The sequence below is a fragment of the Scyliorhinus canicula genome, chromosome 11 (assembly GCF_902713615.1).
Source record: "Scyliorhinus canicula chromosome 11, sScyCan1.1, whole genome shotgun sequence".
Classification (NCBI taxonomy): Eukaryota; Metazoa; Chordata; class Chondrichthyes; order Carcharhiniformes; family Scyliorhinidae; genus Scyliorhinus; species Scyliorhinus canicula.
In genome coordinates, this window is record NC_052156.1 from 118,085,731 (window position 1) to 118,203,680 (window position 117,950).

The 117,950-nt window shown below is 48.1% G+C and overlaps 1 protein-coding gene across 3 annotated transcripts; it reads right to left on the bottom strand.

Moving 5' to 3' along the window:
• Positions 1-7,757: 7,757 nt before the first annotated feature.
• LOC119973325 (golgin subfamily A member 6-like protein 7) lies at positions 7,758-68,244 on the bottom strand. 3 transcript variants are annotated; one of them, XM_038811198.1, is made up of 7 exons: positions 68,120-68,244; positions 55,333-55,472; positions 50,390-50,446; positions 44,944-45,066; positions 44,766-44,834; positions 37,132-37,227; positions 7,758-8,144 (listed from the first exon to the last, which is right to left on the bottom strand). In XM_038811198.1, exons 2-7 carry the CDS (start codon positions 55,426-55,428, stop codon positions 8,082-8,084), a joined length of 504 nt encoding a protein of 167 aa, XP_038667126.1. In that variant the 5' UTR covers positions 55,429-55,472; positions 68,120-68,244; the 3' UTR covers positions 7,758-8,081. The 3 variants fall into 3 exon arrangements, 2 of the variants coding, with proteins under 2 accessions (XP_038667126.1, XP_038667127.1); XM_038811199.1 differs by lacking the exon at positions 68,120-68,244 and having other exon boundaries at positions 50,390-50,451; positions 55,333-55,470; XR_005462275.1 differs by lacking the exons at positions 44,766-44,834; positions 44,944-45,066; positions 68,120-68,244 and having other exon boundaries at positions 8,107-8,144; positions 50,390-50,451; positions 55,333-55,470.
• Positions 68,245-117,950: the final 49,706 nt, after the last annotated feature.

The following is a 117,950-nucleotide window of genomic DNA, read 5'->3' on the forward strand; positions in this document are numbered from 1 at the left end:
TAACGGGATGTAGCCTTCGCCCGCTAGACCAGCATGTATTGCCCATCCCTAGTTGCCATTCAGAAGGTGTTGGTAAGTTGTCTTCTTGAACCGCTGCAGTCCCTGAGGTGTAGGTACACACATGATGCTGTTAGGGAGGACATCCCAGGATTTTGACACAGCGACAATGAAGGAACGGCCAATATATTTCCAAGTCAGATGGTGAGTGGTTTAGAGAGGAGCTTCCAGATGGTGATGTTCCTGGGTATCTGTTGCTTTTGTCCTTCTGGATGGTAGTGGTCGTGGGTTTGGAAGATGCTGCCTAAGGAACATGATGAATTCTTGCTGTGGTCCTGGTACACATGGCTACCACTGTTCATCAGTGCTGGAAGGATTGAATGCTTCTGGAGGGAGTAGCAATCAAGCGGGCTGCTTTGTCCTGCTTGGTGTCAAATTTCTTGAGTATTGCTGGAGATGCACTCATCCAGGCAAGTGGAGAATATTCCATTCCAGTCCTGACTTGGTAGACTGGTTTGTCAGGACGTGAGTTACTCGCCACAGAATTCCCTGCATTTGACCTGCATTTGTAGCCACAGTATTTATATAACTAATTAGGATAAATGGTCGGCACAACGACATGGGCTGAAGGACCTGTACTGTGCTGTACTGTTCTATGTTCTATGTTCTATGTTAATCCAGTTCAGTTTCTGGTCAATGGTAACCCCCAGGATGTTGTTAGTGCGGGCTTCAGCAATGGTAATGGCATTGAATGTCAAGGGGCTAAGGTTAGATCCTCTCTTGTTGGAGATGGTCATTGCCTGCCACTTGTCTGGCATGAATGTTACTTGCTACTTGTCAGCCCAACCCTGGATATTGTTCAAGTCTTGTTGCATTTGGACATGGGCTGCTTCAGTGTCTGAGGAGTCACGAATTGTGCTCATCAGTGAACATCTCCACTTCTGTCCTTAGGGTGGAATGAAGGTCATTGATGAAGCATCTGAAGATGATTGGGCCAAGGATTCTATCCTGAGAAACTCCTGCAATGATGTCCTGGAGCTGAGATCATTGAATTCCTACCACCACAACTATCTTCCTTCATGCCAGGTATAATTCCAAACAGTGGGGAGTTTCTCCCCTGATTCCCATTGACTCCAGTTTAGCTAGGGCTCCATGATGCCATACTCAGCCAAATGCTGCCTTGATGTCAAGGGCAGTCAGCCTCATCTCATTTCTGGCATCCAACTCTTTTGGAGCTGAGTGACACTGGAAGGACCAATGCTGAGCGTCCATGAGCATGCCAACTTGAAGAGAATCCGTTGGTAATCCAATAACCGGAACTGGAATGTAATAAAACTTTAATATTTAATAATTAAATATTTATTAACAGCTGGCACTGTAAGTTATGAACATCAGATTGAAAAAAAGGTAAGAAAAACAAGAAACGTCTGAGAAATAGCTGAAGATCACTCACTATTAAATTATTGACTTTTTAAATAATTCCTCATGGAAGGTCCGCCTCTGGTATTTTGGACACCACAGTGGACAGTGTTTAATGATGTGAGGCTGTTAACTGATCTGTGCTCACCGAGCTTGATTGGTCAAACCTGCATGTGGACTCTGTGATAAGTATACCGACACCACAAAAGCTTCTAGAAGTTAGAACTGAGCTGTAAGCATGAGTGCAGAAGTTTTGTGACTGCAGAGATATTTTAAAACTCTTGTAAATTAACCTGTCGTACAATTAGAAACTGGTGTCAATTCTGCATTGCTATGATATATATGAACTGTATAGCAAACACTCAATTTGATGGGTGTTCTGTACATTAATATTCTAAAATGCACAACATTCCAGGCTGTAGGAGGCGGCATGTGGCACAGTGGTTAGCATTTCTGCCTACGGTGCTGAGGACCCGGGTTCAATCCCGGCTGTGGGTCACTGTCCGTGTGGAGTTTGTACATTCTCCCCGTGTCTGCGTGGGTTTCACCCTCACAACCCAAAGATGTGCAGGTTAGGTCGATTGGCCACACTAAATTGCCCCTTAATTGGAAAATAAATAATTGGGTACTCTAAATTTATTTTAAAAAAACATTCCAGGCTGTCAAAAGGACAAGGGGTTCTGCAGAAAGTTATCTGAAAAGGATTAATGTTCAGGGTTGAGCCCAAATCTTCAGGGGCTGGTGATCCCTTGTAGGGAGAAGATGGGGGACAGGCATTAGGTAATTTGCTCGTTTAGAGGGCCGGTGCAGATGGAGTAGTGTTCATGATTTTTAAATCACTGAGCATGGATCCAATGAGGCCCAAGCTTGAACTGAAAAGTCCAGAATTCTGAGGTTTTGAAGGAAAACTGGAGGACTTTTATACATTGGAGGACAACTGGAACACTGAGGAGAAAACAAAATGAATTTCAAAGAGCTGTGGCATAACTTGGTTTAAATCTCAAAGGCGAAGTGAGTGACCCTCCAAATCTCTTGATGCCTAAGGGTAGAGTTAGGAAGTAAAAGGGAAACTGGATTTACACTCTCAGACCTGACAAACTATAGTTAAGTCAGTAGTGCTTGTTTTGTTTAATTTTTAAAAATAAATACAGTGAAGTATGTTTTTGTTTAAAAATGTGAAATCTTGAGTTGTTCTTTCAGTTAATCGATGGGAAATGCGAAAGTGCAGACTCCACACAGACAGTGACCCAAGCCGGGAATCGAACCTCGGACCCTGGCACTGTGAAGCAACAGTGCTAACCACTGGAATATACCTACAAATATGTGAATTGAGCACAGGAGTAGGCCATTTTACCCCTCAAGCCTGCTCCACCATTCAATAGGATCATGGCTGATCTTATTGTGGCCTCAACCCTACATTCCACCAACCCATTAACCTTTGACTCTCGAGTACCTTAGCCAAAAATATTCAATGACCTTACCTCCACCGCTCTCTGGGAGAGAGAATACCAACTATCAAGATCTTCTGAGAGGAAAATTATTCTTCTCATCTCTGTCTCAAATGGGAGACCACTAATTTTTAAACTGGTTCTCGTCTCTCCCACAAGGAGAATCATTCTCCCAGCATCCACCCTGTCAATTCACCTCAGCATCTCATATGTTTCAATGAGATCACCTCTCACTCTTCTAAATTCCAGTGGATACAGATATAATCTGCCCAACCTTTCCTCATAAGATAACTCTCTCATTCCAGGATTAATTTATGTGAACCATCTCTGGGCTGCTTATCAAACTATTATATACTTTCTCAAGTAAGGAGACCAAAACCGTACACAGCGCTCCAGATGTGGCCTCACCAACACCTTGTAAAATTGTCATAAAACTTCCCTATTTTTATATTCAGTTCCAATAGACAACAACATTCCATTTCCCTTCCTTAATCACTTGCTATACCTGCAGACTAACCTTTTGTGATTCATGTACAAGGATACCCAGATCCTCTTGTACCCCATAGTATTGCAATCCTTTTCCATTTAAATAATATATGGCTATTTTTATTCTCCCTATCCAAATGGATGAGTTCGCATTTTCCCATATAATGCTCCATCTGCAATATTTTGCCCATTCACTTAACCAATCGAAATCCCTTTATAGACACTTTATACCTCCTCACAAGTTACTTTCCTACCTATATTTTTATCGTCAGCAAATTTATCAGCCATATTTGAATGAAATTCATTCGTTCATCAGTCCTTTCATTCATGCCTTCTCTGCAGATTGTAAATACTTGAATTTCTCCTTTTGCATTAACAACAATGACAGAGGTCATAACAATTTGCCTTTTAATAATAATCTTTACTGTCACAAATAGGCTTACATTAACACTGCAATGAAGTGAAAAATCCCTCATCGCACATTCTGGCGCCTGTTCGGGTACACAGAGGGAGAATTAAGAATGTCCAAATTACCTAACAGCATGTCTTTCAGGACTTGTGGGAGGATACCGGAGCACCCGGAGGAAACCCATGCAGACACAGGGAGAACGTGCGGACCCTGGCGCTGTGAAGCAACAGTGCTAACTACTATGTTACCATGCCACCCTTCACAAAGTAATTTAATGTATGGTTGGTAAATGTGCTGGTGACACAAAGATACGAAGGAAAGTAAGTCGTGATGAAGACATAAGGGGCGGGATTCTCCACGAACAGACGGGGCGGGCAACTCCGGAGCGAAGGAGTGGCGTGAACCACTTAGGCATCGGGCCGCCTCGAGGTTGTGGAATCCTCAGTACCTTCAGGGCTAGGCTGGCGCCGGACTGGTTTGTGCCGGGCCGGCTGGTGCGGAATGGGCTTGGCGCCACGCCAACCGGTGCGAGTTGGCGCATGAGCGGGAGCGCCTGCGTGTGCTGGTGTCAACGCAACGTATGTGCAGGGGGGTTCATCTCAGCGTTGGCCATCCCGGACTGTTACAGCAGCCGACGCGGAGGAATAGAGTGCCCCCGTGGCACAGGCCCACCCGCAGATCGGTGGGCTCCGATCACAGGCCAAGCCACTATGGGGGCACCTCCCGGGGCAAGATCCCCCCGCACCCCCCCGAGGACGCCGGAGGGTGCCTGTGAAGCCAGGTCCCGCCGGTAAGTACCTGTTGTAATTTACGCCAGAGGGACTGGCTGTAAATGGGCGGCGACTCGGCCCGTTGCGGGCCGGAGAATCGCCGGGGGAGGGCGCTGCCAGTGGCCACCGGCCGGCGCGGGTGCGATTCCAACCCCTGCCAATCCCCGGTGCCGGAGAATTCGGCAGCCAGCCGGGCCGGGATTCACGCCCCCCCCCCCCCCCCCCCTCCCAGCGATTCTCCGACCTGGTGGGGGGGTCGGAGAATCCCGCCCAAGGAGTCTGCGAAGCGTAATAAATAGGTTAAGTGAGTGGGCAGAAATTGGCAGATGGAATATAATGCGGGAAAATGTGAATTTAACCACTTTGGCAGGAAGGAGAGAAAATAAGCTTATTATGTGAACGGAGAGAAATTGCAGAACTCCGATGTACAGAAGGATTTGGGTGTCATGGTAGATTTTTAAAAAATGATTGTATGGAATGAGTACTTTGCCGGTAAGGTCAGCATTTGTTGCCAATCCTTTATTGTCCTTAAACTGAGTGACTAAGCCGTTTAAGAATCAATGACTTTGCTGTTGGTTTGGAGTCACTTTGAGGCCAGTCCGTTAACGATGACAGATTTCATTTCCTAAAGCGCATTAGTGACCCAGATAGATTTTTGCAACAATCAATGATGGCTGTCATGGTTAGGATTAATGAGACGAGCTTTATATTCCAGCTTCATCCACCAGCTGTCATGGTGGGATTTGAGCACCCCCCCCCCCCTTAGAATATTAGTCTGTGCCTCCCGAGTATTAGCTGGGTCTCTGCATTACTAGACCAGTGAGTGACAGTACCACCGTTGCAATCATTTCCCCCTGAATCACAATAGCATAAAGGTACAGTACCTGATTCGGAAGGTAAATAGAATGGAATATAAAAGTAGGGTTGTTTTGCGACAGTTGGTGAGACCACATCTGGACTACTGTGTAAATGTTGGTCCACTTATTTAGGACATAACTGAAGTAGAATTAATGAATTCGAAGCAGCTCAGAGATAATTTACTTGACTAATACCTAGGAAGGGGCTGTGGTTATCTTATAGGGAAAGGTTGGATAGGCTGGGCCTGTAACCATTGGGTTTAGGAGAATGAGAGGTAATTTTATTAGGATCCTGAGAGGATCGACAGAGTGGATGCTGACAGGATGTCCCCTCCTGTGGGAGAGGCGAGAACTAGGGACACAGTTTAAAAATAAGGGGTCTCTCATTTAATATAGAGATGAGAAGAATTTGTGTCTCACAGATGGCTGTGATTCTTTGGAACCAGCTCATTGAATATTTTTAACTGGTTTGTTTGGAATCACTAGCTTTCGGAGAACTGCTCCTTCCTCAGGTGAAATCACATTTGACCCCGAGATCAGCTTCTGACCTCACATTCGTGCCATCACTTAGGCTCCCTATTTCCACCTTCTTAACATCGTCCATCGACCCTTGTCTCATCTGTAGCCGAAACCCTAATTCATGTCATTGTTACCTCTCGGCTCAAAAATTCCAAGGCACTCCTGATTGGTCTCCATATTCTACCCTCGGTAAACTTTACGTCATCCAAAACAGATGCCTGTGCCTTCACTTGCAGCATGTCTCCTTGCCCTACCATCCCTCTGCTCACTGACCTAAGTTGCTCCTGATCAAGCAGCATCTTGATTTTGAATTCCTTTCCTCGTTTTCAATTCCTATCCTTGTTTTCCATGGCCTCACCCCTCCTTGTCTCTGTAAACTCCTCCAGCCCCATAACCCTCTGAGATATCTGCGCACCTCCATCTCTGGCCCTGTGAATCCCTGATTTTAAGCAATCCATCATTAATGGCCCTGCCTTCAGTTATTTAGGCCTCAAGCCCAATAGTACCCACCCTACGTGTCTCTGCTTCCCAACTGCATTTCTTCCTTTAAGACACTCCTCAAGACCTACCTCTTTTGCCAAGCTTTTTGGTCATCTGACCAAATCCCTACTCATGTGGCGCAATGTTATACTTTTATAATGCACCTGTGGAGCACTATAATTGAGACATTTTATTTCATTAAAGGTCCTATTTAAAACTAAGCTACTGTTGTTGATCTCCCACATTCAGCAGGATTCTACGCCCCACCCCCGCCGGATAGGAGAATCCCCGGGGGGGGGGGCGTGAATCCCGCCCACCGTATTCTCCAGTACCACTTTTCGGGCGGGTGCTGGGTTCACGCTACGGCGGTCGGGGTCCATTGACAGCGGCCCCCCCCCGGTAATTCTCCGGGCCCCAATGGGCCGAGCGGCCGTCCGTTTTTAGCCAGTCCCGCCGGTGTGGGCGAGACATGTTCCCACACGTCGGGACCTGGCAGGTAAGTTGGCGGGCCAGTCCTCGGGGGGGTGCGGGGAGATCCGAACCGGGGGGGGGGGGGGGGGGGGTGGGCTTCCACAGTGGCCTGGCCCGCGATCGGGGCCCACCGATCTGTGGGCGGGCCTGTGTCTTGGGGGCACTTCTTCATTCCGCGCCAGCCCCTGTCGGGCTCCGCTATGGCCAGCATGGAGAACAGAACCCCAGCACATGCACCAAAACACGCTGGCGGTTCCGCGCATGGGCGAGATCATGCCGGCCCTTCGGCGTATGTGCAAACTAATACAGTCCCTTCGGCACCAGCTGGCGCAGCACCAACCCCTCCGGCATCCACCTAGCCCCCAGAGGTGCGGAGAATTCTGCACTTTCGGGGGCTGTTGACACCGGAGTGGTTCGCGCCGGTTTTCCCACTGGCGTGAGGACTTAGTCCCCGGAAAGGAGAATCCCACCCAATAAGTTTGGTAGAAGTTTTCTGGTGGCAAGCGGTTAGCAGTGCTAATCGCTGCTGCCTCACAGCGCCAGGGAGCGGGATTCAATTCTGACCTTGGGTGACTGTTTATGTGGAGTTTGCACATTCTCTCCGTGTCAGCGTGGATTTCCTTCAGGTGCCCCTGTTTCCCCCCACACTCCAAAGATGTGCAGGTTAGGTGGATTGGCCATGCAAAATTACCCCTTTGTGTCCAAAGATGTGAGGGTTAGGTTACAGGATTCCCGCAAAAGGGTGGTGCAGACTCAATGGGTGGGATGGCCTCCTTCTGCATTGTAGGGATTCTATGGACTAATGGCATATGGCTGTTCAAACTCTCCGAATCGCTACGATCCCTAAACTGAGATAACCTGAAGTAAACATTCACACGACACCTGATTGTAAAGTGTTTTTATTTATTGGATACAGCAAACCCTTACAATGTATTGCAATGGGGTAAACATGAAAAAAAGCTTCACTGTTTTAAGAGAATAAATGTGAGCAGTCGGCCAAGAAGCAATTGGGTTAAGAATTAAGATTTTAATGCATTAAAATTCTGCAGTCAGATTCATCTTGGAGCTGGAGAATATTTCAATGTTTATAATAAGCACATTTTCAGAATAAATCAGAATATACTGTTAAAAAGATGTTTGTGGTACATAGATGAATAATATGCCAGCTATTCAGTTAATGCTCCGACATCCTTTGAAAAATATTTTGTAAATGATTTCCATTTTTTCAAGACTTGCAGCCAGTCTCAGGAACAACTGATTCCTCTTTGAGTACTTTTCTTTGAAATTCCTGTGAAGTAAAGTTGGAGGGAACGAACAGTTAAACTGAAGTATCCCAGGATGGTAGACAATTCAGCACAGAAGGAAGCTATTCAGCAGATTACCAATGCAATTCACTCTTCAAAATACAAGGAAGAATCTTTATTCGGGACTAAACCGAAGGCCGTGACATCGTATTGTGCATCGACAGCAGTATTATATTAAAGATACTGACATCCAATTTGTTCACTATTTTTCCTCTTTGGTAAATCCTACCACCAGACGGGAGAAAAGCTACTCTGGTAGAAGTGAAGGATTAACCGCAGCTCAAAGAATGTCTTAATCCTCTTCCGGCTAAGACTAATTGTCAAGTAATGTCTTTTTCCTTTGGGGACCTGGGCCACAATTGGGAGTGCAATCCCACAGTCCAGTCAAGCAACTGACATAACATACTCACCACATCATACCTATCAGCCAATGTCCCAGACTCCTCCACGACAATGAATTTAAAAAAAGGGATAGATTAAGAACCATTCTAGCAATTAAAACTTGGGCATCCATGATGCCCTGTTGGCCATGAACAGCAGTTTAAATGTATTCTCCCACAGTCTGTAGCCCCAAGGTATTTTTTAAATTTAGAGTACCCAATTATTATTTTTCCAATGAAGGGGTAATTTAGCGTGGCCAATTCACCTAATCTGCACATCTTTGGGTTGTGGGGGTGAAACCCACGCAGACACGGGGAGAATGTGTAAACCCCACACGGACAGTGACCCAGAGCCGGGATTCAAACCCGGGTCCTCAGCGCCGTAGGCAGCAATGCTAACCACTGTGCCACGTGCTGCCCAGAAACAGCCTGCTATAGACGGAGCTGAGCAATCTCTGAACCGATGGACCAGATCAGAGTTTAGTAGTCCTGTCAATTCAGTCATGGATGGTGGTGGACTGTTGAATAAGGATTCAAAGGCAGAGGTTTGGACAAACATCCTAATGCTCAATGATTACCCATCAGCTTAAAACAAAATCTTCTACTTATCTGTTTGGTTGTGGCTATTGACTACAGTATGTCCGAAAACCTGAGTATAGCAATTGGCTCAGGGCTACCCAAATTCTTATAAAGGTCCTTACGCAGCCATGTGGCTATTTGTTAGTATAAACAAGGGGCCAAATTCCTCATTTGGGGCCCTGCCTCAGATGCCTGGGAAATGGCCTGACATTTGAACACAGGATATTGCACCTCAGAATTGACTCTTACGTTGAATACCTTCAAGTGATAGTTACTGGCTGGTGTAGAGAGCACATTGTACAAAGGATAGACACTGTCTGACATTAAACAGGGCCAGAATAATTTCCTGGATTGGTTAGGATCATCTCAGGGAGCCGAGAAAATAAATTCCAGGACTACTCGCCCAAATTGACTTTTTATTCTTATCTTTTTGCGTCTCCTGGGAGATGACATGGTTTGTGAGTGGAATAGTGATTGTCTGTATTGTGGCTGGGTTTCTCCGTTGCGAGTCTGCCTCATACCACTGCGAGCGAGGATGGTGAATTTGGGGCGGGATTCTCTGATCCTGCGACGGCGTCAATATGCCCCCAGGATCAGCGATCCTGTGGCTCACAAGGGCCAGCATGGCACTGGAACGACTCACGCAGCTCCAGCTGCCGATACCGCTGTTAAACGGGCGGCACAGGTCTGCACATGTGCGCTGCGGCCAGCACGAATTCGCACATGCACGTTACGACCGGCGCGAATTTGCGCATGCGCGTTAGTTGGCTTCTCTATGCCAGTCCCGACGCAATATGGCAGAGAACTACATGGGTCCGGCGCGGAGTAAAATAGGCCCCCACCAGGAGAAGCCAGCCCGCTGATCGGTAGGCCCCGATCGCAGGCCAGGCCATGGTGAAGGCCCCCCCCCCCCCCCCCCCCCGGGGGTCGGATCACCCCTCCCATCCACCTACCAGGCCGCCCCCAGCAGAATGAATGCCGAGGTCCAGTCGGGTAAGACCACACATGAACGGTGCCGGCGGGGCCCAGCCCAACGCACGCAAAGAATTGCCAGGGAGTCACGTAGAGCAGCCCCTGACCGGCGCTGCGCCAGCGACAATTTTCCGATCACCAGAGAATCGGCGGACCGGCATTGGAGCGGCATCGCATGAATGATGCTCCCCCTGGCAATTCTCCGACCCACCCACGGCGTTCAGCTAAATCTCCCATTCACTGCAGAGGAAATGGAGAATTCTGGAAGGATCAGCAATGGCATTGATATGGGTGTCTACAGTTCAATGCAAAAAAACTACTTTTCATTATTCCCTTCATGTTAATGACACAGTAAAAATAAGTGAAACATTTCAATTGAAAAAAACACGAAAATCACGAAAGGTTGTGCTGCAAGTTAGCAAGGATAGAAGAAATGAAACAATCCAAGAACAGGCTGTATTTGTAGAGGAATACAATTGAAAAATAGTGGGGTTATGATAAACCTTATCAAGCCTTGGTTAGACCACACATAAAGAATACTGTTTGCAATTCTGGCTGCCATATTAGAAAAGGGAGAGAGAGGCACTGAAGAGGGTGCAAAGAAGATTTACATTGATTACACCAGAAATGTGTACCAAAAGAGTGTACATGTCAGGAAAGGATTGACACACTGGGTTTTTGGAATTCATTGCTTATTCACTGACCAAAGGGGGGGGGGGGGGGGGGGGAGCATCTGTCAATCTTTCTTTAGCAAAGGTTTATTCCCAAAAACCCAAAGCAACTAGACTCATTCCTCCCCCAGCACAGGTGGAAACTGCTTCTTAAATATGCTTCTGAATAATGCCCAAACCTTTCAACAATGGGTAACAGCTGCTCCCACTTACATCTCGAAAATGCATTGCATTGTGACAGGATTGCAATAGTAACTTTGGTCTCTTTTCTCATGAGAAAAGAAGGCCGAGGAGTGACCTAATAGAGATCTTTAAAGTTCTGAAAGGTTTTGTTTTATTCTAACATGGGATGTGGTCGTTGCTGTCTGGGCAAGCGTTTATTGCACATCCCTAATTGCCTCAGCTCTTGGACTGAATGCCTTGCTAGGCCATTTAAAGAGTCAACCACATTGCTGTGGATCTGGAGTCACATGTGGGCCAGACCAGGTAAGGGCAGCAAATTTCCTTCCCTAAAGTACATTAGTGAACCAGATGGGTTTTGAACGACAATTGGCAATGGTGTCATGGTTATCATTAGACATTCAATTCCAGATTTTTATTGAATGTTTCCTTTTGTAGGGACGTGCATAACCAGTGGCCAGCAATATATGACAGTCACCAAGAAATTCAATAGGGAATTCAGAAGAAACTTTTTACCCGCAGAATAATGAAAATGTAGCTGTTACATGGAGTGCTTGGAGTAAATAATATAAATGCATTTAAGTAGATGTCAGAGAAGCATATAAGGGAGAAGGGAACAGAGAAATGTGGTGATAGATTTAGATTAGAAAAGATAAGAGGAGGTTGAGTGGAGCATATGCACAAGTATGGACTGACTGGATTGCAAAGCCTCTTTCTGTGCTGTGTATCTTAAACGATGCCATAAAGAATTTGTATTTCCTTCACAATATGAATGACCTTCGTGTGCAGTACACCCGCTGGCTCAGGCAGAGGACACAGCACTTGTAAATCCCTAGAATGGGAAAACCATATCAGCTGTGTTTAAATTCCCTCAGGTCTTTGATTTGCAAGGCTTTCATTCATGACAATGTGAAATTAATTTTATCAGAATGTGATTGACAGCTTGCACACGCCCAGCTGTCTGAACTTAAAACATTATGTGGTTGATGAAACACTCCAGTCCCCGTCGTGCCCACTGTGCATGGAAGGCGTTGATAGTGCAGACAGACATCACGTGCTCCCTCTTCAGGGACACTCGGCTGGGAATATAGCCACGGTAAAGGGACAGACAGTTTGAAGATGGCCCCCTTGATCGCCTACTGCCTGGACCTATTGGTGCTGAACAGGCCCAGGAGCAGGTTTATTGTGAGGATTAAGAAATATGGATGAAATAAATTGTAGAGTAATGGGTTAATAGTTATGTTATTGAGACAGTGAACTTGTTGTTGATATATTCATGACAGCAAGAGTCAGATGACTAGGAGGATCCAAGAGAACAAGGCATGGAACAGCCTGTCTCCTGAAAACCATATCTACCGACTATCTCAAGCCAATCATAGAATTGCAAAGCCTCATCAATGGTCAGATTCTACAAGCGGCGACAACAGATTGAAAGGTGAGGCAGCATTGGAGGCCACAGATTGTTGTTTGTATAAATCCACCGATTGTCTTTTTGCCCAATGTGCTGGTCGTATCTTAAAGTAAGGGAACACTTAGGAAGCAGCGATCATAATATGGTTGAGTTCAGTCTGCAGTTTGAAAGAGAGAAGGCAACTCTAATGGTGTTACAGTTAAATAAAGGTAATTACGAGGGCATGAGAGAGGAACTGGCGAAAATCGACTGGAAGCAGACCCTAGTGGGGAAGACAGCAGAGCAAAAATGGCAGGAGTTTGTATGCATAATTGAGGACACTGTACAGAGGTTCATCCCCAAGAAAAGAAAGATTATCCGGGGAGGGATTAGACAGCCATGGCTGACAAAGGAGGTCAGGAAATGTATCAAAGAAAAAGAGAGATCCTATAAAGTGGCCAAAAGCACTGGGAAATCAGAAGATTGGGAAGGCTACAAAAACAAACAGAGGTTAACAAAGAGACAAATAAGGAAGGAGAGGATCAAATATGAAGGCAGGCTAGCCAGTAATATAAGAAATGATAGTAAAAGTTTCTTTCAATACATAAGAAACAAACGACAGGCCAAAGTAGACATTGGGCCAATTCAAACTGATTCTGGAAGGCTAGTGATGGGAGACGAGGAAATGGCTGGAGAACTTAATAAGTACTTTGCGTCTGTCTTCACAGTGGAAGACATGAGTAATATCCCAAAAATTATAGCGGGACAGGGCTGAGTTGAGTATGGTTGCCATTACAAAAGAGACGGTGCTAAAAAAGCTAAAAGGTCTTAAAATTGACAAATCTCCTGGCCCCGATGGGCTACATCCTAGAGTTCTGAGGGAGGTGGCTGAAGAAATAGCGGAAGCGTTGGTTGAGATCTTTCAAAAATCACTGGAGTCAGGGAAAGTCCCGGACGATTGGAAGATCGCTGTTGTAACCCCCTTGTTCAAGAAAGGATCAAGACAAAAGATGGAAAATTATAGGCCAATTAGCCTAACCTCGGTTGTTGGTAAAATTCTAGAATCGATCGTTAAGGATGAGATTTCTAAATTCTTGGAAGAGCAGGGTCGGATTAGAACAAGTCAACATGGATTTAGTAAGGGGAGGTCGTGCCTGACGAACCTGTTAGAATTCTTTGAGGAGGTGACAAGTAGGTTAGACCAGGGAAACCCAGTGGATGTGGTCTATCTGGATTTCCAAAAGGCCTTTGATAAGGTGCCACACAGGAGACTGCTGAGTAAGGTGAGGGCCCATGGTGTTCGAGGTGAGCTACTGGCATGGGTTGAGGATTGGCTGTCTGACAGAAGGCAGAGAGTTGGGATAAAAGGTTCTTTTTCGGAATGGCAGCCGGTAACCAGCGGTGTCCCACAGGGTTCAGTGTTGGGGCCACAGCTGTTCACCATATATATTAATGATCTGGATGAAGGGACGGGGGCATTCTAGCGAAGTTTGCCAATGATACGAAGTTAGGTGGTCAGGCAGGTAGTGCTGAGGAAGCGGGGAGGCTGCAGAAGGATCTAGACAGTTTGGGAGAGTGGTGCAGGAAATGGCTGATGCAATTCAACGTGAGAAAATGTGAGGTCTTGCACTTTGGAAAAAAGAATCCAAGCATAGACTACTTTCTAAACGGTGAGAAAATTCATAATGCCAAAGTACAAAGGGATCTGGGAGTGCTAGTCGAGGATTCCCTAAAGGTAAACATGCAGGTTGAATCTGTGATTAAGAAAGCGAATGCAATGTTGTCATTTATCTCAAGAGGGTTGGAATATAAAAGCAGCGATGTGCTACTGAGCCTTTATAAGGCTCTGGTTAGGCCCCATTTGGAGTACTGTGTCCAGTTTTGTCCCCACATCTCAGGAAGGACATACTGGCACTGGAGCGTGTCCAGCGGAGATTCACACGGATGATCCCTGGAATGGCGGGTCTAACATATGATGAACGGCTGAGGATCCTGGGATTGTATTCATTGGAGTTTAGAAGGTTAAGGGGAGATCTAATAGAAACTTACAAGATAATACATGGCTTAGAAAGGGTGGACGCAAAGAAACTGTTTCCGTTAGGCGAGGAGACGAGGACCCGTGGGCACAGCCTTAGAATTAGAGGGGGTAAATTCAGAACAGAAATGCGGAGACATTTCTTCAGCCAGAGAGTGGTGGGCCTGTGGAATTCATTGCCGCGGAGTGCAGTGGAGGCCGGGACGCTAAATGGCTTCAAGGCAGAGATAGATAAATTCTTGATGTCGCGAGGAATTAAGGGCTACGGGGAGAATGCTGGTAGGTGGAGTTGAAATGCCCATCAGCCATGATTGAATGGCGGAGTGGACTCGATGGGCCGAATGGCCTTACTTCCACTCCTATGTCTTATGGTCTTATGGTCTTATGGTCTTATCTGAGCCAACCATATGGCAGCGTTTAGTCAGTGAATTTACAAGTAGAGTTGATTTTAATTTGAGCAATTAATTCTGACTTCTTGATTCATCCAGCTCATTCTGCAAATTTCTGAGGATGGGTCATCGACCTGGAACTTCTCTGTTTCTCTCTTCACAGGTGCAGTTTGATGGACTGAGTATTTTCAGTATTCTCTGTTTTATTTCAGATTTCCAGCATTCGCTGTATTTTGTACTCTTATAATTAATAGTTCACAGTTTTGATGAAGGATAAAGAGGGAGCGAAAGATGTGGGAAATTACAGCATAATCTAAGTGCCATATGAAAATTAAAATCGCTTATTGTCACGAGTAGGCTTCAATTAAGTTACTGTGAAAAGCCCCTAGTCGCCACATTCCGGCGCCTGTCCGGGGAGGCTGGTACGGGAATCGAACCGTGCTGCTGGCCTGCTTGGTCTGCTTTAAAAGCCAGCGATTTAGCCCAGTGAGCTAAACCAGCCCCTGTGCTGTGCTAGCACAAAAAATGCGCTATTATTTGTGTGTCATAAAATTTGCAGAGCAATGTAAATGTCTCCTTCACAATGACGCAGGTCTCATGGAAATCCTGAGCCAATGCTAGTTTTAACGTGGGGCCGACTGAACTGTAATTCAAGGTGCAGACCACTAAATCTTCCAATAGACCAGATTATGAAGAACCATTTCCAGATAAATATATTTCCAGAATTATCAGAAGCATGGAGGTGATCAAGAGCGACAGCTTGTTAAATTGAAAGAAAATTTCTGATTTGCCATCTTACCACAGTCATCACCACCCATGCCTGCGGCCATATTGCAGAGAACAGGGCACAGAAGGCAGCTGTTATTTTTGAGGTTTGAATTTAAATACATGGCTCAGGGTCATAAACAGATGTTTTTCTCAGTGCAAGTGAACCCAAAAGAGTTTCACCACTGCTCGCCAAGAGGTGGGGCCTTGATCAAGCATTTGCTGAGTTTTGTGCAAGCTGAGAGTTCCACCTCGTGTCAGACTATGAACTTGACACTGCTCTATCCTGCTACTACCCCTCATCAAGTAACTAAGGCTTCAAGCTACATGCTTAAGTTACCAGAAGAGTGAAATGTTGTATTTTGGCATACGACCTTAGACAAGAAATAACTAGTAGGGGTGGGTTCAGCACAGTGGGCTAAGACAGATGGTTTGTAATGTAGAACAGGGTCAGCAGCGCGGGTTCAATTCCCGGACCAGCCTCCCCAAACAGGCGCCGGAATGTGGCGACTAGGAGCTTTTCACAGTAACTTCATTGAAGCCTACTTGTGACGATAAGCTATTATTATTATTAGTGTGTACTGATTATTCTGATTTTCAGCGAATAAGTTAAGAAATAAATACTCCCAGTTTACATATTGATTGGCATTCTTAGTTTACAAGCCAGCTTTCAGGACCCTGTACATGTGTAATAATATCTCTGGCTTTTCACCTTCAATATGAATTAACCTAATTGCTCACCTTTAATATTTGTCAGCCTGGTTCTTGACTGATTATTCATGAGGTTCAGTATTATTACAGGCACAGGAAAAACCACTCACAGTAATCAAGGTCAGCTCACTGATTTTTCACTCAACCTTCCAATGTTGTGGTCCAGGATCATGGAGCCAATTGCTTCAGGTGTCTCATTAAAACAATAATTCCCACAGGAGCTGTCCGCCAGTCTCTACCAATTTTGTGTAAACTGACAAATTTAATTAAATAACCTGGATTCCCCCCAATGATTACACATAATATGATGCAATGGAGGAAGCTCAGCTGGCAGCCATGAAAATAAAAAAACACAGGCCTTTTGGCTCACATGGGGCCTGTGGGTGGTCATTCTTTCTGTGGAGTCAGGCTGAGGTTTAACTAATGGAGACAGATGCCAATGATGACACAGGTGTGGGGGCAATGTGGTTATAAGTGACAATTAGTTTCAGGAGAATCTGCTTAATGATACCCTGCACCTTAACCCCCCCGGACATGCACCTCCCAGCATGATGCACATGAAAATGTAATCAGTGAAAAAAAATAAGCAGACTGACAAAGAATTCCCCTATACCATGCACATGACCTCTGTGACTCTGAACTTCCATCAGTAATCCTCCCTTGCTACAGTGTTTATAGAAATGAGGATGCACAGAAGCCCAACCAAAGGGGAAAATACGTTGGTCTCTGGGAGCAGGGTCCTGGGCAGGATGGACCCTGGAGCCAGAGGATGAAGACCTGGCTAGTGACTCTGTGCTTGTGTAAAGTTTATCTTTACTTAGTACCAGTAAACCCTTGTTCTGTTTTGCAAGAAGTCTCCCTGGCTAGCTTAGAGCAGCCACATTGATGACGAGTGTAAACTGGCTCGCTCGCAAGTCTTCAGCAGTTCAGAATTTGAGGGAAAAGGGAGAAGCCTCCAAAACAAACAGGGAAATCGAAAACCATCGACTACATCATAGAATAGAGAGGGAAGTTTGACCCATTTGACCAGTATATTAAGAGGCTTTATTACAGCAAACAAAATAACAGGGGAGGATAAACAAAAGGTTATACTATTAGCTTTTTGTGGGCCCAGACCTCTAACGTCATATGAAAGTTGACATCCCCAGAGGTTCCCGACAAAAAGTAAATTGACCAGTTGGTGACGCTGGTCAGGGAACATTTCAACCCTCAATCATACTACAGTGCTGCAAGTTCAATTCAGCTATCAGGGACCCAGAACAGATAACCTCCCTTTTGTTGCCAGACTCAGGCGAATGGCCAAGGATTTTGAGTTTGGCATAGTGCTCACTGACATGCTGCTTGACCATTTAGTATGCGGTATTAACAATATAAGTGTGCAAAAGAAGCTTCTAGCTGAAATAAAGGTCATCCTAAAGAAGGCCATCAAAATAGCTCAGGCAGCAGAGTGCTCTGGGAAGGACACATCAGAGCTTCAAAGCATGCAAGAGGGTGAGGTGAACCAGCTGTGGAATTGTATAACTGCGAAGCACACCCTCAGGCCGACAGACACAAAGGAAGTTCAGCCACAAGCTCAGGAACAGGAGCGTAGTCAATGGCCAGGGAGGAAATGGGTCATCAGCCCATTGTCAAGATGATGGCTATCGATGTGGGGGTGACCACCTCCAAGTAGCTTGCTGCTGCGAAGAGTGTATTTGTTTTCGGTGCAATAGAAAGGGCCATAGCCCGGCAGATTGCTGTGCCAGACAGGGTACGCCAAATCAAAACAAAAACAAGTTATGATTCCAGTGAATAAAGTGGAAAGGGATTCAGTTGAAGAACCAGAAATGTACAGATTAAACATGGTTAAAGTGATCAAAACAGCCCCAATTGAGATAGTCCCCACAGGGGGGAGAAGGATTTGTGTTCTGGGGCGGTGGAAAGAGGTCCTTCCGATGGACTTTGGGGTCACCTCCATCATACACCGACCCGCCTTGACCCAATGCAGGGTCCCCCGCATCAGGGCTATGCTTGAAAATACTTCAACCAATTCATGCCCACGTGTTCCCGGCTGAGACGATCATGGGGGCTGGAGAATCAGGCTTCCAGTCTGTTAATCGGATGCAAATGATCTATTTGCATGGTGTTGGCATTTGCATGGGGTGTGTAGCTCGCTGCTGCTGTCGGCAGGGGGCCAGAGCCACCACTGGTTCCGAATCCATTTTTCGGCCATTCTCCGCTGTATATGGAAACCCGCTACCGGTGGGGAGAGATAACCCCAATTTCGGAACAGTTGGGTCCAGCAGGCAGCATCAATGTACTGTGGTTAACCAGAGCAGAGGGAACTTAAGAGTTCTGAGGAGGCTATGTCGACAACCCAGGTGGGAGCTGGAGATGTGGATGTCCCTGCTGTAGTGCTCGAATCTCAGAGACAATCTTCAACGGATGACAACGTTGCTACCTCAGAGTTGCAGGAGCCGGTTGTGGGACTAAGGTGGTCTACGAGACCCAGAAAATCCTCCGACAGAGTAATTTTGTGATGAACTGTTGTGGATTCTCTCCCCTTGTGTTTCCTCAAACATTTTGTGGTATATAGTAAATTCAGACAGTTTGTTCTGTAAATATGTTATTGAGTGACTAAAGGGTGGAGGGTTGTGGTAATGAGGCCCCTCACTGGAGAAAAAGCACGGGGCTTGGGCGCCTGTGGCTAGTTTACCTTTACTTGTTACCAAGTAATAGTTATAGAACCAAGTTCAGTTATAGTGGAAGTCTCCCTAATGTTGCCTCGAGCCACCACAAAAACTAAGCCAGTTCACCAACTTGTTGGCAACTTTGATGTGCTTATCTCTCTGGGCGGGAGTCTCCACCCGGCAACCAGACAACCCCGCCCGGGGTCAATGGACTTCTCCATTGTCTGCGTCTTGCCCGTGGCGATCTTGCAGCGGGCGGGGCAGAAGAATCCAGCCTTCTGTCTCAGGTTATAGTCTTTGCATTTTTTTGTTGTTGCAGTGTCTGCTTTTTCCGACGTCAGTTCCTCATTCATGTCAAACGTGCATTTGCTTGATAGAGGTTTTTGGAATTCATCTCCTCTGGTTACGACTTGCAACATTTTTTTTTGAGGGAAAAGGTCACAAACAAGATTCACTGATGTAGAATAAAACATGACAAGCAAAAAGGCTGAAATAACAATTTTTTTTCTTTGATCATCACTAAAGTGCCACTCCCTGTACACCCACAGCTGTTCTAGCTGTGAGTAATGATCAGCTGTTTCACCTCAGCTGTCATTAGCCCATTTTTAGTCCCTTTTAAATCAAGATCATTTCAGCTCTTGTGCTCAAGATCTTTCCCATGCTGAATCCAGGTTAGCTTTCATTCACACGCCCAGGATCACTAAACAGAAGACCCTATTGGTGAATTGCTCTTATTCAGCGCATTTACCCTAAATGCCTTCAGTACCTCATTTCTCATGAGTGAACTCAACAACAAATCAGGTTTTAAGTTTAAAACCACAAAGCAAACAGAAGGAGAGCAATCAAATAAGCAACAGCTGCACAACACAATTAGATATTCTGTTCAACATGCTTTCATCTTGAAGTCCTCAAGAAGAAACATAACAGGAGGATCAAAGCTCTTTGCAAATACAGCATGAACTTGTTAACAATGACGGACAGGTGAAACACATTTGATTCATCCAATCTGCCCTGCACAATTGCAATACTTTGTGAATCACAATAAATACTCTCCACCCACTTCCCCCAAAATCAAGGATCTCCTGGGAGATGTGAAAAACTGATTAAAGGCCAGGATGTTTGAAGGGAAGCACATTTTGGAAATTCCTTTCCCACCAAATTAGGTGATTAAAACTGTCTCACGATGAGATCAACTTCAAGTGTCTCGTTTTTCTAAGAGGTGACGTTGCTCCAACCAGACACAGGGCCCAGTCTCACCTCAAGTAATTCAGCGAACTGGCACACTCTGCATGAGGTCTCAGTCTATCCAGAGGCCCGCTATTTCTTGTGTAAAGAATTACATCCTGACATCGAACTATCTGGCCTGATAAAAAAAAAACACTGGGCGGAATCTTACCACATTTTTTCAAAGTAATAGACTCAGCTGCACAGACCAGTTTTCACTCGTGACCTTCAGCCTCTATAAGAAAACAAAGAGTGGCCGTGGTTTATGTCACTGCTGGGGTGGGGCCTGATAGAGCTGGCTTCAGTTCCACAGACGTCAAGGCACCATCTTTGAACATTGCTGCGATCAGAACTGAAGTGGAACACCAGCCTCCATCACAAAGGTATCGGAGGCGCTTCCCCTCCTCACTGCCCTATGCTTGCATGCTCCTTCCCTCAGTCATGATGTGGAGATGCCGGCGTTGGACTGGGGTGAGCACAGTAAGAAGTCTTACAACACCAGGTTAAAGTCCAACAGGTTTGTTTCAAACACGAGCTTTCGGAGCACGGCTCCTTCTTCAGGGCCCGCTCAGTGCCCTTCCCTCACTTCCCTCAGTGCCCGCTCCCCCCCCCCCCCCAGTGCCCACTCTCCCCCGGTGCCCACTCCCCCCCAGTGCCCACTCCCCCCCAGTGCCCACTCCCCCCAGTGCCCACTCCCCCCCAGTGCCAAACTCCCCCCAGTGCCCACTCCCCCCAGTGCCCACTCCCCCCAGTGCCCACTCCCCCCAGTGCCCACTCCCCCCAGTGCCCACTCCCCCCAGTGCCCACTCCCCCCAGTGCCCACTCCTCCCCAGTGCCCACTCCCCCCCAGTGCCCACTCCCCCCAGTGCCCACTCCCCCCAGTGCCCCTCCAGTGCCCACTCTCCCCCCCAGTGCCCACTCTCCCCCCCAGTGCCCACTCTCCCCCCAGTGCCCACTCTCCCCCAGTGCCCACTCTCCCCCAGTGCCCACTCTCCCCCCCCAGTGCCCACTCTCCCCCCCAGTGCCCACTCCCCCCAGTGCCCACTCCCCCCCAGTGCCCACTCCCCCAGTGCCCACTCCCCCCAGTGCCCACTCCCCCCAGTGCCCACTCCCCCCAGTGCCCACTCCCCCCAGTGCCCACTCCCCCCAGTGCCCACTCCCCCCAGTGCCCACTCCCCCCAGTGCCCCTCCAGTGCACACTCTCCCCCCCAGTGCCCACTCTCCCCCCCAGTGCCCACTCCCCCCCAGTGCCCACTCTCCCCCCAGTGCCCACTCTCCCCCCAGTGCCCACTCTCCCCCCCCAGTGCCCACTCTCCCCCCCAGTGCCCACTCTCCCCCCCAGTGCCCACTCTCCCCCCCCAGTGCCCACTCTCCCCCCAGTGCCCACTCTCCCCCCAGTGCCCACTCTCCCCCCAGTGCCCACTCTCCCCCCCCCCAGTGCCCACTCTCCCCCCCAGTGCCCACTCTCCCCCCCCCAGTGCCCACTCTCCCCCCCAGTGCCCACTCTCCCCCCCAGTGCCCACTCCCCCCCCAGTGCCCACTCCCCCCCCAGTGCCCACTCTCCCCCCCAGTGCCCACTCTCCCCCCCAGTGCCCACTCTCCCCCCCAGTGCCCACTCTCCCCCCCAGTGCCCACTCTCCCCCCCAGTGCCCACTCTCCCCCCCAGTGCCCACTCTCCCCCCCAGTGCCCACTCTCCCCCCCAGTGCCCACTCTCCCCCCCCAGTGCCCACTCTCCCCCCCAGTGCCCACTCTCCCCCCAGTGCCCACTCTCCCCCCCAGTGCCCACTCTCCCCCCCAGTGCCCACTCCCCCAGTGCCCACTCTCCCCCCCCAGTGCCCACTCTCCCCCCCCCAGTGCCCACTCTCCCCCCCAGTGCCCACTCTCCCCCCCCAGTGCCCACTCTCCCCCCAGTGCCCACTCTCCCCCCAGTGCCCACTCTCCCCCCCCGGTGCCCACTCTCCCCCAGTGCCCACATCATCCCCCCCCCAGTGCCCACTCTCCCCCCCCCAGTGCCCACTCTCCCCCCCGTGCCCATCTCCCCCCCAGTGCCCACATCTCCCCCCGTGCTCCATCTCTCCCCCCGTGCCCACTCGTTCCCCCCGTGCCCACTCATCCCCCCGTGCCCACTCTCACCCCGTGCACCACTCTCCCCCCGATGCCCACTCTCCCCCCGTGCCACATCTCCCCCCGTGTCCCACCCCCTCCCCCCCCGTGCCCACTCTCCCCCCGTGCCCACTCTCCCCCCGTGCCCACTCTCCCCCCGTGCCCACTCTCCCCCCGTGCCCACTCTCCCCCCGTGCCCACTCTCCCCCGTGCCCCCTCTCCCCCCATCCACTCCCCCCAGTGCCCCACCTCTCCCCCCGTGCCCACTCTCCCCCGTGCCCACTCTCCCCCCGTGCCCCACTCTCCCCCCGTGCCCACTCTCCCCCCGTGCCCACTCTCCCCCCGTGCCACTCTCCCCCCCGTGCCCACTCTCCCCCCGGTGCCCACTCTCCCCCCGGTGCCCACTCTCCCCCCGGTGCCCACTCTCCCCCCGGTGCCCACTCTCCCCCCGGTGCCCACGTCTCCCCCCGTGGCCCACTCCCCCCCGGTGCCCACTTCCCCCGGTGCCCACTCCCCCCGTGCCCACTCCCCCCAGTGCCCACTCCCCCCAGTGCCCACTCCCCCAGTGCCCACTCCCCCCAGTGCCCACTCCCCCCAGTGCCCACTCCCCCCAGTGCCCACTCCCCCCAGTGCCCACTCCCCCCAGTGCCCACTCCCCCCAGTGCCCACTCCCCCCCAGTGCCCACCCCCCCCCAGTGCCCACTCCCCCCCCCAGTGCCCACTCTCCCCCCAGTGCCCACTCTCCCCCCAGTGCCCACTCTCCCCCCCAGTGCCCACTCTCCCCCCCCAGTGCCCACTCTCTCCTCCCCCCCCAGTGCCCACTCTCTCCTCCCCCCCCCCCAGTGCCCACTCTCTCCTCCTCCCCCCCCCCCAGTGCCCACTCTCTCCTCCCCCCCCTGTGCCCACTCTCTCCTCCCCCCCAGTGCCCACTCTCTCCCCCCCCAGTGCCCACTCTCTCCCCCCCCCAGTGCCCACTCTCTCCCCCCCAGTGCCCACTCTCTCCCCCCCAGTGCCCACTCTCCCCCCCCAGTGCCCACTCTCCCCCCCAGTGCCCACTCTCTCCCCCCCAGTGCCCACTCTCTCCCCCCAGTGCCCACTCTCTCCCCCCCAGTGCCCACTCTCTCCCCCCCAGTGCCCACTCTCTCCCCCCAGTGCCCACTCTCTCCCCCCAGTGCCCACTCTCTCCCCCCAGTGCCCACTCTCTCCCCCCAGTGCCCACTCTCTCCCCCCAGTGCCCACTCTCTCCTCCCCCCCCAGTGCCCACTCTCTCCTCCCCCCCAGTGCCCACTCTCTCCTCCCCCCCACTGCCCACTCTCTCCTCCCCCCCAGTGCCCACTCTCTCCTCCCCCCCAGTGCCCACTCTCTCCTCCCCCCCAGTGCCCACTCTCTCCTCCCCCCCAGTGCCCACTCTCTCCTCCCTCCCAGTGCCCACTCTCTCCTCCCCCCAGTGCCCACTCTCTCCTCCCCCCAGTGCCCACTCTCTCCTCCCCCCAGTGCCCACTCTCTCCTCCCCCCAGTGCCCACTCCCTCCCCCCCAGTGCCCACTCTCTCCCCCCCAGTGCCCACTCTCTCCCCCCAGTGCCCACTCTCTCCCCCCCAGTGCCCACTCTCTCCCCCCCAGTGCCCACTCTCTCCCCCCCAGTGCCCACTCTCTCCCCCCCAGTGCCCACTCTCTCCCCCCAGTGCCCACTCTCTCCCCCCCAGTGCCCACTCCCTCCCCCCCAGTGCCCACTCTCCCCTCCCCCCCAGTGCCCACTCTCTCTTCCCCCCCCCCCAGTGCCCACTCTCTTCCCCCCCAGTGCCCACTCTCTTTCCCCCCCCATAACTGGGAACCCCATCCATGGGGCTCCCACGAGGGCCTGTCTGCCTGTGCCAACAGACAATGCCAGCCTATGCCAGGACACTTCCCAGAGATGCCCATCTCCTCTCGGAGTTATACTTACAATTGCCCCCCCCCCCCCCCCCCCCCCCCCCCCCCCCCCCAGAGGCATCCCCTCAACTGAATCTCATTTTTAAAAATGCTGTTGTAAACCTTGTCCACGTGACGTTACATTGGCAAGCTTTGAATATTCAGTGACGGGAGGTCATGTGGCGGAGGGGGGGGGGGTGCAGAATTGTGTAGCGATATTTAAATATATTCAAATCCATTAAATTGAGGTTCTCGCCCTTTGTGGGCATCAACCCCGTGACGTCACTGGCGAGGGTTGGGGCAAATCGGGAAGCACAATTTCTCCGGAGAGAATCGCATTTCCTGATTCTCTGCCTGCGTCGCCATTCTCACTGACAGCGAATGCACGTAGAAAATCGTCCCGACATCCCAAGGCACTTCACAGGAGAGCCAAAAAATAAAGTACGACGCCAGCCACATAATACATTAGGGCAGATGATCAAAAGCTTGGTCAATAAGTAGGTTTTAATGAGGGTCTTGTGAGGGAGAAATGAGATAAAGAGCCAGAAAAGGTTAGGGAAGGAATTCCAGAACATAGCATCAAGGCAACAGAAGGCACGATCACCAATGTTTGACCAAAATCAGGGATCCATAGTGTGTTAAATTAAAAGGGTGTAGATTCGTAGAATCCCCGTAGTGCAGAAGGAGGTCATTCGGCCCATCGAGTCTGAACTGACCCTCCAAAAGAACACTCTACCTCGGCCCACTCCCTTTCCTGTCCCCGCAACCTTGTAACCCCACTTAATCTGCATATCTTTGAACACAAGAGGACATTTCAGCATGGCCAATCCAGCCAGCCTGCATATCTTTTGATTTTGGGAGAAAACTGGAGTATGCTGTTGAGCATCCAATGTGTCAGTTAAGCAGGCCAATATCAATAATGTAGGAGGTGTGTGGGTGGTGATGAAGTGGAACTGGCTGTCGTCAGTGTACATTAGAGAATGTTGTGCTTTAGGGTGATGTTACTGAGGGGCAGCATGTAGATGAGAAAAAAGACGGGGCCAAGACCCCAGAAGTAAAGGTTTAGGAGCAGGAAGAGAAATCATCATCAGCAACACTGATTAAATGGATAAAAATGGTAACAGTTAAGTGCCACCCCATCTAGCTGGATGACAGCAAGAGGGGAGAATGTAGTCAACTGTTTAATAACTATAGAATCCCAACTCTCTTCGACCCATCATGAGATTCTTTAAATTAGGATTGGCCTGGCAATCTTTTTGAGTACCCATTCCAAAACCTCAATAACACTCACCATATGAAAAGACTAAAATTGGGTAAGGTCTTCCAAATGAAGCCCAATCATGAGCAAAATATGATGCATCGTCTTAGAGCCAATTTTCTCATGAATGCACCCCAACACCCAACACTCTATTTGGTTTAGCTATTCCTTCATGGGGTTGTTCACATACATTTAGAGATTTATACAACTTCACTAAGGATGTATGAATGTTGAGCATTCTCCTCACTCACATAAAATGTTGCATTTATCCAAATGAAACATAATTTTCCAATCATGAGTCCAATCTCCCAACACATTAGAATCCACCTGAAATAGTCGAACATCATCTACAGACCTAACACTCAAAAACAGATCTTCGCATCTTCTGCAAATTTGCAGTTCATTATCCCAATGCTGACATCCAGATCTTTAATAACACTGGTAAAGAGCAACAGTCACAACACTGATCCCCATAGAGAACCACTGGAGGCCAATGTTCAAACTGTCCCCAATCCATCTTGAACTACCAGTCAGTTCTCAATCCAGCTCAATGTATTTCCTCTGAAATCAAATGCTGCACAGAAGCCCCAAGAGTGTTACCTTAGCCAAAGCTTTATGTGATTCTAAGTAGGTAACGTTTACCGGGCATTACTCATTCACCATATATTATACATTGTTTCTGTTCAGATTTATTAACACTGCAGGAAACCATATTCCACTTAAACTATCTGGCTCAGAAGTTTGAAATTCCTCTGACTTTTTCTTCTTGTAGAGATTTACAAGTTCAAACAGGACATCTCTTTCCATAATTCAAATAAGTATTACCGAATGAGTATCAGACAGGAGGAGACAGGAAATTCTGCTTGAGTGAGAGGCGGAAATTTGGCTCATGTGGGACCCTGGTACATAGAACGAAAGAAGTGTTCCATCTGATAGATTTTGTATCAGTTTTCAGCAGTCTGAACAAGAGAACAAGCTGACTGGTGAGCAAATCTATTTCACTGTCTCGTCTCCAGGTCATAATGATCAGTTGAAAAGGAAGCTTATGATTTGGTGGAGCAGATTGGACATACAGAATGCCAATCCTGTAGCATGTGGGAAGTCGTGGACACTTCACATGGCCTAGACAGGCACATGTTCAGGAAGTGTCATCAGTGGCCGGAACCTGAATTTTGAGTTTGGAACTTGAGCTGCAGTCATTATGGCGCATTCTCGATGCATAGGACTAGATGGATAGCATGTTTAGGGAGGTGGTCACACCACAGGTTAGGAGTGCACAGGTGGAGAGGGAATGGGTGGCCATCAGAGAGTCTAGGAGAAGCTGGCAGGTAGTGCAGCAGTCTTTTGAGTCTATCTTGCTCGCAAACCGGTTTTCCATTTTGGACACTGGTGAGAGTGATGGTTCCTTAGAGGAGTGTCAAAATAGGCAACATAGGTGGCTCAGCTTCATGGGTGGGAAGGAATAAGAGCGGAAGAGGGGATTCGATAGTTAGGGAAATAGACAAGCATTTCTGTAGCTGTGGATATGACTCCAGGATGGTATGTTGTCTCTCTGGTGCCAGGGTTAAGGATAGCCCAGAGCGACTTCTGGATGTTATTAAGAGGGAAAGTTAACAGCTAGAGGTTAAGGTTCACATTGGTAACACAATATAGGTAGTAAAATGGATGAGGTTGTGAAAGCAGATTTTAGGTAGCTAGGTAAGACATTAAAAAGCAGGACCTCAGAGTTAGTAATCTCTGGATTACTATCAGTGCCACATACTAGTGAGCTTAGACAATAGGAGGTTAGAGCTGATGAATGCTTGACTGGAGAGATAAGGGTGGATTCAGGTTACTGGGACATTGGAACCGGTTATGGGGGTGGTTATTGTCAAGCATATTGGCGCTGTCAGCAGACCTGTCAAAGCCAACTGCCAAAATTTTCAGAAGCAGGGAATTATCAAATTTATCAAGGGGACCTGTCAAGCTGTCAAGACTTTTAAAATCCCTGCCCTTTAACTCTTTGGAAAAAACTGTCTGCAGTGTTATAAAAAGATTGTTTGCTATTTCAGTCTGTTGACAGAAGCCGAAGGGTTTCCATTACTGGATTAGTGCTACATGAATTATTAAAAAAAACATCCATTAACACAGCAAGCTTCCTTTCACAACTTTGGGCAGTACCATGGTACTACTCCCTGGCACTGCCTCCTAGAGTGTGCTTCTGTTGGGGAGGTTTGGGATGGGGAGGTTCCCTGGAAGGGGGAGGGGGTTGTCTGTGGTTGTGGTTTCCATTGGGATGGTTCAGGTGGAAGGGGGACCCTGTGTGGAGGTGCGCATATTCATGTTGGCGGTTATCCTTGAGGTAGATCGAGCATGGGGGTTGGTCTCTGGGCAGGATCAGATGGTTTTTTTTTACCATATGCTACGGTGGGACCCTTGTCCCCAGAGCATTATGACCCTGGGTCTCTGAATTATTAGTCCAACAACAGTACCACTACCCCACTGCCTCCCCCATAATATGACCTTAATATCGTTAGATTTAGCATTGTTATGGAAAAGGACAAAGATAGAAGAGGAGCAAACGTTAAAAATTGAGGGAAGACAAATTTTACAAAGCTGAGAGATGAATTGGCGAGAGTGGGCTGGATGCAGCTATTAAACGGAAAATCTGTGTCAAAGCAGTGGGAGACATTCAAATGCAAAATTTCATGGGCACGGTGTAGACATGACCCCACAAAGAAAGAGGGTGGTACTGCCAAATCTAGAACCCACAAAGAAGAGGGTGGTACTGCCAAATCTAGAATCCACAAAGAAAGAGGGTGGTACTGCCAAATCTAGAACCCCCTGGTTATCCAGAAGCATACAGGCCAAGAAATGGCAGACAAAGAAAGCTTCTGGCAGTCACAAAAGACTGAATACTGTAGAAAGCATGGAGGCATATAGAAAGTTCAGGGGTGAAGTAAAAATGGAAATTTAGAAAGCAAAGAGAGGAGATGAAAAAATATTGGCAGGTGAAATTAAAGAAAATCCGATGATATTTTACCAATACGTTAAGAGCAAGGGGATAAATAAGGAAAAGTAGGGCCTATCAGAGATGTACATGGTAACTTGTGGGTTGGTTCAGAAGATGTGGGCAGAATTCACAGAGAGTACTGTGTCTCTGCCTTCACTAAGGGGAGGGATGATTCAGGCATTCTACTTAAAGAGGATGAGTGTGAAATATTAGATATAATATACCTAGTGAGAGAGGAAGCACTGGAGGGATTGGAATCCTTGAAGGTGGATAAATCACTAGGGCCTTATTTGAAAAGGGTGCGAGGGACAGGCCAGAAAACCAAAGACCAATCAGTCTGACCTAATTTGTGAGAAAATTATTGGAAATAATTCTGAGCGACAGAACTTACTGTCACTTAGAAAGGCATGGTTTAATCAGGGATAGTCAGCATGGTTTTATTAGGGAAAGATCGTATCTTACTAACTTAATAGATTATTTTGAGGAAGAAACAAGGAGGATTAATGAGGGTAGTGTAGTGGCGGGTAGTGTAGTCTATATAAATTTAAGTAAGGCATTTGTCAAGGTCACACATGGCAGACTGGTTGGAAAACTTAGATCTCATGGGATACAGGGGCAAGTGGCAGGTTGGATTCAAAATTGGTTCAGTGACATGAAACAAAGAATGAAGATCAATGGATGTTTTTCTGAATGGAAAACTGTGTACGGTTCTGGTCACCGCATTACAGGAAAGACGTAATTGCTCTGGATAGAGTACAAAGGAGATTACAAGAATGCTGCCAGCTCTTGAAGATTGCAGCAATGAGGAGTGATTAGATAGGGTAGAGTTATTTTTCTTGGAACTGAGGAGGCTGAGGGGTGGCCTAATTGAAGTGTACAGACTTCTGAGCGGCTTAGGCAGGGTAGACAGAAAAGACCTGTTTCCCTTCGCTGAGGGGGTCAATTACCAGGAGGCATTGATGTAAGGTGATTAGTAGACTGATTAAAGGGGACGAGGAAAAATATTTTCACCCAGAGGGTGGTGGGCACCTGGAATTCACTGCCTAACTAGGTGGTTGAGGCTGAAATCCTCAACTCATTTAAAAGGTACCTGGGCCGGGATTCTCCCCTACCCAGCGGGGCGTGGGGTCCCGGCGTACTGGAGTGGCAAGAACCACTCCGGAATTGGGCCTCCCCAAAGGTGCGGAATTCTCCGCACCTTTAGGGGCTAGGACCGCGCCAGAGTGGCTCCGGCTCCGCCGACCGGCTCCAACAGCCTTTGGCGCCCCGCCGACTGGCGTCAGGGCTGGCCGAAAGGCCTTCGTGGTCGGCATGAGTCCGAGCATGCGCCGGAGCGTCAGCGGCCGCTGACGTCACCCCGGCGCGTGCACGTTGGAGGGGGTCTCTTCCGCCTCCGCCATGGTGGATGCCGTGGCGGCGGCGGAAGAAAAAGAGTGCCCCCACGGCACAGGCCCTCCCGCCGATCGGTGGTCCCCAATCGTGAGCCGGGCCACCGTGCGGGCACCCGGCGAGGTCAGATCGTCCCGCGCTCCCCCCCAGGACCCGCTCGCGCCGCCTGCTCCTGCCGGCACCAGAGGTGGTTTAAACCACATCGGCGGGAGAGGCGTGCCGGTGGCGGGACTTCGGCCCATCGCGGGCCGGAGAATCGCCGCGGGAGTCCCGCCGACCGGCGCAGCGTGATTCCCGTGCCCGCCGATTCCCGCGTGGCGGAGAATTCCAGCCAAGGCGGGGGTGGGATTTACGAAGGCCCCGGGCGATTCCCCGACCCTGCGGGGGGTCGGAGAATTCCACCCCTGGTCTGCATCTGAAGTTCTGTAACCTGCAAGGCTACGGACCAGATGCTGAAAAGTATTCTTCCCTTTTTTGGTCAGTGCAGACACAGTGAGCTAATGGCCTCTTTCTGCATAGTACGATTTCTAAAGTTCGAAGTCCAAACAATCTATTTATTATAAGAATAAAAGTGAACTCAGCAATTCACTGCAGGGTACACCACTTGCAGGCCTTCTCCAATCTGAGCCATTAAACCTCAGTCTTTGGGTGGGATTTTCCAGTTGGGCCCACCCCGAGACTGGAAATTCCCATCCAAGGTTAACGGACCATCACATTTTCTGTCCCACTCATGACAATTCTTGCGGTGGGAGTGGCTGGAAAATGTACCCCATTATTTCCAGCCAAGATTCTATCTGTGCTATACTTGCTTTTACATCATACGCATTGTTTAAAACAATTCATGAGTGGTGGAGGCAGTGGATGTTGAAGGTGCTGGACAGGGTGTCAAACGGCGTCTTTGACCTAGATGGTATTGAAGTTCTAGGGTACTGTTGAAACTGCATTCATCCAGGCAAGTGGGGTGGATTCTATCACACTCCTGACTTGTGCCTTCTCTCCATCATAAATCATGTTCACTGATGGGCAGATTCTGGGGCGTTAGAAATTGGGTTTATTGACTCAGAATTCCCAGCCTCTGACCTGCTCAAGTGGACACATTATTTATATGGCAGGTCCAGTTCAGTTTCTGGTCAATGATAACCCTCATGATGTTGATAGTGGGGGATTCAGAGATGATAATACCGCTGAATGTCAAGGAGAGTTGGTTGGATTCTCTCTCATTGGGGATGGTCATTGCCTGGCACTTGTGTGGAGCGAATGATAATTGCCATTTATCAGTCCAAGCCTGAATGTTGTCCAGTCCTTACTGCATATGGGCACTGTGTTTCAGTATCTGAAGAATGTGAATAATGCTGAACATTGTACAATTATCAGTGAACATGATTTATGATGGAGAGAAGGTCATTGACAAAGCAGCTGAAGATGGTTGGGCCACGGACCACTACCCCAGGAACTCCTGCAGTGATGTCCCGGGACTGAGATGATTGACCTCAAACAACCACAACCTTCTTCCTTTGTGCCAGGTACGAATTCACCCAGTGGAGGATTTCCCCTCTGATTCCTATTGACTCCAGATTTGCTAGGGCTCCTTGATGACACACTCAGTCAAATGATATCAAGGGCGGTCATTCTTACCTCACCTCTTTTATCTGTGCTTGGATCTAGGCTATAATGAGGGCAAGAGTTCGGTGGCCCTGACTGAGCCCAAACTGAATTTCAGTGAACAAGTTGTTTCTGAGTAAGTGTCAAATCATCAGACTGTCGACAACACCTTACATCACTTTGCTGATGATCGAGAGTAGACTGATGGAGTGGTAATTGGCCAGGTTGGATTTGTCCTGCTTTTATGGACACACTCGGGCAATTTTCCACATTGCCACGTAGACGCTAGTGATGTAGCTATACTGGAACATCTTTGCGAGAGTACAGTTAGCTCTGGAGCACAAGTCCTATTGCTGGAATGTTGTCAGGGCCTTTGCAATATCCAGTGCCTTCAGCTGTTTGTTAATATACTATGGAATGAATCAAATTAGCTGAAGACGAGGATCTGTGATTCTGGGTACCTCAGGAAGAAATCAAAATTGATTATTCACTAAATATTTTTAGCTGAAGACTTTCGCAAATGCTTCAACCTTGTCTTTTTTAATTGCGTTTAAAATACCTTACTGAATGCTGATGTGTTATCTGTGTTGATCTAACATTGACTGCAACTGGATGCAGTAAAACGAGAAACAGGCTTCCGACACAGGAGATGGTCCAACACTGTTTTATTGAACCTGTTGATTGCTGTACATAATCTGCCGTCAGTTGACACTCTATTAACCTAACTGATAACCTCCTACTGGCTTGACCAGACTAGCTCTCTATCATATGGTGATGATGTTCATTGGCCTGTGCACTGCGACTATCTCCCTAGCTGTGTCCTGTGAGAGAGGAAGAGCCTTAATCCCCTGTGGGCTTTATAGTGGTGGTGTCCTGTCTGGTGATTGGTTGTTCTGTGTTGTGTGTGTTCATTGGTTATCCTGTGTGTCAATCACTGCCTGTCTGCATCTCATGATATACATGAGTGGATATTATGACAAATGCCTTTTGATGATTACGGGGAGGCAGTGGCCTAGTAATATTGTCACTGGACTGATGATCCAGAGACCCAGGTTAATGTTCTGGGGACCCAGATCCAAATCCCGTCAAGGCAGATGATGAGACTTGAATATGGTATAAATCTGGAATTAAAAGTCTAATGATGACCATGAAACCATTGCTGATTGTCGTAAAAACCCCCCTGGTTCTCTAATATCCTTACCTGGTCTGGCCTACACATGATTCCAAACCCTCAGGAATTCTTAACTGCGGTCTGAAATGGCCGAGCAAGCCACTCAATTCAAGGGCAATTAGGGATGTGCAATAAATGTTGGCTCAACCAGCGATACCAAATCCCATGGATGAATAAAAACATTTCTTTACCTAGTTAATCAATTACTTCTTCAACAAGACTTGCGTTATATTCATCAAACAACACTTGCCTTGAACGCATCTGTGCTAATTCTTTTATGAGTATTCCATGCATCTCTAAATTATCGCTAAATGCTGATGATCACACACCTAACAAGAATTGGAAAACCTGTGATCAGAACCACTGCTGTCTCCTTATTCTTGAATGTTCTGCCTTCTCAACCTTGCCCCTCGCCTGAGGTGTGGTGATCCTCAGGTTAAATCGCAATCAGTCAGCTCTCCCCCATCAAAGGGGAAAGCAGCCTATGGTCATCTGGGACTATCTCAACTTTACTTTTACTTTACCTCTAACTCCTCTCTGACAGCTATGAAGAGTCCAAAGTGTTTATTGTGAGAATCTGGTCACTTTGAGTTATGAAATTGTTTTTACAAATGTATAATTCTCAGATTCTTAGGTCGGAATCTTCCCTCCCACCGAAAGCCAATGGACCTTTGGCTGGCCTGCCGCATGTCTCGCGGTAAGTCCCAACATGATGGGCCAAGAAAATTCTAGCCTTAGTTTAGTAATTTCTTTGTTGAGTTTTAAGTTTCATCTTATGAATCACTGAGCTTTTGATTGAAGGCTCAGGTGATTTCACCAGCCGTATTAAATTTCAAAATATCAATACCTCAATTTCCTGTTACTCAATGCCATGGCACCAAAATTACAGTAAAATTAACACTTCCCTTTAAATCTATGCTTAAGCTTCTTCCCAGGCTTATTAATGACAATATCATTTGATGTCCAAGGTGCAAGTTATCACCTTTTAATACAAAGCAACTTTTAAAAATCCCTCTTGGACTTTTCCTTGCTGAAGATGCGTTCCTGGAATCATGAATCATTGTGATTTTGTATGTGGGTTGCCACATGAATGAGTTCTTTTCTCGAGTCCCCCTCCTGGTTATTTGAAAGGCACTAGTTTGTCTTTAGTCATTTCACTCAAGGGAACACAATTGCCTGGCTTCAACAAGCTATATTTAGATAATGCCTTTTCTGTCTTTAGAGCATCCCAAAGTGGCTCACAGCCAATTAATTACTTTGAAATGTAGTCACTTTGTCTATGTAGACAATGCAATATGTGCACAACAAGGTTTCACAAAGGCCAATAAGGTGAATGACTATATTATCGATTTTAAAGTTGCTTGTGAAGGGATAAATATTAATCAGGACACCAGCTTCTTTGCTCTTCTTCAAATCGTGTTATGAGATCTTTAGCATGCACCAGAGAGGACAGACTTTGTTTCTTTTTTTATAATAAATTTAGAGTACCCAATTATTCTTTTCCAATTAAGGGGCAATTTAGTGTGGCCAATCCACATAACCTGCACATCTTTGGGTTGTGGGGGGGGTGAAACCCACAGGCAGTGACCCAGGGCCGGGATCGAAACCAGGTCCTCAGTGGCATAGGCAGCAGTGCTAACCACTGTGCCACCTGAGGACAAACTTTGCTTCAGTTGGATATGGGAGATGTCACCTTGATCCAGGGTCGGTCCACCATTTTGGAGTTACCACAGAGTCTCCACCATTCCGCGAAAATCCAGGCCACTGTGTCCCTCTGAACAGAGAGATGCAGACAGAGCATGCACATACCTTTGCCAGGATAGTGGTTTCCCCAAGGTCCATTGACTGCACACATGTGGTTTTGCATGTTCTGTATCTAAATGCAGAGACAGCTAAAACGCACAAAATGTTCTACTTGCCAAATGCTTCATTTGTGTCAGGCTGAGCATGTCATGCTGATAAATGTCCAGTATCCTCGCAGAAAATCATGATGCTTTTTTCTGTATTATCCCCCCATTCCCTCAATCTTTGAAACACCACGTCAAACCAGAGAGCGGTTACTGAGTGACGAGGACTATCTGCTTTCCACCTGATTCATGCAGCACTCCACAACCCAAACACATGTGACCACCACGTGTACAATGAAAGCCATGCTGACATTCAGAAAGCATGGAGCATACCGCTGGGGTGTAACAACAGCGCGGATCAACTGGCTGGACCACTCTGGAGGAGTCCTCCAGTATTCACTAGGGTGGAGACCTCCAGTATTCACGAGGGTATGTGTGCCAAGTTGCAGTAGACTGCTGCGTCCTTCACAAGCTGGCCATAACGAGGGCACAACTCTTCCCACCAAAGATTCACTGACCACCTCAGGAGGAAGAGGAGGAGGAAGCTGGTTCATTCAGTTCATGGGCAGCCAAGCATTTATCCCCACTCATCCCGACCTCTTGGCCTGGGTGAAGCTCACTTATACCCAGTGATCCACCAGTGACTTATTTTGGTGTAGTGAATATTCGGTGTAGGAACAAATTTGTCAACATTCATTACAATTTCCTCACATGTTAAAAGCTGAGCTGATGTCAATCTCTAACCCTCATGATCTCCAAACATATTTTTCATCTGTGCCATACAGTGATTGCTGGACTTGCAGGTCAATCCACACAAGATGTATATTAAGCACTGTTGTTTGTTGATATATGTTTGGGTAAAAAGTGAGAGATTAATTCCATTATTTGGGGAATTAGTAACTGAGGATGGGCTCAGCGGTATACACAGGGGAATGAAGGAGGAAGTTATAAGATATTTCTCTGCACAGACTTAATTCGAAGGTGGAATGCTTTACACAAATGCCAACTGAGGCAGAGATCGTAAATCAATTTTACAGAAATTGAAGAACTATTTCATAAAGAGAAAACAGAAGATGTTCTGGTGAATCAGAAGAGAACTGGCACCAGAAGAAACAAGTCTTGTTGAAGAACTGCCGCAGGTATAATGAGGTTAATAATCTCTCAGTTGTCTAATTTCTATGATTTTGTGAGAGGACTGTAAGCATTGGAATTTATGACCACCTTAGTCAGTTCCCGCTCATAAGTTTACTTGGAATCTAGTAATGAGGGATTAGTGTCACAAACAAACAGATCTGTTGGTTGCAGGGCAGCACGGTGGCGCAGTGGTTAGCCGAGGTCCCAGGTTCGATCCCGGCTCTGGGTCACTGTCTGTGTGGAGTTTGCACATTCTCCCCGTGTTTGCGTGGGTTTCGCCCCCACAACCCAAAGATGTGCAGGCTAGGTGGATTGGCCACACTAAATTGCCCCTTAAATGGAAAAAATGGATTGGATACTCTAAATTCTTTTTTAAAAGGATCTGTTGATTGCACAGAAAGAAGACTTTGTAGAATGTTTGAAGTTGCGGAACTTGCTGCCTGTCCTAACATTTATCTTATATTTGATTTTGTAATCTGAATTTTCAAACAACCCAAGCTTGCTTGAAGTTGAAGCAAATCTTGAATTATGCAGTCCTCATGATAATTAGGCCCATCAGCTTGGGTACTTTCTAAAAAGACACTGAATTTTCAGGATGGTAGGGGCTCGGCCAAAGAGTGGGTGGGGCACATATCCCCACCGACTCCAGCTGCCCTGGTGGCATATTACTCTCTAATGGGAATTGGTTGGGACTTCTGCCCTTCATTTAAGTGGCCAACAGCTCTCCAGTCTCTCCAGATACAGGCTGCAGTGGCCGGAAGAGGCATTGCAGGAAGCTGCCTGGGGTAAGGTCTCGGGTCCTGGAGGACAGATGTGTGGCAGGGGTCAGAGGGCAGGGAGGTTAGGGAACATCTGGAGGGATCAGAGGGGAATGTTTGGGGTCTCGGAAGATAGGCCGAGGGGGTTAGTTGGGAGGTTTGGAGGTCACCATGTCTTAAGGGGAGGGTGCCCCCAGTAAGAAGGGGTCTTCTAATGGAACTCCCCTCCATCCACCTCGTGCATAACCTATTCCTGTGTTAGATCGAACTTCTCCACCTGAACTGTTATCCGCCTGCCAGTTTAAAAATTAAGCAGGATGGGAAAAGGCTGGTAAGTGGTCATTAAGTGGTTGCATAAAGGCCTTAATTGGGGCAAGGGTAGGCTGCCTGTCCGAGGTCCTGTCCACCCCAGCATAAAATGGCAATCAGGTTGGGGTGGGTGGGATCCCAGAAGGATTCCTGTCCATGCAATTCCATCTTCCTCAGAACCCACTAGGAATGGGAGCATAAAATTCTGGTCCGTCTGCCCTTTTCAATCTCAGAAGACAATTCTTTCTACTTACCATCAGCTGGAGAATTCTAGTCAAGCACTGGCAGTAGATATAAACCCTACCAGTTTCATTCGCAGTGGTATATCATTGCTCCTTTGTACTTTTAAATGAACATAAAAGAGATGCTATCATTCCACACAACACAATGCCAGATTTATATTAATTTTCATGCAGAAATAGATACCAGACAAGTTGCAGGGCTGAACCTGCCAGTCTGCACCTGAGGCACATCCACCTTCAGCAAGTATAAGTTTACGGATTTTTAAGTCGGATGTTTTCCAAGATACTTACACGGAATTGTTTCAGTCTATCCGCTCTCTCCCGTAGGACTTGTTCTTGCAAAGCTGTTTTCTTTGCTCTTTCAGTTCTCCATTGTTCTTGTTTCTTCTAATCAAAGGAAATGTTATTAGAGTCAGAAGCTAAATCTGGGGTTTAAGCAGGAGTAAGCAGGCGTGAAGCTAGTTTGCCATTGAGAATGCGTTTCACTGTCACACTATAAATGCCATAGATTTTTAAATACGTGAATATATATTTGACTTTGACACCTCGGCATAATGGGTTTTTGGTGCAATGTTACCTTTTACTTTAGATCCAAACTTCTGTCTGTGATTTACAACAATCCAATGCAAATTGGTGGGATTTTCCAGCCATTCCCGCTTGCGGCATGATCTGGTCCCACTGATGGCGACCCGCTACCACGGGTTCCATGCCGATGGAATGGGAACACTGGAAAACCCCATTGACAACAGTGGGACGGGAAGACCCCACCGCCGGCCAATGGCGAGCCACCTCCGCCACCATGGGGGTGGGGGGGAATCCTCTGCAAGGCAAAAGTGAAGTATATTGAGTGGGATTTTCCAGTCCCGCCTTCCCGGGGATCCAGAAATTCCAGCCCAAGCTCAATGAACCTTTAAATAGTCGCACCCGCGCATGGTGATTCCTGAGGTGGTGCGATCGGAAAATAATACCCCATCGTTAACTTTACTCTTTTGTAAACGGTTACCGTTAATAATTCTACATTTAGAAATTTAGGGACCAGATTTTTTGTAGACCAATTGATAAATATCATCTCGAAAGCTTCTGCCTAGCTTTGGCATCTTCCAATGTTATTTCTCAAAACATGAATTAAACCCAAAATAGTGCGAAAAAAATACCCACTTTTTTTGTTGAATCTACTAAAAATTAGGACCTGTCAGACGATTGGATCTTTGCTCCAGCTTTTGCATGTTACATATTAAGTCAGGTTGTGAAGTATGTGCTCCAAATTTACAGGCAGATTTATAATGAGTGTGGAGCATACTTGCTAACACATGGTAACTTCAAAGATATGTCGTTCGTGTTGTCCAATTAATTCTGACCAGCAGTCCTTTATTGGCAGGACTTCAGAATGAAGGTTTCCCTATGGCTTTCACCTTTTATCCTACTCAGATGTGAATACAATATTTATCTCTGGAATCCATCCAGCAGAAATGAGTTTGTTGGAGGGTAATCAGGATTATTTTAGGGGGCCATGTGATACAGTGGGTAGCATCCCTCTCTGCCTCTGGCCCAGAAACTCCGGGTTCGAGTCCCACTCCAGGACTTGATGGCTAAGGAAGGTGCATTCATAACACGGTCAAACAGATTCACTATTAACCTGTAAATCCTTCCAGCATGTCAATGACTGCCGGTAAGAGTGGGGGAGACCCCTGGTCAGCCATGCTTGATATGGAATGGCACCCCTCAAGCTATTAGCCCCTGGTGACAGACAAGTAAACTGTTCCAGCAATTAGTAGTTATGGAAACAGATGAAAGTTTGCCTTGGTGCATCACTTGGTGCAGAAAGAGAAATTAAATGGGAATATTAAGAATATTTAGGATGCAAGGAATCAAGAAAGATGGTTTGGTCCAGAAATAACACTAAACATGAAGATCCAAGTAATGTAATAGCCATGGTTTGGGCACTATGGAAACAGCCAGAATATCCTCCATGGCTTTGCACACACAGATACAGGAAATAAGAAGCCAAACTAGGAGACCAAGGGTGACTGAGTAAAAAACGTCACAAGCGATTTGGCACAAAAAGGGTCCAAATGACTGAAGGCTAGCTTAGAATTAGCTACAATGGAATGAATTTACTCAGCACTACCATTATTGCTAACAGAGCAGATGGAAATTTAGTTGGAGTACTAGTTCATCCCAGAACGGGTTCAACGCATTGACCCTTCTCCAACTCATGAGTTCTCTGTGGCCTGGAGTTTGAGTGGCTGACATCCAGTTGCTCATGAATCTTTAATATGCTACTGGGATATAGCAATGATTTTAAACCCCCCCCCCCTCCCCATCTAGGAGTATGTATCAGCTGCAGTTGAAGAGAGTGGTACACAAGTTAGCAACATTTCGCAGACATGGCCTCTCCATCGTTGCAAAAATAGAAGATGATGGAACCATCAATTCACCAGACACGTGCTTTTCGATATGAACAGTGGTTTTAATCTACTTACTACAGAGCCAGCCTGTTACCCGTTGATGAACTCTCGGTGAACTGCAGGCTGACTCTGGACAAAGGTATTTATACAGCAGTACAAGGGGGAGGAGTCGTGGGCGGAGCCAAGGGTGGAGCCTCGTACAAACTCCTGAGCATTCCCAGAGCTACTCCCCCTAGTGGTCGGTTAGCGCTACTGCGCTTACAAAGATACAGTGTGAATTACCAAGTTACATTCACCACATTCACCCCCTGCAAAAAAATCAAGTCCGGCGGGGGTGGTGGTCTACAAAGTCAGTCTGTCCAGTGGTCGAACTGTCCGCTGTGATCTGCGGAGCACCGGGGTTGCTGCCTCTTGCGGTGGCTGGATGGGTGTTGTGTGCTGGGGTACAATGGCGGACTCCAGGGAGGGTTGTATCCGAGCTTCATACTCTCCTGGTTTGACCGGGGACTGGGGGCACTGGGGGCTGGCCGGCGCGGGTGCGCGGAACTGGTGGAGCGAACTCGTAGGCTCGGGAGCGCGAGGGGGCGGCAGCATGGGTGTAGGGTGAGGGGTCCTTCTGTGGGGGTAGAGAGGGCGCTGGATCCGACGGGTGCCAGATCCCGGAGGGATACAGTGTCCTGACGGCTGTCAGGGAACTCGACGAATTCGTACTGGGGGTTGGAGTGGAGCAGGCGCACCTTCTCAACAAGGGGGTCGGTTTTGTGTGCCCTGACGTGTTTCCTCAGGAGTATGGGGCCCGGTGTCCTCAGCCATGCCGGAAGTGAGACCCCCGTGGTAGTGCCCCTGGAAAAAATGAAGAGCCTCTCGTGAGGGGTCTGATTGGTCGCTGTGCACAAAAGGGACCTAATAGCGTGGAGCGCGTCTGGGAGGACTTCCTTCCACTGGGAGACTTGGAGCTTTCTAGACTCGAGGGTCAGCAGGACGGTCTTCCAGACCATCGCATTCTCCCTCTCCACCTGCCCGTTCCCCCTGGGGTTGTAGCTGGTAGTCCTGCTCGAGGCAATGCCCTTGTCGAGCAGGTACTGACGCAGCTTGTCGCTCATGAAGGACGAACCCCGGTCGCTGTGTACGTAGCTGGGGAAACCAAACAGGGTGAAGATGCTATGCAGGGCCCTAATGACTGCGGGGAGGTCATGTCGGGGCACGGGATAGCAAATGGGAAACGGGAGAACTCATCTACGACGTTTAGAAAGTAAACGTTCTTGTTAGTTGAGGGGAGTGGCCATTTGAAATCAATCGCGAGGCGTTCAAAGGGCCTAGAAGCCTTGACCAGGTGGGCCCTGTCTGGTCTATGGACGTGCGGTTTGCACTCCGCACAGATCGGGCAGTCCCTGGTGACCGCTTTTACCTCCTCGTTGGAGAAAGGCAGGTTTCGGGCTCTTATGTAGTGGGCGAGCCAGGTGACCCCTGGGTGGCAGAGGTAATTGTGGATGACATTCAATCGGTCAATCTGTGCGCTGGCGCATGTCCCGCGGGATAGGGCATCCGGAGGCTCGTTGAGCTTCCCGGGTCGATACTTAATATCGTAATTGAAGGTGGAGAGTGCGATCCTCCACCTCAGAATTTTGTCGTTTTTAATTTTGCCCCTTTGCGATTTGCCGAGAAGGCAACCGATCTTTGGTCGGTGATGAGGGTGAACCTCCTACCTGCGAGGTAGTGCCTCCAGTAATGAATAGCCTCCACAATGGCTTGTGCTTCTTTCTCGACTGAGGAGTGTCGGAGTTCTGAAGCGGAGAGGGTACGGGAGAAAAATGCAACTGGTCTCCCTGCCTGATTTAGTGTGGCTGCTAGAGCTACCTCTGAGGCGTCGCTCTCAACCTGGAATGGAGTGGATTCATCCACCGCCCGCATGACCGCTTTGGCGATGTCCTCCTTGATGCAGTCGAAGGCCTGGCATGCCTCAGCTGACAGGGGAAATCGTGTGGCCCTAAAGAGTGGGCGGACATGGTCCGCATATTGAGGGACCCACTGGGCGTAGTCGGAGAAGAAGCCCAAGCACCGTTTGAGGGCCTTGGGGCAATGGGGGAGGGGGAGTTCTAAGACTTCCCGGTCCGGGTCTGGGCCCAGGACTCCGTTTTCCACGACATAGCCGAGGATGGCTAGTCTGGTTGTGCAGAAAACGCATTTCTCCTTGTTGTACGTGAGATTCAGTTTCTGTGCCGTCTGGAGAAAACGGTGGAGGTTGGCGTCGTGGTCCTGCTGGTCGTAGCCGCAGATGGTGACATTGTCCAAGTACGGAAACGTGGCCCGCAGCCCGTACTGGTCCACCATTCGGTCCATTGCTCGTTGGAACACCGAGACCCCATTAGTGACGCTGAAAATGACCCGGAGGAAATGGAAGAGGCGGCCATCGGCCCCGAATGCCGTGTAGTGGCGGTCCTCCGGGCGGATTGGGAGCTGGTGTATATGCAGACTTCAGATCCACCGTGGAAAAGAGCCAGTACTGGGCGATCTGGTTTACCATGTCTGCAATCCTGGGGAGGGGATACGCGTCAAGGAGCATAAATCTATTTATGGTCTGACTATAGTCGACAACCATGCGGAATTTTTCCCCGGTCTTAACGACCACCACCTGAGCTCTCCAGGGACTATTGCTGGCCTATATAATCTCCTCACTGAGAAGCCTTCGGACCTCTGTTCTGATAAATACCCTATCCTGCAGGCTGTATCGCCTGCTACGAGTGGCTACGGGTTTACAGTCCTTTGTGAGATTGGCGAAGAGGGGGGGGGGGGGGGGATTCGCAGCGTAGCGAGGCTGCAGATAGTGAGTGGGGGCAGGGGCCCGCCGAAGCTGAGGGTGAGGCTCTTAAGGTTACATTGAAAGTCTAGGCCTAATAAGAGTGGCGCGCAGAGGTCGGGCAAAACGTAGAGTTGGAATTTTAAGTAGCTAGCGCCTCGGATTGTGAGTGTCGCGGCGGTGCGCCCCTGGATCTGGACCGAATGGGAGCCTGAAGCGAGCAAGATAGTTTGCTGTACGGGAAAAACGGGGAGCGAACAGCGTCTTACCAGGTCTGGATGTATGAAGCTGTCAGTGCTCCCGGAGTCGAAGAGGCATGGCGTTTTGTACCCGTTGATTTGGACCTCTGCCATAGAATTTCGCAGATGCTTCAGGCGTGATTGGTCCAGAGTGACTGCGCTAAGTTACGGGTAGTCGGCGGCTCGATCAGCTGTGCTGGAGTGGCCCCGTGATGACTGCCCTCTGAGTTCATAGTCGTACTCTTCCGATGAGTTGTCCGAGCGTGGAGATGCAGGTCGGGCCCGTGGATCGCACGTGGCGGGCAGCGAGGAAGATGGCATCCAAGATGGCAGCCCCCATGAGTTGCACGTGGCTGGCCGCATGGTGGAGGTTTGCCAAGATGGCGGCCCCCATGGATCGCCGTGGCGGGAGGGGGCGGAGTCGGGGCATAGGCCGCAGCGTTTCGGGCCCCGCGGGCCTGCGGGTGTGGGGAGCGATTACTTTGTGCCGCTGGGGAGTTGGAAGCTGGGGCCCTTTTTACGAGGCACACTCTTGCGTAGTGGCCTTTCCGCCCGCAGCTGCTGCAGGTCGCGTTGCGGGCCGGGCAGTGCTGCCGCGGGTGCTGGTTCTGGCCGCAGAAATGGCAGGCTGGAGCAGCATAGTGGCTGGCTGGAGCAGCATAGTGGCTGGCTGGGGCAGAATGGTGGCTGGGCGGCCGCGTCGCACAGGCCTGGGGGAGTCGCTGGTCGGGGGCCCATGATTGGGTCGCGGGGTCCACGGGGAACGAGTTAAGGCTGCGGAAGGAGACCTCCATCGTGGTAGCAGCTTCCACAGTTGTTTCTAAGTCTTGGGCCCCCTTTTCCAGCAGTCGTTGGCGCACATAATTAGACCTGAGGCCCGCTACAAAAACATCGCGTACAGCAAGTTCTCTGTGTTCAGCCGCGGTAACCGCTTGACAGTTACAGTCATTGGACAAATTATTGAGTTCCCTTAAAAATTCGGCGAGTGATTCTGTAGGCCGCTGGCGGCGAGTCGTGAACACATGGCGTGCGTAAACTTTGTTAATGGGCCTTACATATACCTTATTGGGTACCGCTAGCGCTGCAGTATATGAACCGGCCGAGTTTAGTTGCGTAGAGATTCTGTGGCTCACCCTCGCGTGCAGTAGACTTAACTTCTGTTCCTCTGTCGTTTCGGCTGTGCTCGCTTCTGCCAGGTAGGCCTTAAAGCATCGCAGCCAGTGGGAGAAGATTTATTTTGCCTCTGCATCCTGTGGGTCGAGTTCCAGGCGTCCAGGCTTGAGGGCCGATTCCATGATCGATCTTGACTGTCCTTAAGTAGATTAAATTGATGGAACCATCAATTCACCAGACACGTGCTTTCCGATATGAACATTGGTTTTAATCTACTTCCTACAGAGCCAGCCTGTTACCCGTTGATGAGCTCTCAGTGAACTGCAGGCTGACTCTGGACAAGGGTATTTATCCAGCAGCACAAGGGGGAGGAGTCGTGGGCGGAGCCAAGAGTGGAGCCCTGTACAAACTCCTGAGCGTTCCCAGAGCTACTCCCCCTAGTGGTCGGATAGCGCTACTCGCTTACAAAGATACAGTGTGAATTACCAAGTTACATTCACCACAGAAGACGAGCCCAAAATTTGCAAGTCCCCGCCCTCAAACACAGCACCTATTCCAGGCAGGGGGAATGGGGTTGGGTTGTGTTTCACTCATGCCGGCAGCTGATCATAGAACCCAGCAGCTACCTCCATTCATGCAATTTAGAGGTGAGAGGTGTCTGAAATTTGGTACGGACAGATTAGATTTGCTAGGCTCTGGTCTGAATGTTGTGAAGTTATTTGGATAGCCAGGGTACACAGGGTTACATGAGCGTAACCCCTCAGTGCAGGAAGAGATTGGTCACAATCTCTTGACTCCTGATGTGACCCCCAGAACCCCCAGTGCCCCTGTTGAGAGGTCCTCAAATAGGCCCCCACCCCACCATGTGCCACCATGTAAATCTGTCAGGAGTCCCGGTAGAGGCCCCTTCCAGGATCTACCGGCCACATTCCACCAGATTCAGGTGCCCCCGGTAAATTGCACCCTTAGTTTTTGAGAAACCTATTTCGAGTTCTGTTCATCAAACTGCACCAGTTCACCACTCTTAAATATAACAAGGAATAATATTTAATCTAAAATCATATTCTTGAAGTAGTTCATGCAAGTTTTCACCTTCGGCATTACACAACTAGGTTTGAGCAGAAACTTGAGCAAAAATTTTACTTAACACACCCAGCAGCATTTTGACAGAAATATACAGTCAGATTGCTAATTGTATCAAAGCAGCAACTCTTGGGTGTTTTGAAGGGCTTGATAACTGGGCTTTGGCAATTGTGCACTAATATACCATTGTGAAAAGCTTAAGATATATTCACTACATTGATAGTGTGAAAAGGCTTCCTTACATACACCCATTGTGCATGATCATTCCAAATTTTATTGATGTACCATTTTCATTTCTTTAAGTTCTTTCTGTTTCTGCCTTTCCTCTTGTTCTCTTTGTTGCCTCCGTTTCATCTGAATGAATAGGGGGTGGGGGGGGGGGGGAAGAAAAGCAAATTTGATTCTGAAATAATTCAGTCGGCTCCTAAAGAATAATAGCATTGAGAAGAAAGATGCTGGGTACTCTTTCCAGATGCTGTTGACTGTCTAGTTGTTCTGTCTGCTGGATATCGGATATCAACCAAAGCCTCTCCTCATCCAGTGGCCTTTGAGATACATTATCCCCCTCTTGCTGATGCTTCACCTCCTGATCGAGAAAGGACAAATAAGGTGAGATTCAAACCAATTATTATGGGAATTGGTGGTAAGATCAACTCAATGTTGCCAAAGGAAAATAATTCTGAAAGACAGAGATCATAAGGAGTGAATATATCTTCAATTTATTCAGACTCAATTCTTGAGCGTAGGCTATGGGGTGCTACACTTAACCTCAGTGCCTCCTCTCCAGGTTGCAGAGGGAAATGTCAGTCAGGCTCTCCTAACGTCTTGCTTGAGGAAGGTGATATGTCCCCAATAGTGAATGACTTTTCAAGGCTCACACAGTAAGAATGGGCTATCAAGAGAAGAAAGATAGACTGAGCAAAGTTAAAGGAACCTAACCCTGTTCTTAAATCTTTGAGAAGAAGTTAAAGGAAAAAAAAAAATGGTTAGATAAAATTAGTTAGAAATACTGACTCAGGGAGTGGACAGTTAGCTGATTTATCAAACGTAAAAGCAAAATGCTGTGGATGCTGGCAAGCTGAAATCAGAACAGAAAGTGCTGGAAAAACACAGCAGCTCAGGCAGCATCAGTGGAGGAAAGGCCCAGAGTTTCTGATCTCTGGATTGGCGCATCCTGGAGGCACCACCAAAGATGCAGCAGGGAACCATTTGGAGATCGCGACGCACTGACTACGCAGGAATAACCTGGGAAGCTTGGAATTCGAATGCCCGAAACTCTGAGTTAGAGGCGGAGGCTTTGGATGGTTCAGACTCAAGTACCAGTATGGTTGCTCAGGGAATGTTTAGAAGAAATAAAACAAATTCTAACACCTGGCTAACTATACTACTGAAACCTTAGGGCAGCATGGCAGAGCAGTGGTTAGCACTGCTGAATCACGGCGCTGAGGATCCGGGTTCGATCCCGTTCCCGGGTCACTGTCCGTGTGGAGTTTGCACATCCTGTCTGCGTGGGTCTCACCCCACAACCCAAAGATGTGCAGGGTGGGTGGATTGGCCACACTAAATTGCTCCTTAATTGGGAAAAACAAAATCCTAAAAAAAGTATACTACTGAATCCCTGACTTCCAACTGGACTCCCTGACTACGGATTACCCCGACTACACCCCTTAACGTTTTCCCCTGACCACCTAACTACGTCCCCAATGTGACTACCCTCCTGACTCATGATCCCATGCCAACCCGATTATACCCCCAACCCCCTGAAAGCACCTCAATTGTCCAACCACCCATTGCATCCCCATCCCCAACTGCCCTCCCAACTCTCCAAATACCCAGAACTGCCAACCACCCAACTACATCCCCAACCCCTGATTATAACCTCTGCCCATCTGATTACCCAGCCAACCCCATCAGCCACCAACCTGCCAATCTAATCCCTCATCTACCTGCTACCCTACACTCCCACCCATTTATCTTACTTCGATCGACTCTCAAAGTGAGTTTTGGACCTTCAAACTTGCTGGGATACAGCAATTAGTGCCATAAAAAGTGGTATGACGTGGCTTCTCCTGAAGCCCCTACGCCATGAGGGTAAGACTCCACAACAGGTATGCTCCACATTTTTGAAGAGACCCAGTTTGGAAGTCGAGAAAATAAATGTGCAGCTCTGGTGTAAGGTATGAAAGCAAAAGTGGAGCGGCAATCCAACAGTGATTGCCATTCCACGGAAGATTCAGTCCAGAGTCAAGTCCAACATAATTCTCCCAAATGGCTAATTTGGGTATTTGGCTAGCGTGTGGTCCAGAATAACACCAACAGAATGGGTTCAATTCTTGTTTCAGCTGGGGTAGACTTGGCACCTACCTCCTCGTCTGTCCATGCTTGATGCAGAATGTTGCCCCACTCAAGCTAAAGAAGCAATTGTCGATCTTTCATAGAGACAGATGCCAATTGTCCCTCATGGCTAAATACCTACCTACCATCCAACTAATGGATATTTAATTTATAAAACCAAATAAATCATAAGCGATAAAACAGACAGGATTGTTTATTGATAATTTACCTACAAAATATTTTATTTTTGCATCACAAGTGAATAGTAAGCAAGATTGTATTTGCTGTAAAGCTTATTACAAACATGCAGTGTTTTAACATTGATAAATGGGCTCTTCTCTCTGTTCTTGTACGACCTACTACCTTCTTAAAAATCCCACAGCAAGGCGTGAACAGTTATATTTAAACACAAGTCACAGACCAAAATAGAACATACGGTGTCAGTGAGCAGCATAGTTAAAATTAAGACGTAAATCTGTGATTTCATATAAAGTAGTGTGTTAAATTTATTTTAATAATTTAAATCAGTCATTGAATGAAATTAAATGGACAGCAGCATGCTCGATTTGATCATCTAATCCAAAATGTAATTGTTGTTTAAGTACAGAACATTCTTTTTCATCTTGTCACTGTTCACAAAGCTGAAACTTTGCTCTGGTGCTACAGTGCAACATTTTCATGGTCAGCAGAAATAGTTCTGCCATCAACAAGTCATTTTGAGATGGCTGTTCTGGAGTCTGTTAGAGAGGGAAGTGATGGCAAGTTTACATGCAAGTGATGGACTTTTATACAATTTTTGAATTGAATCCATTTTGCTCCTTTATGTTTGTGCACAGGATAATCTCTGACAGATAAAGGCTGGCAGCGTTCATAAAGTTGTACTGTTTACAATGTGGTACAGGCAATGTGTGTGTTACATGTTATAGGTGCTATGTGTTATACGGCAATGTAAAGACTTGAATTCACAGATATTAAAAGGCGGGCACTTGAACCATCACTCCTGTGCTAGTGCTAACTCTTCAACATGAGCTGTCTACTCTAATCCCATTTTCCTGCCTTCTCATGTATCCTTTTGTAGTCTTCCTTTTCAAAAACTTAGTTCCATTTCCAAGTGTGAATAATGAGATGTGAGTGCTTTGCTCCACTCCTTTGCATTCAGAATCTACCGAAGTTCTTCCCTCTAGATCTCAGCTAGCCTATGGGTGCGTAGTATGTAATTAAATCAGAGCCATAAGACTACAACTATGATGTACAATACACATATCCACTTACTATTGATTTGATGACCTCATATTGCTAATAGACATTTAGTTTTTCGAGCAATTGGCATGAGTAATTTAAATAACATAATTTATTTTACACCATCATCCTAGGTAATGATTAAAAGATTTTTAAAAATTAAGCAGTAATGGTTGGCCATGTGTTTCAAACCAGCAATGAGGAAAGGAAAGGTTTACCCTCCACATATCCCACAGGGCTGGCAGGACCCTCTTTTACCATTTGGTCAACATTTCAGCTCTCCCTTGAATTACTGCACGTGTTGTTCTTGTTGTTCTTCGCAGTTTAAAAAAAAGATTAGCAGGGAACTATCCATTATCTCTGAAATGGTAAAAGAAGGTAGTTACCCATTATATATTTATGTACCTCCTGTGAATACCTTTGATTGAAATAAACTGTCCTAAATGATGGTTACATTTTTTGCCTCAGCCAACTTTCATTGAATTGTTTCAGCTTTAGCGCTTTAGCGTTATTTATTATTTCAGTTCCGGCAAAGGGGCCAGGATTTTCTTTCAGGCAGAGAATGGTACAATTTGGGTCTGTTGCTTAAGCAGAGCAGAGGCTGTACACTAGAATGTGGAACTGGAAATGATTGCAGGCATAGGCTCTGGAGGAGCCTATCAACAGGAAGTGGGCATTGCTGGCTGGGCCAATATTTATAGCCCATCCCCTAATTGCCCTTGAACTGGGTGGCTTGCTAAACCACTTGAGTAGGCATTTAAGACTCAACCACATTGCTGTGGGTCTGGAGTCACATGTAGGTCAGATCAGGTAAGGATGGCAGAATTCTTTCCCTTTCCTAAAGGACATTAGTGAACCAGATGGGTTTTTACAACTATCAACAATGATTTCATGGTCACCATCAGATTTTTAATTCCAAATTTTTGTTGAATTCAAATTTCAACACCTGTCACAGTGGGATTTGAACCCATGAACCCCCAGAACATCATCTGGATGACTCTGGATTACTCGTCCAATAACAGTACCACTGTACCACTGTCACCCCTTCAGATGTAGGTTGAATTACAAGCTGGAGGAATTTGAATAACGGTTATGCAGACAGGCAGATGCCACGCCAAGGCTATGGAGGAATTTGAATAGAAGAATAAAGACTTTTAATCAACACATCAAGCAACCAGGAGCCGGAGAAATATGCAGTTCATTAGTTGGCAGGATATAAAGCAGGTAATGAAGTTCTGGAGGAGTTCGAACCTGCCTGGGGAAAATTGGCCATGGAAGAAGCTGTTGCAAAGGTCTATGCTGGAAGTCACTGAGCATGGCGAAGGATTTCAGCAGGATTGAGTAAATGGAGTTGGGCAATATTACAGGATGTAAAGTCTGAAGCTGGGTTCAGAGTCAAAAACAGGGTTTGTGTATTGTCAGAGTTTCAGCAAAAACTGGGAAAGAGGAACTGAAGAGCGGCTAAGGTGAAAAGTTTCGGACAAGAGCTGAAATTGATGGTTCAACCTTCCCAGGGAGCAGTGGGGAAAATTCTGGCTCGAGCACAACTTCATACTGGACAGAGAGTTACACATCAAAGCAATACTCCTTTGATGAAGATGTACAGATGTGGGTGTCATCACTTCAACCCCTTCAATCCATTAGCACAGGCTGGGTTGAGTGACTTGTTTTTGTGCTTTAACATTCAATGGGCTGAATTTTATGGATTACCTATAGGCGGAAGAAACGTTGGGTGACCCGTAAGTTAGTACACCATCTGGTCAGCAGCATGCCGCGCCACTGGCCAGCCCACCCATGCCCCGCCATCATGTAGGCCACACACCAATTGAGGCTATTAGGTGGATTTGGCACAGAGTTGCTGGCCTTCGATTAGCCAGCAGTTCTATGAGCTAAGACTTGCTTCTGGAAATGGATAGAAACTTCACCTCATACTAATTAAAAGACCATTACCCAAAGAACTAAAGTGGGGACGGGCTCACCCCCAAAATGGATGCTGGTAGCCATTCCTCAGTGCATAATATAGCACCATGCTTCTCTTCTATAACTTATATGCCTCTAATAGTTTATTTTAGATACCTTTGCTCAAGATTCCGCCATATTTAATTGGTCAGAAACTCCATTACTGTTTTTACTCAGGATAAGGTATTTTGATGAATATACATTGTCAAGCATCTGGATTGTATCCGTTGCCACTTAGGCTGATACTTTGGTCACGTACCAAAGTATCAGTCTAATCAGTTGATACATCTTTCGTAACAAAAGCTATGATCGTCATGTTTCCAAATAATCTCAAACAACTGATAGACGTGCTGTTGTTCTAATCGTACATCACTGACCTGTGCACCAAGAGTATCTCCCGTTAACTTTGGGTAGTCCATCTTCGCTTTTGTCGTCTAAACTGCAGTAAAAATATATATTATCAAAAATAATGACCAAATATTTCTGGCTGAGATGTAGAATATTGAAAAATGCAACTTATCTACTTTGAGTGGAGGGCATTGGACCTGGTCGATGGGACCAGATGGCGGGCAGTCGCTGAGGCGGAGATCGGCATCGGGGACGCAAGTGAGCTCCTGGTGGATTGTGATGTTGCTATGGCACCCCATCCCCTTGACCCTTTCCCCCCCCCCCCCACCCCTAACTCTCCCCCCACCCGTTTTAACCATGCGTCTTGTTTTATGAATTGCAGGATCGCCTGGCGATGAGGCGGGCCCCTCCGGGGTCCCCCCGCACCGGGCACCAACCCCAAGGCTCATCCAGCGATGAGATGGAACCTGCTGGAATTGTGAGCCCCCAGCTGCAGCCCCGTGACACTCCGGAGGACACCTCCGGGGGGGGGGGCAACACCGACTCGCTGCAGTACTGTCACCAACACCCTCCACCATCACCATCCCAGTGATACTCACCTCGGTTGGGCATGTTAGTGGAGAGGGTCCTAGGGCACTCTCTGGTGCACACCATACACATGCTGCGGTACACAAGGTGGAGATGGGAACCCATGAAGTCGCGGATGGTCAGAGGGTGGCCCGACCCCAGAGACTAGCTGCTGTACAAACGGGTCTTGAGCTTCTGGAAACGACGGTCCCATCAATGCTGGAGTTGCAGCAACAAAGCCAGGGACTACATGAGGGGTTCTCCGCAACCATCCAGTACCTGCAGGTGCAGTTGGAGGATTCCAACCTCCTGTAGAGACAGGAGATGGTGCTGACAATACGTGCATTCCATGGTCACACACCAGCTGCACGTTTATGAGTTGGACCCGTTTCGGTTTGTGAAGACCAGCCCCTCATGCACTGGTGTCCATGGGAGGACATGTGTCCCATCGATCAGCCCTGGACATGGGGCATCCCGGAAATGATGGCGAATCCTGCTGCTCGGACTACCTGGTGGGCTTGGTCCATGTCAAAGGTAATGTTTGTGCCCACCGGGCATACGGGGCGGATGCACCTGTGCACTGAGGTCTGCGAGAACCTGGACAGATCCTTACTCCACGACTGGAAAAGGTGTAAAGGTTCAGGGCCACTGTCAACTTGACGGCTACTGGAAATGGGTTTTCTCCCCCATACCCTCACTGTGCCAGGTGTGCCATGATCTGGCAGAGATGTCGCACTGTCCTCCTGTTCAGCCTGAGTTTCAGGAACACATTAGGTCCAGCAGGTCCTTGAATGACAGGCACTGCCAATATCCATGAGGTACGATCTGCTGCCTCCTTCCCAGCGCCTCCTTGGCCTGTTGGGTGGCCTCCTCTCCACCCTCACTGGCTGGCCCCTGTTCCTCTGGGGCAAGCTCCGATTCTGAGAGCCCTCCACAAGCAGCTTCTGCTCTTACAACCTCAGACCATCCGCCAGGGCTGTAGTGGCTAGTATGATGGCAACAATGGTTGGATACAAAATTCCATTGTCTGCAAGGGTAAAGTGCAGACATGTTAGCATGGTGATTAGCCCATGCCTGACCAGGCTCAATGGGCTACAGTGACCCTGGCCTGCATTGCGGCCTCTGACCCAGCATGTCCCTCTCCCACCCTCCTCCCATCTGCACACTGCCCTTGGCTGTTCACCTGGCACTCTACCCTCTGCACCGCACCTCTAGCCGCTGTTGGTGGCTGGCACCAGGGGTGGCCTCTGATCTCGGCACCCATTCCTGCCGGCAGGGGTACTGGTGGCTGGCCCTACACATGCCAGCTGTACGCTCTGCACCCCTGTCTGCCACCCTCCTGTGGGATCTACTGTGGCCGTCCTCGTTGGGTGGGCCGCATGATGCCTCACAAGCAGGGTGGCGCGTGGGTGTGGGTGGGGGTGGCGGAGCACCCATATGGCTGGTATCATTCTACACAACCACAGGCCACAGGAGTCGGTCAGTGGGGTGCATGGCAACATGGCTGCCTTGAAGGCCACAACAAATCAGAAACTGTCTCGACACCACGGTCCCAGGGAGGTGCGGTGGGGTCACACAGACTCTACGGTTCATCCCCTGGTCACCCCCGCTACTCTCCCTAGTCCTGATAGATGCTCCCCCCACCACCACCTCCGTCCTGCCAGCAGCAGCACTGGCAGCCCACGGTTGCGCCTCCTCCCTCTCAGCAACCATGGTGCCTGCTTCCCAATTTTAGATGCCAGAAGTGAATCTTCTGTTGGCAATTCCTCCTGGTGGAGACGGGCATCGCTGGAGGCCAGGAGAATACCGTGGCGGGCCCGTTAATATGCCAATGACGTTTACTGTATAATTTGCATGGCCATGCCAACATGCAGCATAGAATGCATTCACGCCAACGCTGAGGGTCCGGAGCATGGCTTTCCATTTGGCGTCTGGCGCCAACCACGATTTGCAGCTGACACGCGATTATCCGCGCAATTGTGTTTCCCTATTCTGGCGTCAGCTGACGGAGAATCCCGTCCATTGTCTCAGTAACAGTGACCATGACAGATGTACCTGATTCATGGGGGCAGGTTTAGCTCAGTGGGTTAGAAGGCTGGTATGTGATGCATGACAAGGCCAGCAGCACGGGTTCAATTCCCGTACATGAGGAGCTTATTCATCTTCTCAACCTTGCCCCTCACCTGAGGTGTGGTGATCCTCATGTTAAACTACCACCAGTCAGCTTCCTGACCACAAGCTGCTGAAGGGGAACAATATTTATTGGCTGTGAAAATTGAAAAATCCCTTGTTTCAGAACTGCAAGGACAGCAGATAACATTCTATTGCCAAGATTTGTCACTCTAAAGCCAACATTCATCTTCACAATTACAAGCGTTTGCAATGCGATGATTTATTACTTTGTTTGCAAGCAGAGAGTCTGAAGTTTGTGTAAAAACCAGCACGGGACAGAGGAGGCTTGATTCTCCATTCCCCGACACCAAAATCGCATTCGGCGACAGGGCAGAGAATCCGTTTTGCCACCGAAATCGGGAGCGGCGCCGATTTTAAATTCTACCCCCTCCCCCCTGAAAATCGGCGTATTTGAGGAGTACAGCGCCTCAGGCCATTACCTGAGGCCCGCCTCGCGATGCTTCATTGCCGACCAGCCGAATTCCCGACTGCTTGGCTTACGTGTGCTCACACCACCCGGGATCCTCGCATGGCGGCTACGGACTCAGCCTGGGGCTGTCACAGTCGAGGGAAGGCTGATCGGCAGGCGGTGGGGGGGCTTCATTCGGGGCTGGGGGCAATGTATGCGGACGGTCCGGGCCTCACGAGCGGCCGATGCAGGGCACTATTTTGGCAGTCCAAATCTGCGGGCTGAGTCCGCCATGACGCACGGCACGGCCACTGAAGGCCGCCGCTGGGCGTATGTGTGGCCTCTGACCCGGAGGTGCTGGAGGCCGTATCGGCAGCTAGATCTGCGAGCTCTACGACGGCTCCCTGCTAGCCCCCTGCAAAATGGGGAATCTGTGGCCTTTGGACGCCGATTTTCCTGGACTAAAAGACCACAATTTTCCGGACGGCGTCAGGACTTAAGTTTCCAAATCGGAGAATCCAGTCCAGGGTGTGGGGGTGATTGTTTTCCCCGTGCTCCTCGAGGAGAATGAGCTCCCCCGCGAGGGGTGGGATAGGTTACCCGTACTTGTATAAAAGGTCGGCCAGTCAGGAACAGACTGACAAGGGAGAGTACATGGTGAGGTTCTACCGGTACTCGTGCATATAATTATTGTAAAATAAATGTTGTTTACTTTTGCCTATTTTGGATTCCCCGAGCCTTGATTCTCCACAGTTTGACTAATCTCAATCAACAGCAGGGGCTGGTTTAGCACAGGGCTAAATTGCTGGCTTTTTAAGCAGACCAAGGCAGGCCAGCAGCACGGTTCAATTCCTGTAACAGCCTCCCCAAACAGGCGGTGGAATGTGGCGACTAGGGGCTTTTCACAGTAACTTCATTTGAAGCCTACTTGTGACAATAAGTGATTTTCATTCCATTTCATTTTTTCATCAGCACCATCAAAATAAACGCAGAGCAGAGTCCGGAGCAGAGAGCAGAGAATTAACTCCGGTCTCCTACTGCTGATCCCTACCCACCTCACATAATGCACGTGGGCTGCATGCAAATGATTTTCCACTATAATTAAAATGAATCGATTCACTCCAACATGTTCCCAGTGAATGCAACTTCCCTCTGGACACTCAAGACCAGCGAATTAGCTCTTGCAAGAGCAACGGCACTTCAAACATACATCATTGGCTGGAAAGTGTTTTGGGACATCCTTTGATTGTGAAAGATGCAATACAAAAAACAGTCCTTTCCAGTGAAACAGTATCGATGTTTAAAAATCATGATGTGGAGATTCCGGCGTTGGACTGGGGTGAGCACAGTAAGAAGTCTTACAACACCAGGTTAAAGTCCAACGGGTTTGTTTCAAATCACGAGCTTTCGGAGCACTGCTCCTTCCTCAGGTGAAGGTGCAGTGCTCCGAAGGTTAGTGATTCGAAACAACCTGTTGGACTTTAACCTGGTTTAAAAATCAATCACTGATATCTGACCAGAATTATATCACTTTAAAGACAGATAATAACGAGAATGAAGACCACACTTTCACACTCTCACCACTTTAGATTCAGTAATTCGAATTTGGATCTGACAAAGGTTTCTTCGATTAACTTCAAAAGGTTCCGAGTGATCAAAGTCTAAAATACCACAAACTATTCTAACTTGCGGTGTATTGTCTTGTTGGCAACTAATTATTAAGTATATCTAAATGTTTTAACTAACGCTTTGACTGTAAAATGCAGCAAATATGTACTTTTCTTCTTGGTAACTTTTCAGATTTAGGATAAAACAATAACCTACCTCAAACAGATGGTTGGATATTACGTGAGGATTCAGCCAGAAAGAAGAAGCATTTGCTTGTGTGCGAGTTCCAGTGATATGGAAATTCAATCCCATGGCTACACCTCGGGGATCAGGGATGTTTCGATAGCAGTTCTATACTAAAAGTGGCAGATCTGTGTTAATAAATCATCACATCTGCTTGGGATTCTTCAGTATATCTAAAAATAGAAACATTACAAATCTAACATTTAACTGAATGCTTTGTCAGCTAGAATCCCAGACAGTAATCGGGGGCGGAATTCTCCGTTTTGCGATGGCAGTTGGCACCGGCTGTGCCTTCCCGCGAGCCACAAGGGATGGATCCCGCACCAGATTCTGCGCTTATAAGCTGATTAATGATGCACAGGTGAGTTCCCCTCCGAATCACCTGGCAGGCTGGCAGCTGATTCGTCTGCCCGCCATCAGTCTGCAGGTTCAAAGGTCCCCGCGCCATAATTAAATACAAGTTCAGCCCACCATTGACACTATTTCCAGCCCACCTAACCTCGCCAGACCACGCGGGCTGTCACCCGTGAAGAAGGCTGTGACTGCTTTCAGTGCAACGGCCTACTTATTTGAGGTTTCTCCGGCCCACAGGCACGTCCTCTACACTAGCAACAGCTCAAAGAAGCACACCAACCTCACCTCTCCAGCCTGGGATGGTGTTGCCCAGGAGGTTAGTGCTGCTGTCACCTGCCCATGAAGCACCATCCAGTGCAGGAAGTAGATGAATGATCTCATCTGCTCTGCCGGGGTAAGTCTTCTCTCAGCTCCCTCCACTATCAAACTCACAGTGTGGCATCGTGTACACTAACAGCCGCTCTGTTCATGGATCTCACACATTCAGCCACGGGAGACACATATCAACATTCACTCTCTCAAAACTTTCATGACACCACCATCCCATCTGTCTTGTTGCTCACACTCCATTCTCTGTCACTTACAGGTAAGGCATTCCACACACAGGGGACATGCATCTTATGCAACTTCTTCTCCATCCCCTCTCATCACATCTCTTTCATATGCCTCCATCGAGGCCAAACCTCCACAAAACAAGCACGAGCGAGCCGAGACAGGGGAGTGACAGCCGAGATTATCGGTCTCACAAAGTTCGGGGAGGCTGGTTCACTCTTGTGCAAATGCAGAGCGTGGCCTCTTCCAAAAACCTAGTACATATCTCAGCGCCATCACTTCACCCAATCCTGCAATTCACGCTGAATGAAACACACTCTGGATTAGCTTCAGATCATCCATTAAAACTGTCCATTTGTACTTTTTAGGTACCAGTAGACTGCGGCCCACTCACTAACTGAGCCCCCTAACGGAGCAATGGAGGCTGAGGGGGCTCTGGAAGAACCATCACAGCACTCACCCATGCCCTCCATCAGCACAGTCACACACCTCAGTGGGGTGTAGTTCAAAGTTAGACTCGGGGTCACTTTCTGGAGAACACCTCACAGACACATCCCTGCAACAATTGCAGGCAGGGACAGCCCAGGTCTCTGGCACGCTGAGAGCAGCTGGAGGCCAGCCACCTGCTCAGTCCCAGTCTGATGATGAACCTCTGGAAGCTGCCATGCTCACTAGTGGAGATGCAAAGGGAAGCAGCGGAACATCGATCAGAGTTTTAACAGTCTCACACAGAATGCTGCACACGATGGAGGAGACCCTTTGTGTTCTGTCTGATGTCGTGCATGCACATCGAGTTCATCATGGGAAGGTTGGCGACCACCATGAAGACCCTGGTCCGGCAGATCCTGCAGAATTTGCACTTGACCATTCTCTCAATGACGACACACTCTAGTGGGCACCGTCAGGATGTAGGCAACATGGAGAAGAGGCACCTTGACCTCTCTCCAGGTGCCCCATCTCCTCCAGCTGTCATGCCCAGGGCCCTCTGGCATCCACAGGGAGGATGAGAGTCAGCCAGACACCCTGGGGAACCACTATTCAGAACACCCCTCTGCTGTGTCTGCACCAACTCCAGCAGCACAAGCACCTAAGGGTGCTTCCACTGCTGAGCAGGAGATCCGAATAAGGCTGAGCCCCTCCAGGGCACAGGTCACCAGAGGGCCTCCAGTAAGGCCATCATAGGCATCAGGATGTAGCTGTCAGCAGGCTGCCTCCGCCTCTGCTGTAGGTGTCAGGGCTGCACCAAGGTATAGGGGTAGGATTAGGAAAGTTCAAAAGTTTTTATGTCTCCTCAAGCTCATGAGTAATATCACTGTAAATAAATCGTATTTTCTGAAAACCATTCCATGGGTATATGAAAGTTCTGGACTGCTGAAAGTGCTTTGGTTTAGATCTTTGCAATCCTCTTATGCTGAGTTTCAACTTTCTCACACTCAGTGTCCCCTTTTAAGATGAAAATTCATGTGATGTCAACCTCAGTGCCACTTGGTACCAGACCCTTGTGTATTGGCAGGGAGATATAGAGAAATCATAGAATTTTGGACAATTTTTCATGGCCAATCCACCCAACCTGCACATCTTTGGACTGTGGGAGGAAACCGGAGTATCCGGAGGAAACCACGCAGTCACGGGGAGGATGTGCAGACTCCACACAGACAGTGACCCAAGTCGAAATCGAACTTGGGACCCTGGAGCTGTGAAGCAATTGTGCTATCCACAATGCTACAATGCTGCCCTTAAGAAGTTAACCTACACTTCATTATTCTACCCTAATCCAAGTACCTATCCAATAGCCGCTTGAAGGTCCCTAACTTTTCCGACTCAACTACTACCACAGGCAGTGCATTCCATGCCCCCACTACTCTCTGGGTAAAGAACCTACCTCTGGCATCCCCTCTATATCTTCCACCATTTATCTTAAATTTATGTCCCCTTGTAATGGTGTGTTCCACCCGGGGAAAAAGTCTCTGACTGTCTACTCTATCTATTCCCCTGATCATCTTATAAACCTCTATCAAGTCGGCCCTCATCCTTCTCCGTTCTAATGAGAAAAGGCCTAGCACCCTCAACCTTTCCTCGTATGACCTACTCTCCATTCCAGGCAACATCCTGGTAAATCTCCTTTGCACCTTTTCCAAAGCTTCCACATCCTTCCTAAAATGAGGTGACCAGAACTGCACACAGTACTCCAAATGTGGCCTGACCAAGGTTTTGTACAGCTGCATCATCATCTCACGGCTCTTAAATTCAATCCCTCTGCTAATGAACGCTAGTACACCATAGGCCTTCTTCACAGCTCTATCCACTTGAGTGGCAACTTTCAAAGAACTATGAACATAGACCCCAAGATCTCTCTGCTCCTCCACATTGCCAAGAACCCTACCATTAACCCTGTATTCCGCATTCAGATTTGTCCTTCCAAAATGGACAACCTCACACTTGTCAGGGTTAAACTCCATCTGCCACTTCTCAGCCCAGCTCTGCATTCTATCTATGTCTCTTTGAAGCCGACAACAGCCCTCCTCACTATCCACAACTCCACCAATCTTCGTATCATCTGCAAATTTACTGACCCACCCTTCAACTCCCTCATCCAAGTCGTTAATGAAAATCACAAACAGCAGAGGACCCAGAACTGATCCCTGCGGTACGCCACTGATAACTGGGCTCCAGGCTGAATATTTGCCATCCACCACCACTCTCTGTCTTCTATCGGTTAGCCAGTTTGTTATCCAACTGGCCAAATTTCCCACTATCCCATGCCTCCTTACTTTCTGCATAAGCCCACCATGGGGAACCTTATCAAATGCCTTACTAAAATCCATGTACACTACATCCACTGCTTTACCTTCATCCACATGCTTGGTCACCTCCTCAAAGAATTCAATATGACTTGTAAGGCAAGACCTACCAAGATGTGTGTAATTCTTCATTAGGACTGGATGATGGGTAAGTTCTCAACCCTTAACCCTCGAGGGATAGCAATGGCGGAGGAGGGTTCATCAGATATGTGACTCTCTGTGCATCTGGGTTTACTCATTGATAGTGTCCCAAACCAAAACAAGCATGTTAGGATAAGAGCCCGGGGGCTGGATTCTCTGCACCCCAATGCCGAAATCGAGTCTGGCACCGGGGAATAGAATGCACTTCCGCGCATGGAATCAGGACCAGCGCCGGTTCCCCGATTCTCCTGGCCTCGAAAAGCAGCATACTCCCGAATCTAATGTGATCTTGCCGTTCGGGATACTCGTGCGGCAGCTGCAGACTCAGTCCGTGACCACCATGTTTGGGATCGGGCTGATCGGAGGGCGGGGGGGGGCCTCATATGGGACCAGGCTATTTTTGGGCAGGTGGTCAGGGTCAGACATGTGGCCGATCGAGGGCACTATTTACGAGGTCCAGCTCCACGGTCTGAGTCTGCCATGGAGCACGGCGCGTCGCTGGAGGCCACCGCAGTGCGCATGCGCGGCCTCTGACCCTTCGGGCCCCTGCTAGCCCCCTGCAGGGTTATGAATAAGTGGCCTTTTCACGGCGTGGGGACATAGTCTCAAAAACGGAGAATCCAGCCCGTGGTCTCTATTTTCTTTGCAGCAATGTTTGTATCCTTATATGGTGTAGGAAACATCCAGCCTCAACTCACATCACTGTTCTTCCTTGCTAGACTTTAAGTTGTCAGAGTGAGCATATTACCAGGACACTGATGACCACAGTTAATATCTGCCTCAGTGAGTCATGAGCACTTAAATTTTCAAGGTGTGAATGCAGGACCATCCTCTCAGCGATGGTTCAGGTATTTCCTCAGAAGTCAGAAAATGGCTTGGAGGCTGAGAGGAGATGTCTCCAAATGGTTTGGCTTACTTTTACTTCTCTTGGAACCTTTCAGAACCAGCCCCTCACATCTCCCCTCCTCCATGGCATCATACCATCATGTTGTCCTTCAGTAGCCCCCTGGGTCTCCTGTAACTCCTCATCTTCATCTTCCAAGGAGGGCTCCTCCTCTTCCAATTCACCCTCTGGCAGGACCTCACCACTCTGCACAGCCAGATTGTCAAGGGCACATCAAACTACGATTGTGCGGCAAACTCTCTCCGGCGAGTATTGCAGACAGTCATCTGAGTGGTCCAGCCATCTGAATCACATTTTCAGCAGTCTTATGGTCTGCTCATGTGAGGTGGTGTGAACAGAGTTGTACCTTTCCCCGGCTGGAGGAGTGACTAACCAGAGTCATGATCCAGTGTTTAAGTGGGTAGTCCTTATCCCGCAACAACCATCCAAGCAAACCTTCTGGCCCCTCGAAGATCCCAAGCACCTGGGAGTGATTGAGGATTTAGGAGTCATGGCAACACCCAGGCAACAGTGCACACACGTGCAGTATTTGTTTTTGATGGTCATGCACCAACTGCATGTTAATGGAATGGTAGCCCGTGTGGTTGATGGAAATTAAAGGGTGCTGACAGGGGGCTTGTATAGAGACATGGATGCAGTCTATTGCTCCCTGCACTCCAGGGAACCCAGAGATATGTCTAAAGTCTGTGTATCTCTGAACCTGGCTATCCTCCTCCGAAGAAAGGTTTACATAATGATGGACACTCCGGCAAAGGGCATTGGTCACCTCCTAAATGTTTTGCCAGCTAAGAAATGCCATATAGATCCCCAGTTTTCCCCCAAAAGACCCAGAGGCAAATAAGTTGAATGCTGCCATCTTCAGGGCGACTGGCAGGGGGAACCCTCCAAATCCACGTGGCATCAGGTCTTCACTGAAAATGTTGCCTATGTGGTGGGCAAGAATTTCCGGACAATCTCAATCATGCCTGCTTTACCTCACACTCATTTGCAGATAGGAGACTCATCGATGATGGACACTTGGAGTTGCCAGTTATCCCTGCAGTCTGGGTCTATGCTCCTCAGCCTCTGCTTGATGCTCACGGTAGGGCAACACGGTAGGGCAGTATGGTAGGCCAAGTGATTAGCACTGTGGCTTCATAGCGCCAGGGTCACAGGTTCGATTCCCTGCTTGGTCACTGTCTGTGCGGAGTCTGCATGTCCTCCCTGTGTCTGCATGGGTTTCCTCTGGGTGCTATGGTTTCCTCCCACAGTCCAAAGACGTGCAGGTTAGGTGGATTGGCCATAATAAATTGCCCTTAGTGACCAAAAAAGGTTAGGAGGGGTTATTGGGTTATGGGGATAGGGTGGACATGCGGGCTTAAGTGGGTTGGTGCAGACTCGATGGGTCGAATGGCTTCCTTCTGCACTGTATGTTCCACGTTCTCACGCTTCTCCCTGGCTTTGTCCCACATGCAGTGCCTCCTACTGGAGCTGTGCATGCAAACACCTTTCCCTCCTCCCCTTCCTGCATCGACTAGGATTCTGAGAAAAGCTGCCTGGACCACTGGACCCATTATCACTTTTGCAGCTATCTGAAAAGATACATTGAAGATCAGAATGGTAAAAGGGTGCTGAAAAGAAAGGCGTGAGCGAGGGGCCTATGGGGCAGCTAAGCATTGTCAGCCTAGATTGAATTGTTCTTTTTGCTATCTTACCCCTGGGACTCTACAACACACAAGTGTCAACAGCATTCCACTCTACAGTGGGGTGAGAACTTGTGAATTACATCATTGAACCACTGTGGCTCTGAACTCCACTCATTGACTTGACATCACTATGAGCTATCGCTTGCTCATGGCCAATGAATGGGATCTGTTTGGCTACTGATGAATGGCTTTAAATGTTAACTCGGGACTTCCCTTGTTATGGGCCAGGGTTTAGAGAACCCCAAAGTGTATCATGGAGTTCACCTGACCCACAACTTTTAATAGATTGTGGTATGGGGAGCACACGGTGTGGTACAGCAGAAATCAAAAAGTATTTTTTAAAAGCAAAACAATGTTTATTCCATGAACTCAAGTTAACCTTTTTAAAACAAACAGTAAACATCTTAGCAACCGTTAATTCAAATACAACCCCCAAAGACTACAACACTAAGTAAACCTTTAAGCTTTCCTTTTTAACATCCATAAGACTGAAAACACCTTTCAACAGAAGCACATTAGGTTTACATTCACTACTGAGAACATTTATAATTCTGAATTCATCAAATGGTCAAGAGATAGTCTTTTGATGGCAGAGAGAACAGCAGTACAGCTGCTGTGTCTGGCTTCAGCTCCAACACTGAAAATGAAATTAAAACACACCCTGCAGTCTGCTCAAGAACGAAAGTAAAAAGCTGACAGACAGCCAGCTCCACCCACTCTCTGACATCACTGATAATATTCATTTCTTAAAGGTACATTTCTTAAAGGTACTGTCACATGAAACCCTTCACTGATGAGATGGCAGAATTAATGCAGCTGTGCTCCCTTCACTATAGCCTTCACTCCCCCAGGCTGCCTTCCACTATGTTGCTTTTTAAACTTTTGACCCTCCCAGACAGAACTGATCTTACTTTTGATTTAGAAAGACTCCATTTTACCTGAGTGTCGAGATGGTGGTGCTCAAACTTTATTACGGAGTTCGACACTTCCTCCCTCACTGTCCGTGCATGCATCTGGTTTACCTGGAGCTTCACAATGTGCAGGTAGAGATGCCACCCCCCACTAATACTGGATCCTGTCATTGTGGTGGTGGACAATGACTCATTCTCCCCTGAACTTATCACCTGTGAGGTGCCCATGCCACAAGTGGACCTATACCCACCCAATCTGGAGGCCCTGCACACCGTAATTTATAATCTTTATTATCATCTTTATTAGTGTCACAAGTAGGCTCACATTAACACTGCAGTGAAGTTACTGTGAAAATCCACTAGTTGCCACAATCCAGTGCCTATTCAGGTACACAGAGGGAGAATTCAGAATGTCCAATTCACCTAACAAACAAGTCTTTCGGGACCTGTGGGAGGAAACCGGAGCACCCGGAGGCAACCCACGCAGACACGGGGAGAACATGCAGACTCCGCACAGACAGTGACCCAAGCGGGAATCGGACCCCGGACTCTGGCGCTGTGAAGCAACAATGCTAAGACTGTTGTATCACGCCACCACTTTACAGAGGTCCTCCCCTACATGGCAACTTCACATTCCCACCCTGCATTATGTTCCTAACTACAGGCTTCAGACCACTGTGACCCTCACCATAGCGTCTTTGGCACAATACAGAGCTGCCAAGCCCAGGGACATTGATTGTAGGACAGCCCTGCAACCAAGCTGTGGATTCTTCCTGTAGAGCACACAGACCTTGCCCCTCCCTCTACCTGGGGTGCATCCAGTGATTGCTCCTGCTGTATGCCCACTGCTCTCTACACATGACCCCTGCACTGTCTGTCATAGTGACTCCTTTCCATTTCACAGCAGGAATGCCTGCACTGTGTGATTCCTGTCTGCCAGCACCTGAACTTACATGGGAACCTTGACATAGTTCCTGTTTCCAATGAAGACGAAGGACAATAATGACCTTCACAAATCACTGCATCATGACTTGTTTAGTGCGAACCATGACTAATGTGCCACATTAACGGGCACCCACCCCATAATCTAAAGTCTGTGTGCATCTCCTTCCAATAAATAATGTGCAATGAAATTGACCCCCTTGGTTGTCCGCATTTCATGCAGCCTTGTCGTGGTCCATCTGCCCTCCCTTTGGTCTTCCCTCTGCCTTCCATTGTTCGTTCTCTTCATCCACCTTACTGCCCCTCTGTCTGCCATCATGAGCCCATGCCCTTTTGCCTCCCCCACCCCCCTCCTTGCACAGCCCTCATTCGGCACTGTCATTTAATGTTTGCCCTTTCCACTACCTTCTTCCACATGCCCCTCTCGTCTTTATCAGCCCATCTCTGACCTCACCTCATAGTCCAGGCCCGGTCGAGCTCCAGACCTTTGTAGCAGTGGCTGCATGAGTCCCACAACAGTCTAGATAGATACAGGGGTAAGAGACCACTGTACTCCCCAACCCCATACTCAATACTAATCCCAATTGGTGACACAGGAGGGTCCATGTGTCCAGCAGGAGGGTGCTGTCCATGAAGACCAGCATTCATGAGATGCAAATGAACGCAAATCATGTTCACGCCATCCACCAGCGGGAAGGCTGATGCGCCATTAACCTGCCTTTGGGAGAATTGTAATAAGTGAAACTTTACCATATTGTTTCAAAATGTCGGTTCCGGTGAGAAAACCAGGGAGGATCCCATTGATGCCAACAGTGGGAAAACTCACCCGTGCTCATGCCAGCTTGCCCCTAATTCACTCACCCCAGGAAAAATTAATCTTTGTGATCAGTGGGGTGCACCATTTAAACACCTCGAAGCACTTGTTCCATGTCCAATCGGAGGGGCGGGGGCAGGCTGCCAGAAAGACTGCACCACATTTTACAAATTCCCTTCCCACTCACATCCCACGCATGTCAGACTTCATCCCCATCTGACATGACCCGACTCCCGCCTACGCTCTCCCCATCTTCCTCATTGCAAGACAAACTCGAGTACAACAGGCGTGAGTGGGCACAGCCGGGTGACATGATGCCGGAGCTCAAAACCCTAACCCCATTTGAAGAATGAGCACTTGAGCTGACCTGACCACCCTCCCGTCCCCTGGACACCACGGGACCTGAGCAGATCCGAGGCAGACATCTCAAAGACCAGGACTGAAGAGGAGTCACATCTGTCCCCTGCACCCTCCACCAGCACAGATGCTCACACCTACCCGGGATTAAGTATTGGTTGGCTTCTGGGTCACTTACTGGTGAGCACCTCATGATCCACAACAGGCAGAAGCAGGGATGTCCCAGGGAATTGGCAATCAAGAGGGATGTCGGAGACCAGCACTCAGCTGAGCCCCAGTCCGATGACGTGCCATTAGGTACGGTCATCCCAGAGATGCTGGAAATGCAAAGGCAAAGTTGCAAGCATTAGGAAGGGATGACAGCATCCCTCCTCAGACTGCAAGGCCGACTGTTGGAGTCCCATCGTCTTCTATCTGAGGAGATAGTGACATCACTCCAAAGCAACAAGGCCAACACTGCAAGGGTGGCGTCCACAGTGGAAACTTTGATGCAGAATGTGCGCTCCATGGCGGGGGATGTCTGCTCCATGGTTCAGCTCATGACCTCCGTGGCTGAGGGCATGAGCTTCATGGTGCAGGGCTTCAACTGCATGGTGCAGACACTAGTGGGAATCCACGAGTTTCAATGCTAGAGGACAGCGGGATCCTAGATCTCACTCGAGATATCCCATGGAGGAGCCCAAGGGCACACAAATGTAAGAGGATCGGCAGGAATGCAGCCCGGAGACTTCCATCCAGGGAACTCTGGGGGTGTCCAGCCAATCTGACACCCACTCCCTGTGAGCAATCTACATTCAGCCCTGCACATCAAGTAGGTTGCACAGCAACATCCAGCTGCCCAAAAGCAGGCCAGAGCCTCCAGGTCCTGGTCGCCAGGGGACACCCGCCAAGGTCATCTCAAGCAACAGGGTGTGTAAGTCAGCTGGCTGCCTCAACCTCAGCGGGGATACGTCTGGATGTGGTGGGAGGGTGAGGAAGAGTATGAATCGGTAGGCATCTAGTGGGTGCGGGTGAACCTCGGCAGCATTAGAGAAAAGTCACCATTGTAATAACTAGCTAGCATTAAACATCGCTTTGAACACACATAAAGAGCCTCAGAGCCCCTTGCAAACTGGTTCTTTCTGCCTGAGCGAGAATGGAAGCACAATGTCTCTCCCATCTCCCACATTGGCGACATAGTAACCCACATCTCTCCTAGCTCAGGCCTGCAGCCTCACCCCCCCCCCCCCCCCCCCCCCCCAAATCCCCATGCATGGAAGATTCCCCCCAACCCACAACAGAGCTCAGGTCTCCCATGTATGCCATCGGCTGAAAATGTGGAATTGTCTGTCCACTTCGTCAAGGGGCGACGAAACACATGAGGACCCCTGACCTCGGATGAGGCACTAGCAGCTGAGATGTGTTATTCTGCCTCTGTGGGCCCCCAGATCACCCTGTTCAGCAACAGTTCTCTGTCAGGCAGGAGTCAGACATTTCGTGGAGGTTAAGGTGAGCATTGTTCTGTCCTCACTGCAAGTCATTTTCATTATCCTGCAGCCTTAGCGCTCTGCCCATGAATAGAGCGACCATGTCGATGACCTCCTGCAGGCCCCACAGTAGTGAGAAGTCAGACACTATGTTGGGAGAGGTCTTCACAGCCTAGTCCTGGTTGTTACTAAATTTAAAGACTCTGAAGGTGCCCCTAGCCCTGCACCCCATGCAGGCCTCGGCCATCACCCGAGGTCCTTCCTCCTCCTCCTCTGCGGGATGTCCCTCGTCGCCTTCCTCGACATCTTCTTCATCTGAAGAGATATGGTGCTCCTCCATCTCATCCTAGTCTAGCTGCCCTCCCTGCTGGAGTGCCTGGTTGTGGCAGAGGGCAGCAGACCATTCTAATGCAGCGCATTCTCTGGGGAATGTATTGGTGGGTTCCCTCTGACCGGTTCAGGCACCGGAACTGTATCTTGACATGTCCAAAGGCCTGCTCAACCAGCTCATGCATTGACACATGAGCCTGAGAGTAGTGACTCTCAGCAGGTGTTTGTGGCCTCCACACTGCATCATTGGCCACCTCCTGAGTGGGCACCCTTTGCCTCTGAGGAGCCTTTCCTCCAGCCGCTGCTCTCCCTTGAAAACGGCTAGGGCGAGTGCCCCAAGATGTAACTGTCATGAACGCTCCCCCGGAATCGGGCACAGGCCTGCATGATATGCATCACATGATCACAGATGAGCTGGATGTTGAAGGAGTGGTATTCCTTGCACTTCACAAATAGCGCCCCATGCCGCATGTGGGTGCCTTCGGTGACACTCTGCATTTAGGGCATCCCTGCTATATGGGCAAAGTCCATGACTCAGGTGTCTTGGCTTTCCTGGTCTAAGTTTATATAAATGTGGGCCCTTTGCAAATAATGCATTTGTAATCTCCCTTATGTACTTGTACATGGCTGACTGGGATATACCTCATACCTCACTGTACAACCCTGAAATGAGCTGCTGGCAGAGAATTTTAAAGCAGCAGTAACTTTCAAGGCCACAGGCAATGGATGACCTCCCAATCCATGTGGTGGGATCATTTACCCATGCACATCCCTCCTTTGTGAATGGCTTTCCGCTCGGCCTCACTCCCTCCCCTGTCTCACAATTGCTACTTGCCCACATCTGCCCTTGTCAACTCCACCTGAATGAAACACTTCGACCCTTCAGAGAGGCAAAGCAGGGAAGAGGTGCTGGAGACTGGTGAGGCCTCTGCCCCCCTTGCGCTTGCCAGAGAGGAGAGACGGTGGGGCGGGGGGGGGGGGGGGGGGGGGGGGTGGTGGATGCGTGGACATTTTCAGCTCATGAGAAAGGAGTGAGGTCAGTGATGCACGATCAATTGTACAAAGACTAAGGTTTTATACAACTATGGCTTTGTTGCAGTAAGGTGTGTGGCCTCCCACAGCAGCTGGCTAAATGGCTGCTGAATACAGGACACACTCCTCCTACTGGGCGGAGCAAGCTGGCAGGGGCTACCGGCAAACCTGTAGTACAGGTCCTACCTTACATCACCTAATACAGGTGTAGCAATGGTTTGACAGAATCCCAAATTTTTATATCACACACAACAATTTGCCTATTGGAACTTGTGCCCCACCCCTATAAATGAGAGGATCAGAGTGAGGGAAACAGCAAATATTTACGGGCTTGAAAACAGGTTTTATTTTACATAAGGTCCGGGTAGCATCAAGGCTGGAGGACGCAGACCCTGAAAGTGATGGGTTTTGCTGCTTCTCAGGGTTCTGCTTCTCCTCAGAAAAAAATGTCTCTTGACGTTTTACACCCACCTGAACAGGTCTTCATTAAACATTTAATGTGAAAGGCTCCTCCCTCAGTACATCACCCAGACCATGGTCCCAAGACTGGATAGTGGCGCTTAAACGCACAGCATTCTGATCTGAAAGCAAGAGCATTACCATGAGCCAAGCTAATATTATGAAGTCTAGGAAGCAATTACAGTAGTTTCTGCTGTCATTGAACATGACTTAAAAATGGTGACTTCCTCAAGTGGAATGTGAACACAGCAGCTAATTAATTACAAGAGGTTGACCGCTTACATTGATAAAAATCAAAGCCATGTGTACTTGTGGCGTAATCTAGAGGTACCATGGTACTGGCAGTACTTTTATTTATACACTGGCAGCAGATGTGTCTTCACTTATTTTACAAAGTGAACCAACTCTTTGCTTATTGGTCCTCAGTCCAAACTGATCTGAGAATGGATATCCCTAGTTTGGAAATATTCCTTGGGATGTTAAAGTTGGGTTAATCTCTACAGTTTGCGTGGAGCTGCATGTGGTGAAAATATTCCACATAACCAACAAAACTGAGTTTAAGCCAAGCTTGCAACTATAATCATACCATCTAGGCTCTGTGGAGGCACACCATGGTAATTTAATGCCAAGCCTATGTGCAAAGCAAAATCTAGTTCAAATATACAAGAGGGTTGGTCCATTTGAGGTCTGGGAAAATACTCCCAATTCCTCACAGCAAACCAATACCACATTAAGAACCATCTTAATGAATTCAGTGCCTTTCCCAGGCCACATTTTGGGTCAGTGGTGAACCAAAATGATACCAGGATATTATTTGGTAGCTTAATTGCTCCGTCCGTGAGCAGAATGTAATCACGTGTTACAGCGATAATCTATTTTCTAAGGAATCCATTTTTATGCAGGACAGCTCCAGAAGGCCAAGATTAGCACTCTTTCAGCAGAACGCATTCTGAATATTGAAGAATGAGCGATGGAGTTCATTCAAGATTATTAAATAGAGGATTTAGACGCTCTATTAGATGCCCTCGTTCATCCCGCCTTCCCCATGGACACTTGTCTGTCATTAGTTCGGCTACATTTAGAACATAGACCATACAGTGCAGAAGGAGGCCATTCGGCCCATCGAGTCTGCACCGACCCACTTAAACCCTCAGTTCCACCCTATCCCCGTAACCCAATAACCCCTCCTAACCTTTTTGGTCACTTAGGATATTGGAGTTAGGCCTTTTGCACATATATACTCTGAGTAAATCGGGCCTAACCTGTGAAACAGGCGGCACTGGCCACAACCCAGCAAGGTAAATGTTTACAATATAGTTAACGGCAAGGATGAGAAATATATTTAGTTTACTTGCAGTCTTTAGAAAGGCAAAACTGCCTTTTTTTTTCTCCAGCTGGCACTTCAACAACTTGAAATGAAATGAAAATGAAAATCGCTTATTGTCACGAGTAGGCTTCAATGAAGTTACTGTGAAAAGTCCCTAGTCGCCACATTCCGGCGCCTGTCCGGGGATGCTGGTACGGGAATCGAACTGTGCTGCTGGCCTGCTTGGTCTGCTTTAAAAGCCAGCGATTTAGCCTTGTGAGCTAAACCAGCCCCAACTTAAGCAAAGCTTGGAAAGTTCCATGAGTAAGTGGTTAGAGTTAATCTTGAGAAATTCTGAGAGCTCCCCTGAGCACCAATATCATGTGAGATAGGACCTATTGGCATCCCATCAGAAAATCCACCCGAAAGTTGAGCATAATTAAAATGTGTTACATTTAAATAGACCCTTGTAGTTTGCAGCGTAATTTTGACATAACATACAGGGGTAGAGTTTTGAGGGATATTCAACTAGGTTTTTTGTTAAAATTATGCAAGTAGATACAAATTCCTGATGGTTGTCTTTGTATCAGAAACACACCCTCAGCATGATGTAACGGTAGCTTTTTCCAGATTGTTATTCTGACAGCCAATGGCCTTTAACAGTAATGACTTAAGGATGGGCTTTTGGCTGGGGAAAGTAGGAAACTGGACATTAACCTGCTCAAGTGCAACTTCTTGGCGAGATAATCATTTCTAAAATATATCTGAATGAAATGTGCAGTGCATGTGTCTTTTGTGTTCTGAGGTGACATTTCTTGTTAGGAATCATCTTATGTAGTTGCATTATATCCAATGGCACTGCTTACCTTTGAGCCAGAGGAATGTTTGCTCATGTTCCCCGATCCTCCAGCCATCTGTCTAATAATTACCCCATTGCTAACACCCCCATGCTATATCCAAATGCCCTCTGATTTAGCAAAAGCTTTCATTGTTCCTGGTTTCAGCATTCTCTCCTATGTCCCCACTCTCTTGTTTTATGATCTATCACTGCTCTGTGACCCTGCTCCACCTAGGATCTATCTCTGCAGATCACCCTTGCTGTCCTGCCTGCCCATAGTGGAAGCTACATTTGCTGTTGGGTTGGATTTCTTGGGGAATCTGACCTTATGGCCCTCAGACCAGAATGCACTCAGGCACAAGGCATCATTTTGGCCATCATTTTCCAATGGTGAATTAGTATTTGACATGGTTCCTTTGGTTACTCCAGTGCTCTATGCTCTATCAGTACGAGATTTCACATGAGCAGGGTAGCCTGCAAAGAAATTTGTATCTGAGTTGGTGACATCCATTACAGGATCACAGAAGTTATAGAACAGAAAATAATCATTCATTCCGCAGTGCCTATGCCAGTGCTAGTTACGTAAGTAATGCATTTCACTCTAATCTTATGGCCTTGCCTTTCCTTAGTATCGATTTGTATTCCTCCCTTTCAATTTTGCCTAAAGTGATGCTAGAAGGATTAAACTAAAACTCCTGCCTTGGAGCCCCATCCATAGAGTGTGTAGCAAGAATTCAGGTGAATGATCGTCATGATTTTACATCCATTTAACTAAATTTAGGTAAAGCGATAGTGAGTAAGCACCTGGAATCCTGATGGATCCTGTCGGCGCACAATATTTGGCAGTTAATGCTTAACTGGCAAAATTAGCAGAAATGCACTACCATGAAACCTACTTGTGGTAAAACATTTTGTGCTCCAACAGCCCTCAGGGTGATATAGCTGCATAGATCTTTGCAAGACTGATTGAGAGTGAGTTAGTGGCTAAATGATTCTCAGATTGCAACACAATCAATTGCAGTGAGCAGTTTTACAAAATGGATAATAGGAGAGATGTTTAAAGGCTATAATCTTGTCAAGTGATTCAGAAAACGCACATAAAATCATGAGCATTCTTTCACTAGATTGAAAATAATGGGGGTGGTTGTCAGCCTGTATTAGCCGTCAATGAGAACAGCGATTCACGTACAAAATGTGATGAGAAACAGGAAACGCGATTCTCGCTGGCAAGATCACATTTTCCAGGACGTTCCCCGGTGGCATAAAAAGAATCCCGCCAGGGAAGGTTGAGGACCTCATTTATTATATTATCATCATATTAACAAATCTTCCCGCCGGGCTTCTCCCCTCACTGAATATTCCGGGTGCCAACATGACGTCTCGCCAGCGCTATTTACAACAGCTCCATTAAAAAACAAAACTGGCTTCCGCACCTCCAAAGAGACTCAATGACCATGTGACTGCCCAAAGGTGAGGAGTGAATACAGATGAACGCTCAGAACACCATCACCCTCCATGCTGTCAATTGCAGAGGTGACAGCGGAGAGGACGTGGGGGACCCAGATAAGTGCAACACAGAGCCGGGCGGGCGGTTCAGCCTCGGCATCTCGGGGAATTGGGTCACTTGCAGATCTTAGCGGCCATTCATGGATGTGAGCCTTGATGTTTAAAGGCGTCTGGCGCATGGTTTGCTGGCATCACATCCCTTTGTACCTTGCTGGGCTTGTGACGATATCACCGCTGAGGCATTGCCCTTCCAGAGTGGCAGCTGGACAGTGGGTGGGATCAGGTGAATCCACAGGGTCAACACAGAGGGTGACTGTGAGGTGCCTAGGTGGGGCCCAATTAGATATCAGGCTGTCTGGGTCGAGTGGGGGACCAAGGCAAGGGGTTGTTTCCAGCCTCATGGGGGTTGAAGACGAGTGCAGTCAGAATGAACGCTGACACTCAGGCTGCACTTAGAAGCCAGAGGACATGAGATGTATAGAAGTTCAAGGCCACTGGTTATGGAGGCAAAGATCTCAGGGGTTAGTTTATGGGTGGTTGGCTTTTCAAGTTGGAAGACATGTCTAACCCGTAACCCTTGAGAGCTAGAGGAATGAGGGTGCCTTCGAAGGATGAAATAAGTTGACTGTAAATTGCAGTCTTCGCACATATCAGGTGTGCCTCATCTGCCACAAGGGGAAGCCAGTTGCCGAATCAGCTCATTGACACTTCCTTGATGAGCCAATTGTGCTAATTTAACCAGCATTGTCATGCACGAGTGTGCAACTGATTGACCCACAATTTTTAACCCTTTGGAAGTCCAGTCTCCAAGCATTAAACTCCAAGTCTAATACTCACATTTATATAACAGAGAGGGGACACAGATGTGGCCCCTAGTGCAAGGCATTATGGTGAAGTCACTCATCAAGAACCCCATTCAGGAGATGACACTTCTCAACGTCCTGTACCCCATGTGGTTAGAATGCAGATCCATTGAGGTGTCAAATGCACTCACCTGCACTCACACCCTTGAGAGAGTCACTCGGCCATTGGGTTTCTCAAGGGTTGAGGTGCATCATTCATGTGGAGTTGAGAGGGACAACTATGGTGAAGAGGGCAGAGGAAAGAGTGAGGCTCATTGAAAAGGCGCTTAAAAGGGGAATGCACATGGGCGGATGTCCCAGATCCGGAGAGGGCTGTGGCCAGGGCACTGTCAGGAATCCACATTACTTACTTTGATATTCTCTTCCTTTTAGTTTTTGATTCTGGACAATCTTGGAGCCAGTCGAGCTGGCAATTCTTTTGATGGTGGAATGAAGATGACCTGCAATGAGGACAGAGCAATTGTGTCTCTTATCCTCTGAAAAATGTTTGACTCCTGCCTGACAGAGAGCTGAAAGCGACCTGCTGATATCTGGGCTGATATCGGGGCCCAGAGAGGTTGAATAACAGATCTTATCTGCTATTGCCTCCTTGAGATCAGAGTTCCCAGTGTTTTTCTTCACCTAATGACGCGGTGGGAAGACTCTCTACACATTTTCAGCCCTTGACATCTTCATAACTAGAGAATACTGGCAGACATGAGAGTTCTGAGCATTAACGTTGGATGGAGGGGGGGTAGTTTAGTTGAACCTTCCCAGGATGGGGCATTGGGTGGGGGGCTGAGGGATCCATGACATCAGTGTTGCAGCTTTATTGAGTTGTCAGTGTGGGAGGTGGAAGATACATAGTGTGCCATTCCCACACTCCAGAGGGATGAAGCGCCAAGTTTGCGTGGTGGGCTTGCGGAGCATGGCGCCATGACGTGACATCCTGGAGGGTCTGTAAATGTGAAAAAAATGGTGACTTATCTATAATAGTGCCTTGGTTGTCCCATGCCCATTAGGTGCCTATCATTTCTTCCTCTTCCTCATCCTCTGGTTCTATCCAGGTGTATCTGCACTGAGGTTGAGGCAGCTTTCTGACTTCCATGCTCTGTTGCCTGAGATGACCTTGGAAGGCATCCATTGTGGGGCCGGAATCTTGAGGGTCCGGGTCTACCTTTGGGCTGCATGGCTGTTGCAGCGCTGCTCTTTTCGGTGTGCAGTACCAGAGGTGTGTTCTCACAGGTAATGAGGTGTCAAATAGGCTGGACACCCTTAGCATCTCTTGCGTGGGGGCCATGGGCTGCAGGCCTGCCGATCCTCTTCCCTTCGTGTGCCCGACTATGGAGCGGACATCCCCTGCAATGGTCTCCAATGCGGACAACATCCTCACAGCATTGGCCTGGTTATGTAGAGTGATGGCACCATCCCCTCACACAGAAGGCGATGGGACTCCTCCAATCGGCCTTTCCGTCTGAGGAGGGATGATGTAATCCTTTTCTGAAGTGCGTATCTCTGCCTTTTATAGCTCCAACAGCTCTGGAATAACTGGACCCAAGGACACAACATTAGCCAGGGGCTCAGCTGAGTCCGAGGGTCTGGCATCCCTTCGAGTGCTGGAACCATGGGACATTCCTTCCTCGTCTGCCCTGGACCTCCAGCTGTTAGGTGCTCACCATGAGTGACCCAGAAGCCTGTCGACTAGTTAATCCCACAGGTGTGAATATCTGCTCTGGTGGAGGGTGTGGGTGAAAGCTGTGACGTCTCCTTGATGCTAGTCTCTGAGTGCTGTCTCAGAGGTGCTCAGGCTTGTGGTCTCCAGAGGATGTGAGGGTGGTCAGGGCTGGTCGATTGATTGATCTGCAAGCGAAGCGAGATGGCATTACTGCATCACAGGGGCAGACCAATGGGCGACAGTTACCTCACGTGAGGCTTGCACCCTGGCTGCATGTCATAACGGTTCTCACTTTTGTCTGGTGCCCCCCACTTCACCTTCTGCACAGGTGCGGTCCTGTTCCTCGCCAGTGAGCTAAAAGGGTCTCCCCCTTGTGGTAGTATGACTAGAGGTACTACGGTACCTGGGAGTGTGAGCTATCATTGGTGGAGAAGGCTCGCTGCTCATTGGCCCAAGTGTTTGCATTTCATTGGTCGGAACGTAAGGTAGCTCCGCCCAGTTAGTCGGGGTATAAGAACCCGTGTTTCCCAGCAGCCGGCCTCTTTCTGTCCTCGAGCTGCTGAGGAAACATCTTGTTGATTAAAGCCTTCAATTCAGACTACATCCTCGTTTCAGTAGTTAGTGATCGCGCATCAATTTAATCAACAAGATTTTAAAGGATGGAGCTCCGCGTCAAGCAGGAGTGCTACGACTCAGCCCACAGCGCTAACGCAGCAGCTACATTCAAGCATTGGCAGCTTGTTTTAATAGCTACCTCAGCACGGCAGAAAACGTACCGATGAGGGAGCAGGAGCTGCACATCCTGCACTCGTGAGTCGGCCCCACCATCTACACGCTCATCGAGGACACGTCCGACTATGACTCCGCCATGGAGCTGCTTAAAGGACACTTCATCTGACCGGTGAATCAAATTTACGCTCGGCACTGCTGGTTACGAGGCAGCAAACCCCTGGTGATTCGTTAGACGATTTTTACTGTGCGCTCCTTGTACTGGGGAGGAACTGCGGCTGCCCGCACGTTTCTGCTAATGAGCACACCGAACTGTTAATCCGAGACGCCTTTGTTGCGGGTATGCCGTCCCCACAAATCCGGCAGACTGTTAGAGTAGGAAACTTTGAGCCTCACGGAGGCACGGGCCCTCGCAAACTCTCCAGATGTTGCGAACAGAAACGCCCGTTCATACACCCCCGACTGCGCGGCAGCCCTCTGGGCAGCGTGGAATTCAGCTTCCCCTTCCCCCTACGGACTCTGAATCGCCTCAGGCCTGCGCTGCAAGACGCCCTGGAAACCCCGCTGGGCCCTGTTGCTATTTTTGTGGACAGGCAAAACACACCCGACAGCGTCGCCCAGCCCGATCGGCAATGTGCAAGGGCTGCGGTAAGAAGGGCCATTTTCTGTCCGTTTGCCAGGCCAAGGCGGTCGCTGCGGTCCCGGGCAGCGACTGCGAGACACTGCCCGTCTCTCTCCGAGGGCCCCGTGCGGCCCGCGAACTTCTCCGTCCCCGTCCCCCAACGCCACGTGCGGCCTCCGGGCGCTGCCATCTTGTTTTTCCGACGACAAGTGCGGGGGACGGGCGCCACCATTTTGTCCACCCCCGCCATCTGCGACCAGTGGGCGCCACCATCTTGAATCAGCTCCAAGGACCCCGGCGCAGATGACTACGCACCGCCCGATGATGACTCCAATCTTCTCCCACGACTCGCACAGTCACCTTGGATCAGTCTTGACCCCGCACCCTCTCTACGGCGAAGACAAAGGTCCTGCTCAACGGGCACGAAACGTCCTGCCTGCTGAACTCCGGGAGCACGGAGAGTTTCACACACCCTGCCATGGTAAGATGCTGCTCTCTTCCTGTCCATCCCGTCAATCAAAAAATCTCTCTGGCTTCTGGCTCCCATTCGGTTGAGATCAAGGGGTATTGTACAGTGGACCTCACGGTCCAGGGGAGGGAGTTTAAAAATTACAGGCTCTACGTCCTCCCCCACCTCTGCGCAGCCACACTCCTGGGGTTAGACTTCCAGTGTAACCTCCAGAGCCTAACATTTAAATTTGGCGGCCCTATTCCTCCCCTCACTTTCTGCAGCCTCGCAACCCTCAAAGTTGATCCCCTGTCCCTGTTTGCAAACCTCACCCCGGATTGCAAACCTACCGCCACCAGGAGCAGACGATACAATGCCCAGGACCGGGTCTTCATCAGGTCCGAGGTCCAGCGGCTTCTAAAGGAAGGGGTCATCGAGGCTAGTAACAGCCCCTGGCGAGCACACGTTCTGGTGGTAAAGACCGGGGAGAAGAATAGGATGGTCATAGACTACAGTCAGACCATCAACAGGTTTAAGCAGCTGGACGCGTACCCTCTCCCCCGTATATTCGACCTGGTCAACAGGATCGCACAGTACAAGGTCTTCTCCATGGTAGACCTGAAGTCTGCCTACCACCAGCTCCCCATCCGCGCGAGCGATCGCAAGTACACTGCGTTCGAGGCGGACGGGCGGCTCTACCACTTTTTAAGCATTCCCTTCTGTGTCACAAACGGGGTCTCGGTCTTCCAACGAGAGATGGACTGAATGGTCGACTGATACGGTTTACGGGCAACTTTCCCGTATCTCGATAATGTCACCATCTGCTGCCACGATCAGCAGGACCACGACACCAACCTCCGCAAATTCCTCCAAACTGCAAAACTCCCGAATTTGACTTATAACAAAGAAAAATGCGTGTTTAGCACCGACCGCCTAGCCATCCTCGACTACATAGTGCAAAATGGAGTGATAGGCCCCAAGCCGGAACGCATGCGCCCCCTGATGGAGCTCCCCCTCCCTCACTGCTCCAAGGCCCTGAAGCGCTGCCTCGGGTTTTTCTCTTATTATGCTCAGTGGGTCCCCAACTACGTAGACAAAGCCCGTCCCCTCATACAAACTACCACTTTCCCCGTCGACGGAGGCCTGCTAGGCCTTCAGCCGCATCAAAGCGGATATCGCAAAGGCCACGATGTGCACCATCGCTGAGTCCCTCCCCTCCCAGGTCGAGAGGGACGCGTCTGACATGGCTCTGGCAACCACCCTCAACCAAGCGGGCAGGCCCGTGGCCTTCTTCGCGCGCACCCTCCATGCTTCCGAAATCCGCCACTCCTCAGTCGAGAAGGAAGCACAGGCCATAGTAGAAGCTATGCGGCATTGGAGTCATTACCTGGCCGGCAGGAGGTTTACCCTCCTCACAGACCAATGGTCGGTGGCCTTCATGTTCGACAATACACAGCGGGGCAAGATAAAAAACAACAAGACCTTGCAGTGGAGGATTGAGTTATCCACCTACAACTATGACATCTTGTATCGTCCTGGGAAGCAAAACGAGTCTCCCAATGCCCTGTTCCGCGGCACCTGTGCCAACGCACAAGTAGACTGCCTTCGAACCCCCCACGCGGACCTCTGCCACCCGGGGGTCACCCGCTTCTTCCATTTCGTGAAGACCCGCAACCTGCCCTACTCCATCGAGGAGGTCAGGACAGTCACCAGAAACTGTCACATCTGCGCGGAGTGCAAGCCGCACTTCTACCGCCCCGTGAAAGCGCATCTGATAAAGGCTTCCCATCCCTTTGAACGCCTCAGCATGGACATCAAAAATCCCCTCCCCTCTACCAACCGCAACACGTATTTCCTCAATGTGATTGATCAGTACTCCCGTTTCCCGTTCGCCATCCCTGTCCTGACATGACCACAACCACCATCATAAAGGCCCTCCACAGCATTTTCTCCCTGTTTGGATTCCCCGCCTACATACACAGTGATAGGGGGTCCTCCTTCATGAGTGACGAACTGCCTCAATTCCTGCTCAGCAAGGGCATAACCTCGAGCAGGACGACCAGTTATAACCCCCGGGGTAACGGATAGGTCGAGAGGAAGAACGATACGGTCTTAAAAACCGTTCTACTCCCCTACAGTCCAGAAATCTCCCAGTCTCCCGCTGGCAAGAGGTTGTCCCAGACGCCCTCCAGTCCATCCGGTCTCTATTCTGCACTTCTACTAATCAAACTCCCCATGAACGCCTTCTTGCCTTCCCCAGGAAGTCTTCCTCAGGGACCCCGCTCCCGACCAGGCTGGCAGTCCCCGTGCCCATCCTGCCCCGGAAGCATGTGCGGGCGCACAAATCGGATCCGTTGGTCAAGAGGGTCCAGCTGCTCCACGCTAACCCGCAATATGCGTATGTGGAGTACCCCGACGGCCAACAAGACACGGTCTCTCTAAGGGACCTGGCACCCGCCGGATCCCCGCCATCCCCCTCATCACCAGCCCCACCCACCCCCCTACCCCAACCGCAACTGCACCCTGCATGCGCTCCCCCCCCCAGCCCGCCAACCCTCTCACCTGCGGCGCCTAGAGGATTAGACCCCCCCCCCCCCCCCCCCCCCCCCACCCCGGGCCCGGCCCTCACCAGCGTCGTCTAGGGGTGTTGAAACCTCCACAAGGACCGGATCATTGCTCCCAGAGTCATGGATGCCTGCATCTCCATCAACATCTCCGCCGAAGCTCCGTCAATCGCAGAGGACGTCCAAGGCCCCCGATCGTCTGATCGAGTCGATGTGAACTCTTAATGGATTTTTTTTCTGTCTCTGTAAATAGTTTCGGGCCAGTGCGCCATGTTGATAACATAATTTCTGACTCTGTACATAGTTACGGGCCAGTGGGAAGCCGCCGTTCAAGAGAGGTATAGTCCCATATCACTGGTCATACTACCAGTAAATTATCCCACCCGCACCGGACTACCAGTCATGGCTGGACACCCGAGCAGTCTTCCTCCCCCCCCTCCCCCCCCACCCCGGGTCCTTTCTCAACAAGGGGTGAATGTGGTAGTATGACTAGAGATACTACGGTACCTGGGAGTGTGAGCTACCATTGGTGGAGAAGGCTCGCTGCTCATTGGCCCAAGTGTTTGCATTTCATTGGTCGGAACGTAAGGTAGCTCCGCCCAGTGAGGCGGCGTATAAGAACCCGTGTTTCCCAGCAGCCGGCCTCTTTCTGTACTCGAGCTGCTGGGGAAACATCTTGTTGATTAAAGCCTTCAATTCAGACTACATCCTTGTTTCAGTAGTTATTGATCGCGCATCACTCCTTCAAAGGGCATTTAGGTTCTCAGATTGGGCATGACTCTGGCAGGCTGTTCCTACTCATGTTAGTTGTACTCGAGTATGTGCTGCAACGAGACAGATGGGGAAAGTGTAGGTGAGACTTCTGCCAGATGGTGATGGTGATAAAGTTTGAGACTGAGGAGGTGCATGGGAGCAGAGATGTGAGGAGCAGATTATCTCCAGAGGGGTCCATGGGGAGTGGGATGCTGTGGGCACATTGAGGTGTCTGGGTGCAAGATTACTGTGGAGGTGTGATGGGCGTGTGAAGGGTTGCAGTGGGGGACATAAGGAGGCAGACATTTAAAAGGAGTGCGACACTGATTTCAGAGATTTCCCAGGCCGAGTGAAGCTGCCACAAGAGTGGTGTGAATCACTTGAGAAAAAATTCTATTCAAGGGGCTCATTATACTGCGAGTTTTCCTATGCAGTGCCAGAACAATTCTACTCGGTTTTCTCACTGGGATCAACACTTTTTTTTAAAAATGGGATAATTCCACCCCTTTCTCAACTCCCTGCAGTCAGTACCAAATATCCAATATTTGTTTTGTGGTCTTGAAGCGACTTTTCGGGTCATAATATCCAAACACTTAACATGTTTGTTGAGTGTTTAGCATAAAGGACTTAGCAGCTCCACTAAAAGAGCCAACACAACAATGTCAGACAAGTCCAGTGAGGACACTGTTACCTCAGAGTCCTTTCAAGCCCCGATTCAAGCATTTTTCTCTTTTGGGAAGGAGGCCCTTTTACTCTGTTATATTTAAGCTTTTTTCAGTTTTATCAATTTATCTGTGAATTATTTCACTTTGCTTTTTTGTGTTGTTATTTCCTCTTCCTGATTGGTCAGGGGCTGGTTTAGCACAGTGGGCTAAACAGCTGGCTTGTAAAGCAGAACAAGGCCAGCAGCGTGGGTTTAATTCCTGTACCGGCCCCCCCAAACAGGCGCCAGAATGTGGCGACTAGGGGCTTTTCACAGTAACTTCATTTGAAGCCTACACGTGACAATAAGCGATTTTCATTTCAATATGACAGTGTAGTTGTTAGGTTAATGTTTATTAATTCGTTCTATCTTAAGCTGTTTTGCCATTGCGCTGGAGAAAAATAACACCCTGCAACAACAAATGGGAGGAATGCATTGCATTCCAAATTCATACTGGCACATCTGCCTTCCAAATGATATATACCTGTGAACTGAGTGATCACATAACCACTTGAGGAATCACTTTCACGGGGATTGGGCGGGTGGTTAACAGTGAGGTTGAGTGTCTTGGGTTACAGGAAGATATCCATGGGACGGTCAAAAGTGCCAGATGAAATTTAACGCTGAAAAGTGTGAGGTGATACACTTTGGAAGGAGAAATTTGACAAGGAAGTATTCAATGAATGGCCTGACACTGGGCATTCCCAGGGACCTTGGTGTGTTTGTCCATAGATTGCTGAAGGCAGAAGGGCAGGTTAATTGGATGGTGAAAAGGCATATGGGATACTTGCCTTTATCAATCGAGGCTTTGATTACAAAAGCAGGGAGGTCATATTGAGTTCTATAGAAGTTTGGTGAGGCCACAGCTGGAGTACTGTGTGCAATTCTGGTTGCCACATTATTGGAAGGATGTGATTGCACTGGAGGGGGTGCAGAGGTGATTCACCAGGATGTTGCCTGGGAGGTTTAAATTATGAAGAGAGGTTGGATAGGCTTCAGTTGTTTTCGCTGGAAATGAAATGAAAATCACTTATTGTCACGAGTAGGCTTCAAATGAAGTTACTGTGAAAAGCCCCTAGTCGCCACATTCCGGCGCCTATTCGGGGAGGCTGTTACAGGAATCGAACCATGCTGCTGGTCTGCTTGGTCTGCTTTCAAAGCCAGTGATTTAGCCCTGTGCTAAACCAGCCCCTGGAGCAGAGAAGATTGAGGGGCGACCTGATCAAGTGTAAGATTATGAGGTGGAGATGCGGGCGTTGGACTGGGGTGAGCACAGTAAGAAGTCTTACATAAAGTCCAACGGGTTTGTTTCGAATCACTAGCTTTCAGAGCATTGCTCCTTCCTCAGGTGAATGAAGAGGTGGGTACCAGAAACATATATATAGACTAAGTCACAGATGCAAGATGATACTTTGAATGCAAGTCTTTGCAGGTAATTAAGTCTTTACAGAGCCAGAGACGGGGGTAACCCCAGGTTAAAGAGGTGTGAATTGTCTCAAGCCAGGACAGTTGGTAGGATTTCACAAGCCCAGGCCAGATGGTGGGGAGTGAATGTAATGCAACATGAATCCAAGGTCCCGGTGAGGCCGTACTCATGTGTGCGGAACATGGCTCTAAGTTTCTGCTCGGTGATTCTGCATTTTCGCACATCCTGAAGGCCACCTTGGAGAATGCTTACCCGATGATCAGAGGCTGAATGCCCTTGACTGCTGAAGTGTTCCCCGACGAGAAGGGAACATCCCTGCGTGGCGATTGTTGCGCAATGTCCCTTCATCCGTTGTCGCAGCATCTGCATGGTCTCGCCAATGTACCACGCTGCGGAACATTCTTTCCTGCAGCGTATGAGGTAGATAACGTTGGCCGGTTGCACGAGAATGTACCATGTACCTGGTGGGTGGTGTTCTCATGTTTAATGGTGGTACCCATGTTGATGATCTGGCACGTCTTGCAGAGATTGCCATGGCAGGGTTGTGTGGTGTCGTGGTCGCTGTTCTGAAGGCTGGGTAGTTTGCTGCAAAAAATGGTTTGTTTGAGGTAAAGTGGTTGTTTGAAGGCAAGTAGTGGGGTTGTGGGGATGACCTTGGCAAGATGTTCGTCTCCATCGATGACGTGTTGAAGGCTGCGAAGAAGATGTTGTAGTTTCTCCGCTCCGGGGAAGTACTGGATGACGAAGGGTACTCTGTCGGTTGTGTCCCGTGTTTGTCTTCTGAGGAGGTTGATGTGGTATTTTGCTTCGGTGCGTTGAAACTGTTGATTTATAAGTCGAGTGCCATATCCTGTTCGTATGAGGGCATCTTTCAGGGTCTGTAGATGTCTGTTATGTTCCTCCTCGCCTGAGCAGATCCTGTGTATACGGAGGGATTGTCCATAGGGGATGGCTTCTTTAACGTGTTTAGGGTGGAAGCTGGAGAAGTAGAGCATTGTGAGGTTATCTGTGGGCTTGCGGTAAAGCGAAGAGCTGAGGTGACCGTCCTTGATGGAGATGAGTGTGTCCAAGAATGCAACCGATTCTGGAGAGTAGTCCATGGTGAGTCTGATGGTGGGATGAAACTTATTGATGTCATCGTGTAGTCGTTTCTGTGATTCTTCACCATGGGGCCAAAGGAAAAGGAAAATAATGTCATCGATGATCTGGTGTATAAATTCAGTTGAAGGTCCTGTGCGGTGAGGAGGCCTTGTTCAAACTTGTGCATGAAGATGTTGGCATATTGAGGTGCAAATTTGGTCCCAATGGCTGTTCCGTGTGTCTGAATGAAGAACTTGTTGTCAAAGGTGAAGACGTTGTGATCCAGAATGAAGCGGATGAGTTGCAGAATTGCGTCTGGAGATTGGCAGTTGTCGGTGTTGAGTACTGAGGCTGTTGCAGCAATGCCATTGTCATGGGGGATGCTGGTGTAGAGTGCCAAGGTGTCTATTGTAATTAGAAATGTTCCTGATTCAACTGGTCCATGGGTGCTAGGTTTCTGTAAGAAGTCCGTCGTATCGCGACATAAGCTGGGCGTTCCTTGTATGATGGGTTTCAAGATGCCCTCGATGTGGCAGCAGGGTAGCATGGTGGTTAGCATAAATGCTTCACAGCTCCAGGGTCCCAGGTTCGATTCCCGGCTGGGTCACTGTCTGTGTGGAGTCTGCACGTCCTCCCCCTGTGTGCGTGGGTTTCCTCCGGGTGCTCCGGTTTCCTCCCACAGTCCAAAGATGTGCGGGTTAGGTGGATTGGACATGCTAAATTGCCCGTAGTGTCCTAATAAAAGTAAGGTTAGGGGGGGTTGTTGGGTTATGGGTATAGGGTGGATATGTGGGTTTGAGTAGGGTGATCATGGCTCGGCACAACATTGAGGGCCGAAGGGCCTGTTCTGTGCTGTACTGTTCTATGTTCTATGATCCTGAGAGGTTATCACACAGGGTCCCATTGCCTGATACAATAGGACAGCCTGGTGTGTTGGCCTTGTGTATTTTCGGATAGCAGTGGAGATCTCCAGCGCAGGGAGTAGGTAGGTTGAAAGCATGTAGGGTGCTCTGAAGGTCTGAATCCAAGGTCTTGATAAGCCTGTTGAGTTGGCGGGCGTGTTCCTTGGTCGGATCTGCGAGTAACTGTCTGTAGTGTTCCTGGTTGTTGAGCTGTCGGTACACTTCTTTGCAGTAGTCTGTTCTGTTCAGTATGACGGTGACCCCTCCTTTGTCTGCTGGTTTGATGATGATGTTGCCGTTGTTCTTGAGAGCGCGGATGGCGTTGCGTTGTGCTTGGGTGACGTTCAGGGATGTCTTTTGAATGCAACTGATGAATTTGGCATTGACGCAACTCCTGACGACTTGAGCATACATGAGGGACATGGGCAGGGTGGATAGGGAGCAGCAGTTTCCCTTTATTGAAGGGTTAGTTACAAGGGGCCACAAGTTCAAGGTGAGGGGCATGAGGTTTTAGGGGGATTTAAAAAAAATGTTTTATTCAAAACATGTTTACATATTTACACCAACAATACCCAATGCCCCCCCAATAGAAACCAGGTCTCTGAAATGCAAAATGAACAACTCTCATCTCTGGTGGAACCCCTCATCCAGCCCTTTCAGAGCAAATTTCACGTTTTCAAAGGACAGGAACTCCAACAGTAACCCCAGCTACGCCGGGGGAGAAGCTGAAATCCACCCCAATAGGACTCACCTGCGAGTGATCAATGTAGAGAAGGCTAAAGCATCTGCCCCCACATCCATCTGCAACTCCGGCAGGTCTAACACCCCGAATATGGCCTCCAGGGCACCCGGCTCCAATTCCTCAGAATTGCAGAACCTCAGACATGCTGCTGAAAAGTGCCCCCCAGTATCTCTCCAACTTTGGGCAGGACCAGAACGCATGGGCCCCTCCCGCACCGCTCACAAATATCCTCCACCTCCTCAAACAGCTTAACCTTGCCTTCGTTAAGTGCACCCTATACCCCACTTTTAACTGAATCAACCCCAGTCTCGCATACGAGGTTGAGGCATTGACCCTTTGCAGCACTTCGCACCATAATCCTTCTTCCAGCCTCATCCCCAGCTCTTCCTCCCACTTAGCCTTAATCCTTTCCACAGACTCCTTGTTCTCCTCCATAATCCTATCATAGATCGCTGAAACAACCCCACCACTCTCCAGTCACCACCCACCGACAGCACCTCCTCCAACAATGAGGAGGACAAAACTCGGGAAAGCCTTTCTGGCAAAATTTTGCACCTGCATATACCTAAAGCTCTCCTCATTTTGCAGCCCATATTTCACCCCCAACTCCTCCAAACTTGTGAATCTCCCCTCCAGAAACAGATCCTTCAACCTTTTTACCCATTTCTCCTCCGATCGCTGAATGTCGCATCCATCCTCCCTGGCTCAAACCCATGATTCCCTCTTATTGGCGTTACCCACGACCCTGCCCTCAACTTGAAGTGTTGCTGAAAAGTCAGAACCAACCTCCACATTACCCACTTTACTTTTGCTCTGCAGACATATCCTGTATGGAGAAAGTTTCATTCAATTAGTTCTCTCCCAGAAGTTGCTCACTGTCTAATTCCTGTGAGGCAGTGGCCCTGATGAGTGGGTGAGGGAGAATCACAAATGATTGGCAATGAGAAGACAGTTGCTGGTAGTCAACACCCTCAGGAAAGCAAGAAGGAAAAGACATTTTAGAAGCACGACAGGGCAGTGAGAGAGTAGCAAAACGAGTTAGAGAAAGAATTGTTGAAGAGAGACATAGTGAGAGTGTAATGGATTAATAGAACAGATAAGTTAATAAGTGATATAGATTATGATGTATCTGTGACATCAACACTCTGTGCAAGAGAATCTGCATAACGAACAGGATTCTCGCAGAAAATATGTACCGATTCAGTAATGGGCCTTGTATCTAGTGTAAATAAATTAGTTTAAGTAAATACCTGTCGGCTTTGCCGGTGAGTTCCCCACCCTCGGCTAACGGCGCTTGGGGCACGATCAAACAGCCATGCCGCTGCGCCCAAAAAGCAGCTCGTCGCAACGCAGCATGTACGATAGAAGCCAGGCGATCTCGCACCCGGGATCTACCCGGCTTGCAAAACCTCGCAAAATGAACATTATCTCATGCGATTTTGCGTTGTAGAACCTGCCCATTATGGGCGGGATCATTTTTTTTTGGCAAATCTGCATATTAAAGCGAGACAGCTAGTCTCACTTCAATATTGCAGTTTCCCAAGGCAGCCGAGGCATTGGCATCGATGGCCTTTGCCTTGAAGATCTTGGGCAAGTGCCATTTAGTACTGGTCTCCTGAAATGGGGACCAGACAGAATTGCACCCGTGGGGGTCTCCCACGGGATTGGAGGCCCCCAGGTGCATGCCCTTTGGGCAAATGGCGCTCTGGTGCCACCTGGGCCACCGGGCACTGCCACTTGGGTGCCAGCCTGCCAAGATGGATTTTTTGTGTGGTGGCAATCGGGCTGGGAGTTCTCTCTGTGGGTGATGGGGGGAGTGTGGCGATCCAGATATCTGGGATGCCATTGAAAAATAGTGTCCCGATCTATCACTATTCTGAGGAGTTCGACAAACTAAGTTCCTCAGTGCACAAAAACAGGACTATGTGCGGTCCCAGCCGCAAGTTCCCCACTGAGACCCCTTATCTAACCCAGATGCTGGTTTATTGCGTTGTGGTTCACAGCGCTGTGAGTGTCGGGAAACACTCAGCTAAACTTGCTCGCTATGGGTCTTTTTTCCCATTTACGTCAGTTTTGGGCCCCGGGGTGTTTCTCATTGGTTTAGCCCATACTTAAAATTATTTTCAACACTGAGGAGCTGAATTCAGAGATCGGGCCACCATTTTGGAAGGATGCCCCATTCTATAAGTGAGCGTGTGGGTCCCCCACACCCCCACCCATGGGCAATGTCACCCCCCCCCTCCCCCACACACATCAGCATTACCTACTCTCAACACTCCCCCTCTCAAGCAAGGACATCCTGCTATGGGGCCCCTGGAGTCCCCCTTTTCAGGCCCCCTCACGCCCCCTTATAGATCCCCCCTTCCAGTACCGCCCACCCCCCCATCACACCCCAAACCTCCCAGAGGCCCTTAATTAACTGCCCTGCAAGTCCCCCCCCCCCCCCCCCCCACTTAATACACAACCCCTCTAACCTCCTTTCATGGGAATGGCCCCCCTCAGGCCCTGAACCTTGGCAGTGCCACTCTGGCACTTGGGCACCCTGTCACTGCCACACTGGCAACTAGACAGTGCTCCGGTCAGTTTGGCAATGCTACCCGGGCAACGTGGCAGCGCCAGGGTGGCAGTGACAAGACGCCAGCCAAGCACTCTAAGCAGCCACCTTGAATTTGCATTAATGAGTTGATTTCCTGGCCTTTATTTGTCACCTGGCTTTGCTGCCAGGGGTGAATTTGGGAGCCACTGCTGAAGGAGCTGTGTGTTTGAAGCAATGTCAACTTGTGCCAAATAATCGTCTTTCTGGATAATGTCACAACTGTTTGGCTCATCATTGCCCTGAATTGTCTGGTCATAATTGGGATAAAAGTAGAAATCAGAGATGAAGAACGCCCAAGATGAAAATTCTTTTCACCATTATATTGAAACATCCGTGCCTATTCAACCTAATGAATCAATGCTTTTTATATACATGGTTCCCTGGTAAGAGGTGGCTCCAATTATCCCTGTAACATTTAGTCAGTGCTTTTGATACCTTTACAGGAATGTTTTTACAAAAAGGACCAATGTCTCTGTTGTACCACATGATGAAAGCCGTGCAGAAAATGTCCCTATTATTACTCCAATGTCCGGTGCTTTTTAATACTATTTGTCAGGCTCCCTTGGGGCATATTAGTGCTGGCTAATGCACAACTTTATTAAACCATGTAATGAATGGCTGGTTAAGTTTGGGAGCAGCTTCTTACCTGGTAGCAATGCACACTTTGCACTATGCCAGACTTAATTGGCAGGTTTCCCTTGAACTCAAATTCACTAATGCAGAACAGCCGTTAACCAATTGCCAATAAATTGCACAATAAGCAAGCCACAAATCTTTCTGATGTAGTATGATAGATTGTGCTCTAATATCTTGAATACTTTAGAGCTGTAAACTTTACAACAAATCTCAATATATTGAATTCATATTGTACAATTAATTTATGTCGGTCGTAAACAGCTAAGTTTGAACTGCATTTAGGGCAAGAGCTAACAGGAAAGCGTCAATAAGACGTTGATTTTTTGCATAAGCCTTTACCACTTTATTCATTAGTCTAACCAAACATTTCTAGGAGTCAAGATTGTACGGGCAGGATTCTCCGGTCCCCCAGCCGCATTTTTCTCCGTGGTGCACCATTCACTGGCGGCGGGATTCTCTACTCCTGCCACTTGTCAGTGAGATTTCCCAGTGAAGACGCCCCATGCTATCAGGAACCCCACGGGCAGGGGTGCGCTACTGGCGGGAACAGAGAATACCAACACCCAAAGAATTCTGGCCCATCTTTTTGAGCCATTTTACCTCTTATTAACAGGAGAGTTTTTTATGTTTTTAAAGGGATTAGCAGCAGTTTCCCTCTAGGCCCTGGGCTTTTACCCTCCTTGTTGGAGAAGTTCAAAGAAATAGATTCGGAACACCACCTTCACCCTGCATAATTTTGATCTAGTGATCTGGGATTGTGGTTAAATATACAAAGTCGCAAGGTTCTAGATTCAGATCCCACTCCAGAACTTCAGGAAAAAAGTCAAGGTTAACACTCCAGCTCTGCACTTGGGGAGTGCTGCACTGTTGGGGTGCTGTTCCTTGGATGAGGTATTAAACAGAAGCACTGTCTGCATTCTTCAGTGTATGTAAAATATCCCATGACATGTTTTTGAATATAATATACAGAATAAAGACAGAAAATTCTGGATAAACTCAGCAGATCTGTCAGCCTCTGTGGCGAAGAGTTAACATTTCGAGTCCAATATGACTCTTCTCAAGGAACATCATAAAAAAGATAGCATTGCTGTTTTTGGAATCTATTGCATGCAAATTAGCTAGCATGTATCGAGTCCAGTAGAAACTACGCTTCAAAACAACCTCATTGGCGGTAAAGCGCTTTGAGATGATCATGAAAAACATTATATAAATGCAAGTAAATGAAATGAAATTAAAATTGCTTTTTGTCACAAATAGGCTTCAATTAAGTTACTGTAAAAAGCCCCTAGTCGTCACATTCCGGCGCCTGTTCAGGGAGGCTGGTACGGGAATTGAACCGTGCCACTGGCCTGCCTTGGTCTGCTTTAAAAGCCAGCTATTTGCCCTGTGCTAAACCATCCCTGTTTTTAGCATGACATCAGATACAATTTTGCAAGACTCTGTGTCACCAGAAAAATTTTGCAGTCTGCTGCTACATATTTTTGATCTTTGATCATTGATGATCTGCTATCTGTAATTTAATGGATACAAGGGAAGCATAAATCACAGGCCCATGATTATCCATAATGTGCTGGCTTGGATGAGGCCCTAATTGCAGTATTTGGTCTTTCAGATGCACTTTAAGAATGCAAAGCTTCCCCTTACTGACTTAAACATGGAACTGCAACAATGTGGATTTCTATCACACTGCACATTCTCCCCATGTTTGCTTGTGTCTCACCCCCACAACCCAAAGATGTGCAAACTAGGTGGATAGCCCACACTAAATTACCCCTTAATTGGAAAAAATGAATTGGGTATTCTAAATCTATAAAAAGGAAGAATTTCTATTGCACCTTTAAATTCAAAAAATGTCACAAAGGTTGACATTGAGCCAGGTCGATCTTTAACACGAAATAGGCTTTAGGATAGTTGACTAAAGAGGTTGGTTTGAATCAGTTATAAAGGAGGAAAGAGAGGTGTAGAGGCATAAATGACTGGCGGGCGTGGGAACATGGAGTGTTTCTCTTTGGGGAGGTTTATGTGCAGACATGTCAAATTTTCCAGCCCCGACCTCATTAATTATGCACCTGGATGTTTGACGCCATTTTCAGTGGTGGTGCAGGTCTGGATGGTGCATAGTCCACCATCTTATCTGGTTGCCATATGGAAATGGCGACCATCATCTCTGGCCCACTATTGAAGAAAGAAGGTGGGCCTCCTGAGAATGAAGATGAATCTCCAGGTATCCAGGGTCCCAGGTTCAATTCCTGGCCTGGGTCACTGTCTGTGCGGAGTCTGCACATTCTCCTCGTGTGTGCGTGGGTTTCCTCCCACAGTCCAAAGATGGGCAGGTTAGGTGGATTGGCCATGATAAATTGCCCTTGGTGTCCAAAACATTTAGGTGGGATTACTGGGTTACGGGGATCGGGTGGAGGTGTGGGCTTAAGTAGGGTGCTCTTTCCAAGGGCCAGTGTAGACACGATGGGCAAAATGGCCTCCTGCACTGTAAATTCTATGATTCTTTGATTCTATGAATGGAGGATGGAAGATGCACTCCCTCCAGGAGACCAAATCTGGAATGTCCATCTGCAGATAGGGTCACAGGTGGCACAGTGGTTATCATTGCTGCCTCACAGCACCAGGACCCCGGTTCGATTCCAGTCTTAGGTGACTGTGCGTAGTTTGCACTTTCTCCCCGTGTCAGCATGGGTTTCCTCCGGGTGCTCCAGTTTCCTCCCAGAGTCCAAAGATGTACAGGTTAGGTGGATTGGGCATGATCAATGCGGGGGTTTACGGGGAGAGGGTGGGGTAGTGGGCCTCGGTAGAATGCTGTTTCGGAGGGTCTGTGCAAACCTGATGGGCCAAATGGCCTCCTTCTGCATCCTAGGGATTTTATGGAAGATAACTCCGCCCTACACCGTAAGGCCTACATGGCAGAAGACACTGCTGGCAACAGTGGAAAAAATAAGTTGAGGGATACAAAAGAGGTCTGAATTGCAGGAATCCAGGCATCTCGAAGAGTTGTCAGACGGGATGAAGTTGCAGATATAATGTGGAGCAAAGCCATTTTGACTAAGCCAATCGACCTTTACCATGAAATAGGTTGTTTATTGTGTTGATATTTGTAGTTGTGCTGAAATGCTGATTGATAATTAAACAAGCATCTACTTAACCGCATATGAAATGAATCATAGCATTAATAATAATAATAATCTTTATTGTCACAAGCAAGCTTACATTAACACTGTAATGAAGTTACTCTGAAAAGCCCCTAGTTGCCACATTCTGGCGCCTGTTCGGGTACTCTGAGGGAGAATCAGAATGTCCAATTCACCTAACACCACGTCTTTGGGGACTTGTGGAAGGAAACCGGAGCACTCGGAGGAAATCCACGTGGACACAAACTAGAATTTGGAAACTGCACACAGACAGTGACCCAAGCCAGGAATCGAACCTGGGACCCTGGTGCTGTGAAGCAACAGTGCTAACCACTGTGCCACCGTGCTGCCCACAAGTCTAATTTCATTTTGGCTGTATTCTGGTTATTTAGAAATGCTGGAACAGAACAATAAAATCATGATCCTGGACTTATGAACATCTAAAATTCTTACAGGAATATTGGGCTGGATTTTATCAGTCCTTTGGGGACAGGCTGAGGGCAGGACGGCTGATGATGGTATGGGGAGGTGGTGAGTGGAGGCTTGTCATCTTCCCACCAACATGCCATCTTGCTAACAGCATGAAAGGATGCAAGTCGTCCTCTTACTCAGCCCAATTGAGCTAATTAAGTGGTCAATTAAGGATCTGTTCGCGCCTCCACTGGCATTTAAACTATGGCAGGGGAGGAGCCTACCTGTGGAATTTGCTACCCCAGAGTGCAGTGGATGCAGGGAAAGTGAGTAAATTTAAGGAGTAGTTAAACAGATTTTTAATTGAGAGTGGGTTGAAGGGTTATTGAGAACGGGCAGAACGGTGGACTTGAGGCCAAGATGGGATCAGCCATGTGTCAGCCATTGAGGGTGTTAGGCTCGGGAGGCTAAATTGCCTACTCCCGCTCCTAGGTCATGTGTTCCAGGGAGGAGATGCTCTGGCTGATTTCGCAATCCAGCTCTTGATCTGTAACATTGTAGGTAGCAGATGAGGAACATATCAGCCATGATAGAATGGTGGAGTAGACTCGATGGGCCGAATTGCCTAATTTTGCTCCTATATCTTATGAACTTATGAACTTCTGCTGCATGGGGAGAGAGCCAGGTAAATCCAGGCAGCCTCTGAGTAGGCTCTGCAGGAAGGGAGAAGGGGGCCCCTTTTTGCAGGTGCTTTGGCCCACGTTGGCAATGGCCACATCCATGGCAAAGATGCCACCTGCATTCACTAAACAAGGCCCTCCTTCCCTCAGATCGCACTTACCTGGTTGGAAGAGTACACTGCCACTGTTGCACTCTCCTCTGACACGCAACCCTAGCAGTGGTCACCACTCCCAGGAATAACTCTCTGATTGGCTGGCTGCTCTTGGGTGCTTCTGCTGTTAATATACATGGGGTTCTGCTGATCGCTGAAGAGGATTCACCCCCTCCTTTTGGCCCAGCATCAAACCCTCTGTTACCACCACTATATCTTGACTATTACTGAACATCAAATTGGTCACTATGGATTATAGCTTTAGCATTGAACCCGACACATGTAGTTAAGCAGAAACAGCCAATGTTTCCAACACCATGCGATTTAAGGACATAATAAATGAAGCTTACATCAAAATCTGTTGTTGTTTAAAAGCTAAAGCGCCTTGATTTTCTCAGAGTGAATAGGTTTTTATATAGAATGTTGGATGCAGGCAATGATTACACAGCAGCTTTTCATTTAGGCCTTTATATAATGTCATAAACTAAGAGGTTACAGACATAAAATCGCTCCAGGCCATAACTCGTTTTCTGAAATGTAAACCGAGACGCTTCTGGCCCTGAGATTAGGTATCAACTTGGCTTGGTTACCAGCTTCTTAGATTACAATTCAGAAGCTTGTGTGCTTTGTATCCCACTCCAGGACTTCAGCATATAGCTGGCACTTTGGTTCACTCTAAGGGAGTTACCATGGCTCACTTGGTAGCGCTCTCACCTCTGAGCCAGAATGTTGTGTTTTCCAGGACGAACTTGGAGACTGGCACTCCAGTGTGCTATTGGGGAGGGCTTCATTGGTTGAAAAGTGCTTGGGACATCCAGTGTTTTTGAAAGGTCCGATAAGTTTTTAATGCTCTATTGTAATGGATGCCGTTCTCTTGACATATCTGGGCAGACATGTCGACCTAAATTTCCTGGTCCTGCCCACTGGGAGTGGGACGGATAACTTGTCAGATCAGCATAGGCTTTGTTAACTTCGGGCAGGAATCTAGGACCCGCAGCTGGCAGGACCTAAAAATCCTGGCCTGGATTCTCCGTCCCGCTGCGCCACATTTCTGCCCTGACCCGCTGGTGGGATTCTCCGTTACGTCGGCCGGTTAATGAGATTTCCCATTGTGAGGCATCCTCACGCCATCGGGAAACCTCTGGACGCTGGCAAAACGGAGTATCCTGCCCCCCTATCTGCAGATGTTACTCCACGTGGTGTAGGACAGGAAAGCATGGTGGAAATATGCATTTCCAGTACCCATTCCTGCCTCCCTGTTGTAATCATTCGTCACCAGTTTGCCTCTGTCACATGCCAGTTTTCTACAAAGGAAATTTAAGCTCCACATTTGGAGCTGATTTGTTGTAAACTGAAAGGTGGGTGAATGTACGTCCACTGACCTTGACCACTGACCTTGACCACTGACCTTGACCACTGACCTTGACCACTGACCTTGACCACTGACCATGACCAGTTTGCAGTAACCCTTTTTAATTTAGGTATGTTACGCGGTGAGATAGACAAAGGAGACAAGTTTCAGGGTGAAAGTCCAACGCAACTTTATTGAACATTCTATTACGAAAAACAACATTTATCAAAGTCTCTATAAGTAAGCAGTCTCAAATCTACACTAGCTATCTACTTCTGACACGTGCTTCCGAGGATTCGCTACACTCTATGCACAAATTCCTGTCACCATATTTGAAAAGACTGGTAATAGCCATTTAATAAGGTTGGGACAGGCTGTTCCTCAGCCTGTGAGGGTTGGCTGATGTCTCAGGATCTGCAGTTGTCGATTTGAGCTTCCCCTCTCCTCTAGGGCTGTTTCTGATCTTCGGGTCGTCTCACCAGGGTGTTCTCACGGGAAACGTTGCTGAAGAAGGTGCAAAGGCAGAGAAAGCTAAGCCCCAGTTTGCCTCTAATTATACCCCTCTTCGCACCCTACTCAAAGATTATGTGGCCTGTGTCCAATATTAGCATTGGCTGGAGGCAGGAAGTTCCAATGGGTGGCTGCTCCCATATTTGGAGGTCGCTGAACAGGGTTTTGAATTTCCAACTGTCAGGTGTTGTCCAGGTCACGCCATGCCTCGGGCCCTCTGCAAACTACTTAAGTGCACACAGTCTGGCCCCGCCCACTGTGGATAGGATTCTGGTCACGCAGCCTTGCTGGACTTGGGTAGATCTCACGAGGCGCCATGGTTGCTGCGAATCCTGCGAATCCCATGGGAGATCTCACCCAGCCATGCCGTGATCCCAGTCAGGCGCGTTGTGGCCAGTAGATTGCGCCCATGCTTTATTCCAACTCACATTATGTCCACAATCTGGGATATAACTCACAGCAAATGGTTTCTGCTAAGGTGATAATGAGCTTCTATTATCTCTGCAGGAAATTACAGTTCAGTTTTTTGCATTTCATCTCTTCCTTTGAAGTGTCTCTGTCTTAAACAAATGGTACAACATTCTATTCTCTCTGGACAAGTTGGTCAAGTGTAATCCACATAGGAATTCCATCAAGTGGTTACTTTACACTCTCAGCCAGGTTTTGCTTGTATGTCTTTTAAAGAAAAAACGCACATCCTACTTAAATGTTCAATACATCCTTAAATAATTTGGGGCTATGATCCGTATACATGATAGTAACCAGCAAAAATTTGTTCAAAAGAAAACCATTTTAGCCAAACCCACCTGACAGGATAAGATGGAACATTGGTTTTAGGCCCCTATGATTTTATTCTTTGAGTTCAGTGATTGATGGGACTATCAGCATGCTCAGTTTTTCTCACTGGATGCTTCCACCCATCACTCTCTTCCTCCTTTCCTGCATGTGGAGATGCCGGCGTTGGACTGGGGTGAGCACAGTAAGAAGTCTTACAACACCAGGTTAAAGTCCAACAGGTTTGTTTCAAACACGAGCTTTCGGAGCACTGCTCCTTCCTCAGGTGACTGAGTCAGTCCTCAGTTCCTCAGTCACCTGAGGAAGGAGCAGTGCTCCGAAAGCTCGTGTTTGAAACAAACCTGTTGGACTTTAACCTGGTGTTGTAAGACTTCTTACTGTCTTTTCCTGCAGGTAGTGGTGACTCTGTACAGGAATACAGAACTGGGTGTGTCTTCTGGAACCTGGGTGAGCCTCCACAGTGACTAGCCGTATACTATCCCACTATGGTATTACTGCTGGTCCTGACCCGTTCTCGCCCAACCACACCGATGCATTTCCAGTCAGCTTAGTTGGTTAGACATTTGGCTAGGAAATCAGGCTGGATCGTTCTTCCCCCAAACCTACCAACTGCACATGCCTAGCACCTATTCCTGCCCAAAGTCAACAATATAGGCTGGAGATTGAACTTGAGATGTTCCTGAAACCTACCATGCGGGTACTCACTGGATGTAAACTATATTGGGTGTGGTCAGATTTACAGTGGAACAGGATACTTACTGAAGTGAATGATGAGTTTTTCCAAACCTTTCTTGGATTCTTACAGTCTCAGCTTTAAATAGGTGTGCATTGGCAAGACAAATACCACATTTTTGATTTAATTTTCACTTCAGAAGTGAGTCTGAACCCTTACGAGTATGTGACCTGCGTGGATTGGAGAATCTGTGGGGAAACATAGGCAGACTCAAAGTGCAACTTCTTTTTGTCATACTTTGTGCAGAAAATGATCTATTTGTTATTGCTCCTGATATTTTGTACAATTTATGGATCGTGATCTGGGAAGACATTTTATATGTTATCTGCTCAGTATCTATGCCATTACGATTCAATAGCCCAGACACTGGACAGCAACACACCCATTCTCAAGTGTGCCTTCTGCCATATTTGATAAGGAAAAACCATGGGAGGGATTCTTCGTTCAGCCGCTCCAGATTTCTGCTGCAGCACGCCGGCAGAATTCTCCATTTCGCCAGCTGGTCAATGGGGTTTTCCATTGTGGGGCAGCCCCACGCCGTCGGGAAAAAAATGGGAAACCCCGACGGGGGAGAATTCAGCCCAAGAGATATTTTTTCAATATCTACAGAACATGTGAGACTTGTGGCATATTCACATCAGGGGCCTAAATGCCTATTTGATGTCCTCCACCGCAAATTTGATTTTCTCAAAGCAGCAAAACCCATTGCAGGTTACATTGAAGGAAATAAATCTTGCAGAAGGCATTGATCAAACAAGAGTTCATTTACTGGACCATAAGTAATCTCCTTCTGACTCCATACTAAACTCCTCCCCGCTCACCACCACTCTCAGCACTGGCGTCCCCAACCTCTGACCTCCCGGTGCCCTGACCCCAAAAACTGACCTCCTAAACCCCAACCCGACCTTCATCTCCACCACCCCCCATCCCCCGCCTCAATCTTAAGGTTTGCTAGTCTTCATTCTCAATCTCCCAATTGCCCCCTACCCGAGGGTGCCTTTCCTACTTCCCCAAGGCCTGTGATCCCCATCCTCCTTTGAGCAACTGTCAGATCAGTAGCAGCTTAAGATTCCACCACTTCACTTCTTGACCTCCTCACCCAGGTCAGTCCTTTTCAAATGAAGCCTGGGAACCAAACTCCGGGTCTCCACAGACCCTAAAACTCATGCACAGATGAAGTGTCCATGAAAATGGGCGTCTTTGGATTTCAAGGCCAATATCTTGCAGTAAGGATTTGTTTTAATCACCTTGATTATAAATATATATCTCAACTTCTCGGAGATTGGCCAAAAGCGCACCTGGAATGAAGTGGCGTGTGTTGAGCTGTGGTGAAACAGGAACTGAATGAATGAGATCGGAGTGATGTTTGAATCAGCATAGAGATAAAAGCAGGTTTTAAATGAATGTAAGAGAAAATCTGAAAAAGTGGCATCGAGGTGTGCATGGAAATTTACCATGTAGGATTAGTAAATTGGGGTGAATTTGTTCTTTTAACAAAAGCAGCCGACCTAATGTTAATTCAGGCATTCAGTAAACAAGTAAACAAAAAAGACGTGTGATGACAGGGTAGGTTGTGTGCCAGTAATGTGGTATGTGGGTGACTGTGGCCTGCAAGAATCTGCCAGATGTCCACATCTGCAGGAAATGTCTCAGTCTTGAATCACTCTCCACATTCTTGAACTAGAGAGTGAGCTAGAGACATACAAAAACATAAGGATTGGGGGGAGGGGAATCTTTTAGGTAGTTTTATCTGGAAACTGAAACGCACCCCAGAGGTAGAGGCGGACTTATACTTTTGGAGGCCCTCCCTCTTTGCAGGAGCCCCACATCACGCCTCACCCTCTGATGGCACGGCAGCCTGCCCCCATTGATGCCAACTCCACCCCCAATTATATCGAGCCCCGCCTACAAAGATGTCAAGCCCCACCCGGAATGATATCAATGCCCTTCTGACTCTGCCCACCCACAGCTCACACAATACAAGGCACAGAAACCCCAAATCACTGCTTGACTGATTGATGTGGTGCTCTTTAACTTATGACAACAACAAGCCTGTACTAATTGATGAATTGAAATCCAAGCCTACCCATTGTCAGCAAGTTTGGTAAAGATGGTCAATATTGTCATCAGTGCTGTGAGGCGAGCAAACATGAATTGGCTGATGAGAAATGGGCTGGAGAAATCAACCAATGATATGACTGCAGCACAGACCAGTGCAGGACAAAATGAGCCAGAAAAAGTCCAATGCAGGAGCAAATACTCCAGAAGTGGAATGTCCAGTCCGAATCGAATATCAATGGCTTTTCTGGCAACTGTCTGGCAGGATTCCATCTTTTAATTGCCCAGAAGAGTGAGAAGAGACTTTCTGATGGCCAGTAAAGAGTGATGTGGGATGACGGTTACTCACCACTTATAACTGTCTGCACATGACCACCAACCATTATATCAGACCAGCCTCTGTTCTCTCTTGAAGAACAGAATTTAGACTCGAGAACATGGTGGAGGAACAATGTTTTTAGATTTTCTGCTTCATCAGTTGTTTGCGACCAATGGCAACTTAGATCGCTTATTTGCAGAATTTTTTCTTCTCAAATTCATCAATCACATCATCATAAGTAAAATCTTGTAAGGATGCATTTTCAATTGTCAATATTGTTGAGCTTGTCAAATATTCCTGACTTATCGTACTTCACAGATAATGTTTCACTCTTTTCAATACAGAGAAAGAACATTCACCGGAAGCATTTGTGGCAGGTATTGTCGAAAAGACCTTCAGAAGGGTTTCCACACTTGGAAAGGTTGCCTGCAAACCATCACGTACAAGTCTGACAAATCAGCGGGTGATCTCGAAGCAAAGAGGAAATTAATGAATTGTTTCACTTCATCTTCGAAAGTCATGTCTTCCCGTTAGAATTCAATTAACCTCTTACTGCAGCGCTCTCAGTATTCTCATCCAAGCTTTTATCAAAAGCACACAAAATAATTCGACATTCTTCTTCAGAGATTCACTCTACTCTGCAATTGCACGTTATTGTGTCATAAATAACATCGACAGTCTCAACAATGATTTTCTCTTTCTCCTTTAAAGTGATTTCATTGTCTCTAGTTTCATCAAAAAGTGACTTCTAGTGTCTCATCAACAGAGGGACCTGAATTCTTTTTTAATGTTAATGCCTCTGCTTCCACTATAGTCATTTCAAACTTCCATCACAAAACTTCTAACTGAGGCTAAACATTGTGAAGCATTCAATAAAGTTGTAACAACATTTTACAACAATTTGCTGACAGCATTAAGTCTTTGAGGGAACCAGCTCCACAAAACAGTAAAAACTGCAATATTGTACTTTTCAAACTTCTCTACCAAGGATTTTGCTTCTGCATAAATTGTTTACAGATAAATGGCTAATGGAATACAGGATGCCTGGGGTGTAGATAATTTAGGAAGGATGATGCTTAGTTCTGGATAAGCAGGTCATGGGATATTGTTGTGGAAGAAGATTGAAGAATGCCTTATGATATAATGAAGTGGTGGAGCCAGGTCTGTCTATAGTTTTGCAGTTTATAAGATTTTATTCTGACAAGACAGGGTTGAAGCTGGCTCCTGAAAGGTTCTCTCCAAGGTCTTTGCACAGAGGAAAGCAAGTAAACCTGATTGTTACCTTTATTTATAAGTGGTCTTTTAATTATATTCATTTGTTTAATTGGAATATATATAGTTGTGTCAGGAATAAGTTAAACTTTTTCCTTTTATTTAAGGTCTGTTTAAGTTGTTAACTGTAAAGCTATTACTTTGTTGCTAATGTGATTGATTCTGTGTTTAAATTAAAGTTTGTTTCAACATAAAAGATTCCTATTTGTCAGTGTTATCACTCCTTGCGTGAAGTATCCTTTCCTCACAGTTATACAAATTGCAAATTGTTGGGTTTCTCATCCGGCATCCTAACAGTACTCAGCTCCACCGTCCGCGAATACACAACTGATCCTGATACCCTTTTCGTTCAGAGGCATGAGTATCAGAGTATCAGAGATGCTTGCGACTGTAAAGCATGAAATTCGACTTTGGATTTCTGATTTTCAACTGGAGATAAATTTGTAGAATTTGCAATACATTACAGATATACAAAATGGAAATGGTGATTGCAGATTTAAGTAAAGTTGGAAAGGAAATATCTGACCAGCTTATTTGATAGATAATCATAGAATCCCTACAGTGCAGAAGGAGGCCATTCGGCCCATCGAGTCGGCAACAACCCTCTAAAAGAGCACTCTACCTAAGCCCACTCCCCTTCTCTATCCCCATAACTCCACCTAACCTGCACATCTGTGTCTGCGTGGGTTTCCACCGGGTGCTCCGGTTTCCTCCCACAAGTCCTGAAAGACGTGCTGTTAGGTAATTTGGACATTCTGAATTCTTCCTCCGTGTACCCGAACGGACGCCGGAATGTGGCAACTAGGGGCTTTTCACAGTAACTTCATCGCAGTGTTAATGTAAGTCTACTTGTGACAATAAAGATTATTATTATTATCTTTGGGAACTAAAGGGCAATTCTTTAGCATGGTCAATCCACTTAACCTGACATCTTTGGGCTATGGGAGGAAACCGGAGTATCCAGAGGAAAGTCATGCAGATATGGGGAGAATGTACAAATTCCACAGTCATCCAAAGCCGTAATTAACCCCGGTTCCTGGGGCTGTGAGGCAGCCGTGCTAACCACTGTGCCACCGTGCTCTTCAATTAAAAATCATGTTTTAGAATTACACAGTGGCAAATTATTTTTTACTTAAGAGGTCAATTAATGGCTTCTAGCACACCATGCGGCAATAACAAACCCAGTGGCCACTTAGCATACTGAGGGTGGGTCCCTCCTGTTTAACTATTGTGAATTATACTTCAGGGCATGCATTACTATTGGGCAATAATTTTAAAGCTTTATTTCCCAATGGATTTGAATTACATTTTTTTATTTGGCTGGCATGGTGACACAGTGGTTAGCACTGCTGCCTCACAGCTCCAGGGTCTCTGGCTCAATTCTGGCCTTGGGTGACTGTGCGGTGTTTGCACTTTCTCCCCCCTGTCTGCATGGGTTTCCTCCAGGTGCTCCGGTTTCCTCCCACAGTTCAAAGATGGGCAGATGAGGTGGATTGGCCATGATAAATTGCCCCTTAGTGTCTAAAAGGTTAGGTGGGGTAAATGGGTAATGGGGATTGGGTGGGGGTGTGTGCTTAAGTAGGTTGCTCTTTCCCATGGCCGGTGCAGACTCGATGGACTGAATGGCCTCCTTCTGCACCACAAATTCTATGATACCTTCATAGTGTCTTGCGTGAGTGGAATTGGGGTCACATTGCTGCACGAAACCTGAAGGACTTGATCACATTTGAGAAGGGCGGCACGATGGCACAATGGTTAGCACTGCTGCCGCACACCGCCAGGGACCCAAGTTCAATTCCATCCTTGGGTGACTGGCTGTGTGAAGCTTGCACATTCTCCCTGTGTCCACGTGGGTTTCCTCTGGGTGCTCGGTTTCCTACCACAGTCTAAAGATGTGCTTAGGTGGATTGGCCATGCTAAATTGCCCCTTAGAGTCCAGGGATGGGCAAGTTGGATTGGTTTGCAGGGATAGGGAGGATGCTCTTTCGGAGGGTCGGAGCGAGCTCGATGGACCAAATGGCCGCCTCCTGCACTGTAGTGATTCTAGGATTCCATGTGGAGAATCACTGGGAAAAAAGACAGTTAAAGATATCTCTAAACCCAGTAAAAACAGAGGAGACAGATCAACGTTAACTCTCAGTATGTGATACTGTAGCATTCTCCATGTAATATGCAGTGAGACCTTGCAAGGTATGATCACTTCTGAACTCTTACATGACCTGCTCCTAAACCACAGTCCATCATACTCATCAGCCTAGAGCCTTAACATTTCACAACTCAGAGGTCATTCACTTTGTAACCACTATCTATTTGACGCCATGTCCCCCGCATTCCATCTATACTTTCCAAACTTTTGTTTTTCAAAAATGTCTCCTTTAAAGTAGATGCCTTACTGAATCTCTTGCAACAGTGTGAATGAGGAATCAGAATCAACTGCAATCTTCAGATAATTTAGGGTTAGTGGGTAAGGTTTAAAAGCGGCAGACAATTGGTCTAGGAAGTGCTGACTTAATTCAATAGTCATTTTGAAGTTATCCATTCTGCCAATTTTTCACGATATCTTAGTTTTTAAATCATTATTTATAGTTATGTAGCAAAATTTACAGCAAATGAAATGAAAATCGCTTATTGTCACAAGTAGGCTTCGATGAAGTTACTGTGAAAAGCCCCTAGTCGCCACATTCTGGCGCCTGTTCGGGGATGCTGGTATGGGAATTGAACAGTGCTCCTGGCCTGCCTTGGTCTGCTTTCAAAGCCAGCTATTTAGCTGTGTTTTTAGGAAAGAGGTTCCAGCCATACCACTGATTACATAAAGAACAACTCTGGCAACCTTTCCTTTTGTTCTTTTGATGCTGAACATACTGTTATAACTATTGATTCCCAATCAGATTGTATTTTCCCTCTTTAATTTATCAAATCAATTGCATGCAAAAATATTAGACTGGGAGAGAGCAACCTGAGAAACAGTGAGGAAGATCATTAAATAAAAAGCACATTCACTGAAAAACTGATGAATTTCCCATCCTGGTACATATTACTACAGTTGCCATAGTTGGTAGACAGACCATCTGCCAATGCTGTCAGGGCAGAGAAACTTCAATAGTATTGTAAAGATCAGGGAGCAACTATCATACGGTTTCTAACATCCAAACTCCAAATGCTCACAGATCCTGAAAATGCTTCACACACTCCACTCTTGGTTATATCAGACAAACTGATAGGACAGTTGGCAAGCTGCCCAGCCATCATCTTCTGTAACATTCCACAAAAGACCTTCAAAAGTATTTGGATGAATGAAAAGTGAGGAGGATTAAAATCAATGCAAAAGTTCATCCACATGTGAAGTTGTACCTCGCTCCACAAGGCATGCAGATGTTTTGCTCAGCACCCAGTGTGTAATCAGACACATCTGTTGTGCACTGCAACTGTCTAAATGCTTTATACTTAATTTAATATCCATCTATTGCAGGAAAAATGTTTGCCAAGTCTGGGCCAAGTTGTTTGTTCTCATGCAGGGCAGCAGCCAGAGTCCTTTTGATGGCCTCAGAGACCCCGGACGGAGACAGAGAATGAATCCTCTCGAGGTATCATTCATGATTCCTTTCCAGTGGCTGTTCATGCAAGTCGTACCGGTGTTGAGTGACTTTTCCTTTTTTTAATAAACATTTTATTGAGGTATTTTTGGTATTATAGCAACAACAAAATAAACATTGTACATGAATCTATAAACATAGCGCAAAAGCCGTCTCCCTCCCTTTCAGGTCCCACCTTTATTAACCCCCTACTCCAAGCTAAACTAACCCCCCCCCCTCCACCCACCCTTTTGCTGATGATTAATTTTCCGTGAAGAAGTCGACAAACGGTTGCCACCTTGGGCGAAACCCAACAGTGACCCTTTCAAGGCGAACTTGATTTTCTCCAAACAGCAAAAGCTAGCCATGTCCGATAGCCAGGTCTCCGACTTCGGGGGCTTTGAGTCCCTCCAAGCTAATAGTATCCGTCTCCAGGCTACCAGGGAAGCAAAGGCCAGAAAGTCTGCCTCTTTCTCCTCCTGGATTCCCGGGTCTTCCGATACCCCAAAAAGCACCGCCTCTGGACTCAGCGGCACCCTTGTTTTTAACACCGTGGACATGACATCTGCAAACCCCTGCCAAAATCCCCTAAGCTTCGGACATGCCCAGAACATGTGGACATGGTTCGCTGGTCCTTCCGCACATTTTGCACACCTGTCTTCCATCCCAAAGAATCTGCTCATCCGGGCCTCTGTCATATGAGCCCGGTGAACGACCTTGAATTGTACCAGGCTGAGCCTGGCACATGTTGCGGATGCGTTGATTCTACTCTACGTGTCCGCCCATAGACCATCCTCTATCTCTCCTCCCAGCTCCCCCACCCACTTGCGCTTCAGCTCCTCGGTCTGCGTCTCCTCTGACCCCATAAGTTCCTTGTAAATATCAGAGCCGCTCCCTTCTCCTACCCACCCTCTGGAACCTACCCTGTCCTGAATCCCCCTTAGCGATAGGAGCGGGAAGGTTGACACCTGTTTACGTAGGAAATCCCGCACCTGAAGATACCTGAATTTGTTTCCCCTCGCTAACCCAAACTTCTCCTCCAGCGCCCTCATACTCGGAAAGCTCCCCTCTATAAACATATCCCCCATCCTCTCAATCCCTGCTCTCCGTCATATCCGGAACCCCCCATCCATACTTCCTGGGGCATAGTAATAGGTGGGGTAAATGGGTAATGGGGATTGGGTGGGGGTGTGTGCTTAAGTAGGTTGCTCTTTCCCATGGCCGGTGCAGACTTGATGGACTGAATGGCCTCCTTCTGCACCGCAAATTCCATGATACCTTCATAGTGTCTTGCGTGAGTGGAATTGGGGTCACATTGCTGCACGAAACCTGAAGGACTTGATCACATTTGAGAAGGGCGGCACGATGGCACAATGGTTAGCACTGCTGCCTCACACCGCCAGGGACACAAGTTCAGTTCCATCCTTGGGTGACTGGCTGTGTGAAGTTTGCACATTCTCCCTGTGTCCACGTGGGTTTCCTCTGGGTGCTCGGTTTCCTACCACAGTCTAAAGATGTGCTTAGGTGGATTGGCCATGCTAAATTGCCCCTTAGTGTCCAGGGATGGGCAAGTTGGATTGGTTTGCAGGGATAGGGAGGATGCTCTTTCGGAGGGTCGGAGCGAGCTCGATGGACCAAATGGCCTCCTTCTGCACTGTAGTGATTCTAGGATTCCATATGGAGAATCACTGGGAAAACAGACAGTTAAAGATATCTCTAAACCCGGTAAAAACAGAGGAGACAGATCAACATTAACTCTCAGTATGTGATACTGTAGCATTCTCCATGTAATATGCAGTGAGGCCTTGATCGTCTGCATAGAGCGAAACTCTGTGCTCCCCCCCCCCCCCCCCCCCACCCCCCACAACAGTGGGGAGAGGGGGCAGCCCTGTCTCGTCCTTGAGTGACTTTTCTTGACAATTATGTGGGTGTTGGCAGAGCAGAGAGCCAGGTTTGCTAACTGCACTGATTACTGTCAAATACCCGATGAATGCTCACAGTCCAAGTACCTGAGCAATGACTTCTCCCTTGGCCGATTGAGGTAGCAGAATGCTTTTTATTCCTGCAGGACTGTCTCCTAAAAAGAAATGATCCTCCCACCTCTTTGAGCAAGATTTTGATCACTGCTTTATCTCATCCTTTGGCTCCCCCTGACCTTTTACCAATAACATTAGGATAGAATCCAAATCATAGAATCACTACAATTTACATTTCACCATTTACATTTGACACACAAGGGGCGCGATTCTCCGCAAATCGGAGAGTCGTAAAGGCTGCCGTGAAACCGGCCGTGTTTCACGGCAGCCTCCGCGCCCCCCTCCCGGGACCCGATTCACCTCCCTGGTGGGGCTAGGAGCACGGCCCCGTGAACCACGGCATCGCAGGCTTAGCGACCGTCGCTAAGCCCGCGCGCCAAGGGTAACGGCGGCTGACACGCACGATGACGTCAGCCACGCATGCGCGGATTGGACGGCTCCAACCCGCGCATGCGCAGATGACGTCATCACGCATATGCGCCAACCCGCGCATGCGCGGGCCGTCATGCCCCTCAGCCGCCCCGCGGACTGATCCAGCGGGGCGGCGGAGGAACAAAGAATGCGCGGGTTACGGACCCACTGCCCGCGATCGGTGGGCACCGATCGCGGGCCCATGCCACCCTTGGCGCGGCCGTGCCAATCGGTGCCATGGTTGTCGGGAACGGAACTTTGCAGCCGTTTTTACGAACGGTGAGAGCAGGTGTGTTTGCGTTCGTGAAAACGGCCGTAAAGGCTTGGGAACTCGGCCCATCGGATAGGGGAGAATCGCTGTTCGCCGTAAAAAAACGGCGAGCAGTGATTCGTGTCGTGGGGCGGCCGTGGGGGGGGGGGGGGGGGGGAGAGAATAGCGGGAGGCCGGGAAAAATGTCGGGAAGGCCCTTCCGCTATTCTCCGACCCGTCGTGGGGGGCAGAGAATCGTGCCCAAGCTCTTTGCTTAGTTTCTGACTGAAAATAGAAGCTTGCCACAGTTTAGCTGTGGGAATAATGTGGAAAAGGTTCTGAAATGATTAAAGGGATGCAGGTTAGTAGACACACACACGGACAAAATCAACTTCAAATTTTTCAAAGGCACGATTAGTTTCAAAACATTTGTCGGCTTTCCCAAGGACCTCTTTTTTTGGTGGTTGGAGTGGAAATGGCAATATCCAGTACCGCTAAAACAGAAATGCCACAATAGAGTGTGTCACAACAAAAGCGACACAGCAGAAATGACTTTCAATGTCCCTATTTGATGGCTGTCAAAATGAAGATGCTGCTATGCGAGGTTGGGGGGGGTGAGGTATATTACTATGTTTGTCATTCCAGGGCATCAATCTGAGTGGACAGCAGTGCAGTCTGTACCAGTACAAAAATTCTGAGGGACAAGGTGATGTAAATGTCTCCAATAACGCCGTCACTGTGGTGAAGATTGGCTGTAGTGCTACAAATCTTCAACTGACTGCTTGGAAATCTGAAGCAGTAAAACGTGTTTATCACAGCCACTGCCAGATACACATGCCAGGTTCCAACGTGATTCTCCGCTATCTGGCGGGCGGGCTGTGCCGGCGCCAAGGAGTGGCGTGAGCCACTACGGCGTTGGGCCGCCCAGAAGGTGCGGAATCCTCTGCACCTTCACGGGCTAGGCCAGCACCGGTGGGGTTGGCGCCACGCCAACCGGCGCCGAAGGGCCTCTGCCGGCCGGCGCGAGTTGGTGCATGCGCCAGAGCGCCGACGTGTACTGGCGTCATCCCAGCGCATGCGCAGGGGGGTTCTTCTCCGCGCCGGCCATGGCGGACTGTTACACCAGCCGGCGCAGAGGGAAAGAGTGCCCCCACGGCACAGGCCTGCCCGCGGATCGGTGGGCCCCGAGCATGGGCCAAGCCACAGTTGGGGGCCTCCCCCGGGGTTAGATCCACCCGTGCCCCTCCGAGAACTCCGCAGGTCGCCTCTACAGCCAGGTCCCGCCGGTACGGACTGGTGTAATATACGCTGGTGGGACTGGCCAAATACAGGCGGCCACTAGGCCCATCACAGGGCGGAGAATCTCTGGGGGAGGGCCGCTGCCAACGGCCCCCGACCGTCGCAATGCGATTCCCGCTCTCGCCGACAAACCGGCGCTGGAGAATCTGGCATCCAGCATCGGGGCAGCAGGACGAGATTCACGCCGCCTCTCGCCGATTCTCCGGCCCGGCGGGGGGGGTCGGAGAATCCTGTGGCAAATGGTCCGGACATTCTGTGGCTATTAGCTAGCAGCAGGATTTTCTGGTCCCGCTGGCAGTGTACCCATGCCCGTGGGTTTCCTGGTAGCGTGGAATGGCTTCAATGGGAAGGAGGTAGCAGGAGTAGTGAATCCCGCCACCAGTGAGCGTTGCGCCGCCTCCTGCTGTCAAGAAACACGCGGCTAGGAGGTTGGAGAATCCCGCCCATGGTTGCTGTTATGAAACAAATGCCAGCATGCAGCAGTCCAGCTGTGATGCCTGCTTACTTCCCTGGCATGCCTTATTTCATCTTGTTCTATTAGAGTTCATCTTTCATGTCAGCACATCTTGGTGCTCTTCCTACTCTTGCCCCTGACGTCTTGTAAATGTTTCCATCATGATTGACCTTCTGATGAATAAGCAGAAAGGAAGACTAATATGAACTTGAAACGTTAACTCTGGGCGAAATTCTCTGGCTCACGACGCTGCCATCAGGTATCCGGCCAAAATCGAGGTCCACACCCGGCGTCGATTTGGGCGCTAGGTCTCTCCCTGGTGGTAATAACGAGGTTAGAGTCCCGTGCTGGGTTGGACACAGTATGCTCCGCCCTTCCTACTTTCAGGTGTAGGTTTCCTGGGCGTGTATTACTATAAGTATTCTCAAGCGTGAACTGGGCGCGATGGTTGCGGAGGGGAAGTGGGTGGCTAAAAAAACATTGAAACTGCCTGGCTTACTGGGGGATGGCTACCCTGGCTGGGTAGTAGCGGGTAGTGACTTGGTGCCAAGTCCGTGGACTTGGAGTGGCCCCTCAGAATCGGGGTGGCCTGGCTCAGAACACATTTGCTGCAGTTTGTCTTTTAAACGCACCCCTTTGGTGCTACTTATTGGGTCCTGGCTGCTCACAGTGCTGTGTGCTGCCTGTGTCCTGGTCATCTGGGAGCCCACCCTGCTGCCCCTCTGGACACCCTCATGCCCAGCTGTATCATCAACGGCCAAGCTCAATCAGGAACCCACCAGGTGTTGGCAAACCTTAGAAGCAACGCCCCAGTGCAAAGGAAGCAGGGGATCAACAGAGCTCACCCCAACCAGAGGACACCTGCACCGTAGCATTTAGAACCCTCCCTGGTTCTCTGCCCTTCTCAGGGCAGAAACTCACCAGTGGCCCCTCACCCCTCTGGAGCACGAGCTTTCTCCTCCTGGTGAAACTGGCTCTGCCACCACCTCCCAAGCAGTGTTCATGAGGGCAGGCTTGAGTCTACGACGCACACTGGGGAATAGAGTGTCCCTCCCACTCCTCACTGGCATGGAGCTGTAGGTCCATCTAGGACTCCCAACCTCAGGGTGCAAGTCTTCTCTGAGTCACCTTGGTGGCTGCAGTAAATGTGTGGCAAGTGGAGCATTAAAACAGCTCCAGCTGCCAGGCTCTTTGACACTGACTCCGGACCCAGTGGTTAGAATGCCCGCTGGGCTGGGAATTGTCTGAATTTCCACCTGTAGAGTGCTGGCCTATTAGCATGTCCTGAATTGCTTCAGAAATAGCACCCCCAACGGGGCATGAACCGCTTGCAATTCAGTCCGGCGTCAACACTTAGGAATGAATTCTCTGCCTCCCTAGCCGCTTGTATCTCAGCAGCATGCCATCGCTGCCAGTGGCATGCTCCATTCCGTCACTGGCCAATGGGATTTTCCATCGTAAGCACTCCACACCTCCTGTGGGCAGGGGTGTGCTGCCAGCGGAACGGAGAATCCTGTCGGTGGAGAATTCACCCCTTAGTCTCCCAAACTGAGAATTGCGCCCTCTTTTGCTTCTCTCTCCACACATGCTGCCAGACCTGCTGCATTTATCCAGCATTTTCTATTTTTAGTTCAGATTTCCAGCATTCGCAGTATTTTACTTTTATATAACATTCAACTTCATTAGATTCTAGATGAATTTTACAGACTGTTATCTGGAAAGAAATCGAACAAAATAAAACAACAGTTGTTGAAAATCTGTTTTGTAAAAATGCTGATAAGCACTGTTGCTTCACAGCACCAGGGTCCCAGGTTCGATTCCCAGCTTGGATCACTATCTATGCGGAGTCTGCACGTTCTCCCTGTGTCTGCGTGGGTTTCCTCCGGGTGCTCCAGTTTCCTCCCACAAGCCCCGAAAGACGTGCTTGTGAGGTGGATTGGACATTCTGAATTTTCCCTCAGTGTACCCGAACAAGTGCTGGAATGTGGCGACTAGGGGCTTTTCACAGTAGATTCATTGCAGTGTTAACGTATGCCCACTTGTGACAATGAAGATTATTATTATATAATAACGGACATCTGTGCTGGTTCACTACAATCTGTCGCTATTTTCTTCTTACCTGGTCCAATCTGATATCTCCTTAATCTTTAAATTGCTTTGTCAGCACCTCCGAGTACAGCTTTCATATTTAAGATTCAGGCACCCTCAGTTAACTGTTGCAGGTGAGACATTGGACTGACAAGGGTCCATTGTTTTGAATACTCTGAATGCCCTGAGAGCTCCGAAATGGAGTATACCACTTTTGGAACAAATTGCGCTCAGCACCATATTATAATGATGTTTGCACTGACAGAGAACGACCACTGGAAGTGTCACAACATCAATACACCTGCACACTGATTTACCATCAGTGGTGTCACTTTGGAGTTTAATGTTCCAGCTAATGCCCTCTATTAACCTCACACAGTTGAACATATGGTCCAGTAGCAGGAAGAACCCGGAATTAAGACTATTTAAAGGAATCGTCAACAAGTGACAGGTTATTTACCGGTTGATTTCTGCTGGCTGTGATTGTTCTAATTCTTGCCGCTTTTTGGAGTTAGTCAGGTTTGTGGGAAAAGAGGATAGAAGGGCTTTCAGGAGGAGGCCATCCATATCCAGCGTGTTCTGGGAGCAATTCTCCTGCCTGGATCTATTCAAAGTGATCTAATTAAATTTCATAGATTAAAGCAAATTACCGTGGATGCTGGAATCTGAAACAAAAGCAGAAAATACTGAACAACTTCAGGAGGTCTGGCAGCATCTGTGGAAAGAAAGGTTCCCATCAGCTCCCTTTTATCTCCACAGATGCTGTCAGACCTGGTGAAATTGTCCAGTATTTTCCATCATTAGATTTAATTCTCTCTTTCGGGGGTGATATAGGTGGAGTGAGCATGCAAGCTTAGCTAGAGTTGGAATCTCCCTGCACCCCCCCCCCCCCCCCCCCCCTCAGCCCAGGGTGCTTTTTATTATATAAAGGTCATGTTGTGAGCACTGCATATCGGCTCTGCCCTACACCAATAGGGTGGATCCTCATTTAGTGAAAAGTATGGGATACCAGACTTGGAAGGCAAAATCGGTGAAAAAGGAAAATGGTCTACATGGGTCCTGTAGGTGTACACCTAATGAGAGAGTGAGCTGGATGGGTCAAATGGCCCTTTCTCAGTTTTAAACATTTGTATTCATTGGCATCATTACATTGGTTATAACAGCCTTTCTCTTAAACAAGTGTCACGACTTCCTGCTTTGCGTTCATACCTGTGCTTCCTTTAAACATTTCTCGACTGGGAGCATAAAATCATGGAACTTTCACTCAATAAGCCTATTTTTCTTTTTGATCTTTTTTGCCTTCAAATCCGGTATTGCATACTTTTCACTAAATGAAGATCCTCCCTATTGGTGGAGGGCAGAGTTGATATGCGGTGCTCACAGAGGTGACTGTGGTGGTAATGGTTATGAGCACTGCCATTGGTGCAGAGCACTGGCTTCCCATTGACTCTGGCTGGTCATGTGCCTCTCGTCCGATTGATTGGGACTAGTCATGTGACTGCTCTCCAATTGGTCGAGAGGCAAGTAGGCCCCACCTCCGAGGTGGGGTATAAGTACCCAGAGTTCCCGGCGGTCGGCCTTACTCTGTAGTCGACCACCGGGCTAACAACTAGCTGATTAAAGCCACAGTTCGGATCGTAATTGTGTCTTGAGTCGAATTGATGGTACATCAGTGACCTTTATGGGATAAATAGCACCCTGTGCCTGGGATGGGGGAAGGGAGGGAAGATTCCAATTCTCGACAAGCTCGCATGCTCACACCACCTGCTTAACCCCGAAAGAGAGAATGAAATCTAATTACAGAAAACAACATCTGTGGAGAGAAAAGGGAGCCTTCTCTCTCCACAGTTGCTGCCAGGTCTGCTGAGATTGTCCAGTATTTTCTGTTTTTCTTTCCTATTCCAGCATCCACAGTAATTTGCTTTCATCTATGAAATCTAATTTAGTAAAATTACAATGATGATATTGACATAAAAACACACACCGCACTTTTACGACTGGGATTCGACTTAAAACTCAGTTTCATTCAAACCGCTGCCAATCCGAACCGCTGCCAATCTGAACCACTGTCAATCACCACAGGCAGAATCTTACAGTCCGCGGGATTTACCGGTCCTACCAATTTCAATGGGCCTTCAAACAGTTTACTTCGTTTTCCAGTCCTGCCCTCACCATGAGAGGGCCGTTAAACTCCAAGCGATGGGTCTCCTCGCTCTAAAAACAAAATGACAGAAGAATCTCCCTCACGGACATGGAAATCCCTGTCCCTTGCAGTGCCCCCACAGCACTGCCCCCTGGCAGTGTCGGGTCACAAAGGCTGTGACAGAGGGAAGTGCCGGGGAACAGCGTCCAGGCACTTCTAGAGTACTGCCCAGGTATGTATGACCCTCTATCTACTAAGGCTGTACTTAACTGTGTGCCCCTAGCAGATTCTCTTCATCAGCACCCCCAGGTCCCCGTTTGCCAGGACCAGTTGTTCTGTTGTCTTGGGGGTGAAATCTGAATGTAGGAGGGGGGAGGGATGATGCAGTGGAAAAGCCCGTTTATGATATGCTAATGTATGGTTCTGCATTTCCCGACCTTTCATGGCGGCACGGTGGCACAGTGGTTAGCACTGATGCCTCACAATGTCAGGCACTCAGGTTCAATTCCGACCTTGGGTGATTGTGTGAAGTTTGCGAGTTCCCCCCATGTCTGCATGGGTTTCCTCCCACAGTCTAAAAGATATGCAGATTAGGTGGATAGGCCATGCTCAAATTTCGCCTTAGTGTCCAGGGACTTGCAGGTTAGAGAGGGTTACAGGGGTAGGGCAGAGGAGTGGGCCTAGGTAGGGTGCTCTTTTACAGAGTCGGTGAAGACTTCCTGGGCCAAATGGCCTCCTTCTGCAGTGTAAGGATTCCATGAACATTGGCGGGGACAATTAGAATGGGAAATTCTGCTGCCATAAAAGCCATTTGGGGTCTCCCATTGGATTCACCACCCCACCGGCCTGCCAAAGACAGGAGCGAAGCACCCCGGCCTACGCCTTGCTAAGCTGTGAATCTGTGGCTGATGAAAGATGCTGTGATGTTAGAGGAAACGATTTGTTCCTTCTAAACCTAGAGAGATGTGAGTGAGCCTACCATGACAAGATGACGTAGGTTAACTGCATTCCGACAACACGGAAAGTTCTAGTCTGCCCTTTCTTGCTAATCCATCTCATTGAAAATATCATCAACATTTTGTTATCTGACAACTGTTGAAACACACGCTGACAAAGTTTAAGACTTTACTCAAAAGTGAAACTGGGAGCTGGCTGCATCATGCGTTAAATGCAGCTGGTCTGTATGTCAACATCTGCATTCCATTAACCTACACGTACTGATTGGATTGGCAGTTTATAAAATACACCTCACTTTGTCTATGTTTTGAACAAGGAAAGGTCTTCAGAAATCATTAGCAACAGATTTCATCATGAAGTACTATCTCTTGATAAATATACCAAGCTAATCTTTTTGCTGCAATCTTGTCTCAGCAGTCTGATTTCTACGCCCCTCGGGAAGATATTTCACACTGATCTTATATCCAGTAAATTGATGGTTTGTGCTTTTTTTCCAGTTAGTTTCGAACAAGTTCGCAAAACTGATGAATTCTCATCCTGGCCCAGCCTTTGCTGCTCTGTGTGTCTGGGAAAAATGCCTAGTTACGGAATTTCCTGGCGTCTGGTCAAACATCTGCTCATGTGAAGGATAGAAGGGCAGCACGGTAGCATAGTGGTTAGCACAATTGCTTCACAGCTCCAGGGTCCCAGGTTCGATTCCCGGCTTGGGTCACTGTCTGTGCGGAATCTGCACGTTCTCCCCGTGTGTGCGTGGGTTTCCTCCGGGTGCTCCGGTTTCCTCCCACAGTCCAAAGATGTACAGGTTAAGTGGATTGACCATGTTAAATTGCCTACCAGTGTTGGGTAGGGTTACTGGGTTATGGGGATAGGGTGGAAGTGTGGGCTTGGGTAGGGTGCTCTTTCCAAGAGCCGGTGCAGACTCGATGGGCCAAATGGCCTCCTTCTGCACTGTAAATTCTATGAAGAAGATGGAGCAACTAGTATCTGCTGCCCTCAAAGTTTATGTGTGGTGATAAAGAGAAAAAAAAAGTCCAACAATGAAAATGAAGAAGACACTGGAAACACAGACAAGGTGGCACTGGAGAGGGAGCATGCAGAGACCATTGATACGTTGAGGCCTTCTGCAACCAGTGGGCACCACAAGGAGTGCCTGTTTGACACAAAGAACAACATTGGGTGGAATATAGTGGCCTGTCCATCCGCCAGAAAGGCCTAATGTGATTAAATTCCAACCAGGTACTTACCTTCTTGATGTTAGGCTTCCTGGCACCAAAGGGAAATTTTCCTCCAAAACTTTGAATGTGGGGTAGATATTCCAGCCCGATAGTGGTTAGCCATTCAAATGGAAGCCCCAGGAGCGGGTAATTACAATGGTTTCTCCTTGGATAGACAGGAAAGCAACGGGTAGCATTTAGGGCAAGAGAGAGTCTTAACCTGGGTGATCCATGTCTCTGATGGGCATGAGCTGCCCAATTACTGGTCATCTACCCCCACATCAGGCCACAGATATATGATGGTTTGCCCACTTGTCAGGTCCTCCACTGGCTGCTAGTTGGATACCAATATCAAGTCACCTCTGGGCAGGAAGGCCGAATCTGGGCCTTCCCGCCCAGGATTAAATCAGAGGGAGGCAGGAAGGTAGCAAAATCTGCAACCGCATCTGCCAGTCTGATTACACAACCCACTCTGCCTCTAACCCATTTCGGAGTCAGCAGGGAGGTGGGGGGAAGAGAGATTAAATTTATCTTATCATAAATTTGTTGTAGATCAGATTTTATGTTTGAATTATTGTAATCGTTGTGCCTCCTAAGAAGGAGCCATTGATACATTACTTTTCCTTATGCAATTTCAACATTGCTTTAAAAATAAAAGGCATATAAAAAGGAAAAATAAGAAAGAGTAATGTTTCGCAGGAATTTAAATTAACTTGTTAATTGGTTTCCGTGCGTTGTCAGAACAAGTTAAGCACAAGCAACCATTTTCTGTCAGAGCACATTTTCAAAATTTGTTGACAAACCTACCAATCTTGGTGACCAAATTGTACATCGACAGTCATCATTAACTGTGTAAACCAATGGCGATGCTCGTGAAATGTCGCAAAGTTAAAGTTCGTCTCTCAACATATTTGTCTTCCTTAATAAGCAAACATGAAGAACGCATTCTGTGCCCCCCCCCCCCCCCTCCTTGGAGTGAGCTGAACAGAACATTTCCCACTGTGCAATCACTTAGAAGAGAAGTGTATTCTGTAGGGCTCTCACGTTTTATGAAGGAATGTACCCATGCATTTGTTCTTTGCTATGGTTTCCCAGGCCTCAAGAAGCCAAAACCCAGCCCTGCCTCTGATAACCAGCATCAACTCTGAAAGAGTAAAAGGAAGCCACAGCAATATAAGTAACAGTCACCAATATGAGTGACCCAATCCTTCTGATTTTCTCGACATAAGTAGCGATGTTGTCCGGTCACCTATCTATGTTCGATTTCATCAGCGCATTGGAAAAGTTTGTTGGCACACACTAAAGAATTTGAAAATGAAAATACTGAGTGTGTAAGCTGAATTCTCAAGTATGTAAGCTGTTACATGGGCTTTAAGAAGCATTTCTGAAAACATATGCTTGCCCCTTGGCATCCTCAATAGCTGGGGAGACATATATATGTGACTTGTCACATCACAGAATAGAGCAGAAAAAAAATAGACTCCATGGCTGTGACAGACTGAGAAAAGATGCCCACCGGAATTTTTGTTGCAAGATTTCATAACACTTTAAAAGGCCAATTGCATATATCTTGTTATCTTCTTCTGCTTCTAGAATATCTTGAAATTGAATTACACTTGCCTGATTTTCATTCAGGTAGCGCCCTTCAAATCTACCTTACAAAAAGGATTGACTGAAGCATTTTCAGGTAGAACAATATTAGTCAACTTAAACTAGAATTTATCAGAATTGCTAGGAACAGGAACATAAAAGAACAGTCTGCTAGTTTACAGAGTTTCTTGACACTATTCACATGGGGACACTTAGAATTTCTTTATTTCTGTACGGTAAATATAAATAGTGCAGTCACTTGGAGCAGACAGTTGACCAATACTAGGATGCTAATATTTTTTTCAAAGTTACACGAGGTACTGACATTTGGCTTTTTGTACAGCAATTGGGCTAAAGGTGCATTAACTTCCAAAAACATCACAACCAAGTCTTAGTTTCTTAAACAGAGGAACAGTGAATATAAACAAAGAGGTGCCGTTATTTCACTCACTTTTTTGATAGCAGAGGCCTTTGTATTTAGGCCTCACGCTCCACAATGTTTTATGATGAATGCCAAGCTTCCTTCAGGCTCACATTACAAGTGATACTTTATTACATATTACAAATCAGGAAAACAACTGCAAGCGGGCAATACATACAAAATAGAGAACATACAACTTTTGTACTAAAATAAAGAATTTCAGTTTTTCAGACACTGAAAAAATAAATTACAATTTGAATAAAAGCTATTTACATATCTTTTTCTTATTTTGCATTTAAATGACTTGGATATCTTTTCAGAGGGATTTCTGTACAGGGATTAAACTAGCTTTCTACGCAGCAGGCAATGTTCTTTGACCGATTTACTCATCAAGAGAGTAACTACCATCATTTTGGGGGGAAAAAATGAAAGTAAACAAATGGAGTTTGCTGAAAATTAAAACAATGTGCTTTTCTGAGTATTATAAACCCTTCCAAAAGCAGACGGAATGTACCCGGATCTGTAATGAGCCAGATTAAACATGCTCTATTTTAACATTTGATTCTGACTGTTAAAAATAATCTAAAATAATTGCTCAAAACGGTGATCAGACATAAACAGATGTGCACTTCTTTTAATAATCTGATATTAATTCTACAGTTGTTACCGGGGGAAACGATGCAGCAGCATCTTGTAACAGTTGTAAAAAAAAAGGGCTGTGTTTACAAATGATTAAATAAAAGAAGAGTTCCAAACATTTATTCTTAAATGCAGAGGTACAGTCAACTGTGCAAAGTGTGTGTGTAACAAATTATTTGCAGATGTTGGCTGTGGCTCTATAATAGTGACATTTGCAAGGCTGAAGCTAATATTCAATTGGGGCCTTAAATAATTGACTTTGCATCACACTGATGGTCGCTTTGAGGTAAACTTTAATAATTATCCTTTCCATATTGTTAAAACGCCATTATTTCGATTGTAATGTACAATTGCTCATGGTTGCATGGTATATGCAAAGCTGTTCTCTACTCGCAAGAGCGTTTCTCAGTAAAATACCATCCTTTTGTCATCTGATTCCATTTCATTCAAAGCCAACTATTCTAGGGAAAAGAAACACCCTTTCATGTCTAAACACAAATCCATATGCTAAAATAGATGATTGAACTGTAATGGTTGGAAAAGGAAATTAACTTTCATTGCAAACTCAGAAGGCAGAGCCCATTTGGCAAAAAATTGAAGATTATCATCAAGAAATGTAACTAGAATTGAGTTCAAAGATGGCAAATGCTTACAAAAGTTAGTTTACATTCATAAATTCCTCAACTTCCACATTAGCAATGATGTTACCTGAATCTCATGGGACTCACTTCAAGGCATCTCTTATTCTCCAGACACTGCGATTTACATTTAACTCACAGACTGTTACAGTAATATTTGAATCGTACATGCTGATGGCAAGTTAATGCTTTAGAAAAATATACACATTATATGGGCATTTAATGGTCCTTTTCCTGATCTCACTCTTGCCATACTTGATTTCACTAGTCATGCATTTGATTTAAAATATATCTTTTGGAAAATCCGTTCTACATGTTTCAATTTGAAAATCTGAAAACTTGAAGAATTTCATTCAATATGATAAATTAAGTAGGAATGCCTTTTTTCTACAGGTGGGAGATTTGCTGTTAAAAGGGATAGAAATGGAATAGTCCCTCAAGGAATTGAATAACTTGTCAAATTGCCCATTGCCCAAAGCTAGGGAAATACTGCTCTCTAGTGGTGCTGCCTGTTTTTGATTAAAAAGAACACCAAATCATTAAAGTAAAAGTTATTGCCAGACGGTCTCAGATGACCGTCGGCTGCTTTCCCCTTTTGAGATGGAGAGCTAATTGGTGGTGATTTAACCCGAGGATCACCACACCTCAGGCAAAGGCCACGTCTGGAAACACGGGGCCTTCATGAATAACCTCAACTGGGCCGGGAATGGTTGGCCTTGAACCGCATCACAAACTAGCTGTCCAGCCAAATGAGCTAAATAAAATAATTCGTCCATGGCAGTAGAAGTGGTTGTGTCTAAACTCCATTTTTTCGGAGAACTATCAATTGCCTTTTTTTTTGTCTACTTCTTAACATTCCTGCTCTTCCCAACCATGTGTGAATTATAGGTGATGGGCTGAATTCTCCGTCGTCGGGATGCTCCATTTTTCCGGCAGCCCGGGGGTTTTCCGACGGCGTGGGGCTGCTCCACAATGGGAAACTCCATTGATCAGCCAGCGAAACGGAGAATCCCACCGGCGTGCTGGACCAGATATCTGGCATGATGGGATGGAAAAACCTGCCCACTGTGTTTCCAAGTCTGTGCAAAATCTGTTCTGAAGTGGATTTAAGGAGCATTGAAGATCAATCTGTTGAAGGATTCAAGGAGACTTCTCCTCCAATACATAAGGAAATGGCCACCTCTACTCAGCATCTCTTTACAATGATTTGTATGAAACCTGTCAGCGTGAAGCTAAAAGGTGTGAACTTATGTTCCATGGCTCCACATATTGGTGCTGAGTCATACTGCCCTATCGTAGTGTCAGCCATTTCTATGGTGCACAAATCTGGTATTAAGAGATA

Excerpts from the sequence above, each read along its gene's own strand:
- LOC119973325 (XM_038811198.1), bottom strand. The coding sequence starts at position 55,428 with ATGGGATTGAATTTCCATATCACTGGAACTCGCACACAAGCAAATGCT. Across the intron at positions 50,447-55,332 it reads TATCCAACCATCTGTTTGAG|ACGACAAAAGCGAAGATGGA; the intron begins GTAGGTTATTGT and ends ACTGCAGTTTAG. Across the intron at positions 37,228-44,765 it reads AACTTAAAGAAATGAAAATG|AAGAAACAAGAACAATGGAG; the intron begins GTACATCAATAA and ends TCCTTTGATTAG.